Consider the following 142,281-nt stretch of genomic DNA (forward strand, 5'->3'; position numbering starts at 1 on the left):
TCTTATCACCCAATGTTCTGATATATATCCACAGCATTCATTCTCCCCCAACATGTTTTGTTTTCAGCCTCTTGTCGTCAATCTCCTGGACTCTGCACTCACAGAGATAGTTGTGTTCTAGAAACATTTTTCTATCATCTTTTCCATCTTTCTGAAGTCTGACAATCTGATTTTTCTGTCATTCTGGAACTTATTTTGCATATGTCTTCATGATGTATACAGGTAGTGTAACACACATATAAACCTGGAATACCATAGATCTCTAAATGATCTGATTTTGTTGTTGAATTTTGCTTTTACGTTTGGTTTGAGACCCAAACCCAGGAAATGACTCACTGTGTGGTTGAAGTGAAACTAAAGTAACAAAGACAACAAATAAATTCATAGTTAGGTTTATTATCTGTTGCCATTCAAAACAAAGAACAAACGCATTTATTCTGAATTCTTTGTGTTGTTTTGACATGTATGTACAGATGCACACTGACCTCAGCATCTGACTACATGTAAATACAATAAAAGAAAACAAACAGATGATGTGAAATAATGACTGAAACACTGTAATGATGATGTTTGAAGTTTAAATTTACTCCCTCCAGTCAATAATTAATGTGATATATGATATAATAATATGTAACATATGAACATAGAACACCTGTTATTAAGCAGCTCCATTGGCTTCCAGTTCACCTCCGTGTCAATTTCAAGATCCTGCTTCTTACTTTCAAAGTGCTTCGTAACTTCACTCCTCTATATTTATCTGATCTTCTCCATACATACTCACCCACTCATACACTTCGCTCGTCTTCAGCTTCCCTTCTGTCTGTTCCACCTGCTCGCCTGACTACCATGGTATTTAAGAACAGGAACAAATAACAAACTTGGGTATGCTAAAATAAAATGAACTCCAGGAATGCCTGGTTATTTCAGAAGGTTGAAGCCAGGTGTGCTACATATATATGAATATTTACACCATGCAGAGAAATGCAGCTGTTTTTCAGCGTGGGAAACTGAAAGTTTCTCTTGGTGGCCACAGACATTTTTCTTTGGGCCAGTATGTGTCTTCACCAGTGATGCTTCTTTTAAACTGTTTTTACACATTGTTATACCTCTGAATTTCAACTGTGCAATGTGTAGGCATAAAGAGTTACAGATTATTTATGCTTTTCTAATTCAGATATATATGAAAATTTATAGCAAATCCATGCAGACTGTTAGAATAAACTGTGGCAGAATTAAACATGTCACTGTAGTATTTGTTCTGTCTTTGCAAAGTCTTCAGAGAGATGACTTCAAAGCTGTACACTGTGTATTCTAACACATGATGGTGCTGCTAAGTAAAATGAGGAGAAAATATGCTGCAAAAGCAGCATAACAGTAGCACACCCATGGTAAGCAGAGAAATAGCAGTAAAAATCTGTCATTCAACACATCTTCTGTACAATATTAGAATAACCAGAATATTTAACCTCATTCCGGCTTTGCGTTTAAGTATAATGTTACCATGAATCATAGAGTGTCGTGTTCAAATTTTTCAGAAGGAATTCAGGAGAAATATCTGTCGTTTAAAAAATATTTAATTTATTTCAGCAGTTAAACCTTCAAGTTTACAGCGCTGGACCTTTGTGTGAACCAGCGGCCTGCTTCACAGAAAGGATAACCCTCAAACGTGCTGTACAGCTTATATACTGTGATCAATGTTCCCTCTAAGCTGCGCACGTGCGCAATTGCGCACTGTTGGCACGGTCTCTGCTAAGAGAAAATCTGTGTTGCGCACACAAAAAGAATTCTAACCTGAATTGAAATTAAAGTAAATATGTGCTGGTGTTTTAGCTGGAAAAGCGGCGTGGCTGATGTGGAGTGAAGCCAAGTTAATGACGACGTGTACAACTATTGGAGATGTGAGCAGGACAGAATGAACAATTGACAGAAAAACTGTGGACTTTATACCAGTTTTTAAATTGTATTGATAGGCCACGTAAAACCAGAGTAACGGGGAGAAACGGTAAAAACGGCGTTTTATAAGGAAAAAGCTCGAAAGCACTCTCCGCCCGTGAGCAAAGACGAAACCAAAACACCCACACCCTTTCCCATTGGTCGAAAAATGTACCATGTCGACCAATCAAAACATGGCATTTAGTTGTTAAGAAACGGGAAGTGTTTTGAGATGTGAGAGATTTGCAACGTTTAGCTCAAATCTTGTGTAGTTAGTGTGTAGTGTAGTCAGTAGTTTTGTTGTGTGTGTCAGAACAATGAGGTGACTGCTGAATGTTACAGGTGTTACAGCAGTGATACACCTCCTGTTGTCAGGCCTGCAGGTATCAGGCTGTTGTTCTCCTTTATCTCATAGTGGACAGAAATTATTTTTTGTGGCACAAATAATTTGTGTGGCATCAAATTTGATGCAGAACAGCTCATTGTTCTGTAAACAGTTTGAAATGTTTATTTTAAAAAAACGCCTTGGCTGCATTTTTAGGTAAACAGCTGCAAAAAACTTTGTTTTTTGCAAAACTCAGTAACTTTTTTGAAGAAGTAAATATATAATTAATTACCCAACCTTGATTCATTATATACTGTATTTTGTAGACAGAGAGTTACAGGACTCTCTCCCAGACCACAGACTCATAATACAAGTCAGAGCTTTATAAAAAAAAAAAAAGAAAAAAAATAGAAAGTTGTGTTTTCAAAATTGGAGTTCAAGTCATTTTTACTTCCAATAGTGTTAACATACTACACAGGTCGTGAACAAGATTTTTTTTTTAATTTTCATTGTAAGTGGGATAAAACATTTAATTAAAACTAGTCTAACATAAATGTAAATGCTGTAATTAATAAACCATGTAACTTGGATGGATTTGACACTGGCGTGACCACAGTGCACACGTCTAATGTCGCTCATGGTGGTCTACGAGATCGCTCAGGGAGTTTGTGTGTTCGCTCAGACACATGAAAAATTAGAGGGAACACTGACTGTGACAATAACAAAATATTATTATGGCTATCTTCTCCAGGCACGAACGTGGCAGTCTGGGATGAATCCTCCCCGTTTAGTCCCAACCTCGCCTAGTATCTGTTTCTTCTGCTGTAAGAGACAAAAAAGAAAAATATCTCCCTGGCTATCCTTATTATTTAATATTTATCCTAGATTCTACGGCCTAGTTCAGGACATCTTGTTCTGACTTCCTGACTCAGAGACTGTTCTAACCATTATCATGTCTGTAAGCATGCTGCAAAAACCCTCTGCACTCTTCATCACTAACAATATTTCAAATCCAGACAGTAGCGCTGAATGAAGCTAGAAGAAAAAGCTGAGAGGCTGCTTAGACAGCTCAGATACAACTGCTGTTACCGTTTCGCTGTGAGGGTCCCAAAAAGCGCTATATAAATGCAATCCATTATTATTATTATTCTTTGTAACTTTTTCCACATTTTCTTTGATCTTCTCAGTGCCGTGTGTGTGTGTCTGTTGTCACAGTGTTTGTGAAGTCAGAGAAAGTTTGCAAAAGAGACCTCCATTCATGATCCCACCCACTGCTTCCTACTGTCCATTCTGGGTATTACACCACCATAACAAGTTTAAAAATAACAGAATAAAACTCTTGACAGTTCAAATTTTTGTCAGTTAAAACTGACACAAAGAGTCACTTGTGCATGCTCAATCATCCAGGTAAGTAAAACACTAAAGGTTGATTCTGTTCATCTGGACGTAGCGGTTTGGGTGACACAACGTGTGTTTCTTCATAAATATTTAAACATCATGAAACAAAAATATCACCACATTACTTGTGTGTGTTCAGCAAATTTGTCTTCGACTCTGAAGTCAAAGTCTTTATCCTTTATCATCACAGTTCTGGGAAATATTTAACATCAGGCCAAGCAGAAGAATTGGTTTCAATAAAAAATTAAGGACTAAATTGCGACCTCTAGTGGCTTTCACCTGTAAGCACAACCCAGTTTGAGAATCAAGGATCTGACTGGTTTGAAGCTACATGAAGAAAAGGTATACTTATATGTGATTTTGTGGGCAAAGAAAGTGACAGTTTCTTTTATGCTTTCTTAATTCTAATATGTAACATTTACAGCATATCCATGAACAGACCTGAGATAAAGCGCTTCATAGAACTTTAAACAACAACTTCATATCTTGTTGATACTAAACACTCCTGATAAAAACCTTACAGCTTTTGAGTAACACATTAGGGAGCAACGAGGTGGTCAGAAAAGGACTAAATGAGCATATCATAAATCAACAACCAGACAAAGCTGCTTGTGTGAAGTCTGTCTTTCAGTCGAAGTCAGTCTGCACCGATGAACAAATGGTCTGCTCCATCATTTATTTCTCCAAGTCTGGATACAATGTAACGAATCACAAAAAACTGAGTTACTGAAGTTTGTGGCTGGACATTTATAGTAAATTTAGTAACAAAAAGCATGTATTCTTTTGTGCTCCATATGTGTGTGATAGTTGCCTTTAGGAATGTTCAGTTATTTGGAATGAGAGGGGCATATGTTATCATGTTGTCAGAGCAAGTGTGTAGTTGGCAAAGCTGGTTGGCTCAAAGCTGTGAGTGCAATGCCAAAATGGCTCTGTTTGCCTTTACTCAGTCCTCAGTCCTGAGTGTTTAGAGCTGAGCTCCACATTAACACTTATTATAACAGAGCCAGATCGAACAGAATGTAACACTTCTGGAAGTGTGTTAGAGTAATGTTTGAATGTTACAGCATGTTAGGGTTACATTAATATGCATAATATTTTCAGTCTCATGCTTTTCTATCCAGACACTCTCAGTCAAACAAATCAATGCAAATGATTTACCACACCGGAATAAAATCCCTGTCCACTCAGTGGTATCAGCCAGCTGTCCCATTTAAGTTCAGCATTTAATATGAAATTGTGTCAAAATTCAGAACACAGGCCATTTTAAAGAGAAAATGTATTGATGCATGCTCAATCATCTAGGCAAGTAAATCCTAAAACGTTGATTCAGAAGGCCCTGGGTAAATTTGGTTATCCCAGCTGGACATTTCTCAAAGCTGGGAAGGCACCTAAAGAAAGCTCCAGCGAATCTAGGAGAGAAGGACAACTGCTGCCTAAGCAAAATCTTTAGTAGGCTTGATTACTGTAACAGCATCTTTACAGGTCTACCTAAAAGATCAGACAACTACAGCTCATTCAGAACTCTGCTGCTCAAGTCTGGCACTAAGACCAAAGAAGTGGACCACATCAGTCCAGCTCTGAGGTCTTTACACTGGCTGCCTGTCCGTCAGAGGATAGACTTTAAAGTTCTGATGCTGGTCTATAAAGCTCCTAATGGTTTAGGACCAAAATATATCAGTGACCTCCTGACCCAGTATGAACCTTCCAGATCCCTCAGGTCATCTGGATCCGGTCTTTTATCAGTTCCCAGAGTCAGAACCAGACACGGAGAAGCTGCATTCAGCTTTTATGCTCCTTATATCTGGAACAAACTCCCAGAAAACCTCAGATCAGCTGAAACACTCAGATTATTTAAATCCAGGTTGAAGACTCACCTGTTCTCAGCTGCATTTGAATAAAGCGCCAAATCCACACTTTTAAGCTTAAATTTCAAAACTTACATTTTAACTACTGATTTTATCTATTGTTCCTTCCTTTTTTTCATTTTAAATCATGCTTTTTATTTTTGTTTTTTAATGTCTCTGTAAAGCACTTTGAATCACCTTGCTGTTGAATTGTGCTATATATACATATAATAAACTTATATAATAATAACTATATAATAAACTTGCCTTGCCTTAGTGATCCTGTATCTCATGAGTATTGGAACAGTTGAGACGCATTTTTTCTAAACACCGTGTCTCTGTGGCCTTTAAACCCCCAAACACGCTTCGCAGGTCACATTTGAAGGCCGAGTCGGTGTATCCTTCATGACCCAACCTATCCCAGAATTCATAGCGCAGGCCTGCCAATTCGTTTCCAACAATGGCGGCAGCTACTTAGTTTTAATATTACTCTTTCTGGGTCACAAAATTAACTTTAAGATATTTTCAATCGTGCATGTAGCCGTGTAAACTTCAAATATCTGCTCGGTTTATCAAGACATCACATATTTGCAAAAGTGCTCCAACGTTTTTCGAAGACATCTGTTACCCACCATTTTTTTTTATCTTCATTTTTTTTCCTCCCATGTCCCTTGTGGGGCTCCGTAACATCCAGATGAACAGAATCAACTTTTGGGGATTTATACCTGGATCATTGAGCATGCATCAAGACACCCTTGCTAGATTGTATCACGTCATCTCAACAAGAATAAATTAATTTGTTGAATTTCATGCAGATCCTACATGAAGCAATTATGTTCACCATAGAACCATAACCTTATTTTAATCAAATTACAAGTTAGACTCTTGTAACTCTAACCAGGCAATTTCACTTTTTTGAGTAAAGAAATTTTTTTCGGTTTGTTTTTATTTTATCAAACATAAGGCTGATTATACTGGACTGTATGATAAAACTGGACTGAATGAACTTCCCTGAATGAATGGCTCATATGGATGAAATAGCTAAACAGATCGCCCTACATACTATGAAAAACAGATGTAGGGCATTCATGATTAAATGATGACATGAATGCGGGCTGAATCTGCGTTATACAACCAGCAAATTCTGCTTTTACACAAGCGTTTCCAGTATGATTATGATGGGATCGTGGATTACGCAATGGTTGATCAAAATGAATGAGACCAACTAAAACGTAGCACGAAGGTGACAGTGAAGGAAAAAGACAGATGCGCAGTAAGATTTAAAGTATGTGGCGGCATGAACGCTGACGGCCTGGAGAAGGCCAGGAGAAGGTTATTGGACTAGACCAGTGACGACACAAATGCTTGACGGCATGGGAAAGTGGAATTAATCAAGCTTAGATTTATGCGGCAGCATCTTGGAGCAGAAAGATACGTCTTCCTTATTGAACTTGCGTATAAGCTTCATACAGGCGTGAAACAACCTCAGTCCGGCAGCTAGAAATCCACCCCGGCAAAGCAACAGCTTGACGATCTGCACTGAAAAAAATATGTTGTTGGATTTACTTAATTCAATGGTGGACATTTGTTGCACACAGATGTTTTGCTTCGGCAGCAACTTAAACAATTGAGTTAAATTAACACAATTTATTCATGTTCAATAAACCTGTGCAATTTGTGTTGATAAAATGTGACTTAAACATGTTTTGATGAAGTAATTTGAGCTCTTGGAATATTTTAATCCTTCACAATTTTCTCACGTTATCCCAACACGATTCAATAACTTTTACCCAATACTACTTGGTCACTTAAATACTACATGTTATCTTCAAATTACATTTTGCTATTATATTCTAGTATCAAATACACAATTTTCAAATGGAGGCCTTATAACAGATTGTATTGTTCTCTTCCAAGATGGTTGCTGGCATCCACCAGTAACCTTTCAAAACAAAATGTCTAATTTCACTGCATTGACAGTAGGTAAAGAATTAAACTGACATTACTCCTCCACTGAATCTATATAAATCAACAGTTAAATAATGTCAGTTCTTCTGTGTTCTCTGGAATCAATCACAGTAAAGAAATTAGACGGTTTCTTTTGAAAAATGTTGGGAAAGAACAAATCAAAACATTCTATTTAAGGCCTCTGACCTCAAGATTCAGTTAAACAACAATTATAACTAAACAATTTGAGGTAATGTTAGTTTCCATTAACATTAAATTAGGTTACTGAATTGGCAAACACCTTCCTATTAACACTACCCATTTTACCCCAATAACTAAAGAAATTAGCACTTGCAGGTCAAAACCTTTATTCAAGAGACGCAAAAATAACATTGATACAGTGACTGTCAAAAATTACAGCACTGATCATACTGTGACATCTTGGTTCAAAACAGCACACTTAGAAATATTCAACGTTCTTTACTTCAACTGAATGAAACTGAAAATACCATTTCACACGACCCATATGGGATATTTAGACTGTATAACTGTTCACGCTACATCTCTTCACTAGTAAAAGAAAGAAAAAATACAAAGAGAAATTTAAAAATGCTGCCAAACAGACAAACAGAACTTGTACAGAGCAAAAGGAAAAACAAACAACAAAAAAAACGGCTTGTCCTCATGGCAGTTGCAGAGTATATAAAAATGAACCCTGCGATCCGTTCCTGGAATTGAGCTTCAAAAATGCAGCAGAACAAGTGTGAGATTTAAATGTCCTCTCACCTAGAGCTGGTCACCTCACATGCGTAACAGTGAGCTTCGTTGCAGGAGCAGTTTTGTCTTAGTTGTGAGCTTTTCTTGAGAGCTGAGTTGCATCCAACTCCATTACCACCCTTTGAATCACCTCAAAAGTGTAGCAGAGTTGTGATGGGTAACTCATGTTGAAGGAATAAAAAAGGTCCAAACAGCATGGCTACTGCAAAGGTCACGTTATCCAGATCTTGAAGAACAACATCAGAAAAGTCATTGCCTGGTGCATCCTCTGGAGACAGATGTTCATTGTGGTTTTCTCAATCTGTGCAGTGGCCTCAGTCAAGTCCTGGTTAAACACAAAACATTTCTTTAAGATTCCTTTTTAAACTCATCTCTTTTGAATCTACCAGTTCTAATGTTAGAGTAATTTAAACCAATGCAAGCAACATAGTAAATAGCTATAGCCAAAGAGTGGCCTGCCATGCTGCCATTCATGGTCTAACAGAGTTTCTAAGAGAGGGTGAAAAACATAATAATTTCAAATGCTTTACATTAGTTTTTGTTAGAAAGACACCGGCCCATCAGAAATCCAGGTTATGTCACTCAGAAGATGTTAGAATTTAGACTTTCAGCCCCACAATTTGGTTAGCTGTTGGTCAGTTGGTCTTTTTTTTTTTTTTTCAAACAAAAGCTAATGTAAATATTGGGGGGATTTTTCTTTGTTCATTAGAATGACAAATTTAAAGTTTTTTCACACTGATGTGACCCCTAATACAGGGGTGGGGGTGGGGCCTCAAGGGCCGGCGGCCGAGTTCACTACCAGGCCTCATGTGAACTTCAAATTATTAAAGAGGACTACTGGTCCTAACCAGTCCAATGAGGATCAAGTGGATAACTAAATGCATTTTTAAATGTTGCAAATCCACAATCTACTCATAAAACACTCACCATGAACTCCTGCACCAAGATGTTGCAATTGTCTTTCACACAGATGCAGAGCACTTTGATGAGGGACTCCGAGCATTAATGTCATCCTAAAGTATTATAACAAAGAAAACAGAGATTTGTGAACTTTTCAGTAGCACAGAAGAAAATGATCCCAGACAAAAACTCTTGACTTTTTAAACCAGTCAACATGCAACACCAGCATCTACAAAGCAATATCAAAAGTTCCTGTTTGACATCAACTTTATGGATATATAGTTTCCAGAACATTTATTTTTTTAAAAAGATAAATTTTTCTCAGTGGGCCAGTAAATGCATGACAAAAATTATGGCATCCTTTTAGTGGAATCAGTACTCACAGGTAATAGTTGACGGTTTCAATGGATGTAGCATAAAAATCTTTTACTGACCTAATGCAATACATATACACTTTGTAGTTAAAGAATTTTAAAGTTCTTACTGTCATAATGGCAGCTACATCCATTAGCTTTGTGCCCTGTTCCCCCGATCACTTTGCAAACACTTTCAGCAGACTGCCAGAGAGAAACTCAGCTCCGTCAGAAACCTTGACTGTATGCATGGTTGGGATGCACTGGAATGCTGCATTTCATCTGAAATGACATAAAATTATTTTGAAATAACAGCAGGCACTGTGCTTGGTTAATCAGTAATGTTTTGTTGAATAAAAACTGTGTTTCCAGATCTTATGGGATTAAAAAAATCCAAAGATGTTTGTTTCTGATTTGCAACCCAACAACCCACAAGTTACAACCTCATTTCAGTTCAAGTGTGCATTAATGCGAGTCCAGTAATCACCTTTCTGGCAATACATACAGGTATAAGTTAAACCTATGGCAGATTTTGGATCTCTCAGTTGTATTAATAGGGTGAGTATGCATGCACCTAATAATTATAAAAAACCTATTATAATTAAGTTACAGAAACGAAAATAGAATATACTTTCTTACCATAACACCTTGAACCCACAATCCATCAGCTGACTCCTGGTGAAATGCAGAATAGAGGTCGTCTCTCAATGTGCAGCAAAAAAAACAAAAACAAAAAGAAAAGGACAGCAGGTGAGGGCAGGAGGGGTAGGGATGTAAGCTAGCATAATGCCGCTGATGATATTAGCTAAAGCTGTTCAATGTCCAAAATCTCACTAACACCACGGTGCAGTAAATACACAATGTAACTGAAGAGTCAGTTGGCAAATCTATTCACACAGAAAACCAAATTATGTTATGAGTGCCTCGTAATTAGGTTTAATGTGATATTACGGCTCTTGTGCCAAAGACAAATTCAAATGAAAAAGCGCCAATTCTTTGACAACAGATAAAACAGCAAATAAGCTAACGGCTCTTTTTTAGCATGTTACATGGCGGCACTTTAGACGTTTAACTACATTTGGCTGAAATATGGTAAAAATTAATTCAAAAAATCAAGACATACCAAAAACGTAGAGTTGGCTGCTCGACTTGACTGAGATGGATGCCTTTTTTAAACCACGATCCAAAGCCCGCGAGATGAAATCACGCGTGGTTTCACGAGATTTAACGTTGCTATCTTATTAACTTACTTCACCTGAACATGATATGAACAATTTAATACACCCTTTCTGCATATCATGTAGTTTTTACACTATATAGTTACATTTAACTTTAAAACATGAGGCAATTGTGTTAAATACATGCAAGATGCTTACATAAATCCAAGAGATGGCCAGTCCCTTTTTTTCAGTGTGTAGGGTCCCACCTTAATAAGTATTAGAAGAGGTGGCAGAGTCTACTGCAACTTTCAGTCATGCTGCTAATCTTCGAATAGAAGAAAAAAAGGAGGAAAAAAATGTAAAAGGCCTCACTCCACTCTGCCTGCACTTTTTTCTTCACCTCTCTTGTGCACAGCAATTTTTTTTTTTATTGTTGACCCCAGGTATTTAAACTGGCCTACCTCCACTACCTCTACTCCTTGTGGTTTATTTACTAAGAGGTTAAAAAAGCGATGACAGACTTGAGCAACACTGAGGAACAGCTTATGAGCGAAAAAATAAGACACGTTTCTAAGGACCACAGGATTTTCTTCTCTGTGGTAAAATAACAGAGAATTTAAATACCAATAGCTTCCACAATAGCAGATGGCAATAGCACTTAATGCAGCATTTGGATTTTTAGTTTTGAAGTTTTTCTAGCAACAGATTGCTCCAAGGTTTACATAGAAGTCACACCTGCTTGATTTGCTGTGGTGGCGGAAGTTTAATTATTTGCAGAAAAGTAATAACACTTCATTACAAGTCAGCACCCTGCATAAGCAATGAAGCTGCAATGCCATGCTGGATCTAAAGCAAAACTAAGCTGCATTATGGAGCCAGCTTTTTTAAATAGAGTGACTTAATATTGTTCAGGCTTTTACATATAAGCAGCATTTTTGATTATGGATTTGATAATACATTTTTTACTGTGTGTAAAATATTGTGGAACTGAGAGGGGGGGGAGCTTTACAAAGCAATTTTTTTTTAACTTAAATGCTTAAATATTTGAAGCAATTGTTTCACAGTCATATCGAGTCTTTGAAAATGTCTGACATTTATTTCTATGACTCAGGAGATAGAACAGTAGATCCCCTGGCTGCTCCAGTCTACATGCCAAATTACAATTTACAGGGCATGTGGCCGCTGAAGTCTCCTCCTGAACGACAGGTGTCACCCATCAAACAATACTACATCAGGGCTGATATAAGAAGAGAAGAAGTCAAAACCCAACGCAAAGAAATCAGGAAGGCACGGTCGTACATTCGTGTCTTCACGCAGTCGCCTCACTTTACTAACGTCGAGACCAGGGCAGAAACAGCAACTTGCGATATCGGATAAGATGTCAATTTGGCGTCAAATTTGTTTGGTGGTGCGGTCAGAATAGTCATTTGTTCCTTTAGGGTGTTTTTTCAACCTTTGGACGTTACGCCTTCGATCCCACCAATAATAACAGTAGAAGAGTATCGTCACTCATCTGTTAGTGTTAGACCCAAATCGTGAACAACAACTTGAAGGGCCATTACCAGTGTCCGCGGCAACAACTTTAGGAACACAGTCAGTGACACACAAGTCAGCACAAAATGGAGAGGAACCACCAAGTTATTGTTCAGGAACCCAGGGGTCTGAAGGTGAAGGTCAACCTATGCAGAACCGAGGAGCAGTTTAAGAACATGACAGTGCGACAGCTGAAGGAAAAAATATGGGAGAAATTTCCGGACTTTGGAGGTAAAAAACTCTGGCCGAAACACGAGTAACGCGCTTTTCCCGACCTGATGGCAGAAGACAACAGATAGCAATGTACCGTCTGAAATGTAGTTTTATTGATGCACATTAACACTGTTTAAAGGTTTTCTAAAAAAAGATACAAATTAAACTGTGTTGGGTCGAGACCAAGCTTTATTACATATGAAAACATTATAACGCTTCTTTACAAGTTAACATTCTATATTTACATTAAACAAGGAAGCAGCAATAACGTGTTACTGTCAAATTTAAAGCTAAATTAGGTGCCATTATGCAGCACAGTTTAATAGATCAACTGTTTGTCAATGAGAACAAAAATGTAACAGTACACAAAAAAAAGAAAAAAAGAAAAAAAGAAAAAGATACTAAACATCTGGCTAAACACACTACATTGCTCAAGTATGTGTACTTCATGATTACCATTAAGCTTTGTTTTTAGGTTAAGCTGTCATTAAATGTGTTTTCTACCATCAGTGATTTTAGAAAGCCTCCAATTACCAAACTTACACTCTGTACGTAGTTTATAGCTGCAAACTAAAACACTGAACATACTATTAATTATTAAAAGTAACCCCGTGTGTGTGTGTGTGTGTGTGTGTGTGTGTGTGTGTGTGTGTGTGTGTGTGCAGGAGAGAAGCATCTGTGGCTGATTTTCGTAGATAAGATGCTGAATGACGATGATGCCCTTCTGTCTGACTATGGAATCCAGCACATGTCTGTCATCCACATGTTAATGAAGCTTCCTGGAGGAGGTGGACCTATTGATGAAAACAGTGGGATGGGGGACAAGACTGGCAAAAATCGAAGTATGGAATCTCTGAAGTTATCATTTTAATAACACAACTAGATGCTGCGCAGGTCCAACTGTAATAAACTTTTATTCAACTTCCAAATCACAAACTTCTGTTTTACTTTTTTACAATTATTTATGTGCCTGTTCTTGAAGTGGCAGGTAAAGTTTGCTCATCATATATAGGAAGATCTCTGTTGAAAGAAGGCTTTCTATGATGTTGAGGGTATGGATGTTTTGAAAATCCAATTTTTGTGATTTTGTTTGTTGTTTGCTTTTTGCTTCTTTGCCACAAAAACTAGTTAAACTTCCTCTCTTGAAGCTTAAAACAAGTTCACCACATGTGCACCATTTTAATTTATAGCAAGAATAAATTGTGTATTCCTCTATATTTTGTATAACGTGTGTCTTACATTTTTGCAAACAACTGCAATAGAAACACACCTGATTGTACAGGTGACGTGTGAATTCTTGCAAATGTGATAGAGATAGAAAGTGAAACTTGGTGTCAGTGGACCTGAAAAAGTCACTCAACACATATTAATGGTTGAACTTGTCAGATATTTTCAGCCTGACTCACAGGATCAGAGACAATTGTGCTGTTAGGGTTTGTTTGGTGTGTATTTGTTTCCAGGAACAACAAGTTCTTTCAAAGCATTTATAACATGTTCTTTGTTTGCTCAGGCTGATGTGAAGTGAAATTATTTGAAAAGCTAAACTGTCAAAGGCAAAAGTAAAAAAAAAAATCTTACAAAATGTAATGTATCTGTTCTATGAACCTATAAAGTCTGTCTCTTCTCCATACACCTAGTTTAAAGTTGTCTGTTGTTTGTACAAAGAACATTGGTTCATCTCAGTTTAGTGCCTTCTTCATGCTTCAATGATTCAACGATGCCAGACCCCAGTCTCTCTACGCATGTATTAGACTGAAAATGAAAAAGCAGCTGAAAAATAATAAATAAATAAAAAAAACATGACTTTTTAAAGCTTTAATATAGTGAGTGGTGAGTAATGCCTTCACTATCCCCAGAGATTTTGGATTTCAAAAAGACCTTTCATCCATAGGTTATTCCGCTTCGAAATGACAGGGTTCTGTCGCTTTTCAAAACTGCGTTGATGATCTTTGTACCAACGACAGAGCATAACTTGGAAAAATAAGAAGAATTTAGGTGAAACTGAAAGCATCCTCAGCCCTCTGGCATCAGACTCTGATGTCTGCTGAGCGCAGACAACTTGTGTCAGTGTCGTTACCATTATTATTGACAGACTCTAAAGGAGCACAGAAATTCTCATCCCAAAAAGCTAAAAATGGGGACGGTCTACTGGGTCAAGGTTCAAGGACTAAGGGGTGAAACGAAGTGGATCGATGTGTGCAACACTGATGAGGAGTTTAACAGCATGACCATGAAACATCTGAAGGAAAAAAAATAAGGCACTGTTTTTCATATATGTTGGATATCTCAGGTAAAAGCTCTGAAAGACAGAGTGAAAGCTTGCTGTAATGTGACATTTTACCCTTGAGCTGTGGTGTTATATGTCTGTGCATTTCTAGACAATTATACAGATGCATTTCATTGTGTTGTATTTAAGGAAAATTCTGAAGCAGTAAAATTAGCTAACAAGCACAGACGTATATGCTTCTTTGTGGTTCACTTCTCACTAGTATATATTGCCATGAAAACTTATGCTGGCTAGGTTCCAGATTACACTCCTTAGGATCCCTGAGAACTCTGTGTGCAGACAATAGAAAGATGAATTTTTAGATTCACTCTTATTATATAACAACTTTATTGTTTAACAAGAATTAATGCACGGTTCTCAAACAGAGCATATATTTATAGCCTTCTTTCTGACCTTATGTAAAATTTTCATGCCGGCTAATCCTAAGTATGAATTCACTTTTTTTTTTTAAATATTTATTCTTTATTTGCTCGGAAACTGTTAAACCCCATGAGACTTCAGCTGATGGAATAAAAACATATAACTTTCTTCGAAATGTCAATTCAAATACCTCAATTATAATCCGTCACTTTCCCCCGTGTCTTGACGCTAGAATTGTCATATTGATAAGTTTGTTCACTTCCACAGTTGGTATTTTTTTTGTTGATTTCTTTCCTGGCTTCAGATATACTAAACATTATTATAGCAGCTCTCGCAGTCCTATTGACCAAAGTCCTTAAAGTTTGTAAAATTCAATCCAAGTTTCAAGTTTTATTGTCATGTACAGATAAACAGTGTAGCCACATTTATCCATAATGAAATTCTTTGGCTTGTGCTCCTCACACATTAGAAAGTGTGCAGTTATATTAAGAAGAAAATAACAAGAAAATAGCAGTAATAAAAAATAATAATAAAAACAAGTAATTAATATTTTGAGAATTTAAGACAAGTTGGTATTTACAGTTTGTGCAAAATAAAAATAAAAAAAGGTCTTCCGCCAGAGGACTGTACGAGGCAGGATTTTCGTCTTATCCATGTAACTTCCAGGTTTATCCTGGGCTTAGGTGGTTCACTTGTTACCGGGGAACAATTGGCCCCTCAACAATAAATTGTAACTATTAATCCCAATTTTGCTAAATAAAAGGATCTGGGTTGCATCAGTCACATGATTACCATTAACCAATGCACAACTTTACAGTAATTTAGCATCAAGTCGGTGCATCACGTGATCTCCTTGGAGATTGATTTATTTTTTTCATAATTTTAATTGATAAATGATGCTTGAGTCTTTTCAGTTGTTCTGCAGAAATGTTCAGCCTTGCTTGACAGTCGGTGTGTATTCTTCACTTTTATCTTCTGTGTCTGTTTCAGATCAACAGCAGATTATTTTTGAAGGAAATGAGCTGTTTGACAGTGGCACTCTCACGCATCCTATCGTTAGTTTTAAATCTTAGAGGGGGGTAACCTGAACAAGATGTTGAAGGAAGAAGCAAGGGTCCCAAAAACCGAAGTATGGAAAGCCTAGCTGACATGTAAATCCTTTCACAAACATTACAGAATAACATGTCAGTGGTCCAGGTGCCCAGTGACTCCTGAGCAAACTGGGAAGTCCCCCCAGTCATATCAGAGAGATTATCTACAAGTTCCACTGAAGCTTGCTCAGCTGTGGTGAAAGGAAAGCTTTCTAAGGCAGAGAACTGAGAGAATGTTTTCTACTCACCCCACAGAACTAAAGATGATGATGAAGTCCCGTTTCCACAGATTTTGTCTGTATGATTTATTTTGATTAGTAGTTTGTATAAATCAGCTGTTGCTCTGCCACATAATGAAGAGCCAGTGAAACATTTGGTATCAGTAGCACTCAAACTCTTTAAATATCAAATGAACACTACTTCAGTTCATGACATCATGATCATTTAGTAAAAGATTCAACTCAGCAAAAAGAAAAATGTCCTTGAGTTACTGACAGTTACAAAAAAGTGCGTCCTGCTCGTTTTATTTATATATATCAGACATTTTTCTGTTTTGCTTCTACTCTGCTGTGAATCTCTCAAAGAAATCTAAAACAAAATATCGAGCATGAGAACCATAATATGTAATGAATGTTGGCTCTTTTCTCTGTGCCACACAGGGTTGGCTGGTTTTCTGGGAGTCACAAAATCACTCACGCGACAGTATACTGCCCTCCCTCATGTCAACCCCCTGAACACAAGTGACGGCAGTATACTTGTAGTTTAGGACTTGGAAAGTTCAAGGTTGTGATTGACGCAGTGGCAAGAGCAAATAAGTAAATCCAAACTGACAGAGAATTTTTTTTGGCACTGCCTAAAAACACAAGGAAACGTAAAAACGAACTGACCCCCTCAGTGACATTGTTGTGTATTTTCCTCACTACGCAATGGATGCAAAACAAACTTAAAAAAAAAGAAAAAAGGATACAAACAAGTTCCAAAAACTTTTGCCAGTTTTTCTGGCAGAAAAACAGCTGCAAGAGAGACGGACCAGGGAAGTGAAAAAAGAGGTGAGGAAAGGAAGGTGATAAATTTGTCCAAAGGAGAAAAACCATCATGGGAAGAAGGTGTTAAGTGTAAAGACACAACAAGATTATATGATGGTGAACAAAACACAGCAGCAAAGTCAGGCAGTCTGGTGTTCTTTGTTCTAGGCTGGCTTGTTTAAGATCGGTTAGTTTCTTCTGAGAAAAAGTGATGTCATGAATATTTCTGTGCACAAGATTGGACAACAGAATTTACAAATTCAGAATCTCTATAATGGACGATTTTGTTTCCTCTATGAAATACAAGTGCTAACTCGTATAAATAATATCCTGTGATCCAGATTTTTACTCATCAATCACTAATATAATACAAAGCTCTCCTTTGATTTCTTTCTAATCAATCATTTTGTTTAATGCTTATAATTTAGGAGCTACTGATCCACTATGTGCATGTTGATACAAAACAGAAGAAATGCAGCACTTTTTATAAGTTCTTTATTTTTCACATTACGCTTAAACTACAGGCTAACATTTTGTCTCACAAGAAGACCTGATGCATGATGCTAAGATTTCATTTGTAATAAACTGAGTGCTGATAAAAATGTATTCATATTTCATATTCACAGAAATGTTTGAGTAAAAGATGTATAATGATCTCTCTGCACAGTTAGTGACTTACAGAAGAGAACAGTCTCTTGTTGGGCAATTTAAAGTTCAGCCAGTAGGAGGCAGAGAAACAAAGGCTGACAAAATAGAGGTGTGTCTTTTGGAGCTGAGATACGCAACATCGTTTTTTTTTTATATCAACAATTGTTAAAACGTTAAAGGAAAATATAAACATTCTCTTAAATTGTTCATTTGTCTTGTTTTCATGTTTTGCTCCACACAGGGATGGAGGTCTGCCTTGGCGCGACCCCACTGGGGCAGATTTCATATGGTGAACTAGTCTGTGAACATTCACGCTTCAGTTTCAGGCAGACAAAACAGAACTCCATTTTGCAGCGAGGACATTTGATATTTTTGCAGTATTCTGTGGTATGCTCCACCCTCAGGCCACATGTAGGACAGAGTCTGATGGCGGGGCAGCTGGTGACCCCCTCCACCTCAGGCAGATCAATGGTTTTACACGTCTGCATGAGTTGCAGGTCCTTGTTCTCACAGCCGTCGTTGTCACAGCGGTCAGATCGAAGGCCTGAACCCTTCCACGGTTTCAGACACTGCCAGCAAAACTGGTATTTCTTCTTCTGATCAGCTGTGCATACGACACACTGGACACACAGGTTGGACAGATCCTTCCTCTCTACATCTGTTTTACACTGAGGACACTGATGTGGGAAACAGTGTTTTAAAGAAAAGAAAGAGACCTCCACTTTAAACATTTTTATCAAAGTGAAATAAGCTGAAAGGTCACAATAATAACCATAAATCACTTACTGGCTGAACCTCACAGTGGTCTGCAAGAGCCAGACGGGCCATGCTCTCTTCAAAGTGCTGCATTTCCTCCACAGTCAGATCAGCCAGTCTGCGCACCTCCTGGTACGACCACTCTTTATTACACTGCTTGGTGCCGTCCACTAAAGCCGGACATCTGAATTTGTAATTCCCCTGAAAACAACAACAAAAAAGACTCTCTGTATAATTAGAGAAATAACTAAGAACTGAAGTCCAAATCTTCAAGGCTCTTACTTTAATTATAATAATTATACCGGTAATAGTACTTTGTTACATTTATATCTAATAAACTACTGACTATTTTCACAATCAAATCTGACAAACACACAATGATAACCTTTTATAAAAGTAACTTATTCCTTGAAATTCCTTATACCAGTAGTACCCAACTATTTAGCTTAAACAATTTATAAAAAAGCAGGATCTTGACCTAAAAGGTAACATTTGTATAATAATTTCAGCTAAAAAAAGATTTATTTTAACAGAGCTCAAAACTTAAATAGAACTTTGTTGCACCACTGTTATCCAAATTAAACATGAAACTTTATTTACAAGAAAAAATAAAGGGCTACAAAGACACAACATACCTTATCCAGCAGAGAGCGACACCAACGTGTCAGAGATTCAGGAGTGACAGCGTGGCCGCAGGACATCTCTGCTCTGAGAGAGTCATCACCTGAGGAGGGAGTTAACAACAACAAATCAAACATGTTACTGGTTTAGAGAGGAAACAAAGTCAAACTAGATTTGCATGTCAAGCTACCCCTCTACACATCCAAATCCAACAAATCCCACACCGAGTGCATCATGTAAGCTGCTTTCTATCTCCACTCCTCCTTTTATACTGTGTCTGACTTAATCACCATCATATCTGTCTTTGATGCCTTCTCTGGTCTGTGCTGGATTCTTGCTGCTGCTTCCACAACAGAAACAAAACACCAAATATAAATTATATTCAGTAAAAATGAAACAAATCTTACATGATGAATCCAAGTCATCCTCCCTGTTGACAAACTTCAGGGTGGTGTCTAGAGGGTCGTATTTCTTCTCCACCTGATCCTGTCCACGAATGCTCATTCTGGGGATCCAGCACTACAAATACTGTAACATAAGATTTATATTAACATGTCAGCCTGCATACAGACCAAACATAATGACTGTCATTCTCACAAGATAGGAGTTTGGACTGAAAGGAGGATGAATGCTGTCTAATACACATCTTCAGTGTGCTGATGGTTCACCTTTTCAAGAGGGAAATGAACCAACGCATAAAAAAACGAGAGATTTACACCCTACAACCTCAAACTGCTGTCAAATTAAAGTAGGAGTCTCAGATTTCAGTTTTTGTTTTTGCTGCTGAATAATGAGTAGTTTTAGTGATTCAAGTTTCAAGCACTTTACAGCACCAGAATAAGTGCAGAGCCTTTATGAAGTGGAAAAGTACAATTTGACTTGTTTTTATAAACTTTTTTTGCTTTTGAAGATGCATTCATGTTATCTGTGGTTGGTGTCACTGTATGGTCTTCTTATTGTCTTGGACTGAATACAGTGAATGTTTGTTAATGTCTTCTTGCATCAGTCCAGGTTTTTGAAGACTCCTCATATGGCTGGAGTTTTACTGGAGGAATTTTCCACTTTCATCCTAGATGAAAGTTTGCACACTGCTAGAAACGATTCAGTGTGTTCATGGTCTCTGTTTCACTCCCAGATAAAGGCTTGTGTGCTGAGTTTCAGTTAAATAACCATAAAAAAAAATGTTTTAGCTTATGTGTGTCCCTTACAAAGAGTACTTAAAACGTAAAGGGTTTTGAATCCAGAAGCTCTCAGTCTTAAAACAACTTATTTAAAAACCTCCTGTGAGGTGTGGCGAGTCACTCAAGGAAGTTCCAGCTGCCTTTAACTTTGTTACAGAATGTTAACGTTTCTCTTTCTTATGAGATTGTTATTACAAAGTAGTAAACATGTCCACAACATTTATGTAATATTTTAAAAGAATATAAACTTAAACTTGAAGGAGGCTTCGTAGTTATTTAAGTGGATAAACTGAAGATATTAACAGGCGATTTGTTAAAGGGAGAAATGTTATGTCTTCGCTTGTTGGCACAGCTCTAGCAGTTTTAAAGACTTCCGCTTTTATTTTAACGCTCAGCCAGAAGTAGGACAGCCACACATTTAAGTATTCAAATAAATATTACATTTACCAGGAATCACGAGCCTCCAGGGTCTGTGTGTACTTCCAGCGGTGGGTCCTTGTGTGTCTGTCGCACCTCATCTCTGTCGCACTTCCTCGTTCAGCGTCGCTACGGCATCGAAAGTGAAAGTTTGCTGAGGTCGGTAAATCAGATAGGCTGCACGGTGAGTACTCTCCTGTTTACCCTCCCTTTTTACTACTCACCGTTAGAAAACATCATCATTATTTCTGTCTGGACTTACGGGTTATAGCGTCAGTGCGTTTGGTACTTTATACTGAAGCTGTGATTGTTTTACTGTTGCTTGAATGGTCTGTTTTATCGCCCCGAAGGCGGGTAAGCACGGCTAAGAGGCGGCAGCATGGTTCAATAACACTCGAGACACATACTGTTACTGTGGACGCATTCATTCAAATTTAAAGGGTTTACAATTTAAATTTGAATTTAAATCGATTTCGAAAATCAGACGTTTCAAGGTTATTTTACTTATAGCACATTTGTAATGATAGCACATTACCAAAGAAACCTGTAGCTACTACAAACCGTAAAAGTATCGTATTTATAATGTTGCTTTATTATTACCAGCTCAACTTTACTTTAACGAGCTTTATTTAAGGAAGCCACATAACACAGTACAGTGACGTTATTGCAGGAAGAGAGAAAACAGAACAAACGAGAGGAGGCAGACACGACAGCGTCACACAGCTGTTGCAGATGTGTCTGCCGCACATTCATGACTCTGACATCACATCCTAAACTTGATGTGTTGGATTGACATCTGGTGACTGTGGAGGTCATTTGAGTACACTGAACTAATTTTAATGTTAAAAGAAAACATTTTGAGAGGATTTGAGCTAACATAGTGAGTTATCCTGCTGGAAGCAGTCATCAGGAATGGTCCACTGTACACCACCAGCAGCTTTAACTGTGGATATACAGCAGGATGAATCCGTGCTTTCATGTTGTTTATGCCAAACTCTGACCCTGCCGTCTGAATGTTTGTTGGTGCCTTTCTGGTTATCCTCAATTTCTGGAATGCCAAACTCACTTTACATCCTGGGCCACATACAGCAAACTTTAATTTTAAGTGGGCCAGACCAGTGAAGCTCCCCCTTCTCTCAGTGTAAAGAAGTTTAACTACACAATGCAAACCCGCGATATGTTATTATAAGAAAAAAGAAGCGCAATTTCAACAGCACTTTACACACAACTGTTATCTATTAATTAACTATTTTTGGCCCAGTATGAATGGCCACAGGGAAGGTTTTTATCAGGTGAAAAAACTTCTTAAAAGCTTCTTAATGTCTATGCTTTTCTACTAATTTTCCAAAGCCATCTAATTGGCTGGATTGGCGTCTTTACCAGGTCAAGTGTGGCCCCCGAGCAGTGTGTTTGACTCTCCTGCTCTAACTTCTGCTGTATCTAATATCCTTCAACAGAATGGACCCAAGCATCTGACAGTAAAGTTCAGGAGTGAAAATGCCGACACACATCAGACGGACATCAGGATGAATCACTCCCTCGTGTCGAGGTTCAGAAAGAAACTAAAAAGCCTTCCGGTTGCAGGTAAGTAGTATAAAATGCAGCAGCTTAAAGCATGTGGCTCTGATTAAATGATGTGTGACTTATATTCCTTACCCTCATTGACTTACCTTTTAGATTACTATGGCCTTAAGAGTCCAGGTCTTACATGTTACCTGAACAGCGTGCTTCAGGTGCTTTTCATGACAGAAAACTTTCGCGACGCTTTGAAAAGGTTTGAAAAAAAAACTTTATTTGGGATGTTTTTAAATGTGGCTGTCATAAGTTAGCATAAAGCCTAGATACATGGGAAAGAAAAAAAGAAGAAATGTAGGAAAATCAGAATAAATCAGAATAAATCAGAAACGTAGAGTATCACAGAAAATGTTTTTTGTTTTCTTTTACTCTTTGACTCAGTTTTAAGAAACAAGATGAAGTTTTTCTTTTATTTAACAGAAGTGTCACATTGATGTGAAAGTGTATTTCTTCCAGGAGTTAATACGCGTTAAAATCTGGAACTAAGTGGAAATATAAAGATTTTTAATCACATTTCCTTTGTTTCCTGGTTACATATTAAGCAGTCCAGATCACCGGAGGGGCAGGAAAGACTCACCAATTGTTGACTCAGAGCTGAGAAAGCTGTTTGATGATTTACAGAAACAATTGGCCGAAACACGTAACATCACAGAGAAGCTGGGCATCACAGATGGTAAGATGGTTTATTTGACATGTCTCATTATTCTGTGTGTGCATTTGAAATGCTGTAACAAATATATTATCACTGGTGCTCTGGTAATAATTTTGCGTCCTCTTCTATCTCCCTGATCTTCAGTATTTGAACAACGTGATGCTGCTGAGTATTTTGAGAAGATTTTGTGTATGACGAGCCAAGACGCTTCCAAGGTGCGACCAATATACAGCTCTGTTTACTTTAAGGGCACAGTGTTCATTAATCAGTGCTGAAATTTGAAAATATCTAGGTACACGTGTACAACGTACAGCACAGCAGGCACCAGCTGTAGCTGTCTGCTAATCGGTGTCAAAAGCGTCCTTTGGAAAATAAAGAATCAGATTTTTTATGTACCATAAACACGTGTCTGGGTAGTTGAGTAAAAATCAATATATATGTACATATTTGAAAAAGTACATATACTTTTTCAAATATGTGCATTAGCTGAGTTAAAGTGTAAAGATTAAAATACTTAGATTTACCCGAGACAATATAAGAGAGGCAAACATAGTCAAAGTATTTTGAATGCACAATGTCTTTAATCAAAATGATAGTTTTAATGCTAATATTTAATCCATAAACTTTCACATTTCCCATTTTACAAAAAAGCAAAAAAAAAATAGCAGAAATTACTTTTTTGATTAATAAGCCAAATGAGTTATTTATTTGCTGCTAACAGAAAATAGGAGTAGATGTAGCAGTAGGCCTCACAAATTATTGTACTTTATACTAACAAAATGCTTTTGTCAGTCCAGTATAGCTCTAACAGTGCCTCTGATTACACGGGTGCACAGCAACAATTGTACTTTTTTGTGTCCAGATCTTTAAAGGAGAGCTGAATCACAGGACAACATGCTGTAAGTGCGACATGAAGAACGATTCCAGGAGCTTCTTTTGGATTCTGCCACTAATGGTGGAAGATTCAAGATATAAAACCTACAATGTGGTACTGAATTTCCCCCCATCAAAAAGAAGGGTATATATTTTCAAAAGGTTAAGAGAGCAATCTGTTTTACATAAAATCTTCATGGTTTGCAGGAGCAAGGACTCGAAGCTTTCTTTGAGTTACAACAAGTATCTGGTGATGACCAGATATACTGCAGCCGCTGTGATGAAAAGCAAAATGCAGACATTGTGAGTGATGACTCTGATCTCTTAAAGTTTTTATCACAAAAGATGAATGCCTCTTGTTCATGTAGTTGTTTTTATGTTGTGTCCTAGAAATGGGAGATAACTCAACATCCAGATGTTCTGACCCTCCTGCTAAAGAGATTTACCTTTGACTACAAGCTGAGGCGCTACGTCAAGCTTCACTGCAAAGTTGATGTGCCTCAAACTTTACACATGGAGGTATTTAAGAGAGAACAGCAACAAGTTTTAACTTTTATCTTTTAAATTTAATGACTTTGTTTTATTTCCTCCTCTCCAGAAATGTACTTATGAGCTCTACGCCATGGTTAACCACTTTGGCAGTCTCACAGGAGGACACTACACCGCAGAAATCAAATCATATGAAAATGGGCAGTGGTACTGCTTCAATGATGGACGTGTTGAAAGTGTAAGGGAGCATAATTTGACAAGTCCTCAGACAGTTAAGTGTTTAACAACATGACATTAAGTCATTAATTTATTATTATTTTTCATTTTTCAGGTCAAACTATTTTTTGCTAAAGAAAACCCACTGAGGTAAACACTGACTTTGTTTAATGCCACATGAGGAATATTTCCTGAGCTAGAACCATGTAATGTCTGACATGAAGCAGCTGGAGTTCACATTATTCAGCTGGTTGACTTTTGATGACGTTTGATGGCGTCTTTCTCATAATTCCTCATAACAGGTCTTCTACAGCTTACATCCTCCTGTACAGGAAAGGTAAGTTTGCTTAAGATCACCTCTTATAATTTTTTTAAATTCATAATTACACTTTATTTGAAATGGTTAACCCACCGAGAAAAGAAAATCATTTCCTACTGTAATCTTTACCTTATGATATAAAGTGCATCGAGTCAACTGTTGTTGTGATTTGGAGACAAATAAATAACATTTAATTGAAGGTGACATTATTTCACTAGACTTAGATGTAGTGCAAAGAGTGTAAAAATGTAAAGGTTGTCTTACTAGCATACTTAAGAAGTGTTTCCCAAAAGCTTGTAAATAAAAATAATATTAAGAGTATCTGAAGAATTATTTTTGACCTGTAGGAGGAGCCAAAACTGCATGCTTTAAAGAAGTACTGGTTGTTTTTGTTTCAGTTTTAAGTTCTTTCAGTGTTTTGAAGAACACTAATGTACAAATCAGAAAATTAATAAGTAACACAAACTGATTTAACTGTTTTTTACACAATTGATTGGCCAGTTTGCCTAAAATATTCATTTCCTAAAAGCCAAATGTCACTTGATGCTGCTTCTCTTTTTTATGGAGTGCCAGTTGTTTTGCCACACACATATCAGACTGATGCAAAAATGATGACATTCATAATAAATGCCACAAGAGCAATAATCTCTTCTCCAAAGACAGATTAGTCATTGATCATTCTGTGTTTTACTAATCTTCCGTTTTTATGTTCAAAGTGAGCAAAGAAGCTCCAAAGACTGATGGAAGTGATCACGACACTCAGTGTGCACATTCAGACATCAAGGCTGAAGGAAGGAGTCATGAGACACACAGAGGGGACACTGCTTTTCCTCATTATCAACCAGAGAGATATAATGACAAAGGGAAGGACATTTTAAAGGGCTACAATGGTGATTTGCCAAAAAGCTGTCGTGATGATGGAATTTTGGGAGAACTGATGAACTTTAATGGAGAACCGGATAAACAGCCAAACCAAAGAGCAGCACGGATAAACAAAACAACTGACAGTAGAATAAGAATTAAAGCAGTTGTGCAGTGGCTTGATTCAAATACAAAGGCACACATGTATCCTCATATCAGCAAAACAGAACATTTGAGAACACGGAAAATTTACGAGACTCAGCAAAACAGTAATTCCCAAAAGAAACGTCAGAAAGCACGAGACACTTTCTGGGAAGTTAGGGACGACACTGATACTGAGACTGGAACAAAAACAAGTAAACCAAGGAGTAGCCCAGGAAGAAATAGAGAGAAACCTGGAGAGACTAAAGCTGAAGAAAAGAAGGAAGAGGCACTAAAAGAAGCATCAACACGAGAAAACAGCAGGCCTGTTAGACGGGGAGGGAACGGTTCTGTCTCTGCTGCTGATAAAAGGATTTGTAGTTGTTACTGTTCTTCAGTCCTGCACCCAACAAACTACTCCAAGAGTCACCGTACAATCAACGAAGCCTCTAATTATAAAAACTCAGTAAATCAGGGCAGAAATGTAAATACCTTAAACAGCAACATTATGAAAGAACAGCACGTTGTTACTACAGACAGCAAACTCAAGACCAAACACAAGCAACAACAAACTGCAAGCGTGACAGAGAAAAAAAATCTAATAAAAGAGCCTTGGAGGTGTTAATTGTGATCAGTAAACTGTGATCAGGAATGCATTTGTTTACCTTGTTATATGTCAATGTCTTCCTTATTTATTATTGGCTAATGCACATAGGTAATCATAGTTTGGGCCTCTACATATGTTCTCTGTAAATCCAAATACATCACTAACAAACTGTGTATGTATTTAAAACGTTCAGTAAATTCTTTAATGCAGCGGCCCCCAACCCCTGGTCCACAGACCGGTACTGGACCGTGAGTAGTTTGGTACCAGGCCGCGAGAGTTGAGGCTCAGGGGTGAAATTGATGTTTTTCAGGGTTTTTATCGTTATTTTTTAATGTTTTATCATTAAGTCAGTTTCCTTGGGTCTTTTCCCGTGTGTTATGAATATTTCTTTTGGTACCAGTACTGGTTTTATTTTGTTGTATTTATCCGCGACAGCTCCGTGAAAATATTGCCCGACGGGTCCGTGGTGCAAAAAAAAAAAAAAAGGGTTGGAGACCGTTGCTTTAATGAGACTTTGTGCATTTGTGTTAGAAAAATTTACTTGTCAAGTTATGCAGGTGTTACTTGCAGAAGATCTCAAACACACATCTTTGTAATGTCGCCCTGAGAGGTCAGATGCATCACAACAACTGAAGGAGTGACAGAAACTCAAACATATGATGGACTGTGCTGAGACGTGCTGAAAAAGTGAAAGATTCACTTGTGTCCAAGATAACTTGTGCGCTAACAACATGATTCACATGTGCTTTTTGGCATTTTTTGACATGTTTTTTCCAGCTTCGTGTCCATTCTGTTTTTTCTACCTCTGCTGTGGTTTGTGTGCTTTTTGCAGCATTTTCTATTAGCTGTCGTTTCCTTTGGGTTTAGTAAGTTTGACCTCTCAGGGCCACCATACTTTTCCCCACAGTCAGTCAATATGTTGAACATGGTACATGTTGTTTTATAATGGAACTGATAAATAATATTTGCAGTGATTTTTAATGAGATTCGTGTTAAAGAGGAACAGCAGGTAAATAAACACGCCCTGCTCTCATCATAAACTGAGATATCAGTTTAGATTTCCAGTCAGGGAAACGTCTAATAAAGAATCACATTCACACACTTGGTAATTTAGGCTGTTACATGCTGAGTGCTGCACAGGAACTATAATGACGACCATAAACTCTAAGAATAAACTCAGTGATGAACCTTTTTATAGCAAACACTGTTAAATATTAAAAACTTTTTTTAAAAAAAATATTTTAATTTACACTTTTGAGGAAACATCAACATATATTTGACAGTTTTTTTTAAAGAGGTGCTGATTGTAAAAGATAAGACGTCTCATGAGTAGCGACAAAAACAATTATCTAAATGAAAGTGAAAGTTTCGTGAGCCCTCTGATGAACCCAAAGAAGAAACTAAAGTGTCATTATTAGTTTCATCAACGGGCACTGCGAGAGCAAAACCAGGGGCACAGAAACCAGCACATAATGGGAAAGATCTACCAGGTTGTAGTTCATGGACTACGGGGTGAGAAGATGATGATTGACCTGTGCAACACTGACGAGCAGTTTCAGAACATGACAGTGAAACAGCTGAAGGAAAAAATAAGTCAAAGGCTTCCGGAGACCGCAGGTAAATGCACTGAGACATTAAGACTTCCATTACTTACATCATGTGACACCACGTAGCCCGTGGCTGATGAAAGCGCTCATAGTAGCGTTTAAAATGTTGTTTTTCTTTTAGTAAACTGAAGAATCAAAAGTGAAAGTAGACTACATTATACACAACGACAAGCTTTTTTTTTTTAAACATTACTGTATTAGTATATTGCTCCAGCTCCGCTAGGTCTATTCAAGCAGCAGTTTTAGGTACTTTTCTTTAAAATATTGTAAAGGGAGTAAATGAGATGAAGTAGAAGGACAAAGCACAAATGTCTTGATGCATGCTCAATCATACAGGTAAGTAAATCTCCAAAGGTTGATTCTGTTAATCTGAACGTAGTGTTTTCAGTGGGAGAAACGTTTTGTCACTCATCCAAGTGACTTCTTCAGTCTCAGCTGACTGCAGGTTTCCCAGTCTTATAAACAGTGCATTTGCATAATGACTGAAACCAGCCCACTGAAGGAACAATGGGCTGGAAGGTCAGTTCGAAGGAACTGATGATGAAGGAACTGACCTCCCAGCCCATTGTTCCACTGAAAACGCTACGTCCAGATGAACTGAATCAACCTTTGGAGATAAAGCAGATAATGTGGAAACTCAGTCTAGTAACAAGCAAGTCCAACTTTAAGTACATTACTTAATAGACCTGCAGAGTAGGTCTTTGCAGGACCTTTACACCTCCAGGACACTGGGACGTGCAGCTCGGATCACTGCTGACCCTTCTCACCCTGGACACAGTCTGTTTGACTTGCTCCCCTCAGGCAGGAGGCTCCGGTCCAATCGGACCAGAACCTCTCGCCATAAGAACAGTTTCTTCCCCTCTGCTGTTGGACTCATGAACAATAAATAAGACTGTTCCCAACACAAACACATGACTCTCTACTATGTTCTCTGCATCTGCTCCATTTTTGCACTGATCATCACCTGCATTTATGTATATATCTATTTGCTCAGCACTTTTAATTTTTATGTTTATTTAAGTGTTTGCTTTATAGTATGTTTTGCACTAAGTACCGAAGCAATTTCATAATGTTGTAAACCTTCACAACATCTGGCAATAAAACCCTTTCTGATTCTGTTCTAAATGTGGGCTAGTAATCGAATACATCTCTGTGGATGTGCCTATTAAAATGCATGTATTAAAATGGTATTTACTGTGTGTGTGTGTGTGTGTGCGTGCGTGCGTGCGTGTGTGTGTGTGCGTGCAGGAGAGGAAGCTCTGCGGCTGATATTCACAGATAAGATGCTGGATGAAGCTGAGACAAAGTTGTCTGAATATGGAATCCAGCACATGTCTGTCATCCACATGGTGATGAAGGTTCCTGGAGGACTGAAGCCTTGACTGAGATCTTCTCCACCGATGGCTTCAGCTGCCACTGCTTGCACTTCAGCCACTGTTTGCAAGTTGCTTTGTATATAGACTGTTTATAAAAAGTGACAATAATCCATTAATATGCTCATGTTTGAAAAAGATCAGCTTTTATTGTTGTATAAAATAAAACTGCGCTCTTCAATGCATCCCTGTCTGTAAGTATATATGGAGGTCTTCAGGAAAGAAATAAGACAAATTAACATTAAATGCATTAAATAAGTGTACGTTTTCTGCTTTCTGACAGATATTGTGGTGGAAAGACAATGCAGCTGATGAAACTTTCTTAAAGATTGTTATTAAACAGAGGAAATGCATGTGCTGCCTGCAAAGCAGAAATCATGAATGATCTCATCGGGAATCTTATCAAGTAAACACCCTCACAGCTGGAATCAATGTGACTGTTTTGACAGAACGTTGCATGTTCAGTGGAATTTCCTGGTAATTATAATCTCATGAGCTCATCATTTTGGCAGTGTTTTTGGTTTCTAAGTCAACAAAGCCGGCTGAACGTCAACTCTAGTCTCTTCATTTAACACAGAATGAGTGTCTCAGTTTCCACAGCACTCACTGACAAACACGCATGCAACAACAGATGAGTGCTGATGAGGATAAAACATATTCTGTAGGAATATTAGTGTTGAAGCAGGCTATGAGAGAAAAGATACCTTAAAATGTAAACAGTAGTGTCCCCCAGTATATATCACTATATATACTATACACTATATATCACTATATACATTTCAGCATACAGCAGCAGTGTTTCCCAGAAATGGACATAAAAGAAAATTGCATAAAAGTATTTGTTTTTACTGGTGTACTGTGGAGTAACCCGAACAACAAGTACATAACGTCATTGCTTTACCTGCTCTACATCTCTAATAACTAACACCCTGTGCCAACAGTGATTGCTTCACTTTCTGGATTAAAAATAGATGACTGACGTATTCCAAAGGAATACATTGTTTGCTTCAGAGTTCAGTTATCCCGCCTTCCTTTGAGAATCGGTACACATGTAACATATTAACAGGTTTCTTATTTCTGACTAAATAACTACGGGTTCATATTTTAAATATCACATTTAAGGGTGCAGTGCCCACTACCTTTTGGAGAGGATAACATTGTTCGGTCATGTGACGCTTATTTTAATAGAAATAATTGTTTTTTCCGGTGCACCCTGAATACAGCACGAACAGGTCAAACAGAAACTGTTACCACAGTTTCGACTTAACTGGACGTGAAAACAGCTTAATCCTCTTTTCCGTGAAGAATCCCAGGGAGTGTCTCGAAGTTGCAATCGTAATGCATGCTCACATGCATTAGTGTATTTGTAGAAAAGGTATTTGCGGAATCGTTGCCACTGTTTTGCTGTTAACCAGCCGTGTCTTTGTGGCCGCTGGCGGCGTAAAACGGGACTGAGGTTCTAAAGTGACTGAAAATGAATTACACGGGTCGACAGTTTTTCGACGGAACCTTTAACCTTGCAGGTAGGTGCAGTGCGTTTAGTGTCCTCAACCTCTTTTGCAGCAAACTGGGTCTTAAAATGTAATACTAAGCAGCCTATTCACTAGAATGTGGACTGATCAACAAAGATTTTGACGCTTTTCTCGTAAAATTCAATCTACAAAACAGTAAATTGTGCAAAACATGAACGGGTGCAACTATTCGCTGTCTGTGCTGTTTTATAATCCATGCTTATGGTATGAAAGCAGTTCTGCTACTTGCATGCTTTCATAACAATCTCTCCCCAGCAGCGGATGTAAAGTACCATGGCTTGGCAAAAGAAGGAGCAACATGCTATCTGAACAGTGTGCTGCAGGTGCTGTTTATGACCAAAGACTTCAGACAAGCTGTGATGAGGTTTGTTGTTGTCCGTTGTACTTGTCATGCACCATAATGTATTCATGTCAGCTAGATTAGCAGTTTAAAACTGAGTTTTGTATCACTCATGACCAGCAGTGTCTTTGTTTAGGCACACCAATGAAAATTCTCAGTTTATTGACCAACATCTTAAAGCACTGTTTGAAGACTTACAGAATCATACTGCAAAGACGGATGCAATAATAAAGACGCTGGGCATTGACAATGGTACAGTATGTTAACACACAGGACAACAAAACATTTGAATTCTGTAAATCACCTGTGCATTTGAAGTGTTGCATTCATAATCCATAATTAAAGTTCATATTTAAAGAAACATTTTTATAGTTGACTTGTTTTGTTGAACATCTCTGCACTCAGTGTATGAACAGCATGATGCTGCAGAGTACTTTGAGAAGATTTTAACACTGACCAGTCCTCAGGCATCACAGGTACAGTCTTCATCAAAGGGTAACTATAAGCAGGATGGAAAAAAAATAATAGATGTTAACAGGTTTGTGTTCATTTGTTTTTCAGATCTTCCATGGCATGTTGGCAAAGAAGACCACCTGTTGTAAATGCCTGACAGAGACTGACATAGATATACCGTTCTGGCATCTTCCTCTTGCACTGGTGGATTCCTGCACTCACACAAAAGGAAGTGAAGGATACAGAGTGGTAAGGATCTGACAAGCCTCAAACCTCTGAGCATGTTTCTGTTTTCAATATATACCGTAGGGGAGATTTCAAACCCTGCTGAATTTGAAAATTTTCTGAAAAAGAAATGAACAGTCTCTAATTTTTGTGGTAGTGTCATGGAGAGACAATATGTCAACCAAAAATTTATAAAAACACATGACATAAAAGTTTTAGGGTCTTGTAGCTGGTCACCAGGCTTGCACATGTCTCAGGAGGATTTTTGGCCCACTCTTCTTTACAGGAACTCTCATAATCCTGTTTTTTTTGTTTGTTTGTTTGTTTGTTTGTTTTTTGGCTGCCACTTAGCACTTTGAGGCTTCACCTCCCTACACAGATTTTAAGGACTGAGGTCTGGCTAGGCCACTCCATGACTTTAATGTTCTTCTTCATTAGCTCCTCTTTTTGTTTCCTTGATTACATTTTTGAGTCATTGTCATACTGGAAGACCATCCAGGATCCATCTTCAGTGTTCTGGCTGAGGGACGAAGGTACAATACGGTGGAGTCATCCTGTACTCTTAGCAGAATAACAGCCCAAAGCATAATGTTTCCACATTCGTGCTGGACTGTAGAGATGGTGTTCTTTGGGCCATACTCAGCATTCCTCTTCCTCCAAACATGGCAGGTCAAGTTGATGCCATAGAGCTCGATTTTGGTTTTGATTTGACAACAGTGCTTTATCCTAAACCTTCTCTATATTATTTAGAGGTCACTGACAAACTAAAGATGGGCCTGTACTCGCTGTTGATCAGAGGGAGCTTTTGGGTGCTGCAAGACTTTAGTCCATTATGCCATTAGTGTGTCATCAATGGTGTTCTTGGTGACTGTGATCACAACTACCTTGATATCATTAACAAGCTCCTCCCGTGTACTTTTGGGCACATGATCATCTTCAACATATGAGGCAAGCGCTCCACACTGAAGGCGACCGATGGTCATTTTATGTTTCTTCCATTTCTGAAAAACTACACCAACAGTGGTCACCTTCTCACCAAGCTTCTTGCTGATGGTGTGGTAGCACATTCCAACCTTATGCAGATCTACAGTCTTGTCCCTTTGACAGAGCTTTGGTCTCACCCATGGTGGTGGAGATGTTGGAATGAAACAAACAGATTCTGTGAAAAGGTGAGCTTTATACATATAACACGCTGAGACCAGGAGTATCTGCAATTCACTGATTGGCTGTGTACCCGTGTGGCACACAGATTACAATCTGTGGGAGCCAGAATTTTGGCTGGTTTGCAGACTACATTCTTATTTCGCTCTATACAGTGCAAATAAAAGTTGTTTTCTGGATTTTTGGTTTATATTCTGTCTCTCTCCATTTGAGACTGTTCATTTCTTTGAAAGTGAGTAATTCAGCAGGGCACCCAGTAATTATTCCCTCCACTGTACACTTTCAATTGGTTTAACTTTTGCGCCTGAGCGTGTCGGTGGCTTTTCACCAGTTTTTATTCCCTTTACTTCACAGCAGTGGCTTATTCATAGTCATAATTACAGTGCAGATTAGTTGGCCATACTTTAGAAAAACTAAGAAAAACTAACAAAGAAAAATATTTTTCTAGAAAACAAAAGACAAAGAAATATCTCCCACTTAAAGATGAATATCCAAAACTAAAGTTCTAAATAAAATAAGATACATATATTTAGAAAGTATACCTATTCTTTAACTATTTAAAATCAAGACAGTATAAACATGAACAGTTTTTAATCATCACATTCAAACCTGTTTCTTGCCACACTTGGTACATCCCCACCAAAAATTAACCATAATGTGATCAAAGGGCCTGGACTACTTTCACAGTTCCTTGATCTAAACCAGGGGTTCTCTGACTTTGAAGAAATGTTTTCACACACCGTCTAATAAAAACAATGACAGAAAAGCCTAACTGCAACTTTATTTAGATAATAAACTCTAATAAATTCACAATGAATCCTTCAGTAACTTGTTTTAAACAAACAACTTTCATTTCAAACAACTATTTGTAACTTTTGTCACTAAACTGCTTCACTAATCTGCACCACTTCTTCAAACAAGCAACAAGTTAGACAGAATGTGAAAATTGACAAACAAAAATAAAGTTCAGTCTTAGTCTTATAAAGAAAAAGAAATCCAGAAACTTGTGAACACAGATGAAAAATTTAGAATTTATTGAGAGTTTATACTATTCACTCTTATTGGCTGTAGTGAGCCTGTTTTTGACTGCAGAGCTTTGGTGGGGTGTGGTCTGCGGCGTGGTTGCGGGGAAGGCAGACACACCTGAGCGGCATCCCCAATCATGCCTCGCCGGCTTAAAACAGAATGAACTGTTGTTGTTGTTGATGTGTGTAGGCTGTAGCCAAAAAGCTGCAGCTGCGTGTGTAAGTCGACAGCCGCAGATGTCAAACATGAGGTCCGCAAAACTTATCTGCCAGGTAACTTGTACCTGTCAGAACTCTGCCACACTTTGAGAACCGCTGATCTAAACTACGAGGCCAAGCACAGTCAGATGCAAACTAATGTGTTATAAATCTTTAAACCAGCATTTTCAATCAGGCTCTCTTTAGGATTGCTGCTATTTTACATTCAGTTGTTCATCACAGTGAGTTTGTCTGAGTTACAGGAGCACTAGTCTCTGTGTCTGTTGACCCTAGAACTGAAGAAGCTTCTCTGATGAGAGGTGAAACATCTTCAAGCAACTTAAAGAAGTCCAGACGCTTTTCTTTCCAAGCTCCTTAGACCGTGTCATAAATCTAAGAACACACCTCCCGCCCTAAATCCACATGCAGGGGAAGGTGGGGGTGGGGAGAGTAGTAGCACAACTCAGAACAGTGTAGGCCACAATGATAACAGGGGTGCTAAAGTCCAACCCTGTCTCTTTCTAAGTAACACAAAGGAACTGGAATGGTTTGTTATCAGCTACAGATTTTTTATAAATGAGCTGCAGCTGATGCAGAAGTCTGCAGTCTGAATGCCTACTGACACCAGTAATTGTATGCTGGTTGTGTAGTTTGTTACTAAAGTGAGGGTTTACTGCTTTCTCTCAGATCTCCTTCAAAAGGAAGTTAGACTCAAGGGTTAATTAATTGTCTCGTGTTAGACACATTCCTTCTTGAGAAAACATTTCTGAATACCCTACATCCGTGAAACTAGTCAGCGGGTTTATGTCAGAGGGAATTAAGGAATAAAATGAAATGTGTGCATTTTCCAGGTGGATGGCATTGACGAGTTTTTCAGAATGACAGAATTAAGTGGAGAAAATCAGATGTACTGTGACCAGTGTGATGACAAAGTTGATGCTACTACTGTAAGTAAAGAGAAAAGTTCTTTCTGATTTATGCACATTAGCTGATTTTGTTATTGTAGAATTATTACTTCATAATGTTATAATGAAAAAAAACATAATGACATATTCTGATGTTTTTCATTCAGAAAGATGGAATGAAGCATCATCCAGATGTTTTGCCTCTGCTTCTGAAGCGCTTTGAGTTCAGCTATCATGACATGTCATACGTCAAAATCAGCTGTGCTGTGGAGGTTCCCTACACCCTGCAGATACCAGACGTATGTATAACAGTATATTTTAATATTTAAACAATATCCTTTTCATTTTCTTTGCTCATTTTCATGGCTGTCATTTCTTTCTTTGGTGATCAGAGTCAGACATATGAACTGTATGCAGTTGTGGATCATGTTGGTGATCTGAGAAGTGGACTTTACAGTGCAAGAATCAAGATCGAGGAGGAACACGGAGACAGATGGTATAATTTCGATGATGCTGGAGTCACAGAGGTAAGACTGTTAGTCCTTTCTTCACTATTGCTGAAACATTATACAAAACAGCCATGTTGCGCAGTTATGTATTACAGAGGAGGAGAAAGAGATCGATCATATGTTTCTTTGCTTTTTCCATCACAGCTTGATTATGAACCGTTCCAAGTAGACAACACTGAGAAGTAAGATTTTGTCTTTTTCTTATATCCACATAGTGTTTTTTTGCAAATATTTCTTTATTTTGCACAAGTGCATACTGTAGATATATTAGATCTCATGTATGCAGGTGAATGCACTGGCATTGAATTTAATGCACTATACCACATTACTATGTCATACCATTCTGCTGATGCAAACAAAGGAATGGTTTTGATCAGCCATTCCCAAAGTCAAGAGTGCTGAGGCCCACTTAAAAAAAACAGAACATCCCTCGGGGCCCACTCACTCTTAAATCTTCAGTCTAATCAAAATACAAAAAAAAAAAAACATGTATTTTCTAAAAATTGTATTAAATAACATAAACAACACAGGCTGTACCGAGTTATATGCCAGTTGTTAAGGTCAATGTGTCATCCAGAGACACAAACTTCAAATCAAGAGCAGAAAATTTAGGTTAGAATAATAATATAATAAAGCAACCATACTCCCGGTTTAAATTCAGTTTTTTTTTATATAAATATATTTATATAAATATGTATCAGTACATGAGTATTTCTAACTGAATTTCTGTTATCGCTGAGGCCCACCTGCAGTACCTTGGCAACCCACCAGGAGGCCTCAGTCCTTACTGGTTTAGATCAAAGCAAGTTCATGGATTAGAATTACCCACTCAAAGTCCAGACCTAAATATTATTGAGAATCTATGGCAAGACTTAAGCATTGCTGTTCACAGTTGCTCCCCATTTAATCTGACTGAATTGGAGCTAATTTTCAAAGGGCAAATATCGCAGTCTGTAGATATACAAAGCTTTAACATACTTTTCAAACCACTGTATTGAATACATGAGCTACACATTTTGATTTAGTTGAAAAATAAATCAGTTTCTTTTCTTCTTTAGATCTGAGAGTGCTTATCTACTTTTTTACAGAAAGAAGAAAAGTAAGGACAAATCTTTTTATAATGCTTTCCATTAATGTTTTGTTGGTGTGCATTAAATGCTTTTATAACAAATTTCAAATTCATCCCACAGATGCTGTTGGTGAAGAGATCAAGGAGATGGAACAGTTGTCCCTGACAGCACGCCATAAAAATCACACAGACTGTGAGGGTGGTGAAGTATCAGACGACTCTAGAAAGGATACAGGAGAATATGGGGGAGGTAGACCAAATGTTGGAAAAGATTACAGCTCTAAATTTGTAAGTGTTGAAGCTGATAAAGTAACGACAGGAGAAGGAAAGCTGTTAACAAGATATGACCTCTTAAATGGATCTCAGGACGAGCAAACAGGCAGTGACAGAATACAAATCATACCTAAAGATAATCAGATGAATGAGCAGAGGAGCATTAGCAGGTTTCTTAATGAACCAATAAAAGAAGATGTGATGGGTGAAGCCAGTAATCATGATGTTACACATTCAGCACATAAAGATGTTAGTGTGCAAACTCAGAGGAGGAGTGTGAGGGATGACAGGGAAGAAACGAAAGAAGCTGATAAATATATTCAAATGAGTGAAATCACCATTGAAAATCCTGACAACAGTGAAGCTGTGAAGCATGTTAGCATGAGATTAGATGGTAGAGGGCAGAAAACAGCTGAGAAGATTATCAGTGTTACCCGTACATCACAAAGTGTTGGTGGTGTGCAGATACAGAGCAAAGAACAGAAAAATGAACGTGATACCAAACTGAATCAGAGTGAGGGGAATAAGATAACAAAGGAAAGACTAACAGAGGAGCAGGACGGAGGTAGTGAGGAAAATATTGAAATTATAAGACTGGAGTGTTTTCAACCAAAAGCAAGAATTGGAGCTCAGCGACTTACAGAAGGAGGACATGTTTCAGTGAATTCAAGTCCTATTGTTAGAGTAATTGACGAAGAGCATACAGAAATTGATAGTGCTTGTAAAGACGACAGTCAGACAAAGATCATCATAAAGAAAACTACGGATGAAACCACACAGCACATGACGAAATGGTTAGAAAAACAAAGAAATATTAGAAGAAGTTTAAATTTTGAAATAGATAAAGAGGTCACTTTGGGCAAAATGTAAACTCTTTAAATGTCAACAAAATACACATTTTCATTCATGAATATGATTGATACCAAAATTGCATTGAAGATCGCAGAGAAAGTGTTATAATACTGCTCATTTTTTCCACTGTTCTTTTTGAAAAATATAGCTTGAGTGTTGTATTTGTCTCTTTTTCATTCATTTTAACAGCTACAAAATGCTTAAGTTAGAATTGACTAAAGGCTTTATTTGGCGTAACGTTTTTAAAGGTTCAAAGAAACTTGGGATATACCTTAACACATATTTCTGTTATCACTGAGTGTTTTTGTCTTTTGTTCTTAATGGTTTCATTTTTATGCAGTCTTTTAGTGTATTATCGATTTCATTTTATTTTCACATTTCTTTGTGTAAAAAAAAAACCAAAAACAAACATACCAATGAATGTAAAGTCTCAATGATTTCAGACAAGAAATTTCACAAGGAAATATTTAAATGTAAACTTTTGTGTTTATATGTTTAATGCCTGATTTTAATTGCAGTATTACTTAATTACTTTTCAATCTGCTGTGCATTTCCTTTTTAAGCATTGCAATGTGTTGTGTTCTTCAGCAGAGCCCTCTGAGCTCATCTGTTGCCATTTCTTTGTCATTTATATATTGATTTTCTTAACTTTGGCTCTGAATTAATAAATACAAAAATACTCATTTTACAGTATGTTTTGATTACAATCGTGGCTAAAATGTTTTCCATATAATTGTATATGACTTTACCTCTGGACCCAATAAGAAATTCCCCTAGCTTAGATCAGATTTAAACTTAAAATTTACAAATTAAAAATAATTTTGGTAACGATGGCTGAGCTGAAGAAATTATTCCAGATAAACTTAACATGGTTAAATGAACGTGAATTCAATGGACATTACTTAAAACAATTTTACTTCCTAATTGAAATATAATAAATGGGACAACAGAGAGGAGAGTGTGTTTCATTACTTTAATTTGACTCCCATAGTTTTTCAGCACAAACACGAGTCAGTCAGCTAGTAAACACAGAACAAGGAGAATGGGTGTGTGGGATGAAATCATAGTGGCAAAAATATTTGGAAAGGAAAGTTATTTTTATTGTTACTGTCACTCTGTTAGTATTCTGGTATTCATTGGCAAAGGCCATTTCTACTCCACAATGCCGAGTAGTGTGCACAGGACCACTAAAGGACACATCAGGGCCTAAGGCCACTCACAAGAAGTCTGTTTCTAATTGTTTGGTCAGAGACATTCACACCAGTGCTGGAAGTCATTTTGAAGCTAAGGTAGTACTCAACTTGTTCCTCTTTCCACAAAGGAACAGATGCCGGTCCTGCAGATGGGTGGAAGGCCTTCTACAACCCTCTCCAGCTCTCTTAGAGTAACCACTTGTCTCCTGGAGTTTGCTCCATGCTCTTAAGACTGTGCTGGGAGACACAGAAAACCTTCTGGCAGTGGCATGTAGTTTTGTGGCATCCGGTAGAGTTGGACTGTTTGTTCAACCTCTGTAGGGTCGAGTTTTCACCTCACGCTAAAAGCAGTGAAACTGACCGTAACCAAATGAAAACTAGTAAAAAAAGAATAGATGATGACAAAAGAAATATCAGCATCCTCCACCAGTAAAACCATTCCTACTTTTGTGGTTGTCTCATTGTTGGCCCTCTACTGCACCTATAGGGTTAATTTCATTTATATTAAAGCTGCAGAAACTGATTAACACATAAATATCTACATGAACTGATACTTGTCAGACACTAAATATGTATTCTGTTTATTTGCAAGGAATCTTTATCAAAGAAAACTTTTTTTAAAAAGTCTGTACAACATAAAAATGCATACAGGAAACATGTCTGTGAAGGTTCTCAGTCATCCAGGTCATCGTAGTCAAAGGAGCTTGCAAAGAAAAGCGTCTGGACTTTAAGTTACTTGAAGACGTTTCACCTCTCATCCGAGAAGCTTCTTCAGTTCTAAGGTCAAATGGTGGAGAGTCCCAGATATAAACCTAGTGGGAGTGACCCCCCACAGAGGGACAAAAGGACCCCCTGATGATCCTCTAATCGCCTGAGCCAAGGTGTGAAACTGGGTGTGGGTCCTGTTTGGGACCCACACCCAGTTTCACACCTTGGCTCTCTCACCTTGGCAAGTAACTTAAAGTCCAGACGCTTTTCTTTGCAAGCTCCTTTGACTACAGGAAACATAGTTTACCACTATTTAAAGCATATGAACAAGTCAGGCTATAAAACATTTGGCTTCTCTCAATGAAATTCTCTGAATGAAATATAAAAGAAAAAGTCTAACATGAGAGAAGGATATGACTCAGAGAGCATGCTGTGTCTTAGTTTCTGCACCACACAGGTATTGAAGTTTGTCTGGGAGCTACACCATCACTGCAGGGGTTGAAGTAAGAACTTTTCTTCAAGCACTCAGGAGTGAGTTTCAGACACACAAAGCAGAACTCTTTCTGACAGCGAGGACAGATGATGTTCTTGCAGCCTGTTTTGTCGTGCTCCACCCTCTGACCACAGGTGGGACAGGCCCGGATGGAGGGACAGGCATCGACCCCTTGAACCTGAGGGAGAGTGGTAGTCTTGCAGTTCTTGAGAAGTTCGAGGTTGTGATTGATGCATCCATCAATGTCACAGCGGTCAGAGCGTGGAGCACTGCCTTTCCATGGCTTCAAACACTGCCAGCAGAACTGGGACACTTTCTTCTTGTCAGCTGTGCAGATTGTGCACTGAACATTAAGGTTGGTCAGGTCCTCTCTCTCCACATAGGTTTTGCAACCAGGACACTGTTATGACAAACATTCAAGAAGTTCAGTGTTTTTGGATATAAACTTTATTTAGAGTCACATGACTGAAACTGATCAGATTGATATTATCCTCACATCAGTGCAGTAAACTTACCAAGTTAGTCATCATAATAAAAACAAACTAAGAGCAGTGGGGAATTGCTGGCACTGCTTTGACCAAAGATTAATGACTACATTTATACCACCTTTAACCAAAATACTTTTAGTTACATTTTCCTGTTTTTTTTTTTAAGGATTACTTGTAAATATACATTTAAAGAATTCAATAATTTCTAAGCCACTTACCATGTGAAAATGGTACCTTTTTTAAGCACAGTTTGAATACTGTGAGTGGGCCTAAGGGGCCAGGACCTGCTCACTTCAACAATGGGCCTATCCTGGTTGCCTAAAATATTTTTTTCTTCAGGTTTTATTTTTACTTATCAAAATAAATGTTTAAATAAACAAAAGACTAAAAATGCTTTTCTTTCTAACAAAAAAGTCATTTATCAAGTTATCAGCCAAATAATGGCCAATTGCAGTGTTACACGTTACATCATAGAGAACGTGAGTGGGAGTTGAAAATTTCAGTCTTTTTTTCTTCATGACAGCGCAGGTGGTTTTGATTGAGATAATTTATTAAATTTACAGCTCAGTGTGTTGATTCTGCTGTTGATATAAATCAGGGAACAAAGAAAATTATCCCCAAAATAGCCTTTTGTTTTGTAGGGCAATCATTCTCTACTAAACTCTTAAGTAAATGAGGTTAACTTGGACACTTACAGTTTTAAATTCACAGTACTCTGTGGCAGCTAGGTGGGCGATGTTCTCTTCCAAGTACTCCATCTCTTCTGTTGTCAGTACTGCCAGCCTGCGCACCTCTTGGTAGGACCACGCTGCATCACACTTCTGTAGCGTACCATTCTTTAGAGCTGGGCACTTAAATTTGTACTGGCCTTTAAAAAGATGTCAAAGATGTAAAGACATTTAATTGATGTTTTTGATAGAAACAAGTTCTAAACACTGGCACAGCATCAATATATATATTTTTTTAATCTTTCCATTCATCACACACACACACGTAATATATTGAATAAATGTTTTCATCAAGAGCCACTACTAAAAGCTTAATAAAAAGAATATAAACAAATAACCTGATTCTTCAAATAGCCTCATCCAAACTGCTCCTCAAAATAACAACCAAACAAAAGTGCACACTGTACAGAGGAAACAAAGACATTTTAGAAGTACACTTCCTGACTTATTCTGAGTCATCTGTTACCAAGCAAACTCAAACGCAGCAGGTTGCTGAATACACTCAAGCCTTTGCTCAGCTACTATTTTACTGTAGAATTAACATTCTAAGCTCCACGTCACTTACACTCTGCTTAGTTTCACTTTCTGGGTGCAAAAGCATGCTCTGCAAAAGTATGCACTTTCCGGTCACGACTTTCGGCACAGAGTGTACTCAGAGTTGGGCCTTTTAAGATTATAAACTTAAACTCAGTTTAAAGGGGTTATACCTGCACCTGTAATACAAATTATAACATAATGCCAACAGCTTCAATAAATGCTTTGATGAAATGATGATTAATGCAATGATAAAGATGATAGTTATGAACAGTAGCAGTAAAATAATTTCCCTGATCTCCACAGTACCCCTGCCCCTGGAGGGGGAAACTGCACCCAGACCCAGGTGGTGTTACCCTTTTCCCTGGGGTGGGGAGAAGCAGACTAGATAGAGAGTCAAACAAGGAACATGCAGCACTAAAACACAGGTTACATACCAGTGTTACCTTCTCCTTCTCTGTCAGTCAAGTCCATTTTGTTAGTGTAGTGGCAGTGGTGTGTAGGCTGGCACCAGCGTTCAATCTGTGCTAACTGCAGGAGGCTCCGTTGACATCCTTTTTGCTGACAAATATTCGCAACTGTCAAACCTTTGAGTTGCAGAGCAGCTGAATAGAGGAATATTGTTGACGTGCCCACTGTTCAGCATAAGTTCTCATGCATTTAGCATCACAATCTTTAAAAATCAATCAACAAGGCTTGAGGGTTGACTTTTCCCATCACCCATGGACCAAAAACTGCCCCATGGTCAGTGAACAGGTGTGGAAATCACCACCAAAGGTATGCCTATCCAACACATTTTGTGCCATGATGTGCAGTGTGGCAGTCAGGAATTGGACCCAAAATGCAGGACTCAGAGGAAAAATGTGAACTCAAAAACTCTGCTTTGATGCAGGCTTGGAAGGAATACAAAACAATAACAAACTAAACTGGGAAATCCAAGAATATAACTCACGAGAGAAACTGCAGCACGAGAGGGGAACCGCCGTTAACAACATGACAACAAGAACTAACTGACAGGGACTAAAATACACTGGCAGGCACATGAGGAAACGAGGAACAGGTGGGCACACAGATGGGACTCGTGGACATAACGAGACACAGACCTACAAAGTAAAACAGGAAACACACAGACTATTTTGCAACACAAACGTGGGGACCTGAACTGAGCACAGAGGGAAGACACAGGTAGGGATAATAAACACGACGACCAAACCCAAAGAACTAATACAAAATCAGAATAAACTAGAAAATGATAATAATAAACTCAAAGCGCTGGGTCACCAACCCAGGACCATGACATTTTGTTGTATTGTAATTTGCTCACCAGTAGAATACACTGCAAGCACTGACTGCTGTGGCCTCCCACCTCCCTTAGCTGTTGTCACAGTAAATTGTACATTTAAAATTTCAAGATGCTGTTAACACTTACTAACACATATTGTACCACTGACGCCCAGCTTCTTTGTGGTCAGAGAAATGCCTAGAGTAAGGTTTTAATAGGGGTTGAAAAGTGGATCAACTGTTTACAGTTTGCACTCTCTATTTAAAAAAACTAATTGATTACATTTGCACTTTTAAAGAGATGAAGAATCAGAGTGAAGCATATTTTTATTTCTGTCAGAAACCATTCACTTTTCAATTGTAATGTCATAAAACTTGTAACATGTAATAAAACTTTGATAAAAGTGTATGGTCTCAAGAGGCATCTTATGTATGACATGAATCCTTGTTCTCAAGAGAGATTTTTCATATTTTCATTATTTTTTTCTTAGCTCATTCCAATATTTCCTTCATTTCATTCCAGTTTCACTTCCAGTTTTGTTCATTTTTGAAAGAAAGATAAAAGCACTTGAAGATAAAAAAGTAAAGAGCTGTTGGTTGTGCTCGCTGTTGCCTTCTGTCAAGCTGCCAGTCCTCCCTCAACCATCAAGACCAGGCGAATAACAGACAAGTGTCCAATTCCATAATCAGACAGAAGTTTGTCTTCTCTGTCCAGCCGCTTGTCTTTCACAATCATCTGTAGATCATCTGTCCAAGCACATGCAGTTGGGAGTGAGAATCAAAATCAAAGCATGTGCATATTTTTTGGCAAAACATAAACATTACTCTGAAATAAAACTGAAACAAATTACTTAAAATGTCAATATATGGCAGAGGACGTTTGGAGGCCTGCAGCTTTTAAGTCAGCAGAGTGTTGGTGAATTTTTTCTTCTTCATCGATCAGTGATCCCGCTCTGTAACTTCATGTAGCATTTGTAGGTCTCTACATAGATTCATCAAAGCTGTAAGTCTTGATGGTTCAAAAAAAAATTCCACTTTGCAGTCAAATATCAAGGAGAGAATAAACTTTACAAACTGACTTGTTCCACTGGTGGCACCCTTTTACAGTAACATAATCAAAGTTATTGAGTGCTTTAGAGCCAGAGACGCTGAATGGAAGAGTCGTGTCATCTCCATTCATACCCAGTAATAGCAGATCATTGCAATAGTTCTGGAAGTTAGCAACATAAGCTGGGTTCACAATGGAGATAAAGCAGCGCAGAAGATTGAGATGTACTTTTTAAAGGTAATATTTTTGGAAATAAATTCTTTGCTATCAGTACACTCAGATAAAATTAACTTGTGCTGTACAATGCATACCGGATGTATTGGCAGATTATCTACCAATACATTGGGAGATTTAAGTGCTGTAAATATATATATAATAAAGGTATATCAATCAATCAATATATATGTGATTATGTTGGCAGGACTAACTATAGTCACAGTCTGTTGGTATTCTGTTATTTTAATGCCCATTTACCAGATATCACAGAATTGGAGAATACAAGCTTTTGCGGTGGAGTTGAAGTTAAAATTGTATAAATTGTAAATGACCTCATTAATATTTTGTAAAGTGTTTTGTAAAGTTATGAGTGACTATTATATTGTTGGAGTGAATGCTTTTATTTTGAAAGTCACAGAGCGACAAGGTGCCGTAAATCAAGTGGTGTAAACCATATAGCAGAAGCGCGAGTTTTAATGCACAGAGAGAAGGTGTGCTCTAAGGTTAATGGACGGGAATGGGAAAAAGAACGGCTATTAAGATAAGATAAGATAAGATAAGATAACCTTTATTAGTCCCACACGTGGGAAATTTGTTTTGTCACAGCAGGAAGTGGACAGTGCAAAAGTTATGAGGCAAAAATTAGGATACAATAAGAATAAATACAGTACACAACTGTACAGAATAGAATAAAATAAAATACTATAATACTATATACAGTAGAATAAAATAAAATAAATATTCAATAAGATAAAAATAGAATACAAATACAAATGCTATATACAACTGAGTAAAAATACAACGATGACAGAAAGGATTATTGCACTTAGTATTATTGCATATGTATGGATGTGTGTGTTTGATCAGTTAAAGGAACACTGCAACACTGAGTTGAAAGCAGTTTCTTAGCACCTGGTTGATGAGGGAACAAGGTTTGTAACAAAGTTTGTCCTGTAGATATGTATTTTGTTGTTTTACGGAGCATATAGCTGCTGACCGCTACTAAGCATAAAGGCTAAGTTTTCACCCACTAGAGGGCGCTAACGTACCTCGTCATGTTTAGGCAGCGATGCAACGATTTCCCTGTTATATGCAATAATTTACAAGTTTTAGTGTTTTTTGTTACGTAAGGTAAGGAGAATTAATTTGTGATTAATGAATAAGTCAAAAGGTTAAAGGTAACACACTGTTTGATTTACTAATAGTCTTTTATTCTGTATGTTGTAGCTCTTACGGTGTGTTCACATACACGGCTGTTTAATAAAAGGATTGTGAACCATCAGTTTGAGAGACCATCTTTTCAACCGGGGATGCTACATAAATACATTACATTAAATTTGACTTAACAGCTATGGGTAACAGAAACTGTTCAGACAAATCCTCACAAAGGCTAGTTTACAGTTAAAATGCATTTATATCAATGCAACTATTTTTTGTGGTATGCAAATATCCTAATTCGATGCATTTATAGATTAACAATTACCCGTCTCTCTGACACTTCATTTAAATTTGCCGATAAGCACTACCGGAATTATTCTTAGCCAATGACAACAACCCGAATTCTGAAAACCCGCTGATGTAACTCCGACTTACTCAACGGCTCTGATTAGAATAACCCATTCCTTAACATGTTGTAAAGGCAGACTGCATGGCTAAGTGCTGTATTTTATACACGTGAAAACACCTGAATTCAAAGATTTATATGTTTGGCCCCATACGTTTTCAGCGTTTAGCTTACCTGCTTTCATACCAAAACGGTCTGCTATTTTCTCTCTCAGCTGCCGGACAGGCATTTTCTTCAATGTCTCCTCTGTGTCGCAGAGATCAACCACCCTTCTCTCTTTTCCCAACCCATACACAATGACCTGGCGGGTTTTACTCATGTTTTATGTAGCACTGTTTTTGTTTTGTTTTTCCGTGAGAGGCAACAGTAAATCCCGTCTAGTTAACCCTAATCTCTGAATGTGAGCTGAAGCTGTTTCAGGTCTAATTTTGAACCCGACGTCAGAGGGTGGGGCTGTGTGAGACTGGCGCTTTCATTTTTGTACGAATCATAATTAAAGGCATAAATGCTACCGTATGATTTCTTTTGATTGCCTAGTTTAAAGCCTAACCAACAACAGATGTGAATTTAATACGCTTTCAAACCTGACCAGCGACCCACTATGTTATTAGGTGTAACACAGAAAATTCTAGGTCATTTCATAAGAGACGAGGGGACTGGGTATTTGCAGTTTTCTGATTGAGTCTATCGCATAGTTAGTGTCAAATCCATCGTAGTCAGCATGCGTTCCTCAGCATCTCCTCATCATTCTAAGAACTACTAAAATAGTTTAGGTTGATATTACATATCATAACTGAACATGCTTTCCTCCCGCTGCATTTCCGGTATGTTGCGTTTATTCGTTAGTCTCTGGAAAACCCCGCAACGTAATGTGACACCTAGTATAAAAAGAAAGCGAAAGTGTTTCAGCTGCATCAGTTACTTTGCAGTCGACACCAATAAAGAACGAAAGATGAGCTCAATTTCGAAAACTAAAGAAGAGAAATGTTACAACTCCACTTTTAATCTTGTAGATAGAGAGGATGTATTAGACTGTAAGTAACCAAAAATGTTCTTGTTTAGTCCGCTCTCATTTTTTTCAGTCTGCGAAAAACTCTTTATTCTGTTTTTTAGTCTACTGTGATGGTTTCGCGTCTGGAAAAGCTCTGATGTCCTGCGGTCATGCTGTGACCCCATCCTCTCTAACCAACTGGTGTCTTTGGTTGTTGGAGGAGGTAGGCTACATTATTATTCGTCTTTATTGTAAACTAATGATTAATTAGACCAGAGGCATTTCGAAATTCCACATTAGCAAAATCAGATATGATGAAATAAAACGGACAAATTTATTTAAGCTCTTTCAGTTTGAGGGCCTCTTGGATCACTGGATGTGTTTTCTTATAAAACAACATGTAAAACAAGAAGAAGGAAAGAAAGACAGAAAGAACTTCAAGATATTCACTTTGGTAAAAGACAGTAATTTCCTACCAAAATCAATGCAACAAGTAGAACTGAAGTTAACAAATCACACACAAAAAGTGACTTTAAATGCTAAAACTATGCCTGAATCTACAAGAAGTCAGAGTGTCCACATTAGTGGAGACAATCTGACTTATTTTGGTTTGGTTTGGTTTTTGAATAACTGGACACATCCCTGGTGTGTATGGTTTCAAGAAAATCTCTCTCAGCTTCTCTTGTGCATTAACTGTTACTGGGGAAGGAGTGAGATATTGCTGAATGTGAGAAAGAGTATACAATATAATGTTTTTTGTAGTTTCAGTATTTAAAGTTAGTAAACTATAGCTTAAATTTGTTGGATTCAGATCCTGATGTTGAAACTGCTGGTTAGATGGCTTACACTTAAGAACAGCGTTTAGGGTTTATTTAGAAACTATCGTTTTAATAAATATATTTTTAAAAATGTTTTACTACAGGGTGAAAGCAACTTTGTGTGTGCTCTACCTGGTTGTGATATCATATGGCCTTACGAAGAGGTTTGTAAAATGGCTCTTTTGACCCCTGAGGAAAAGGAGTACTTTGGACAAACCATGGCCTTGAATGCTATGAAGCATCATTTTGATTACAAATTAGTAAGTACTGGAATGTTGTAATCATGAAGCATTAGCAGGCTATTATTACATGTTGACAAATAATTGTACTAGTTTATTTTTCATTTTTCATACTGTAGATTAGCTGTAATTATGTCTTTGGCCACCAAATTGAAGAATAAACAAAGCTATTTGCCTTGTCTTTTCCTCCACCATCAACCACATCACAGTGTCCTGGATGCAGTTCATCTGTTGTGAGAAAGGATGTATCTAACCTGAGTGTCTGCTGCAGCTGGTGCAGCAAAGAAAAAGACAGAACCTATGAGTTCTGTTGGCAGTGTTTGAAGGAATGGAAGGGTCCACGGCCTCGGTCAGACCGCTGTGACAATGTTGGCTGCTCCAACGAAACACTTCAAATATTGAAAAACTGTGAAGATATCATCTTTGAGTCTGTGAATAATGTCAGTGGTTGTCCCTGCATCCGTGCTTGTCCCACCTGTGGCGTGCTGGTGGAGCATAACAAAAAAGAGTGTAAAAATATTGTCTGCCCAACATGTAAGAAGGAGTTCTGTTTTGTGTGCCTGAAACTCACAAGTGAATGTGCAGGAAAAAGAGGAATGCATTTCGGACCTTGTGCCGATGGTATGGTGGCCCCAAGACAGACCTCTATACCTACGTGGCAAAAGCAATAGATTTAACAGCGTCTTTTTTCTCTCTCTCTTCTTTGTTTGCTTTGCTCTGTTTTCCATCAATCTCTGATTTTGAAATGGCATCCCTTTATTTTAAACATGTTTTGTAAAATCTTGTGTAAAACTCTGTCTATTCAGCATCACAAAGTATTGAAATTGTTATGAAAAGAAAGCAAGATAGAATCTGTGGTTTTCTCTGTAGGAGTGTAGGCTCTTTACCTTATAATATAAAGTTCCCTGAGATGACTGTTGTTGTGATTTGCCACTATATGAATAAAACAGAATTGAATTGAATTAAGTTGAAAGTCTTATGTCTATATTATTAGGCTCAGAAACTGAAAAAGTTAGAAAAACTAACTCTGGTTTTGAAACTTCAGTAACAGAAAGTTCAGTGTTTGTAGAGGCTGCATGCTTTTCCCTCTCCTTCCCCTGTCCTTTCAGTTTTCTCGAGAACGTTGCCAATTGGTTCATTTGGTTTTCACCGGTTATCCTTTCACCTATTTTAATGAAAGTAAACACCGAACCTGTCCTCTACACACACCACAGAATGCCCGCCATTTTGTTTTAATTTAATCTTTATCACTTTCAGTTTCTCTCCAGCAGTTATGAGAAGTCATGTGACTACAGATTAGCAGCCGTGATTATTTTATACACTTTTATTTTACTTAATCCCTGTTAGTGCTGTTGGGAGTCGAGGTTTATGCATTTATTTTATGACTTATGGGTTTTATTGCACTACTTTTGGAACCTGGCACCATGTAGTCAAACTATACCTGATCTAACTCTGGGTGGATTATCTTACTTGGAGAGTTTGTGGGTTTAAAAATGGTAAATGGCCTGTATTTATATAGCGCTTTACTAGTCCCTAAGGACCCCAAAGCGCTTTACATATCCAGTCATCCACCCATTCACACACACATTCACACACTGTTTATTGTGTTGCTTTTGCCATTGTGGTGTTCTGAATGTGCATCAAACTGGATGTTAAACTGGATGTTAAAATGCTTTATTTTTTGTATTGTTATACAACCTGTCAGAGTTTTACCGCTGATACTGCTGGATAAACAGAAACTCTCTCAGGAAAGAGGTCACACAGAGCTCAAGGTTTCACTCGCGAGACGGAAGTAGTTGTCTTCAACCCACTTCAACTTGCTTCCCCCTGCAGGTTGTTTTTATTGTTTACACACATGGATATTCATAAAGCTTGTTGCTGTATTAACTAAGACAAATTACTATATATGGTTACAAAGTGTGTTGTGCAAGCGTGGTTATACGATGTGAGTGCAGCCCTCCCAGGATGTTGTCGTTATCTTGTCCCGCCAGGTGGCTTCCTTCATTGAATAGAGTCTGTTCTTCTCAAGGCTGCTTAATCCCTTTATGGAGGTCGTGTACATACACATATTCATGGGTTACATAGGAAGCAAACAAAAGTATTCTAGCTTTTTAAATGGCAATGTGTAGCTTTTAAATGGCAATGTGTAGCTTTTATGTAGTTACTATGGACTTACTGCATACATATTATTACAATTTGGGCTATAACGGTTGTATTGATGTATAGGAACATGAAATGCTCCCAAAAATGGCTCTACAGCATGTAAAAATGTAAAGATGAGCTCTGGTGGAGTTGGTTCTATGGTAGGTCTTAAAGGGTTACCAGTTTTAACCTAAGATTCTGGCGTTTCTGGCAAAATACATGTATATTTAAAAGTTGATTCAGGATTTACTGAATCGATATTGCTTTATAGAAGCTACTCACTTCTCTCTATCTGCTTGCACATTAACAGGTACACACGCAAAGGAGTACAGGAATACGTGTGTCTGTTGTTAATTACATGGAGACTTTCAGAGTTGCGCAGACTTTCTTTTTTGTTTGTTTGTTTGTTTTCTTTGCACTGACTGTTTAACATAATACTTGCTGATAAAAATTGGAGCACAACATTCACACTGCATTCTCCAAATAAATCAACAAAAAATTGTTTCAGTTAGTGTGCTGGTTTCAGTTAGTGCTCTCCATATGGTCTGTATGCCACTGATCTCTGTTGAAAAAATGTAAAATATTAAAATAAACATCAATAATTTATGTTCAGTTACCACAAGTGGAGACTTGTCAAATAAATAATCTGACAACAAATACCTGACTTGTTTCTTTACTTCCTTTTTTTTTCTTTATCAATGCAACAAACCATGACCACCACCCGCATGTCTCGTTGTCTGCACTTGATTCAGCTTCTATTTCTACATCATTTAGTTCGTGAGCTTTAGTGCATATTGTGGCATGCAGAGGAATCTTTACAAAGAAGCTCACAGAGAGAGATTGAGCTTTTTATTCAACCCCAAGCTGGTAGGGGGAGCTCTTTATTACAACACTTGCTGATGCTACACTGTGCTTTGAGGGTCATTAACAGCATAACAGAACTCACTTATGGTTGCATTCATTCTATAAAACAATAACTGTAAGTGACTTTGAACCGCAGTACAAACACAACATTCAAGATAACAGTTAAAAGTAGTGTAACCATAAACAATAAAACAAGAACATCTAAACAGCAGCACATGTCCCAAGGCATGATGGGAGAGAACTAGCTGTTCCCCCAACACGCCACACAGCCCCCACCTGAGTGGTTAGCTGTCCCCAGCAACCAGCATGTCCATAGCAACGTCTGTGAGGTGTTGGGGAAGGCGATGGCTTCGTTGAGGACGTTCCGTGGGTCCCCCAGCTGCCTCCGAGGCCAGGTTGGGGGCCTGCAGTTTAAGCTGGGACCCTGACGCCTCCCTGGATGGACTCAAGGGCTGATAGGGTGCCAGGCGATCACGATGGAGTACGACCACCCTGTTCTGTTTGACCAGCCGCACCCTGTAGACCACGTCGGACAGCCTCTCAAGAACAGTGCAGGGTCCAACCCACTGGCTCATCAGTTTGGGAGAAAGCCCTTTTTTCCTCTCCGGGCTGTAGACCCACACATGCTGACCGGGAGAAAGTCCTTCCCCCTTGCAGCGGGTATCATAAGCTCGCTTCTGCCGGGAGCCCGCATCCCGGAGAGCCTGCCTGGTCAACTGATGCACCTCTCGGAGCCGGGCGAGGAGGTTGTGGAGGTAGTCCAGCCCGGGGTCCCCGCACACTTCCTGCTCGGGAGGGGATCCAAACACCAAGTCCACTGGGGTACGAAGCTCATGACCGAACATCAAGGCCGCTGGAGTGCACTTAGTAGATTCCTGGACTGCAGAACGGTAGGCCATTAGGACCAGGGGAAGGTGTTGATCCCAGTCACGCTGCTGGCGGGAGGTCAGGATAGTAAGCTGGGTGGCCAGGGTGCGGTTGAAGCGTTCCACCAACCCATCGCTTTGGGGGTGCAGTGGCGTCGTCCGGGTCTTCCTGATACCCAGCCGCTGACAGACCTCCTTGAACACCGCAGCCTCAAAATTCCGGCCCTGGTCGCTGTGCAGTTCCTCTGGTACCCCGAACCGGCAGAACATCTCGTTGACCAGACGCTCAGCAGTGGTAACAGCACTCTGGTCAGGGACCGCATAGGCCTCAGGCCACTTAGTGAAGTAGTCCATGGCAACCAGGACGTAGTGGTTCCCCTGGTCAGTGGTGGGGAAGGGTCCCAGGATGTCCACACCAACCCGCTCCATGGGAGCCCCCACCTGACACTGCTGCAAGGGGGCATGAGAGCGTTAGGAAGGCCCTTTCTGAGCCATGCAGGCATCGCACCGATGGACATGGAGCTCTACGTCCTGGCCAGTAGAACCGAGACCGAAGTCGCCGCAGAGTCTTGGTAATTCCAAAGTGTCCTGCCCCCGCTGCACCATGGACCAGCTGGAGCACCCTGGACCGCAACTGTTGAGGTACCACGAGCTGGAAGACCTCACGGTGACCCCCGGGAGCCTGCCAGCGGCGATAGAGGAGGCCATTTCGGTTTGTGAGGTTGGCCCATTGGGAGTAGAGAGCCTTGGTCTCGAGGTCCAGTGCAGATACCTCTGGCCATGATGGTCTCTGACCGGCTCCAATCCAACACTGAACCCGGGAAAGGGCAGGGTCTTGGTTCTGGTCATGTTGCAGCTGTTGGGGATCCATGGCCTCCAGACCCTCAGTATCCCCTGCGGCGGACTGGACCTGAAGACTGCTACAATGCCCACCTGGAACAGAGTCATTCTCAGGGCCGCCCTGTGGTGACGCGATCACTGAAGTCATGCCCTCCCGGTCCTCCAAGCGTTGGCAGTACCTGCACTGTTTTTCCTCACAAGGGCGTCGGGAAAGGGCATCTGCATTGGTGTGGAGGAGTCCCGCCCAGTGACGAACCTCAAAGTGGTAATCTTGCAACGTCTCCAACCACCGGGCTAGCTGTCCCTCCGGTTCTTTAAAGCTGAGCAGCCAAGTGAGGGACGCATGGTCTGTGCGCAGGAGGAACTTCTTCGCGTAGAGGTAGGGTCTGAAATGGCGGAGACCCAGGATGATGGCCAGCAGCTCTCGACGGGTGACACAATAGTTCCTCTCCGGTCTGCTGAGGGAATGGCTGTAGTAGGAGATGACCCGCTCCCCCTCAGGGCCTTCCTGCGACAGTACAGCCCCCACCCCTGTGTTGCTGGCATCAGTGTCCACAACAAAAGGGAGCTGCAGGTCTGGGTAGGCTAGCACCGGTGCCTCAACCAGTGCAGATCGGAGCCGATCAAATGCCACGGCACTGTCCTCACTCCAATGGAACTCCCGGCCCTTCTGTGTGAGCGAGTGCAGGGGGCTTGCAATGGTAGCAAAGTCCTTGACGAAACGTCGGTAGTATGATGCCAGGCCAAGGAAGCTCCGCAACTCAGCAGTGTTGCCCGGAATGGGCCAGTCTTTCACAGCGGCCACGTTCGCAGGGTCAGTGGAAACCCCTGCTCCGCTCACAACGTGACCCAAGAAGGTCGTCTCCTTTCGGAAGAGGTGGCACTTTTTGGGGTGGAGGCGAAGGCCAGCCTGGCAGATAGCATGGAAAACAGCAGTCAGGTTAGCCAAGGCTTTCTCGAAGTCTGTCGCGTGGACGAGGAGGTCATCCAGGTAGACCACACAGCGGTCGCGGGGGAACCCAGAACCAGCCAGAACCCTCTCCATTAGGCGCTCGAATGTGACTGGGGCATTGCAGAGGCCGAAGGGCATCACCTTAAACTGCCACAGTCCCTGGCCAATGGAGAAAGTAGTCTTTGGGCGGGCCTCTGGCGTCAGCTCCACCTGCCAGTAGCCACTGCGCAAATCGAGGGAACTGAACCAGCAGGACCCAGCAATGTCGTCGAGGGCATCGTCAATCCGGGGCAATGGGTAGGAGTCCTTGCGTGTGATGCTGTTGAGTAGACGATAGTCGACACACAACCGCCAGGTACCATCCTTTTTCCGAACCAGTACAGCCGGGGCTGCCCAGGGGTTGTTTGAGGGTTCGATGATGCCCGCCTCTGCCATTTCCCCTGATCTTCTGCTCTGCTGCGGCACGCTTGGCAAGGGGAAGGCGACGAGGGCGGAGGCGGATGGGCCGTGCATCCCCAGTGTCAATGTCATGTTGTACCAGGCTGGTTTGCATGCAGTCCTCATCCTTGGCTGCAAAGATGTCGGCAAACAAGTCAAGTATCTCTCGCAGCTGCCATCGCTGATCAGCCTGGAGACCCTCGCAGCTCCTCTGGTATAGGTCCTCGACAGCTTGCTTGGTCTCTGCAGACAGTTGCGGTACTGCTGGTGAAGGGGAGGCCCCTTCCCCTGCCAGCGGCAACAGGTCCTCAGGCTTCCTGACGCTGGCTGAAAAAGTGGAGGCAGGCAGCGGGACTTCCTCTGTGGTGTGGAGCTTCACAGCCTCCGTGCCCAGGTAAAGGATTGCTCGGGACACGTCCACTGTGGCCTCCCATTTGGCTAGCAGGTCCAGGCCAATGATGCATTGGTCCTGGATGCTGGCTAGCCAGAACTGGTGGTCCACGGTGCAGTTAGCAACAGTCACCGGGAGGGATCTTTCCCCCTTAACTTTGGCACGCTCCCTCGTGACTGTGGTGATGTGGAGCTGAGTAGGCTGCCAACCCTGCGGTATTGGGCCATCAGTACCAGGGAGGACTCCAGCCTGTACCAAGGAAAGCGTGGATCCAGTGTCTATCAGGGCTCTACAGGTGGTGCCGGCAAGGTCACAGTCCAGATACAGTCCCCGTGTCTGGCCGAGCCGGCCAACCTGCAAGTGTGATTCGGAGGACAGAGTGGTGGCAGGGGGCAGTTCCTCCGTTGTGCCACCCCGCCTTAGTTTAACGGCAGCTGGGGTGCCAGGCTTTGTGGGCTTGGTGCTGGACAGTAGCGTGCGATGTGGCCTGGTTCTCCGCACCGATGGCAGTTACCCCTGGATTGGCCTCCTGCTCGCCTATTCCCTCGCCGAGATCGCCAGGGTGGTGTGTTGGTGGTTTGGCAGGCCTCCTCCTCCTGGTCGCTCCTTTCGTAGTCCGTTTGGCGCACTTGGTGACTTATGCCAGGGCTGCGTGCACCTGGGCTGAGCACATGCTCCACTCTTTCGGCCTCAGTTAGAGCTGCCACCAGGGTTTCTGGTGCATGCAGACGGATGTGCTCTTGTAGTCGTTTTGGCTGGAGACCCCGGACAAAAGCCTGGAGGGCAAGCTCTTCTTGTGCTGCAGCATCAAAAGCAGGGTACCCTCTACGTGCATAAAGACATAGGTCGGCAGCATAGGCACCCAGACTCTCCTCTTGTCTCCGTGGGCGGCTAGCAAGTTTATCTCAGGCATCATCTGCATGTGTACAGAGGCCAAACCTGCTCTGCATTGCTCTGGCAACAGCAGGCCAACTTAAACGCTCTTCTGGCTGAAGATCTGTGAGGATCTGCAGGGCCCTGCCTTCCAAGGCGAGGGCGACTTAGACAGCTGTTTCCTCTGTTGACCATCTGTTTAGCTGAGCAGCCAGCTGTACCTGGATAAGGTAGGTCTCTGGAGGTGCCTCCCCATTATAGCGTGGCAGCTTCATGCTCCCCCGAACAGGAGCCCCTGATGGCAGCGGCGGCTGCACTTGGTCCTGGAGACAGTTGGCGTTGTCCCCCTCGGCTGCCATCAGTGAGGGTGTGCTGCTCCCAGGCATCACCATGAGTGGAGGATGGCTGGTTGCTCGTGGTCTTGGAGCCTGCAGCATGCCTTGGCAGCTCCAACAGCTCCCCAGTGGGCGGGGGTGTGAGGCTCCATCTGGTAAGCCCCACAGATCTTCCCCTGGCTGGCTTGCAGCTGCCCGGGGCTCTCCCCGCTTCTTCGATCGTGCTCCATTCACCGCTTCCAGGCGAGTGATAAGCTCCTCAATCTTCCTCAGCTCCTCTTCCTCTTTCAGAATAGTGGCCATGCTCTTGGAATCCCACTTCTGACACCAATGTGGCATGCAGAGGAATCTTTACAAAGAAGCTCACAGAGAGTGATTGAGCTTTTTATTCAACCCCAAGCTGGTAGGGGGAGCTCTTTATTACAACACTTGCTGATGCTACACTGTGCTTCGAGGGTCATTAACAGCATAACAGAACTCACTTATGGTTGCATTCATTCTATAAAACAATAACTGTAAGTGACTTTGAACCGCAGTACAAACACAACATTCAAGATAACAGTTAAAAGTAGTGTAACCATAAACAATAAAACAAGAACATCTAAACAGCAGCACATGTCCCAAGGCATGATGGGAGAGAACTAGCTGTTCCCCCAACACGCCACAATATTAAATAATTTGTGTCATGGTGATTTTTTTTCTTCTCTTTTGGTTCTTCTTTTCTGCTGCTCTGACTCACTTTGTTTTAATCCTATGGGCTTGAATCCATTTTTTTATCTGAGATTTATTTTCAATATTGCCTCTTTATTTTTGACACGTCTCTCAGAGCAGCCCTGTTAGAATTTCTCTATGGTTACACTTCCTCTCAACTTGTGACTGTGACAGAATGACGGACACAATCACACAGTTCGCACTTTGTGTATTTATTTGTTGTTTCTTATAACACAACACAACCCCACCTCAGGTCCTGGTACATACATTATAAGAGAAAAATAATGAACTAATTGAGCTCAGGTGTGTGTCAGCCATCTCCGGCAGCAGAGCTCAAAGCAATACCTTACCACACTGAGAGGACATGAACAACACTCACTGGTCTCATTTGTTTCACTGTATTCTGAATCTGCAGCGTCTACAGGGAAAAGCATACTTGACTCGTTTGTTTCACTGTTTTCTGAACCTGCAGCTTCTGCAGGGACAAGAACACTTGTCTCATTTGTTTCACTGTATTCTGAACCTGCTGCTTCTGCAGGGACAACCACACTTGTCTCGTTTGTTTCACTATTTTCTAAACCTGCTGCTTCTACAGAGCCAACCACACTTGTCTCATTTGTTTCACTGTATTCTGAACCCGCAGCTTCTGCAGGGACAACCACACTTGTCTTGTTTGTTTCACTGCATTCTGAACCTGCAGCGTCTACAGAGCCAAGCACACTTGTCTCATTTGTTTCACTGTATTCCAAACCTGCAACTTCTGCAAGGACAACCACACTTGTCTTGTTTGTTTCACTGCATTCTGAACCCGCAGCTTCTGCAAGGACAACCACACTTGTCTCATTTGTTTCACTATTTTTTGAACCTGCTGCTTCTACAGAGCCAACCACACTTGTCTCATTTGTTTCACTGTATTCTGAACCTGCTGCTTCTGCAGGGACAACCACACTCGTCTCATTTGTTTCACTGTTTTCTGAACCTGCAGCTTCTACAATGACAACAAAACTTTTCTCATTTGTTTCACTATTTTCTGAACCTGCTGCGTCTACAGAGCCAACCACACTTGTCTCGTTTGTTTCACTGTATTCTAAACCTGCAGCTTCTGCAAGGACAACCACAGTTGTCTCGTTTGTTTCACTGCATTCTGAACCCGCAGCTTCTGCAAGGACAACCACACTTGTCTCATTTGTTTCACTATTTTCTGAACCTGCTGCGTCTACAGAGCCAACCACACTTGTCTCGTTTGTTTCACTATTTTTTGAACCTGCTGCATCTTCAGAGCCAACCACACTTGTCTCGTTTGTTTCAGTGTATTCTGAACCTGCTGCTTCTGCAGGGACAACCACACTTGACTCGTTTGTTTCACTATTTTCTAAACCTGCTGCTTCTACAGAGCCAACCACACTTGTCTCATTTGTTTCACTGTATTCTGAACCTGCTGCTTCTACAGAGCCAACCACACTTGTCTCGTTTGTTTCACTATTTTCTAAACCTGCTGCTTCTACAGAGCCAACCACACTTGTCTCATTTGTTTCACTGTATTCTGAACCTGCTGCTTCTACAGAGCCAACCACACTTGTCTCATTTGTTTCACTGTTTTCTGAACCTGCAGCTTCTACAGAGCCAACCACACTTGTCTCGTTTGTTTCACTATTTTCTAAACCTGCTGCTTCTACAGAGCCAACCACACTTGTCTCATTTGTTTCACTGTATTCTGAACCTGCTGCTTCTACAGAGCCAACCACACTTGTCTCATTTGTTTCACTGTTTTCTGAACCTGCTGCTTCTACAGAGCCAACCACACTTGTCTCGTTTGTTTCACTATTTTCTAAACCTGCTGCTTCTACAGAGCCAACCACACTTGACTCGTTTGTTTCACTATTTTCTAAACCTGCTGCTTCTACAGAGCCAACCACACTTGTCTCATTTGTTTCACTGTATTCTGAACCTGCTGCTTCTACAGAGCCAACCACACTTGTCTCGTTTGTTTCACTATTTTCTAAACCTGCTGCGTCTACAGAGCCAACCACACTTGTCTCGTTTGTTTCACTATTTTCTAAACCTGCTGCTTCTACAGAGCCAACCACACTTGTCTCATTTGTTTCACTGTATTCTGAACCTGCTGCTTCTACAGAGCCAACCACACTTGTCTCGTTTGTTTCACTATTTTCTAAACCTGCTGCGTCTACAGAGCCAACCACACTTGTCTCGTTTGTTTCACTATTTTCTAAACCTGCTGCTTCTACAGAGCCAACCACACTTGTCTCGTTTGTTTCACTGTATTCTGAACCTGCTGCGTCTACAGAGCCAACCACACTTGTCTCGTTTGTTTCACTATTTTCTAAACCTGCTGCGTCTACAGAGCCAACCACACTTGTCTCATTTGTTTCACTGTTTTCTGAACCTGCAGCTTCTACAGAGCCAACCACACTTGTCTCGTTTGTTTCACTATTTTCTAAACCTGCTGCTTCTACAGAGCCAACCACACTTGTCTCATTTGTTTCACTGTATTCTGAACCTGCTGCTTCTACAGAGCCAACCACACTTGTCTCATTTGTTTCACTGTTTTCTGAACCTGCTGCTTCTACAGAGCCAACCACACTTGTCTCGTTTGTTTCACTATTTTCTAAACCTGCTGCTTCTACAGAGCCAACCACACTTGTCTCATTTGTTTCACTGTATTCTGAACCTGCTGCTTCTACAGAGCCAACCACACTTGTCTCATTTGTTTCACTGTTTTCTGAACCTGCAGCTTCTGCAGAGCCAACCACACTTGTCTCGTTTGTTTCACTATTTTCTAAACCTGCTGCTTCTACAGAGCCAACCACACTTGTCTCATTTGTTTCACTGTATTCTGAACCTGCTGCTTCTACAGAGCCAACCACACTTGTCTCATTTGTTTCACTGTTTTCTGAACCTGCAGCTTCTACAGAGCCAACCACACTTGTCTCATTTGTTTCACTGTATTCTGAACCTGCTGCTTCTGCAGGGACAACCACACTCGTCTCATTTGTTTCACTGTTTTCTGAACCTGCAGCTTCTACAATGACAACAAAACTTTTCTCATTTTTTTCACTATTTTCTGAACCTGCAGCTTCTACAGAGCCAACCACACTTGTCTCATTTGTTTCACTGTATTCTGAACCTGCAGCTTCTGCAAGGACAACCACAGTTGTCTCGTTTGTTTCACTGTTTTCTGAACCTGCAGCTTCTGCAAGGACAACCACACTTGTCTCATTTGTTTCACTATTTTCTGAACCTGCTGCGTCTACAGAGCCAACCACACTTGTCTCGTTTGTTTCACTATTTTTTGAACCTGCTGCATCTTCAGAGCCAACCACACTTGTCTCGTTTGTTTCAGTGTATTCTGAACCTGCAGCTTCTGCAGAGCCAACCACACTTGTCTCATTTGTTTCACTGTATTCTGAACCTGCTGCTTCTACAGAGCCAACCACACTTGTCTCGTTTGTTTCACTATTTTCTAAACCTGCTGCGTCTACAGAGCCAACCACACTTGTCTCGTTTGTTTCACTATTTTCTAAACCTGCTGCGTCTACAGAGCCAACCACACTTGTCTCGTTTGTTTCACTGTTTTCTGAACCTGCAGCTTCTGCAGAGCCAACCACACTTGTCTCGTTTGTTTCACTATTTTCTAAACCTGCTGCTTCTACAGAGCCAACCACACTTGTCTCATTTGTTTCACTGTATTCTGAACCTGCTGCTTCTACAGAGCCAACCACACTTGTCTCATTTGTTTCACTGTTTTCTGAACCTGCAGCTTCTACAGAGCCAACCACACTTGTCTCATTTGTTTCACTGTATTCTGAACCTGCTGCTTCTGCATGGACAACTACACTTGTCTCATTTGTTTCACTGCATTCTGAACCCGCAGCTTCTGCAAGGACAACAAAACTTTTCTCATTTGTTTCACTATTTTCTGAACCTGCTGCGTCTACAGAGCCAACCACACTTGTCTCGTTTGTTTCACTGTATTCTAAACCTGCAGCTTCTGCAAGGACAACCACACTTGTCTCATTTGTTTCACTATTTTCTGAACCTGCTGCGTCTACAGAGCCAACCACACTTGTCTCGTTTGTTTCACTGCATTCTGAACCCGCAGCTTCTGCAAGGACAACCACACTTGTCTCATTTGTTTCACTGTTTTCTGAACCTGCAGCTTCTGCAGAGCCAACCACACTTGTCTCGTTTGTTTCACTATTTTCTAAACCTGCTGCTTCTACAGAGCCAACCACACTTGTCTCATTTGTTTCACTGTATTCTGAACCTGCTGCTTCTACAGAGCCGACCACACTTGTCTCGTTTGTTTCACTATTTTCTAAACCTGCTGCTTCTACAGAGCCAACCACACTTGTCTCATTTGTTTCACTATTTTCTAAACCTGCTGCGTCTACAGAGCCAACCACACTTGTCTCGTTTGTTTCACTATTTTCTAAACCTGCTGCTTCTACAGAGCCAACCACACTTGTCTCATTTGTTTCACTGTATTCTGAACCTGCTGCATCTTCAGAGCCAACCACACTTGTCTCGTTTGTTTCAGTGTATTCTGAACCTGCAGCTTCTGCAGGGACAAGAACACTTGTCTCATTTGTTTCACTGTTTTCTGAACCTGCAGCTTCTGCAGGGACAACCACACTTGTCTCATTTGTTTCACTGTTTTCTGAACCTGCAGCTTCTGCAGGGACAAGAACACTTGTCTCATTTGTTTCACTGTATTCTGAACCTGCTGCTTCTGCAGGGACAAGAACACTTGTCTCATTTGTTTCACTGTTTTCTGAACCTGCAGCTTCTGCAGGGACAAGAACACTTGTCTCATTTGTTTCACTGTTTTCTGAACCTGCAGCGTCTACAGAGCCAAGCACACTTGTCTCATTTGTTTCACTGTATTCCAAACCTGCAACTTCTGCAAGGACAACCACACTTGTCTTGTTTGTTTCACTGCATTCTGAACCCGCAGCTTCTGCAAGGACAACCACACTTGTCTCATTTGTTTCACTATTTTTTGAACCTGCTGCTTCTACAGAGCCAACCACACTTGTCTCGTTTGTTTCACTGTATTCTGAACCTGCTGCTTCTGCAGGGACAACCACACTCGTCTCATTTGTTTCACTGTTTTCTGAACCTGCAGCTTCTACAATGACAACAACACTTTTCTCATTTGTTTCACTATTTTCTGAACCTGCTGCGTCTACAGAGCCAACCACACTTGTCTCGTTTGTTTCACTGTATTCTAAACCTGCAGCTTCTGCAAGGACAACCACAGTTGTCTCGTTTGTTTCACTGCATTCTGAACCCGCAGCTTCTGCAAGGACAACCACACTTGTCTCATTTGTTTCACTATTTTCTGAACCTGCTGCGTCTACAGAGCCAACCACACTTGTCTCGTTTGTTTCACTATTTTTTGAACCTGCTGCATCTTCAGAGCCAACCACACTTGTCTCGTTTGTTTTAGTGTATTCTGAACCTGCTTCTTCTGCAGGGACAACCACACTTGTCTCGTTTGTTTCACTATTTTCTAAACCTGCTGCTTCTACAGAGCCAACCACACTTGTCTCATTTGTTTCACTGTTTTCTGAACCTGCAGCTTCTGCATGGACAACCATACTTGTCTCATTTGTTTCACTGTTTTCTGAACCTGCAGCTTCTGCAGAGCCAACCACACTTGTCTCATTTGTTTCACTATTTTCTAAACCTGCTGCGTCTACAGAGCCAACCACACTTGTCTCATTTGTTTCACTGTATTCTGAACCTGCTGCTTCAGCATGGACAACCACACTTGTCTCATTTGTTTCACTGTTTTCTGAAGCTGCAGCTTCTGCAGGGACATGTACACTTGTTTCGTCGTCTGAACTTGATTCAACGTCTATTTCCACATCTTCTATGACTCCCTGAACATCATTATCACTTGAATTTGTAACACTGATCATGTTCAGTGTATCACTGTGATCACTGTGTGTGTTTCCATGTTCATGACTCTTATTATCTTTTAGTAGGTTTTCTTTTCTATAATCGTCCACTTTTGTATTATTTTGATCCAGACCATCACTTCCAGTGGTTTCTTTGTCCTCATTTTGTTCTTTGTCCAGAGGATCTACGTTACAGGGGTTGTTAGGTGATCCCTCTGCTTCTCTTAATTTAGGAGCCTTTGGATTATGCTCCATGTCTGTCTCCTCCCCCTTTTCTTGCTTTCTCTTCCTATCTTGAGTACCAGTATCTGCAGCATGAAACACAAAGTAGAAACAAAATCATTCAGGCACCAAACAGCTGAAGAAACCACAACAAGAATATTTGCTGTTACCTTTCTTTTTCCTGTAAAACAGAAGATATGCAGTCTGGGACCTAGTGGAAAAATATGATATGTAATAAATGTGTTACTTTCACATGCAGTGATGTGTTTAGCTAACATTTTATAACAGATTTATTTTTGGCAGCAGTGTTTTCCTACAAATTAATATGTGTCTGCATATTTTATATTTTTCTAACAGTGCAAATATTTAAAGATACACCTGTTTAGATTTTTTCATTAATTTTATTGTTTTGCTTTGCACAGCAGAGATTTGGGGTAGAGTTGAATTAACTACATAGACAATCTGCAGTTGTGATTATAGAACAGTGTTATACGATACTTCAGCATGTAGAACAGTGAAAAAAGTGTATTGAAGGCATGTCTAGTATATACTTATGTGAAAGGTTAAGAAATAATTGGAAAATAATGTACAGTGGAAATAAAAAGTACAAAAAAACTTACCTCTTAGTGTTACCGAACTGGAATTGCTGATAATCAAGCTGATGATGTAAAAAATAATCAAGTATAACATGAAGGATATGTCCCTGTACATGTAGTTGTATAAAGGAGTAATGCAGGAACATATTTTAGTATCAACAGTGAATAAGTGATCAGTCTTACCTCTGTGACCCTGGTATCATCAAACTGATACCATCTGTCTCCATGTTCCTCCTGGATCTTGATTGTTGCGGTGTAATGTCCTCCTCTCAGATCCCCAAAATGATCCACAGACGCATACAGTTCATATGTCTGACACTGATTACCAAAGGAAAAATGGCAAATATGAGAATGACTGAAGAAAATGAAATGGATTATGATTAAATACAAAATATTCTGTAAATATACCTCTGGTATCTGCAGGGTTTTAGGAAACTCCACAGAACAGTTGATTTTGATGTATGACATGTAATTATAGTTGAACTCAAACCTCTTCAGCAGCAGACACAAAACATCTGGTTGATGCTTTATTTCATCTCTCTGAATGAAATTTTTTTAATTCACATCAGTTTTATTTATACAGCACCAAATCACAGCAACAGTCGCCTGAAGGAATTTTTCTTATTTCCCAATATGTGTTAATATGTTTAAAAAAAAATGTTTAAAAAAAATTCACCATAGTAGCATCAACTTTGTCACCACACTGATCACAGTACAGCCGATTTTCTCCACAGAAATCTGAAGGTTTAAAAAACTCCTCAATTCCTTTTACCTGAAAAAATACACTCATGTTAATTAAAATCGGATCGAACAAAGACGTGCTGACCAGGGAAGTGACGTAACGAATTTAAAAGATTTTAAACATGACCTACTAACTTTATCATTTCACAGTCAAGGGGTAAGATCTATTGTCTAATAGAGCCAAATCTAAAGCAGTGAACATATACACAGCTTCTCATGTTAGTATTCATTTGGACTGCAAAGGAGGAGCTGATTTACATATTTTTTAGCCAAACCAGATACCCTATAAAGAATTGCCACAGCAGTTCTTTTGTAGTTTTGCCTGTGTATACCAACAAAATGGATTGAAAATCAGTAAATATGTGACTGAAGTGCAGACTGTGCAGACATTGATTCAAAGTGTTGAATCTTTATTTTATAGCTTATTATTGTAATTTCCATTTAATTTTAATTATAAAACCCAAAGACGTGCTAGTGCATGTCAGGGAGACCATGATTAGGCTGAAAAACCAACTATCTTCAAGTTTCCATTTTTTTCACAGATCATTGCTGCACATTCTCCTACTAAATATCAGATACTTTAGACAAACCAGAAAAGTCATAAGGGTGGACATATATAGTATATACCTATATTCTTCATAATGATTCCTTTCCACTCATTAATATCAAACAACAGTGGGAGACTGAGTTGAAAGTACAGCTTCAGACTCCTGGTGGGACAAAGCGCCTTGCAGAATCCACTTAAGCAAAGCTAAATGTTAAACTTTATGCAGTGCATAGAATAAAACAGTCATCAGTTACTCAGGAAAATATAAAAATATTATATATCTTTTACTGGAAAAAGCATGTAAGCTCAAAACGTTTTTCACAGTTGTCATGTCCTGGCAGCCAGAAACATGCAAAGTGCATGCGAAGTTTGCAGCTTTTCAGATCCTTACCACCAGGGGCGGAGCGTGGGGGTGGCTTACTGGGCTTAAGCCCGGGTTGTTTTGTCAGAAGCCCGGGGTCTTTTGGAGTGTAATTTTTTCATAGTTAGATGCCTGGCTGACAACTGTATAAAACAAAAAGTACACACAATATTCGAAGCACATAGTGCACACTGTGGGAATTTACGACTGTGCGTGAATCCCCCCTGATATTGGTATGATCCGAGCTCAGGCACTAAGCGACTGAGCGAGGGGGCGGAGCAGCTGCTGCCTGCTGTGAGTGCGCTGTTGGAGAAACGGAGCCAGCCGTACTAAGGAGAGCTTAAGTTTGACCAGGTACGAAAGCAAATCATTCGTACCGTACAAATAATGTAAATATGACGGTGAATCACGAAACATTGATATCAAACTGATCACTTGACCAATATTACGTTACTTGCTCTTCAAGTGAATCAACAAATGGCGAAATGAAAAGCCGAACAAATGCTATTTTTTTTAGAGAGTCTTACGTGTGTTTATTTCATATTTTCAGTTCTTACCCTCCCCGACTAAATCGGTTTCAGTTATGTACTGAAATATAAGAATGGGCATTAGAGGGTTCTTTCAAAGAAAAAACTCAGGTAAATGTTATTTTATATATTATGCTTTGTATGTTGTTCAGTATATTTCTATGCAAAACAAGAGGGATTTCAGTACAAAGCAGGATATTCACATTTGTAACCAGATATTTACATACACTTTAGGGAGAAAACATAAAACATTTTTACTGTACAACATCAATTTAGATTAAACTTTTGTTTTAGATAAATATTGAAATATCTTTTGAATTAGTTAAATGTCAGAATAAAGAGAGACAGAGCTGTCTATTTTTTATCACTTTGATCAAATTTAGGAGTACATATACACTAAGTTTGTTAATTAATAAGAAAACTCCAGACGATTCCATCCTGAGCTGAAAAAGCTTCTGATAGGTTAGTAGAGTCCATGTGAGTAAATTGGTGGCACAGCTGTGGATGCATATAAGGCAAAACACAGAGCCTGTTTCTGTGACATGGGAACATCAAGAGATGTCAACCAAAACACCAGGAAAAGAACTGTGGAGCGCCATAAATGTGGCTCAATTTTGAATACAATTTGGTGCCATTTGCAATTAAGAAATACAGATAGTTTCTCTCTTTACTCTTAAAGTTAACAAATATGTTTTTTATATTTATCAATCTAAAAAAATAAACATAAACATTTAGTCTGATTTGATGTTACAATTAAAAAAGTGTTTGTGTTTTGATCTGAAGAGTACATAAATATGTGGTTTCAACTGTATATTTGATGATTGTCAGCACAAAGAGGGAGAGAGAGGGACAGAGAGGGAGATGGAGAATGAGGACAGAACAGAGGTGGAACAAGAGCAGGTGAGACACACATGTTAGTCAAATGGTTGTTTACCAAAAGTATCACTGTATCATGGTCGTGTATCTCGTACCTAGTGTTTCTTTTTAGGTTTGCTATTTTTCAAATTCTACATTTATTAAGTTATGCAGGCTTGTTTGCACAACAAGGCTAAATAATGATATAAACTTTTCTAAATCTAAATAGTGGACTTTGGTAGAATTAAAAAAATAAGTGTAGTGCAGGTCTATGATGATTTTTAGTGCTACTATCATCTAGTTCTGATTCTGGTTCTGTCTTTGTTAAATCCTCAGTAGTCCTGATTTTGAACTGTTGTAGTCCTGTTTTAATTCCGGATCAGTTCTGGGTCTGGTTGAATTGGGGTTTAGTCCTCATGACTTGATACAGCCCCAATTTTGTTCTGCCTTGCTGCTTAATTAAAAAACTAGTTTAAGGTGTCCTGCACATGTGATATATATTTTTCCCTATATGAAGTCATTCTTTTTTGAACAAAACTCAAAACAGAGCCTATTAATCTTTCAGTCATTTCTAACCCCCCCCCCCCAAAAAAAAAAAAAAAAAAAATCCTGCATGCATACTACCCTTTAGGGCTAAGCCCCGGGTGTTTCAAATGTCTGGCTCCGCCTCTGCTTACCACACTGTAGTCTTCACTGCAGGAATTCACCAGTGGAAGAGGAAGATGCCAAAATGGTGCATCTCCATCAGTCTGTATATGACCTTTAGAACAGGTGGTCTTGTTTGCTAACTGACCGTGGAAGATCTGAAAATATAAATGCACATAACCTGTTCATTTCATTTGAGTTCAGTTTCAATTAGATTGGACTTGCTCACAACAAAAGTTGTCCAAAGCATTTTATATTGTAAGGCGAAGACCCCACAATTAAAAAGTAATATTTTGATCCAGTGTATAGATACCCTTTGACATCGATGAAGACCTTACCTGTGATGCATCAGTGCTGGTCATTCTTAAAACCCTCTCAAAGTAGTCTGCAGCATCACGCTGTTCATACACTGTGATAAATGCATATAATTAAAAAAAAAAAAAGAAGTCATCTATTCTTAACATACAATTTTCCATTGTTATAATAATTGAATAATTAGATCAATAACAGTAATGTTTTATGTATATAACTTTATTTTAATAAAGTCATACAGTACTCAGGAGATTACATTAAAAAAAATTAATTGGGTGGTTGTCACTGTAAATAACCGTAAATACTTTTATTTAGTTCCTTATTTTGGCACTTATGGCCGTTATCTACTATCAGCTTCCTGTCTGAGTTTTGAAGCTGTGAAACTGTTGTGGGGGCCGTTTTAGTGGAAATCACTGGAGTTTGAAGTGTGATGGTTTAAAGGAGACCATGGAGATTTCTTTTGTCAGTAGCCCCCTTGATAGAGGCACAAGGTATGTTCATGACGTAGATAAGGACATGTTTAGATGTTTTGTGTGACAGAGGCTACATTCATTAAATTTTATGTAGAAGATAACTTTATGTTGTAAGCAATGTTCCCTCTAGTTTTTCATGTGTCTGAGCAAACACACAAACTCCCTGAGCGATCCCTTGGACCGCTGTGAGCAACAGCAGACGTGTGCACTGTGGTCACGCCAGCATCAAATCCATCCAAATTACATGGTTTATTAAAATAATCAAATTACAGCATTTACAATCATGCTAGACTACTTTTAATTAACTGCTTTAGCCCACTTACAATAAAAAAAATGTTCATGACCTGTGTAGTATGTTAACACTTCTGGAAGTAAAAATAACTTGAACTCCAATTCTGAAAACATAACTTTCTTTTTTTTTATATAAAGCGTATAAAGAGTATGATTCTGTGGTGTTGGAGAGAGTCCTGTAACTCTCTGTCTGCAAAATACAGTATATAATGACCAATGTTGGGCAATTAATAGTTACTTATTCAAAAAAGTTACTGAGTTATGCAAACAACAAAGTTTTTTTCCGCTGTTTACCTAAAAATGCTGCCAAGGCGTTTTTTAACTCATTCACTGCCAGCCATTTTCAAATCAGGTAACTCCCCACTGCCAGGGTTTTTGAGCATTTTTACTCATTTTTGAAGAGCCACAGAAAACTGTGTGTTATGATCATATAAACGCTGAACCTACCAAAATGAAGAACAGACTCTCTTCTTTCATCCAAAAAAAAAGCTTGTTTCTACCATTTTACTCTGATCGCACTACCTAAATCGCACTACTGCCACTTGCAGGTCGATTTTGTCATTACATACCATGAATGCAAGTCTGATATTCACTGACAAGCTGCCCGAGGTTGTATTCTAGCCCCTCCCATTGAAAAACGTAATTGACGTCTATAGACGTCAATGGCAGTCAACGTAAGTTTTTCAATTGACGTCTATAGACTTCAATGGCAGTGAATGAGTTAAATTAACATTTCAAACTATTTACAGAACAATCAGCTGTTCTGCATCAAATCGGATGCCACACAAATGTTTGTGCCACTCCAAAAAATAATTTCTGTCCACTATGACATAAAGGAGAACAACAGCCTGATACCTGTAGGCCTGACAACAGGAAATGTATCACTCCTGTGTCCTGTACTGACACACATGACAAAGCTATTGAGTACACTACACACTAACTACACGAGATTCGCGCTAAACGTCGCAAATCTGTCACATCACAAAACACCGCCGTCACCCCACCCCCAGGCGGAGAGTGCTTTCGAGCGTTTTCCTTATAAAACGCTGTTTTACCGTTTCTTCACGCATTAAATATAAACAACGATAGTATTAAGGAAAAACAAACATTGCATATTTTTTTAATCATAACTCTGGTTTTACGTGGCCTATCAACACAATTTAAAAACTGGTATAAAGTCCAGACTTTTTCCGTCAATCGTTCCATCTGTCCTGCTCACATCTCCACATTGTCATTAACGTTGCTTCACTTTACATCAGTCATGCCACTTTCCTAGCTAAAACACCGGTGTCCGCACATAAGGACTCTGTCAGCCTGTCAACAACGTTGATTAGCTGCGTATATACGAATGTAAATCACGAGATTGGCTGGACTATGGGATAAGGTGGCATCATTCTAATTCCATACAGGAGCAGCCAGTCACTTACTGACTAACACTGCAAAACAGAATTGTTTTAATTTTAATTTCAATTCAGGTTAGATTAGAGACCGTGACAACAGTGCGCAATTGCGCATGCGCGCACCTTAGAGGGAACATTGGTTGTAAGGTTTACGATTGTAACAGTGTGGATTTTTAACTTACTTGCTGTTTCTGTCTATACATCCCCAGCTCTTACGGTGAGATTGATGGTTTACTGCCATTAAACCTTCCAAACTTCATCAGTAAAGTGTCACATTTACAAGATTCTAACTTGTTATTTGAACAAAATAACTTTATGTTTCTAGCTGAAGGTAATTAAATCATATAGGATCTGCATTAAATTCAGCAACTTAATTTGTTCTAGTTGAGGTGACATGATACAATCTAGTAAGAGGGGTTGGTTGCCTGGACTCATGAAATTCACAAGATCACACAAGATTTCAAACCACAGGAAAATCACTGGGATTATAAGAGGCAGAAAACCATACACACACAACATGTATGCTGTTACTATTTATTGTGGTTTAATCATAGCTGTCCTACGTTTTTGAATACTATATTGACGGTGGTGAAGTGGTTAGCACTGTTGCCTTAAAGCTGGGTTCAAATTTACCATTGGAGTGAGTTTGCAGTGGGTTCTCTCTGGATATCTGGTTTCCTCCAATAGTTAATTACGTTAATTGGTGATTCGAAATTACCCAAAAGTGTTAATGTAAGTGTAAATAGTTGTCTCTCTCTCTCTCTCTGTGATAGGCTGGCACCTGTCCAGTGTGTACCCTGCCTCTTGCTCTATCACATCTGGGATAGACCACAGCCTCCCATGAACCCTCATGAACTTAAAATAATCATGGAAAGGACTTCCACATTAATAAATGGCTTTCTATTAGCATTAAGCATTTTTGTAGGACTAACGTAATTTGCATGGGGTGGATCAACTCAATTAAATTAGGTTGGACTCACCTGCAGTAAATAAGTTGATTCATCATTGTTTAATTAAGTTGGTCCAACTCAAGTAACTCAATTAAGTTGGAATAACAGAACTACATAAGTAATTTAATCATGTGGAAATTCTCTCCATGATTTCTTTTTATGTTCATTCAAAGAGTTATTTTTTTGAGTGTATACTATTCAAGTTTTGTTGTTCTGTACCGTTCTCAATGTCCAGCTTCTGTGTTATATTAAATGTTTGAGCTTCATGTTCCTGTAAGTCATCAAATAAGGTATTCAGATATTGATCAAGGAACTCAGGGTGACGATTTTTCTGTTTAGAGTTCCTAAACAGAAAGGGAAGATGAGTGATTAAAAATGCACAATAGACTTCATATATAGCAAATATAGAATCATGCTTAAAGTTGGATAACAAACTTTTTCACAGCCGTTCTGAAGTCTTCGGTCATGAACAGCACCTGCAGCACACTGTTCAAGTAACATGTGGATCCTTGGTTTATCAGTCCATGGTACCTGTCAGCTGATGGGAAGAGAGAATGCATACAAAGAAGATATATATTTAAAACATTAGTCTCGATCATAAAATAACCAAAGAAAAATAAACCAAAAACCCATTTATATTTTATAATTTCTACATTAGGAGTTTAACTGGGCATTTTCTTTTTCAATATTAATATTACTCTAAAATATCTAATTTGCCAATTCTAGTCAAATTCAGTAGTTTGATGTGATTTACTGATTGGGAAAGCAATGTGCCCAAATTTACAGTGCGGGGGGAGGAGGGGAAGAGTCAATAAGTTACTGCCTGTAAACCTCCAAAATACATTACGCTGACCCATAGATCAGGGCAATTTAAGCCTGGAGCATTGCCAGGAGTATAGTGGCCTCCGTAACTGGTAAACTAGAACAAGCAAAACTCTCTCTTAAAGTCCAGTGTCTGTCCAAACTAAGTAATCAGACTAGTTCAGGAAATTGGTTAGAAAAAGAATTGGAACATAACTTCAGGAATCCTGAGAGAGATCTATAAATCAGCAATGTTCTATCTATTAAAGATTTGTTGATGAAGGCTAAACGGAAAAAAAGCCAGCACTCTAGGTACACCAGTGCTAAAAAGAAAAAACGGAAACATCGAAATTCCTGGATAAATGTACTCCAACAATACGTTTAAGAAGGAAAACAAAAAAACAAACAAACAAAAAACTTCGAAATATTTTCTGAAATATTTGAAATATTTGCTGTAAACAATACCTGTGTCCGCTCCGCTCATTGCAATCACTTCACTTCTGCACTGCTGAAGAAACTGCCCCCTAAAAAGAAATAAACCGCAAATGTTAGCAATTATGCTAAACAACAACACATACAATCCTTCCTTCCGATTAATTCAAAGCATTACCCTGGATCCTTTGGAAACTACTGAGTTTATTCTCACGCAAACAAACTAACTGCGACCTGCAGATCCAGTGCTTTAAAAAAAAAAAACCCGGAACACTTTCACTTTCTCTTTCTCTTAGGGTGGAGTTGTTGCAATGTTGCATTCATGCTGTGTTGGAAATCTCGAAATCATCAAAACACAGCTAGATGATTGACAATTATTTACACTTTTCAGAACCCGGTTATTTAAAATGTGTTAATGACAGTAACATCAGGAAGAAGGAACACGAGAAGCTCGAGAACTACCAGGGGCTCAGAAAAGTGCTCGAGAAGATGTGGAGGGTGAAGGTGAAGGTGGTCCCAGTGGTAATCGGAGCACTAGGTGCACTGACTCCCAAGCTAGGCGAGTGGCTCCAGCAGATCCCGGGAACAACATCAGAGATTTCTGTCCAGAAGAGCGCAGTCCTAGGAACAGCTAAGATAATGCGCAGGACCCTTAAGCTCCCAGGCCTCTGGTAGAGGACCCAAGCTTGAACTATAGACCGCCCACAGGCACGAGAGGGGAATTTTTACATTGTACTGTATTTTAAAGATAGTCATAGCCAACACGGTGACAAAAATCATAAATTTCAAGTGTAAGTACTCAACTCCAGTACATCAATGAAAAAATCAAATAAATCTTCATGTTGTGTCAATATTTAGAACTCGTTTCTACTAAGAACATCAACGAGGTGACCTTAAATCTTTAACATTTCAGGGCCAGTACAAATTTAAGGGCCCAGCTTTAAAGGATGGTACGCTATATAAGTGTGATGCAGTGTGGTCCTACCAAGAGGTGCGCAGGCTGGCAGTACTAACAACAGAAAAGATAGAGTAATTTTAAGAGAACATCGCCATCCTAGCTGCCACAGAGTACTGCAAATTTAAAACTGTAAGTGTCCAACGTCTTGATAGATTCTCAATCATCCAGGAAAGTAAATCTCCAAAAGTTGATTCTGTTCATCTGGACGTAGCGTTTTGTGGGAGGAACATTTCGTCACTCATCCAAGTGACTTCTTCAGTCTCAGCTGACTGCAGGTTTCCCCAATCTTATAAACAGTACATTTGCATAATGACTGAAACCAGCCCACTGAAGGAACAATGGGCTGGGAGGTCAGTTCCTTAATCATAATTATGCAAATTCTCATGACCATTGATCAACAACCACTGATCAACAACCACTGATCAACAACCACTGACCAAAACCCACTGATCAAAGACCACTGATCAATGGCCATGAGTACCATTCACCGAGAATTGGGGAATGGCTGAAATCACAGCATTGTAAGATGGCGAAAGATGAGAAGATTTTGTCACTACTCAGTGATGAAAATACTTATGAGCCCCTGAAACGAAACCCAGGAAGTGGCTACAGGAAGAGGGTGATAGACTGTCTGAAGCAGTTAGAACAAGACAAGGCTATCGACTGGACCTCATACCACAGGCTGTACCCAGGGGAGTCTACACCAAGTCTGTATGGTTTACCGAAATTGCATAAACAGGGTGCACCTTTAAGACCGATTGTCTGCATGATCAACTCTGTCACCTATAACATCTCTAAGTTTCTGGCTTCGATCCTCAACCCGCTGGTGGGCAGCTCTGAACACCACATCCAGATCACCCTGGATTTTGTTGAGAAGGTGAGAGATGTCATTATGGAGACAGATGAAACCATGGTCTCGTACGACATAACTTCTCTCTTCACTTGCATCCCGGTCACGGAAGCATTGGAGGTAGTCCATAAGAGATTACACGATGACACCAACCTCAGCAACAGGACCACTCTCAGCATCGACCAAGTGTGTTTGCTTTTGGAACTGTGTCTTCATTCCACCTACTTCACAGACAAGGGTCAGTCCTACAGGCAGAAACATGGGTGTGCCGTGGGCTCCACAGTTTCACCCATCGTGGCCAATTTGTACATGGAAGAAGTGGAAAAGAGGGCCTTTCTATCCTACTCTGGAACACCACCAAGCCTTTGGTTCAGATATGTCGATGACACCTGGGTGAAAATCAAATCTGAGGACGTACTACACTTCATGGATTAACTCGGTGGACCGACACATCAAATTCACCAGGAAGGATATGAAAAGTGGCAGGTTAGCCTTCTTAGACTGGGAGATTTCCATCAGTAATGGGGGACATCCCCACAGACACAGCGGCCAGGGAGGCAGAAGAACATCACATCAAGAAGGGCCTGAGTAAATGTGGTCAGTAGCGGTTTTAGATACGGGCGACACGGGCGGTTGCCCGGGGGCGGCATCGGGGTGGGGGGCGGCATCACGGGCATCGGCAAAAAAATAAATAAAAAATGCTCATACTCATGCCAGCGCATATTGGGAATGGCATAGGCACCGATCGGTTTTCTATCGCCCATTTGCTGGGAGTAAGGGTGCCCTTCATTTGCGAGGTGCGCCTGCTGCTTGCGGCGCAGAGAGCAGAGGGCGTGGCGGCGGGGGATTCTCTGAACGGCTGGAGCAGCATCTAATAACCAACTCGCAAAATAAAACAAAATAAAAACAAACCAACAAACATGAAAACACCAGACATTATGATACAGACTTATAATTTGCACCGATGGTTTTTCTAAATTCTATACTCGAAAAGTGAGCGCGAGAGCTCTCGGTGCGCCTGCTTGCTGCTGAAGTCAAAGTAAACTTTATTGTCATCTCCGCTACATACTGTCATGGTCCGTGGGGGTACCTGGAGGGTGTCTCCTTCTGTGGCTGCTGTACCATCCCTTTGGGGCGGGGACTTCGGTGCTTCAACTGAGCCTCAGCTGCGAGCAATCAGCTGGAGACCTACTTCAGCTGTCTTAACCGGCTCCTCTGTGCCAGTTTGTTCTACCCGTCTCGGTGGTAAATGACGTTTCCCTTTGTGGTTTTCCTTGTGTGACTTAGCTCTCGGAGTAATTTCTGTCTTCCCTTGGTACAGCGGAGTTCCTATCCTGGCTTTCACCTTACGGGGACAGTCCCTGCCTCCCAGCCTACTCGTCCGCTTGCCCTCCAACCCCCACGCTTCAGCTTGGGACCCTCCAGACCAGTGGACACTCTTTCAATGATGAAAAAAACGGAATCGTCTCGTATTCAGAGAAAATATTACGCATTTCGTATTGAGGTGAAAAGGAACACAGTTTGTCCCGGACTTCAGCTAGAATGGAAAAAGACACAAAGCTGGAGTTATTCTGTGTTTACGCTGCACAGCTGCCTCTTCTTCTCTCATCCTCTCACCCTCCCTCTCCTGTTTCTACTTCAATCATGAAACTGATCAATGATCAGCTGATCGGCTTTTCTCTCTTGTTTATTTATTGCCCACTTTGCGCCGAAAGAGGAAACCAGCGGATGTCGCGCTAAAAAACAGCAGCACTTTTAAGCTTGATCAGCTGTTGTTAGAATTTATTTAATATTAATTTCTAGTATCAGCTGATGTTGGCTGGAGCCACAGCTGTAAACCTGCTGGTCATGATATCGGTTTGGTTATGTGATGAGAGGGAAACATGAAGATGAAACCAGGAGATGTCCTTACCGAATCATCAGAGCTGTGATGGAGAAACAGGTTTACCTTTTAGTTAACATGAATGAGTTGAAGGGAAGTTATGAACTGTTTCTGAGAGACATATTACACCAGGATCCTTTTCTAAGTAGCTGACAGCTGGTAACTGTGCAGGGGCGGGTCTAGCAAAGTATTGCCAAGAGTCCATGTAGGGAATTAAAAGGGAAAGGGGGGCACAAGGAAATGCTTTCTTATTCTCATTTAAAATGTCTCACTTTTAAAAAAATAATTATCTGAGTCTTACAACAAACAATTGATAGATTGATACATACAGGGAGTGCAGAATTATTAGGCAAATGAGTATTTTGTTCACATCATCCTCTTCATGCATGTTGTCTTACTCCAAGCTGTATAGGCTCGAAAGCCTACTACCAATTAAGCATATTAGGTGACGTGCATCTCTGTAATGAGAAGGGGTGTGGTCTAACACCCTATATCAGGTGTGCATAATTATTAGGCAACGTCCTTTCCTTTGGCAAAATGGGTCAAAAGAAGGACTTGACAGGCTCAGAAAAGTCAAAAATAGTGAGATATCTTGCAGAGGGATGCAGCAGTCTCAAAATTGCAAAGCTTCTGAAGCGTGATCATCGAACAATCAAGCGTTTCATTCAAAATAGTCAACAGGGTCGCAAGAAGCGTTTGGAAAAACCAAGGCGCAAAATAACTGCCCATGAACTGAGAAAAGTCAAGCGTGCAGCTGCCAAGAGGCCACTTGCCACCAGTTTGGCCATATTTCAGAGCTGCAACATCACTGGAGTGCCCAAAAGCACAAGGTGTGCAATACTCAGAGACATGGCCAAGGTAAGAAAGGCTGAAAGACGACCACCACTGAACAAGACACACAAGCTGAAACGTCAAGACTGGGCCAAGAAATATCTCAAGACTGATTTTTCTAAGGTTTTATGGACTGATGAAATGAGAGTGAGTCTTGATGGGCCAGATGGATGGGCCCGTGGCTGGATTGGTAAAGGGCAGAGAGCTCCAGTCCGACTCAGACGCCAGCAAGGTGGAGGTGGAGTACTGGTTTGGGCTGGTATCATCAAAGATGAGCTTGTGGGGCCTTTTCGGGTTGAGGATGGAGTCAAGCTCAACTCCCAGTCCTACTGCCAGTTTCTGGAAGACACCTTCTTCAAGCAGTGGTACAGGAAGAAGTCTGCATCCTTCAAGAAAAACATGATTTTCATGCAGGACAATGCTCCATCACACGCGTCCAAGTACTCCACAGCGTGGCTGGCAAGAAAGGGTATAAAAGAAGAAAAACTAATGACATGGCCTCCTTGTTCACCTGATCTGAACCCCATTGAGAACCTGTGGTCCATCATCAAATGTGAGATTTACAAGGAGGGAAAACAGTACACCTCTCTGAACAGTGTCTGGGAGGCTGTGGTTGCTGCTGCACGCAATGTTGATGGTGAACAGATCAAAACACTGACAGAATCCATGGATGGCAGGCTTTTGAGTGTCCTTGCAAAGAAAGGTGGCTATATTGGTCGCTGATTTGTTTTTGTTTTGTTTTTGAATGTCAGAAATGTATATTTGTGAATGTGGAGATGTTATATTGGTTTCACTGGTAAAAATAAATAATTGAAATGGGTATATATTTGTTTTTTGTTAAGTTGCCTAATAATTATGCACAGTAATAGTCAGCTGCACACACAGATATCCCCCTAAAATAGCTCAAACTAAAAACAAACTAAAAACTACTTCCAAAAACATTCAGCTTTGATATTAATGAGTGTTTTGGGTTCATTGAGAACATGGTTGTTGTTCAATAATAAAATTATTCCTCAAAAAAACAACTTGCCTAATAATTCTGCACTCCCTGTATATACCATCAGAACAGTGTACATCACTGTCACAACAGTGTTTATTTTCATTCAAAGGCTTTATGATTTTTCCTATAATGGTGGGCTGGTCTCTAGTCAAAATGCCCGGGAGGATTTTTTTGTCCCAGTCCAGCTCTGTATGCAGCTCATCTGCAGTCTGGTGTTACCTACATCTTCCTATTCAGAAGGCAGAATTTCCGAGTTCTGAGTACAATCGAAAGCACCACGACTGCAGTTTTTGTGTTGGATGTAAAAAGCAGGCTAGGATAGAATCAGGCGTGGGATTTCTCTCGTGGAAATGTGCACATTATTTTTTCCTTTCTATTGGTAGGTGGCACAGTGCACTTGTGGCAAGTAAGCAAGCTAGAAGACTGGCAATCTTGCTGGGTATCCAGTTACGGAAGCAACACATTAACAAGAGAATTCTGAGTAAAACCAAAGTTACTCTCCCTAGTAACTAGTTACTCTGAAAGTAACGAGTAACTTGAAGTAACTGAGTTACTTTTGATAGAAGTAACTAGTAATGTAACTAAGTTACTAATTTAAAGTAACTTACCCAACACTGCTCCCAACTCATCAAATGTGTGACGCATGGTCAGGCTCCCTCTGCTTCACTTATCGACGCGCAGGGTACCCCCCTCGCGCCGGGAATTGAAGTGAAGGGTCCTCCTATTGAATACTATAGAGCTCCTTAAACGTTGTTTATTGACGACAAGAGATTGCCGCAGAAGTGCCTGTTGTCAGTATATTTAGACATTTTCCAAATTATATTGTAACGACCTATACTGAACACAATAAATTATATAATGCAGGCAACTACCTGAGAGAAAATTACTGCAGATACAACTAATTACAGGCTATTACGTTATTGCATTGATGCAGTGAGTGATGTATGCTGGGTAATGGCACAGCTAGCGATTGGGTGAATTTATTGCACCGGTTTTATAAACTGTTCTACAATCCTTTTCATATTTGGAAATCCATTTACATTTTAACCTGTCGATCATTCTGCTACAGCTGTAACATATCTTCTCCAACTTACGCAGTCATTTTACCATCTGCTTTGGATAATCACGCTCTTATGTATTAAATTAAATTAAATTAAATTAAATTAAACAAATAAAAAAGAACAGCTTTTTTATTAGGCAAAACATTTTCGGTGCTGTTAAAGAATTCACAGCGACTCACTTGTTTATTTTTGAGAAAGATTTTTATTTTTATCATATTAGATGAGCGGCAGTGACGTCACCGCACTCGATCGTACCACAGGTAAGTAAGAATCTGAATCTATAGATTTTTAAAAATTATTTTTCTTATTTACAACTAAAAAAAAGCTGAAACCGTGAGCTCACAAAGTTGCTTTTAGCAGTTCTATGGGTTAAGATGAGCAATTTCGTGGAACAGCGAATGACTTAACATTTAATTGCATATATGTTGCCACACCACATGTGCTGTAAGCTAGCTAAATTAGTTTCTGTTAGCCAATCAAGTCAAGCTTATCATATATCATCATCCAGGGTACAGCGATAGAGAAGTGTGTGCTGACGTTTGCTGTTGTTGCCACTTTGTAAAGTTTGAGGGTTCTAATAAGGGTCAGTGTTGCCAGATTGGGTTGATGCTCAAAATCAAGATAGACGTTATCTATCAATCTAGCTCTCTCTTTCTGGCTCTCTCTCTCTCTCTCGTTCTCGATAAAAAACTTAATAACAGCATTACGTAATCATTAAATAGCAGACTGGTCATCTATGCTGCAAATGCAAATGAAATACAAATGGACAGTAAACAAGGCTTATCTAAATCATTACAAAAGGATGTAATGTATATATTTATTTATAAGGTGCTTCTGAATTCTGAATACTTTTTTTCGATCCCCTCGATGACATGCTTGGTGAGCTGAAGCAAGAGGAAGCTCCAGTACCAGTGAAGCCACCTGAACCAACAGTAAAATGGAAAAAAAGAGACAAAGATGGAAACCAACTCTATGCGAGGCCAAGATCAATCCGGAGTCAATTACATAAGGGTCAGTACTCTTTCATACAAGATAACTTGAAGATATACATATTACGGACACAAATCCATAAATTTAATGTATTAATTAATTGAAATATCTCTAAAGAGAAACAGGAAAGTCATTTGTTTGTTTTGACACAAAAGCACATTAAATAAACCACAGAACTGTCTCATAAAACTGAATGCTCCCCCTAGCAAGTATGGCATTCATTACATTATGTTAGTGCAGTAACAAAATGTGGCTGACAGTTACCTCTTCACAAGGAATTTGGTAAAAGATATTGGTACTTGGCAACACAGTGGCACAGCAAAAAATGTCCTGATTTCAATTCCATTATCAGACCAGGGTCTTTGCGTGTAGAGTTTGCGTGTTCTTCCCTTGTTTCTCTGCTCGCAGGTTATCTGGTTTACTCCTACAGGCCTGAGATGTGGAGTTTGGCTAACTGGTGATTCTAAATTGTTTCTGTGTTATAAATGTGGATTTGATTTGTGTTTTTGATATGCCATTGATGTTTTATACAGCTGGCCACAGTCAGAAGACCAATTCTACCACTAATAACAGTCACTGTGAGGTGGCATTTGCCCCAGGGACTGTTGGTATGTACTCCACTGTGTCTTCACTAGACCAAAGCAGTATGTTCATGTGTTTGCAGCAATTGCTAGCATGTTTATAGCCATCAAGCTTTACTCTCATAGCTACTCTGTCCATTACACTTTTATAATTTAATCAATTTTAATAGAAATATTGTTTTTGTTTTTTAACAGAGCACTTTCTACAAGAACTCCAGAGCTCACTGAATGATTCTTCAGACGATCAACATGAAGCACCACCACCAAAAACTCCTCTTCTGGCTTCCTTGAACTGGAGCACAAGAAAAACTCTTTTTTCATAGAGTTGGAGGGCCAAAAGAATGACCCCATCTGGTGAATACAATGGCAGCTCAAGAAAGTGTATCGGAGCATATATGCCAACAATGTGGGAGCAATCCAGCTGTGCTTCGTTGTCGTGACTGTCTACCACGCCCCCTTTTTTGTGATAATTGTGATGTCATCATGCACACCAGATATGTCCTTCACAATAGACGTGCCATGACGGATTCTTCGAGCCATTGCCTCCAACAACTTACATTGTAAATTAGACTCTTTGCCATGATGGTAAGTTCTGTGACTAAACTTATTATGTTTACTGTTTACACATTTCCCTTACGCTCTCTCTCTCTCTCTCTCTCTCTCGCTCTCTCTCTCTCTCTCATTTTTTAAAAATGTTGATGCTTCCTCAGCTCCTAACTACACTGTTAGCTGTCAGCTGTTAAGTTTTTTTTATTGTTTCAAGTAAGGCTCAGTCGGTCCTACCATATCTTAGTCTCATTTCAATGTTTTACTTCCTAGTTAATACAACTTATTTAAATCATATGTTACGCATACATGTTGACTTCTTTAGCACAGCTTGTACCTGTGGAGAGCCCAGTCAGAATCTGTGGCTGTCCACCAGAGTGTTTGAGGGTCAGACCAGGAAAGGTTGTTGCTGTGGTCACAATGAATGGTAAGAAGAACTTAATTTTGTCCTGACTGAAAACCATCTGTAAACAATTCACCTAAAACTAAACCTTCACAAGCGTGGTTGCAGTATGTCTGTAACTGTTGGCATGATGACATTGTATATAATTTGGATTATTTATTTATCTTGTCAAGATCCATGTCATGATTGTAAATTGTTTAAGCTGTACATTACTGTTTGTTTTTTGTAGTCGACGTTTTGGTGCTTTTATTTTCGCGTATCGAGGCTTGCTTTGATTACGTATGCAGTGACGTTCGAGGCCTCGCGGCAGTCCGTACCACGTGACTTTTGTTCAGGGACTGGTTCACTGGTTCGCGCCAGATTCGAAATAAAATGGGCAGAAAAACAGATGATTCCCCATCACACTTCTGGAATTGGATTACGTACGTGCTACATAGTTACTTGTGCATTTCTTCTTCGATGGAACCAGCAAGGAAGAGATGTTTTTTTTTTTTAAATTTTGTCTCTCCTAATAAAGTATGCACACAGTAATAAATATCACAAATGATAAACACCATAAATAAACAACACTACACATCCTATAATCTGATTTCTGTCTTTTAGCTTATTAAAAAGTGAAGCACCAAACACTAGTTTGTGTCATTATAAGCATGATTACACAGGTACTAGGAGCGGGTTTTGATTATCGATTAAAATCGATTCTAGCTTGGATAACGTGATATCGATTCATTAAAATCCTAAATCGATTTTTAATATAAATATTACTACATTTCAACCACCACCAAACAGCTAAAACAGTAAATGAGAGGAGGTACACCGATTCTGCACAAAGACGTAAACACAAGGCGCGGACCTGACGGATCAGAATCAGTGAGATGTCGCCTTTCTCACCAGACAGCACGGACACGGTCGGGGCTGAAAGCCGACAGTTCACTGATTCTGATCCGTCGGCGGGTCCGTGCTTCGTGTTTACGCCTTTTTTGCGCTGATTCCGAAGCTGCAGGTTTTATTTCTCTTCAAACAATATTGACCGAACCAGCAGAAAAAGGAGATCCAAACTACGCTTCACATAAACATCGCCATGAATTTCCTCTGACTTTTGCTGTTTTGCTTTCACCAGGATAAAATCACACTTCATGCACAGCTTTCTCTCTCTCTCTCTCTCTCTCTCTCTCACACACACACACACAGTATACTTCAAGAACAGTTTCCCGTCTAAAAATCTGTTTTCTGCATTATTCGCTTGTTTGTTACGCATAAGACCTCCGTTGTTTGTCAGCCGCTGTTCTTTCCCATTTAAATACTTCCGAAAAGAAAACCTAATTTCTGCCGTTCAATAGGCTACTAAAATAATTTTAACTTTTTAACATTATGCAAAATTGCAAAACGCTAAGGTGTGTCTCTAATAAAACCTCTATTTGCTCTGCTTCAATTCAGCAGCATCAGGTAATGTTCATTTGTTGATTAATGGTTTTCTTTCGGTTTTGATCTACTTTTTTATAAAATCGTTTTTCTGTTTTAGCCTCAGCTATGTTGACACAAAGGCATCTGCTGTGATGCTTACACATTAGATAAAGTCTCGAAAGTGTCAGCTTTCTTTTTATAGTTATACAAATATGCAAATGTACTGATCTATGATCTGAATTATACTATTGACTGACTGTCTGAGGCTGACAGTTACACAATCATACCAAAACGCTGTTCTGATACTTTCCTTTTTTTTTTTTTTTTTTTTTTTTTTTTTTAAATGACATCAGAAACAGCAGTATGCGACATTACGTGATGGCAGAGCTTCAGTTCATCCTTTGTCTTTTTTTTTTTTTTTTTTTTTTTAATAAATAGGACAGGGGGAATGAATGAGAGAGAGAGGGGGAGAGAAAGAAAGAAAACCCAAGGGGAGAAGAGACGGTGAGAAGGGGGGGGAAGAGAGACAAAAAAAAAAAAAAAAAAAAAAAAAAACTCCTGGGTCACCTGTATGGAGAAAAAACAAACAAACAAACAAACAAACAGAGGAGACAGCAAACAACAAAGAGCAACATAATAATAGAGAAAACAAAGCACCATCACAATAAACTAGCTAGTCATAGATATCAGTATTTACTAAGTAATAAACGATATTGTGCAGCACGCAAGATAGACAGCGCACAGTGTGCTTTGAGGCAGCAGCCAAGAAAGCTGTAGTCCGCGTCTGTGAATACCCATGTGTGCATACCTGTGTGGATCAGCATGCTTGCATTCCAAAGGTTTCTCCATGTAATGATCTGCTAGGGAGTGTGGGGGGGCCACAGCCCCGTCCTCCAGGGTGTGAAACGGGTATGGAGGAGATCAAAACTCCAGACATCCAGAGGCCCCCAGAACACAAGAGACCATGGAAGACCAACAGAGGGGCAGCCGCGCCACTGTTCCAGTAAGAGCTGAGGAGAGTCCCAGATGAGGGCTCACTCAGCAGCCGCGGAGCAGAAGCCAGGGGGGGTTGCAGTGACGCGCCCGTGAGCTCCGCCGGCCCCCAGCTGCGCCTGAGTGACCGAGCCCTAGGCCGAGAGGCCGGGGGCACCCCACCTCCAAAGGGGCCCGAGCGAGCCCCAGGCCCCAGGCCCCGACAAGCGGCCTCCAAGGAGTGAGCCGGTGTGTACCCGGACGCCCACCCCCAGACACAAAGAACCACCAACACACCGACACCTGAGGGAGTCCGCCACCGGCAGGGGAAGTGGTGGTGGGTGGAGATAGGCCTCCAAACCTTGGAGGGCCTGAGGTGTCCCCAGAGAGGTGGCGTCTGATACCCAACCTGACATATAGACACAGACATACAGGCACACACAGACACAAACATCCATTCCCACCCTCATGCTCTCATATGCACTCACTCCACACTCAACCAACGTGGAGACAGACATAAAGAGACGCTGTACACACAATCACACTCCCCAAGCGTACTCTACAAACCGGGTCTAGGTACCCTTGCCCCTGGAGGGGGGAATTGCACCCAGACCCAGGTGGTGTTACCCTTTTCCCTGCGGTGGGGAGAGGCAGACCACCCCGACTCCGCAGCAGCAGGGAGGCCCCACACCCCAGACCGCAGTCGGACGGCCAACTCCCCCTACTAGCCCCCCCGCTCCAGCAGGCCGCAGAGAATGGGGGTGGGAGAAGACTCCAAACCTCCCTCCACCCGCTCATTGTAGTGTTGATGCATATGTGTTCTAAGGTGCAATTAAAACCCAGGAGGGCATGGAGCTACCTGCCAAGGAGCAGCAGGTAAGCGCATGGTCCCTCCTGCTAGCCCTCAATGACTAAGTGTATTTAAAATTGAGAGGTGGGCAACGAGGTCAGGGGTGAGGTATACACCCAGATGGTGATTTGGACTCCGTGATTGTGCCCACCCCCAAGATCCTATATGTATGTGTAATGAGAGTGTGAATAATGTGAATGTCTAAGTTGTGGGATAAAATTGAGGCAGAGGCAGCCAGAAGGGGACAGGGGGGGGGGGGTAGCCTCCTCTGCACCCTGGTGACATACCCCCACTCCAAGGCCCTGCATGTGTGGGTGATTGTGGAGGAGCGGGAAGAGGGAGGCAGCTGGAGATGGGGAGGGAAGGAAGGGAGGGGCAGGTAACCCCTCCCTGGGGCCAGCTCCCCCGCTGACCCCAGTAGGCACTCCCACCCTCCGCGACCCGCCAGGGAAGGGGGGCCCAGGCCCATCAGACCGGGGCCCAGTGCAGTAGCGCCCCCCGGCTCCACAGAGCCCTGGACAGTCCACCCAACCCCACCACAGAGAAAACTGCACCCACCCCACCAACCACACATCTTCCAGACTACATAAGACGGTAAACGCCCAGGCTGAGATCTTCCTCCACCTCTCCTGTATCTCCCCCTCCTGCAGAGAGTTCCTGAGAGAAGAAAGCTCCTGCCAGATGTGACCATCCCCCCCACCAGTTGAAGAGCCCCCCAGGCAGCTCGATGCACCGGCGGCACCCTGCTCCAGGGCCGGGCCCCCATGCACCCACCCGCCCACAACCCCGGCAACACACCAACCAGGACCCGAGCCCCCGAGGCCCGGCCCGGGCCACCGCCCAGAGACGGAGCACCCCCAGAACCTCACGCCCATCCCGGACCCACCCAGGGGCAGCCAGGTTGCCAGGTCAGTAACCCACGTCCGTCAGCACAGACCCTCCCCTAGCCCCGCTGCACGCAGCCGCGAGGAAACAGTCACCTGAGAGCCAACAGAGCCCTCAACCGGACGTGACCGCTACCCCGGGTTGAGCCCCCCAAGGAAGATGCCTCCAGGGAACCCCCCGACGCCCTAAGCCTGTCCCTACCCCCTCACCAATCACAACAGTGAAGGCGGGACCAAACTATGACCCCCCACCCCCACTAGGTGATGGAGCTGATAAAAGGGGCCCAGAGCAATTGATCTGATGTGGTGGCAGAGGCTGTGTCAAGACTAATGTAATCTAATAGATAATTTCTATATTGGTTAGAATTAAGATTATTTTTATTTTTCCAGTTCATGAGGACTGTTTTCTTGGCTATGCATAGGGCAGTGAAGATCATATGGGCTATATTCTTTTCTGAAGTGACATTATCTAAGCTGCCCAACAAACACACTAAGGGGGAGGTTGGAATGTTACATTTCAGACATTTTGATAAGTCTTCACATATCTCGCGCCAAAACTTTTGCACTGGTGGACAGAACCAAAGAGCGTGGATGTAATTGTCTGGTGTATTGCCTTGACAGTGTGAGCAGTTGTTGGAAGATGTAAAGCCCATCTTAAACATCCGATGACCTGTATAGTGCACTCTATGAAGTATTTTGTATTGTATTAATTGCAGACTGGGATTTTTAATTAATTTAAAAGTTTTTAAGCAAATCTGAGACCAGAAGTTTTGGTCTAGGTTGACTGATAAATCTGCTTCCCACTTTGCAGTAGGAAGGGATATTGATTCATCTAATTTAGAAAGTGTTCTGTATATTTTAGATAATAATTTGGGGGATTTAAGAGTAAGAAAATGTGCCGCACTTAGTGGTGTTTGTAATTCAACTTGACTGAGGTTAAATTTCTTTTTTACTATGGATTTAATTTGTTGATATTCTAAAAACCTTGTCTTGTTGATCCCATATTGTTCAACTAGTCTGTCAAATGGAATAAATTCTGTTCCCTCTAATATATGTTCTAAGTATTTAATTCCTTTACAACTCCATTCTGGGAAATTAATCATATTATTGTTTTGTAATATGTCAGGGTTATTCCAGATAGGTGTACGTTTGCATGGGATTAATGAAGACTCCGTTATTTTTAGAAACTCCCACCATGCTGTTAGAGAAAAGCTGATGTTGATACTTTTAAAGCATTCATGTCTTTTGATGTTTGAGCTAATAAATGGTAGGTCTGAAATCTCTAGATCCTTGCATAGTGCCTGTTCAACGTCTAGCCAGGGCTCAACTAAGAAGGTATGTTTTAACCATTCTGAGATGAACTGAAGCCTGTTGGCTAAGAAGTATTGGTGAAAATTAGGCAGATCTAATCCTCCTCTATCCTTGGTTCTTTGTAGCGTTTTTAAGCTAATACGCGGGGGTTTATCTTTCCAAAGGAATTTGGAAATATATGAATCCAGAGATCTGAACCAATCTTGTGATGGTTTGTTAGGGATCATCAAAAATAAGTAATTTATTTTTGGCAAGATCATCATTTTTATAGTGGCGACCCTTCCCATGAGTGATATGGGTAAAGATTTCCATCTAGTCAGATCGCCTTCTACTTTCTTTAGAAGTGGGATGTGGTTTAGTTTAGTTAAGTCTGAAAGCTTAGGAGAGATATTAATACCTAAATATTTAATATTTCCGGATTGCAGTGGGGCAGAGGAAGAATTATGGAAGGAGCAGTTAATGGGGAGAACTGTAGATTTTGGCCAGTTAATTGAATAATCTGAAACTCTTGAAAACCAGTTTATTAAAGTAATTACCTCAGAGAGGTTGGTTTGTGTGTTTTGCAGAAAAAGCAACACATCATCCGCATAGAGACTGATTTTATGTTCTATGTTCTTACATTTTATGCCCTTAATTGTTGTAGCCTGTCTAAATGCTGCTGCTAGAGGTTCGATAAAAATTGCAAAAAGTGAGGGGGAGAGTGGGCATCCCTGTCTGGTGCCCCTCAGGAGACAGAAGCTGGAGGATGTCTGGTCATTTGTTCTGATACGAGCCGTTGGGGAATTGTATAATATTCTTATCCAGTTTATGAAAGAGTTTCCAAAACCAAATTTGTGTAAAGTTGCGAATAAAAATTTCCAATTAACTCTGTCAAATGCTTTTTCTGCATCTAGAGATAATATTATGGCTTCGATGTTTTTATCGTATGAGTAGTCTATTAAATTAAGTAATCTACGAGTGTTTGTTGAGGAGTGCCGACCTTTTATGAAACCAGTTTGGTCAGGATGAATTAAGAGGGGGGTCATTTTCTCTAATCTCTTTGAGAGAGCTTTGCAGATTATTTTAAGGTCTACATGTTCTGATACTTTCCACTTTCTCTTTTGTATCACACATACTGAGACAATATTCGGGATAAATAACCAAGAAAACAATTTATTTATTCAGTTTAGAGGTTTATACATCATTATAATCACAGAGCCCGCTTCACTTGAATTGTCCACTTGATGGCGCAGTAGAGCAAATGAATCATCACAATGCTTCGAACCATGAGTCGACCAATTGGGTGGAAAGCTTCAGTTCATCATGAGGCTTCATCTCACCATCACTACCAATTTGTAGTCTTCCTTTAAAGCTCGCTCTGCCCCTTTTCCACCTCTTGGCTCCTTAATCAAGGGACTGGAACAGCTGCAACTAAGGTAACTCAGAAAACAAAAGATTAATCATACATAACAGTGTAAACTAAAATGTGCGTGCTTATTTTAGAGTGCAGTGTTATGTGGATATGTGAATGAATTCTAAACCAAAACCAGTTATTTATTGTCCTGTAAATAAATTCCTATATTTAAAGAAAGACAAATGTGAATGCAATGTTACTTATAAGCCTCTACACTAACATGGTGGGTATTACCACTGTGTGGCTATAAGTGCAGCCATCACAGGATGTTACCTGCAAGTATTGGCCATATCTTGAAAGAGTAACAAAAAGCTGTCCAGAGCTCCAGCACCTTCTTAGCATGAAGCCATTTCTTTCAGTCTTTCATGCTAAAGCCCATGATTTCAAATGTGAGGTATGAAATTCTGACTTTAATAACTTTATCTGAACACTTGCACATCAACATTTTGTGTACTTTGTATTTTATCTGTGTGTGTATGTGCATCTGTGTGTGTGTTTTTTCCTGGTGAAATGGAGTGGAGCATATCAAGATGAGGCTGGTTTGACTCTGGGTGAGGAGGTGGAGCAGTGTAATGCCTTTTTGTCAAGGATTGCAGTTACCACAAAACATATGTCCAAAGCAGGTGAGAAGGCAAATGCTGCACTAGTTATATTTAAGTGTCTAATTATGACGAAAGTGGTAACATTACGTTTTCTGTGTTTGCAGGATGGAGGGACATGCTAACTCAGCAGCGCAGATACTGAAGGACCCGTCCCATCCTGGCAACAAACTGTTCCAACTTCTGCAATCTGGTAGAAGGTTCCGCATCATCCGGGCAAGGACAGAGAGACTCAAGAGGAGCTTCTATCCCCAAGCCATCCGGGCCCTAAACACACACACCCGCCCTCTCACATCATCTATAACTGACTGAGACAGGACTCTCTTCCAGACACTCTAAACCCAGGCACAATGTACATTTCAAATTACTTTAACTTTAAATATGTTTATATTGTCTATCCTGTAAAATAGTCAGATGTCTATTCATATTAATGTACAGAATTCACCTGCTTGCTGCTACTACTGCACATTCACCCAGTGTATATACTATATATATATATATATATATATATATATATATATATAATGTTCTTCCTCTACACCCCCCCCCCCCCCCCCCCCCCCCCCCCCAATTTTTGCACATGTCGAGGGGCGTGTTAGGCTACATTTCACTGTGTGTTATACTTGTATAACTTTGGCCATGCGCTGGAATCAACAAAAGCTAGAGCAGCTGGCCCCCTCTCTGACCCATCGATATCAGAAGGTAATGGTATTGGTACTTTATTTTTAGATGCTTACTCCTCTGTGTTCAAATTATTTGGAGTAAACATGTGTTTTTTGTTTGTTTGTTTGTTTTTTAATCTCAAATAGGCCACAAAAGCTCTTCTATCCCAGCTTCAGAACCTGGAGTCCTTAAAAGTCCAATTAGCAGTGACTGACAGTCAACTGGATGAATGGGTCAGTGATGTAAAGGAGTGGGCAGAAGGTGAGCATAAACTGATTCAAAAATGTGATGCAATTGCACAATGACTTTTTGTAAGTGCAGCTGTCTTATTTCTTCTAAGCAGCAACAACAAGGACAAGTGATGTTGATCCTTTAGTGAGCAGAATTCAAGTGCTCGTAGCGAGCATAAACAGACGATCCCAGCGTCTTTATAAAGACACCAGTGGAAATAAAGCCCGTGCCAAGATTTGTCGCAAGATCCGAGAGGAGAAAGGAATCTTGACTTCTGCTGTGGAAAAAATGCTGTGGCAGCGAGCACACAGCGGTAGTTGTACAAATATGTTGTCTACTTTCAGCATATCTGACATATAATGAAACCCTAAGCTTCAGGTGTTAACCTAAAATCATTTACAACTTCAGACGTTCTTTGTGAATTGTGCATTTCAGACTCTGTCAGCCTTACAACAAAGAGAAGGGCATTTGATATCATCATGGCAATAAGAAGACTTTTCCAAGGAGGAAAAGAAGATCCTTGTTAGAGAGATGGACCATCACTGGAAATCTCTTTCAAAATATGATAATACCCTGAAAGAGCTGTCCCGCCTGTTTTCCAGTGAGATATTTAAACGTATGTATTTAAGTAATGCATACAAAACACTGACTGTTTCTGAAGACAGTAAAGCAGACTAAATTATATGTTCTGTTTTTAAGGTTCGCATTGTGGCCTAAGTGAGGAGGGTTTGAGAGGTCTACAGAGCATCATCCTCAGAAAACGACATAATGTGAAACAAAACAAGCTGCACGCAAGACAGTGTTATATGCAAGTTTTGTCAGGAGCAGAGAACATTAACCTTGATCATACTTCCGATGATGACTTTTACAGTGACTCTGAATCTTCTGATTAAAGTCGGTAATAAATCAGTTTGTCTTCAAACTTATATCAACTTCCTACCTAGTAGGTTTAATGCTGGGGACCCAAATTTTTTCATGTCTGCCATAGAACAGTCATTGACAGTGCATTCCCAAGACTTCATCACATCAATGCATATAGTTTTTTACAATTACAGCTGGCACATTTTTATTTAATGTCATTCGTAGAGCCTGTTACACTTTAAACATGCATTTTGGTAATACAGAACAGTAGACTGGTATGTATCAGAGGGAGATTTTGTACTTTTTACATTTTTGTCATGTTAAGTTACTGTAATATATTTTTGGCTCATGGAATTTACAAGACATATTGAAATGTGATTGATAGAACTTTGTAAGCAAATTTCAAGTATGCTTGTCACAGGTGATATTTTTCATTCTTGAGTATCTTGATGTACATGTTAAGTATATTTTCATGGTATGTATCATTAGTATCAACAGTATCAATAATGTTAGAGTGCATTAGTAGTACTTGTGCTTATTTTTTAAAATAATCATACTACAGTACAGTAGGCAGTTCAGCTGATTATGTCACAACAACCCTGATCCACAAATTAACTTTTGGATATTGTTAAGGCAAATGTTCTAAAACACTTCTTCAGTAAAGACTCAGAGAAGAGAAACACACAGAACTTCTTGCTAGCAAGGGCAGCCTCCAGACTGAGAGACTCGCGCTGAGAAACTGCCCCGGTCTTTATTTATACTTCAGTGAGCGTTTGTTCTTTACATTGGAATGTGGAGTTGTACGTGTGTGTGTGTGTGTGTGTGTGTGTGTGGGGTCAGAGTGTGGCCCCATAAACGACTTCCCTTAACCTGCTGGTCTGGAAAATCCAACAGTTCATCTATATGTAAAGAAGCACTTAAACTAAAACTGACATAGCTACGTTAATCCTACCGTAAAACAATAAGACAAGGTACGACCTCTCTCATGCTCCTAGGATGTGGGGGTGAACACCCTAGAATGTTACAGACCTCCTAGGATGAGACATTCTTTCAATATGCCACCAACTATATACTTCTACACACAAATGATTACATGCAGCATTCTACCATATGCAAACTTATATCACTAAAAGATTATACTGACTACTAAATACAATTTTCCATTGACAGATATATAACGTTTTTTGTTTAGTTCCAGTTGTACAGCGATGTGCTCAACCATATTTTTTTCAAATTTACTGTCTTAATTGATCCAGTGGTTACTAGGCCTACAGTGTGTTGGGGTGGACCAACATCATTGTCATTTTATCCCCACCGAATTTCCTGAAATTGTCTGTATCACTGTAGTTTATTTATTTTTTTGAGATTACCAATGAACACAATCAAATAAAGCTGAAAAATAACTGTCAGTTTGATGTTTTCATGCAGTTTCAATGGATCATTTTGTCACTACAGTTAAAATTTAGCGACATTTATGTTTCCATGACAAAGACATAAGACACATTTCTGTTTAATACAGTTATGACTGTAGACTTGATATGTAACAACTGAAAATGACTGCAGATTATGTAAGTAATTTGTGAAAAAGAATGTAGAAATCTATTTTAAAAACAAAAACAATTTCTTATTATGCAACCCTTTCAATACTACAGCCCACACCAGATGAAATTTAGCTATTTGTGACACATGCAGCACATAAATTTATTCCACAAAAGGACTAGATGGATGGCCAATATGAGGAAAGGCAGTCTGGAAACTTCATCAGGAGGACAAATTGTTGTGTGCATCAACTTCACAGTGTCTTTTGGTCTTTTATCAAAAGCTATTTGCCATTTTTTAGTTTCTTTTAAAGTTCTTGATTAGGTTTAGGGATTAAAGACCAAATCCAGATTATAATATTAAAATATTGTGACACATCATCGGTAGTGGGCCTTGGATTCATTGGGCGTTTTGGCCCTTACCAGTAGACACCCTCATAAATGGAGGCCCTGCCAGGGTTGAACAGGCCCCGGGGTGTGTCACTGGTTGATGTGAAATTGTTATTTCTCTTCTACTTTTTTCTGTTTAGTTTTCCACAATTTATTTTCTTCTATCAATTCACTGCAAAACGAGAAGTAATATTTAGTTCTTTAGTACTTAAAGAGCCTCACTTCTTAAAGAGATAGAAAAGGTGAAAGAGAAAAGTAAGAGAAAAGAGATAAGATAGGAGAGAGGAGAGCTGGAAGTGGGGCATCTGATCTGGCATCCCATACCTCCCTGCCCGGATCGGGCTGTACCCTCTACCTCTCCACTGCCTCCCACAAACAGGAAAAAGAGGTGAAGGGAGAAGAGCAGAACGTTTTTACATTCCTCCCTTATGTTTCACTACCATGAGGTTAACTGCACAGCCCCAGGAGGCCCTGAGACAGCTGGATCAGTCAACAAGGCTTCTGGTTTATCACAGTACAAATTATAGTGTTAGGTTTTCTACCCTTTTGATGCCCTCTGCTTAGGTAGCTCCACCACGGTTTGATCAGTTCTGGGCATGTGTGTCACGGCTAGCTGACTGCCCAAGTGATCTCAGCCCTCTTTAACCACAGCCAGTGAATCGCCCACTCAGCAGTGTTAGCTAATTTTCTTATAGCCTGCCGCAGCACCTGTCCTCTGGCTCCAATCTCTTTAAGCAGTTTTGCTGTTGTACTGGCCCCTAACCCTAAATTTTAATAATAATAATAATAACTTTATTTATAAAGCGCTTTCAAACAAAGTGCTGTACAACTGTTTAAAACTAAAGAGATAAAAAAAATAATAATAATAATAAAAAGCGATACATAGCAATACACGTAAAAGACACAATACAAGTTAAAAACAGTACGAATTTAAAAACTAAAAGCCATAGAATTAAGACTTGTAAGATAAGGTGAACAAATGTGTCTTCAGCTTAGTTTTTTTTTTTTTTTTTTTTTTTTTTTTTTTTAGCTTAGTTTTAAAAACCTCCACGGAGCATGCCTGCCTAACATCTTGAGGGAGGTTGTTCCACAGAAACGGGGCACGAAAAGAAAAAGCACACTCTCCAATTGTCTTTTTTCTGGCTCTAGGAACCTTTAGAAGGCCAGAGTCCTGAGATCGGAGAGCACGGGATGGAACGTAAAGATGTAAAAAGGTCGGAGAGGTATGAAGGTGCCAGTCCGTTTAAAGCCTTGTAGGTGAGCAGCAGGACCTTAAAATCTGCTCGAACCTGACAAGGTAGCCAATGCAGAGATCTCAGAACAGGACTAATGTGCTCAAATTTCCCAGTTCTTGTTAAAATGCGAGCAGCTGCATTTTGCACCATCTGTAGACCTCTAAAACTTTTCTTTGGTAGCCCAGAAAGAAGAGCATTACAATAATCAATACGTGAGGACACAAATGCATGGACAAGAACCTCTGCAGTGTCGCTTGACAAAACTTGTCTGATTCTGGCGATGTTCCTCAAATGATAAAAGGCGGTCTTTGTTATCTCTTTTACATGAGACTCGAAAGAGAGCACCACGTCAAACCACACGCCCAAGTTTTTTACCTTGTCCCTATGACACTGTCATCAATTCTCAAGATTAAATTTTGGGACAAGTGCTGAAATTTGTGTGGCCCAATGACCATCAACTCTGTTTTATCAGTATTTAGGAGCAAGAAATTATCCGATAACCAGCCCTTAATTGCAGATAGACAAGATTCTAGTTTAGAGACTTCAGCACAATTTCCAATGGTTACAGGAACATAAAGCTGCAGGTCATCAGCGTAAAAATGAAAGGTTACATTAAAAGAGCGTAAAAGAACACCAAGAGGCAGCAGGTACATAGAAAACAGCAATGGTCCAAGTACAGAGCCCTGAGGGACCCCATGCCTCACTGCACAGGTCTCAGAGAGATCATTTTTAAAACTAACAGTCTGAGACCTCCCAGACAAGTAAGATCTCAGCCACGATAAAACATTTCCTGTAATTCCAATAAAATGTTCAAGCCTATCTAATAAAATGCAGTGATCCACAGTGTCAAACGCAGCACTTAGATCCAGCAGTAATAAAACTGAAGTGCGATCGTTGTCTGCATTTACCAGCAGATCATTTACCACTTTTACTAAAGCTGTTTCTGTGGAGTGATTTGGTCTAAAAGCAGACTGAAATGGTTCAAACAGATTGCTTGTTGACAAATGCTCAGTGAGCTGCTTAAAAACCACTTTTTCAAAGATTTTAGATAAAAAAGACAGATGTGAGATAGGTCTATAGTTTACGACCATATCAACATCCAGTCCAGGCTTTTTTAAGATTGGCACTACCACAGCTGATTTAAAACATTCAGGAAAGACTCCGGTCGTCAGTGAAGTATTTAAAAGAAACAGAATGTAGGGTCCTAATGCTGACCACAGTTCCTTTGTAGCCCAGGCTGGTAGAGGATCCAAAGAACAGGTTGTACATCGAGCTGCTTTTACAACCTTAGTTAATCCATACAGGGAAATAACCTCGAAGTCAGAAAATAGTTTATCAGCACCAACAGGCAAAGCAGCAGAGTAGTCTAATGAAAAGCTTGAGGAGGGAGTAATCTGATTCCTAAGTGTTTCAGCCCTGTCTCTGAAAAACATAAGTAAGTCATGAGCTGTCAAATTAGAACAGCAGAGAGTTGACTTACTCTCTGTAAGTTGGGACACTGTGTTGAAAAGGAGTTTTGAGTTATGTTTATGACTCATGATAAGATTTGAGAAATAATTAGCTTTCGCTGCCGACATCGCTGATTGAAAAGAAGACAGTGAGTCCTTCCAAGCCTGGAGAAATACTTCTAGTCTGGAAGATCTCCAGTGACGCTCTGCTTTTCTACAATTTCTTCTCAAGTTCAAGAGTTCCTCATTTAGCCAAGGCATAGGGTTCCTTTTTTTGACATTTCGACTTCTTTACGGGAGCAACAGAGTCCAGTAGTTCAAGAAGTGTATTATTAAGGTTCACAGTCAAGGTGTCTACACATAACTCCTGGGTATAAATAGGGTCCAACACATCAGGTAGATGTAATTTAACTCCAAGCAATGCTTCGGGGCTAATATAACGAGATGATCTGAGGGGCAATCTTCCCCTCGCAGAAGCTGGAGATTTAGGGATTAAAATATCAAATAAAATTGCTGAGTGGTCTAAGATAGGTAAAACACAATTTTCAGTCATTGATACATTCAGTCGGTAACCCAAGACAAGGTCTAGGGTGTGGCCCTTACGTGTTGGCCCAGACACAAATTGTGTGAAGTTTAAGGAATCAATTACATTTAAGAAATCTTTGACCAGGGGTTTATCCTCACAACACAGATGAATATTAAAGTCCCCCACTATAAGAATCCTTTCGTAGTGAGCGATAAAACATGTCAAGAAGTCTGAAAATTCCGAAATAAACAAGTCATTATATTTAGGTGGACGATAGATGACTATAATTAGAACCACAGGACAGCTTAAAGTCAGGAGTTGGGACTCAAATGAGGTAAAAACACCAGGACTTTGTATCTGTTTGCATTTAAAACCGTCTTTGATGATAGAGGCTACCCCGCCTCCCCTCCTAGACAACCTGGGGGAGCTGAAAAAACTGGCATCGGAGGGGCAAAGTTCCAGCAAGGGTGCCACTTCACCAACACGCAGCCATGTCTCAGTTAGGAACATGATGTCCAGCTTGTGAGTATCAAAAAAGTCCCGAAGAACATGAGTTTTATTTGATACAGATCTTGCATTTAAGAGAGCTAATTTAACTCTCTGTCCATCCACAGCAGGCAGTAATTGTAGGTTGTTTATATTTGCTCCACCTCCCCTCATATCCCGTCGGCATGGCGACCAATAAAGCAGCCTTGGGTGAGCGTGCTCCGATGACATAGGGTAAACAGGAAGAAGGCAGCGCTGTTTGAGGCCAAAATAAAGTCCTAAACAGCCAGGGTCACAGATGGTAAGAACCCGCCGCATCCGAGTTCTAACCCGAACACGCTTTCTAGAGCGTGTTCCGCGCATTCGTCCACTTCTCCAGCGCTTCCGTTTCGAAGGATTCCAGGGGGGATCACGGCGATGCAGTTCCCGGTACCCGGTACCGACGCCAGAGGCGGCGGGAGTCTTCCACATCGCTCGCTAACGCTGGGAAACTTCAGCAGTGAGTCACGGATATTAAGCAGCGTCTGTCGCTCATACACCAACAAAGAGTGGGTTTTTAAAACTAGCAGAGACACCACTAAGAACACAAAACATAAATATTGCAGAACCGAGAGACGGCGTGCCATGACACCCGGCGCCATCTTCTCCATAGATAGTACAAGAAGTATCTCTCTACAGAAACAGCTTAATTCCCTTTGTCCTGTGACGGCCAGTATTTGTTAGTAATCTTCTAAAGCCAGAAATGACATATTCCAAAAATACAGGTTTAAGTGCTGTTAGAGCTCAGAGCATTGACTTAACCCTCTAATAATCAATGTAGTTAAAATACGCAAAACAATGTTGTCAATGGTAATGGGACAAAGCCACATTCAATGTTGATTTTAATTTGAAAATATGTGTACATAATCTAAAATGCTTATTATTTGTGGGGACATCAAACTTGAAATAATTACTGGTAGTGCAATTAAACATTTTTTGTATTCTATGTATACATTATATATGTACAAAACAGAAAAAAATTATATTTGCATAGAGAATGGAGTTATATAACAGTGTAGGTGGACCAATGCCAAGTCAATGTTGAGCATCTAAGACAATTATGAAAGTTTATACTACTTAATAGTAATGGAAACTTTCAGTCTCAACAAGTTCTCACATCTCAAAAAACCATTGATTTTTTTAGTTTACTTTTCATTGACAGTACTCAGTACAATTTCACCAGCCTTCATACTTCAAACTAAACAAAATACAGGGAGTGCAGAATTATTAGGCAAATGAGTATTTTGTCCACATCATCCTCTTCATGCATGTTGTCTTAGTCCAAGCTGTATAGGCTCGAAAGCCTACTACCAATTAAGCATATTAGGTGATGTGAATCTCTGTAATGAGAAGGGGTGTGGTCTAATGACATCAACACCCAATCCGGTTGTTCAGTCAGACGTCACGGATGACGTTGCAGGTATTTCCGGGTCTAAGTGCTCCTCAAGAAACAACGATGGCGGAGCCAGTGACTTTGTTCACGATTACCTCCTTCTTTAGCGAAGTACCAATTAGGGTTAAAAAGGGTCTTAATTCCTTCAACTCTAGTAAAGTGGTCAGTGTAACCGTTCTCCCAGGCGGAATTATAAAGGGAAGTGTCCAGGCATCCATGAAAAAGAAGATTTACAATGTTGAGGTGAGCTAGGAGTAAGCTAGCTAGCCGACGATTAAACATGAGATATTCTGTATTCTGATGTATTTCATAAAGCACACACACGTACAGCAATGCTATAACAGTGGAAGTAAACGAAGATGAAAATCTACATAACATGGAGGTTTTGGAGAGTTAGTAATGTTAGCCTAGTACCAGTTATATTAGCCTAGTTAACCTAGTACCAGTACACAGAGCAGCGCTGCAAGTGTTTGTTAGAATGTTTAGGGTAAGCATTAACTTTCTTTCAATGTAGGTGCATGTTGAGGGTCAGTCAGTCAGGTTCAGCTCCTGTGAGTGCCCGATTGGCAATGATAAGTGCCATCATATGGCGGCATTGTTGATTTGGGTGGAGAAGAATGTGTCTCGCACTGACGTGGAATGTGTGTGGAAGAGGGTAAAATCATGCAAAGCAGAAGAAATTACTGCCAAGAGAGTGTCTGTGATGACACCCTCAACAACACAAGGTCAGTTATTTATTTAAAATTTGTCCTTTGAATTAATTATAATAATTATTTTCTTAACTTTTTAAAAAGCATTATGTTTTATATGCTAAAATTATTATTTATACAGATTACTAAAAGTTTTTTTTCAGCTGGAATCGAAAGACCTGTCTCCCAGGAGGACAAGGAATGGGCAGTGGCATCCCTATCGAAATTGCAACGTTTTACTGGGATGGGTTGGATTTTGAGTCCTGAATGCTCTCAGGTACTTTGATATTTACTTTAACATGTGGTATAAATTGTACATGTATGTAAACTCTTGTAAACTACATACAGCAGACTGTTTGCTTCCACTGTCCCCACTTTATTTTTTACATGTATTTTATATACTCTGTACCTGACTTTGTCTATTCTGTGGTCAAAATTTCTTGGTTCCATTAAAACCTTTAAAATCCTTTTGCTTTAAATCTAGGCTAAACCAGCCAAGACATTTGATGAAGTGCTGAGGAACCTGGGATTTCCCCAAGCAGAAGACAAGGCTCGTTATCTCTTGGCATCACTGGCTGTGTCTGACGAAGAGAAGAAACAGATTGAGGAAGCAACAGTTGGGCAAACGAAGAATGCATTGTGGTAAGAAAGTGCTTTGAAATTTATTCTGTTAAGTGTTAAGTAGGAAATTTTAGTTAACTGTGTCTCTTAATTTGTGTTTCTTTATAAAAGGTCAGCATATCGCAAGAAGAGAATCACAGCCAGCAACTTCGGTTTGGTCCTGAGTGCAGTCCAGCGGCGCTCATACCCCCCTTCCTTATTTAAGACTCTGCTTGGACAGTACAACCTGACAGAAGGATCTAAAGTAAGTTGTTAGTAAAAAGGGTCTGTGCATCTAAGAATTCCTTTATGACTAAGTTGTATTTTCATCCCCAAAGGCATGTGATTGGGGGATCCTTCATGAGCCAAAGGCCAAGCAGTTGTACACTGACTGTACTGGTGCAGCTATCAAGGAGAGGGGACTGTTTTTATCTAACAGTGGCCTGCTTGGTGGTTCTCCAGATGGGACTGTCTCTAATGAGTGCATCATTGAGGTGAAATGCCCATGGTCAGCCAGAGCCAAAACTGTATTGGAGGCTGCAGAAAGTAAGGACTTTTTCCTACAGCTGGATGAGGCAAGTGGTTCCCTGGTATTAAAAAAGAATCACAACTACTGGCATCAGATCCAGGGCAACCTCTATCTCACAGGGGCGAAAAGCTGTCACTTTATTGTTTGGACTCCATGTGACTTTTTCATCTTGCATGTGGATAGAGAACAAACTTGGGCTGTTAACATTGAAGCGTTGGAAACGTTCTACCGGGAAGTTTTTTTACCCCATATTTTATCGCAGCTTTGAATTCATATCAGCATGAGTAATTTATCAGTCCAAATGTTTATAGTTAATTTTAAAACTATTTGGAAATTGTACATTTTTTGTCATTGTAACTTTGTAAATATATTCAGATAAATTCTTAAATTATATTAATTTTTGATTTGAAAAAATAAAATGTTTTGGACAAACTGTTCCTGAAAATAAAGAGTAACACATGTATCTGGTATTCTTCATTTTAATTGAAAATGCATAGCAAGAAAACTAGGCAGTAATCAGGAAGCTGGAATGGAATGAAAAATGTAACAAGCCATTGATAAAAACAGAGTAAAACATTATACGAATCACAAATGAGACCATTCTCAATTTGAAACTATGCAACTAAGTTGTTTTTATGTTGTAACATCCTGAGTATACACACAAAACAATCCAGAACACTTAGGAGTTATAAATAATAAAAGTAAACTTATTCAACAGTTGTATTTTCTGGTCCACAAGTAGTTAGAAAATGACACAATGTACTTTTACCTCTGAACTCTCACAGGTATAATTTATTCAATTTCACGGAGAATAGGTGTTTGTAAATTTGTAAGACACACACATGCTTTCAAGATCTTATTAATATATTTTTTTAACTGATGTGGGATGTGATGCAAAATTGAGAAAAGTTTCAGTCTTTGAATGGAACGCTCTACATGTATTCTTGCACAGGAAATCTTCCTGTTGTTGTTCACTTCCTCCTGTGTGAATTGTCCGTTGGTGAGGAAGGACGGAATGTTCAGTGAGACCCCTTCTGGTAGGATGTCCCGAATTGTGAAGCCCTTATCTGCAATGACCATGTCACCTGGTTGTAGATGTTGCAGTACTCCACAGTCAGCTGTTATGGCCTTATCTGAGGCACTTCCACCGTACAAGTTGCTTACAAAGGTTATTACACCATTAGGAGCCACACCAATTAGAGCCTTTAGTGTGGTCCGTCCTTTGTACTGGCTGTACAAATGACTTTGTGTGTCAAGTCTCTCTGTGTTACAAACAGAAACTTCCGTGCAGTCAAGCACAATCCTGCAGTTAGGAAATGGTTGGAAGCAATCTGGCAGCGATGTTTGATTCTTGGCTCTCGAGGGAATGTTGTTTTCCAGCATGCCAACATACAAAATGTCATACAGTGCACTAACAATTGTTGTAAAAACATTAGTTACTGTGCCTCTGCTGCAGTTAAACCTTATTGAAAGGTCTTCATGACCAAAATTAAGTTTAAGCTTGATCAGGGTTAGAAATAACTGGTCAATTAGGGGCATCATTTGGACAGTCCAATCAGAATGATATTTAAGATCAAATCTGGAAAGAAGCGCTTCTAAAAACAGGACAGAAGCAGCATCGGGCAATCCAGTATAGTACTGGACCCTTTCAGGATTGTCAGATATTTGACTGAATGAGAAAGTCTGCTTCTGCTTCTCTACTTGTTTTTTAAGTTTTTCATTCTCTATTCTTAGCATGTCATTCTGAATCTCTAGCACCAGAAGACTTTGGGAAGAACTTGTGGAACTTGCAGTATCTGTCTGTGTAGCTGCATTGTTGGAATGATGTGGCTCATCTGATATTTCACTCTGATTTTCACCAATAGCTGGGACCTGCTCTTTTTTCTTCTTTTTTCTAACAGGGTTGTGGTCATCTGGGAACTGAAAAGACTTCCCGTCGTTCCATGCAAATCTTGTTGGCCCCGCAGCTTTTCCTTGAGGGAAGTGCCAACTGCAGACTCTTGAGTTGCAGTTTGGGGTGAAGTTTTCACGTCTGTGGAAGTGTTTAAAAAGACAGAGAGAAATTTCAGATCATACGCTAGCCCTCCATTAGTTATGATTAATACAAAAAAAAAAGAGATAAATAATAGAGAGAAGCTTCTTTCATCCAGATGAGAGAAGCTTCAAGAAACTTAAAACTTAAAGAAGTCCAGATGCTTTTCTTACACATCGTTGTACTAATTTGCTTTTAAGCTTACCAGAAAGATAAGTACTGGCAACCTTTGCTAGCTATTTGTTGGTTAGGTCTTTATTTTGGTAATTAACTGGCACATAGGCTGGGGATTGTAATGTATTTTCTTACATAGACATCGCTTTTTGGACGTAATTTTTATTCCTCTGAGCGTCGAAAGCTAACTAAGGTTCATATATATAGCGAAGTGACCCTTAGCTCTCAATCTTTGCTTGGAGAAATAAAAATGACTTCAAAAATGCAACAACGTCTTTGTATTAAAAAAAACACAATAAAATCCATTGTCTATATAAGTACAATTACTGGTAAAAGCCAGTTTGTCTTTTAGTAGCGGGTTTTAATTGTTCATCACTAGCCATATTAGCTAACTAAAGTAAGAGCCCACTAGCTCTTATCTTACAAATTTATTCATTCACTTACGAGTTGTAACATACCTTATCAACTTCAGCCACTTCCTCTTCTCTCTCTTTTCACAAGGAAACCGGTAAAATGACAGATTAGACTGTTGTTTTGAGCCAGATTGGTTAAAACAACCAGGAACACAGCATTGTGTCATATTGAACACAGGAGCGTTTAGACCCGGAAGTAGGATTCGTCGGATTCGTCGCGTCATCACTGAACAACCGGATATCAGGTGTGCATAATTATTAGGCAACGTCCTTTCCTTTGGCAAAATGGGTCAAAAGAAGGACTTGACAGGCTCAGAAAAGTCAAAAATAGTGAGATATCTTGCAGAGGGACGCAGCAGTCTCAAAATTGCAAAGCTTCTGAAGCGTGATCATCGAACAATCAAGCGTTTAATTCAAAATAGTTAACAGGGTCGCAAGAAGTGTGTGGAAAGGTTCACTAAAGAAGTGGACATTGCTAAACATCAGCACTCTGAGAAGATGCAGCAGCAGATCTCAGAGAATGACTCAGCCTCTGTGTGGAAAGGTTTTAGGAATATCACCAACTACAAGCCTAAAACCCCCCACTCCACTGATGACTTGCTCTTGCCCAACACCCTTAACGACTTTTACTGCCGTTTTGACGAGCCATCAGGCAGCCTTCACACCTCCAACGGCCCCAACAATAGAGACACTTTGGACACTCATTCCCCCACCCCTTCCCCCTCCATAGAGCCATCACCACCTTCAAACACTTCACCTACAATACCCCCCTCCTCACCCCACATAAAAGAGGATTTCACACCACCTCCTCCCACCACAACTCTTCATATTTATGAAGCAGATGTGAAGAAGCAGTTTAAGAGTCTGAATGCTCGAAAAGCTCCCGGCATGTCATGTACCTGCCTGCTTCAAGTCCTCTACCATAATCCCTGTCCCCAAGAAACCTAGGATCACTGGACTAAATGACTACAGACCCGTGGCTCTGACATCTGTGGTCATGAAGTCATTTGAGCGCCTGGTTCTCTCCTATCTCAAGACCCTCACGGCCCCCCTCCTGGACCCCCTGCAGTTTGCATATAGAGCCAACAGCTCTGTAGACGACGCCATTAACATGGCCCTTCACTTCATCGTGCAGCATCTGGACTCCCCAGGAACCTACGCCAGGATCCTGTTTGTGGACTTCAGCTCTGCCTTCAACACCATCCTTCCAGACCATCTTCAAGGCAAGCTTTCCCAGATGAATGTGCCTGATCCCATCTGCCGGTGGATCACTGACTTCCTGACGGACAGGAAGCAGCATGTGAGGCTGGGAAAGAATGTCTCGGACTCACGGACCATCAGCACCGGCTCCCCTCAGGGCTGTGTTCTTTCTCCTCTGCTCTTCTCCCTGTATACCAACTGCTGCACCTCCACCCACCAGTCTGTCAAGCTAATCAAGTTTGCAGATGACACCATCGTTATTGGACTCATCTCGGACGGGGATGAGTCTGCCTACAGGAGGGAGGTTGAACGTCTGGTGTCCTGGTGCAGCCACAACAACCTGGTGCTGAATGCCCAGAAGACAGTGGAGATTATTGTGGACTTCAGGAAGCACACAGCCCCACTCCCCCCCCATCATCCTGACTGACACCCCCATCACCTCTGTGGACTCATTCCGCTTCCTGGGTACCACCATCACCCAGGACCTGAAGTGGGAGCCCACCATCACCTCCGTCATTAAGAAAGCCCAGCAGAGGATGTACTTCCTGAGGCAGCTGAAGAAATTCAACCTGCCAACACGGACGATGATGCAATTCTACACTGCAATCATCGAGTCCATCCTCACCTCCTCCATCACCGTGTGGTACGCTGGAGCCACTAGTCATGGTTCTGGGTCAGTTTGACCCAGTATTTTGAGTTGTCATGTTTTTGCAAGTTTAGTTTAGTTGCATGTGTCATTTTCTGTCTGTCTCTCTATGTCGAGTCTGCATCTTAGTGTGATTTCTTGTTCCTGTTTTATTGTGAAGGTCTGCGTCTCATGTGAGTGTGTTCAGTTTTACCTCTGTCTCGTCTTGTTGATTATTCCCAGCTGTGTCCACCACCTGTGTGTAATTCCACTGTGTTTAAGTTGTGTCCTCTGTCATTGTAGTTGCTGGTCCGTCTGTGTATCCACCATGTCTCACCCGTGTGTTCTCCCTGCTGTCCATCGTCATTCTCTGCTCGTTCTCATTCAGATCTGTGCTCTGTAGTTTAGTTGTTTTTAGTGATGGTAAGATGAAGCCTCATGATGAACTGAAGCTTTCCACCCAATTGGTCGACTCATGGTTCGAAGCATTGTGATGATTCATTTGCTCTACTGCGCCATCAAGTGGACAATTCAAGTGAAGCGGGCTCTGTGATTATAATGATGTATAAACCTCTAAACTGAATAAATAAATTGTTTTCTTGGTTATTTATCCCGAATATTGTCTCAGTATGTGTGATACAAAAGAGAAAGTGGAAAGTATCAGAACAGCGTTTTGGTATGATTGTGTAACTGTCAGCCTCAGACAGTCAGTCAATAGTATAATTCAGATCATAGATCAGTACATTTGCATATTTGTATAACTATAAAAAGAAAGCTGACACTTTCGAGACTTTATCTAATGTGTAAGCATCACAGCAGATGCCTTTGTGTCAACATAGCTGAGGCTAAAACAGAAAAACGATTTTATAAAAAAGTAGATCAAAACCGAAAGAAAACCATTAATCAACAAATGAACATTACCTGATGCTGCTGAATTGAAGCAGAGCAAATAGAGGTTTTATTAGAGACACACCTTAGCGTTTTGCAATTTTGCATAATGTTAAAAAGTTTAAATTATTTTAGTAGCCTATTGAACGGCAGAAATTAGGTTTTCTTTTCGGAAGTATTTAAATGGGAAAGAACAGCGGCTGACAAACAACGGAGGTCTTATGCGTAACAAACAAGCGAATAATGCAGAAAACAGATTTTTAGACGGGAAACTGTTCTTGAAGTATACTGTGTGTGTGTGTGTGAGAGAGAGAGAGAGAGAGAGAGAAAGCTGTGCATGAAGTGTGATTTTATCCTGGTGAAAGCAAAACAGCAAAAGTCAGAGGAAATTCATGGCGATGTTTATGTGAAGCGTAGTTTGGATCTCCTTTTTCTGCTGGTTCGGTCAATATTGTTTGAAGAGAAATAAAACCTGCAGCTTCGGAATCAGCGCAAAAAAGGCGTAAACACGAAGCACGGACCCGCCGACGGATCAGAATCAGTGAACTGTCGGCTTTCAGCCCCGACCGTGTCCGTGCTGTCTGGTGAGAAAGGCGACATCTCACTGATTCTGATCCGTCAGGTCCGCGCCTTGTGTTTACGTCTTTGTGCAGAATCGGTGTACCTCCTCTCATTTACTGTTTTAGCTGTTTGGTGGTGGTTGAAATGTAGTAATATTTATATTAAAAATCGATTTAGGATTTTAATGAATCGATATCACGTTATCCAAGCTAGAATCGATTTTAATCGATAATCAAAACCCGCTCCTAGTACCTGTGTAATCATGCTTATAATGACACAAACTAGTGTTTGGTGCTTCACTTTTTAATAAGCTAAAAGACAGAAATCAGATTATAGGATGTGTAGTGTTGTTTATTTATGGTGTTTATCATTTGTGATATTTATTACTGTGTGCATACTTTATTAGGAGAGACAAAATTAAAAAAAAAAAACATCTCTTCCTTGCTGGTTCCATCGAAGAAGAAATGCACAAGTAACTATGTAGCACGTACGTAATCCAATTCCAGAAGTGTGATGGGGAATCATCTGTTTTTCTGCCCATTTTATTTCGAATCTGGCGCGAACCAGTGAACCAGTCCCTGAACAAAAGTCACGTGGTACGGACTGCCGCGAGGCCTCGAACGTCACTGCATACGTAATCAAAGCAAGCCTCGATACGCGCTTCACAAAAACGCCCCCGAGATTACCCGACACGGGTATCGACGCTTCGACACACAGGACACATCACTAGTTGTTTTCCAGTATAGTTTAGTTTGTCTTCGTTTGCCATTTTTTCCTTTGCCATTTATTCAATAAACCACCGTCACATCTTCACGACTGCCTGCAATTGGATCCTCATTTATTATTTTTACACGGCTTATCTCAGTCGCCGTGACACCACTATCAGGGACAAACAGAGACTGCAGCGTGTTGTGCGCTCTGCTGAGAAGGTGATTGGCTGCAGACTCCCATCTCTGCAGGACCTGTACACCTCCAGGACACTGGGGCGTGCAGCTCGGATCTCAGCTGACCCTTCTCACCCTGGACACAGTCTGTTTGACCTGCTCCCCTCAGGCAGGAGGCTCCAGTCCATTCGCACCAGAACCTCTCGCCATAAGAACAGTTTCTTCCCCTCTGCTGTTGGACACATGAACAATAACCGTATGACTGTTCCCACCACTAACACATGACCCTACGCTGTGTGCACTGCATCATTCCATGTTTGGCACTGATCACCACCTGCACTCATGTATATATCTATCTACTTAGCACTTTTAATTCTTATTCTTATTTTTATTTTCATGTCTATTTAGGCGTAATTTATGACAGTATGTTTGCACTGAAGCACCGCAGCAATTTCCTAATGTTGTAAACCTGCTCAACATTTGGCACTAAAACCCTTTCTGATTCTGATTCTGAAAAACCAAGGCGCAAAATAACTGCCCATGAACTGAGAAAAGTCAAGCGTGCAGCTGCCAAGATGTCACTTGCCACCAGTTTGGCCATATTTCAGAGCTGCAACATCACTGGAGTGCCCAAAAGCACAAGGTGTGCAATACTCAGAGACATGGCCAAGGTAAGAAAGGCTGAAAGACGACCACCACTGAACAAGACACACAAGCTGAAACGTCAAGACTGGGCCAAGAAATATCTCAAGACTGGTTTTTCTAAGGTTTTATGGACTGATGAAATGAGAGTGAGTCTTGATGGGCCAGATGGATGGGCCCGTGGCTGGATTGGTAAAGGGCAGAGAGCTCCAGTCCGAGTCAGACGCCAGCAAGGTGGAGGTGGAGTACTGGTTTGGGCTGGTATCATCAAAGATGAGCTTGTGGGGCCTTTTCGGGTTGAGGATGGAGTCAAGCTCAACTCCCAGTCCTACTGCCAGTTTCTGGAAGACACCTTCTTCAAGCAGTGGTACAGGAAGAAGTCTGCATCCTTCAAGAAAAACATGATTTTCATGCAGGACAATGCTCCATCACACGCGTCCAAGTACTCCACAGCGTGGCTGGCAAGAAAGGGTATAAAAGAAGAAAAACTAATGACATGGCCTCCTTGTTCACCTGATCTGAACCCCATTGAGAACCTGTGGTCCATCATCAAATGTGAGATTTACAAGGAGGGAAAACAGTACACCTCTCTGAACAGTGTCTGGGAGGCTGTGGTTGCTGCTGCACGCAATGTTGATGGTGAACAGATCAAAACACTGACAGAATCCATGGATGGCAGGCTTTTGAGTGTCCTTGCAAAGAAAGGTGGCTATATTGGTCGCTGATTTGTTTTTGTTTTGTTTTTGAATGTCAGAAATGTATATTTGTGAATGTGGAGATGTTATATTGGTGTCACTGGTAAAAATAAATAATTGAAATGGGTATATATTTGTTTTTTGTTAAGTTGCCTAATAATTATGCACAGTAATAGTCACCTGCACACACAGATATCCCCCTAAAATAACTACAACTAAAAACAAACTAAAAACTACTTCCAAAAACATTCAGCTTTGATATTAATGACTTTTTTGGGTTCATTGAGAACATGGTTGTTGTTCAATAATAAAATTATTCCTCAAAAATACAACTTGCCTAATAATTCTGCACTCCCTGTACATGTTTATAATAACAACTTCATATGAGAAACAAAGGGAAACAGACTGATGGGTTTATGGATTCAGCGGCTAGCTGCGGGTCATATTCACCGTAAAAATTTGAACAGTCTACACTCACTTTTTAAAGAATGTAGCAAATATAAATGCTGTACAAAAACATTCAAGTTAATAACACAGAACTACTATTGTAGTTAACAACATAAGATAAAGTCTTTTTTTATGTAACACAATGCATTTAAAGAAGTATAAATATCTGTCTAACATTTCTAAACAATAAAACTGCTGAAAATGAACACATCCTGTCTGGGAACAGAGAAGATCAATGTGACATCTGGATGTATGGACCTTTGGTTCCACATATTTCTGAAACTGTTCCTTGTAGACAGTACACAACTGCAGTTTTCAGACATTATATGTTACTTGTTTATAACATGGAAAAACAAACATCACAACATCATAAAAATACTTCCTCAGTGGCTGAAGGAGGTGGCACATCTGGCATGGCAAAGTGGTGTTGAAATTCACTGACCGGCTCCCACGTGTCATCCTAGATTTTCCCACTGGAAAATATAATTATTGAAAGAAACAACACCAAAAACATTAATATCAGAATCAGAATCAGAATACTTTATTGATCCCTGGGGGAAATTATTTTTTGTTACAGTGCTCCATTTTAAACCAACATTAAGACAAGACAGACAATACGCTAACTAAGAATAGTACAATATATACATATATATACATACATACATACATAAGTCACTTATAAATAAATATTTGGAAAAGAAACATGTGTAGTTGTAGCAGCAAACAGTGTGTTAAGTGGATGCGTTGTACAGGGAGATGGCCACAGGCAGGAATGATTTCCTGTGTCGTTCAGTGGTGCTTTTCGGTAATCTCAGTCTCTCACTGAACGAGCTCCTGTGACTGACCAACATGTCATGGAGTGGGTGGGAGGTGTTATCCAACATTGTCTTTATCTTGGACAGCATCCGCCTCTCCGACACCTCCTTGAGGGAGTCCAGCTCCATCCCCACAACATTGCTGGCCTTACGGATTAGTTTATTAAGTCTGTTGGCATCTGCGACCCTCAGCCTGCTCCCCCAGCATGCAACAGCATAGAGGATCGCACTGGCCACCACAGACTCATAGAAAATCCTCAGCATTTTCTGGCAGATGTTGAAGGACCTCAGTCGCCTCAAAAAATAGAGACGACTCTGGCCCTTCCTGTAAAGTGCTGTGGTGTTTTTAGCCCAGTCCAGTTTATTGTCAATGTGTACTCCAAGGTATTTATAGTCCTCCACAATGTCAACACTGACCCCCTGGATTGAAACAGGGGTCAAGTGTTTCCTGGTCTTCCTGAAGTCCACGATCAGTTCCTTGGTCTTTGCCACGTTGAGCTGCAGATGATTCTGCTCACACCACGTGACAAAGGAGTCGACCACAGCCCGGTACTCTGTCTCATCATCCCTGCTGATGCATCCAACCACCGCAGAGTCATCAGAAAACTTCTGAAGATGGCAGGTCTCTGTGCAGTGGCTGAAGTCTGTGGTGTAGAGGGTGAAGAGGAAGGGGGAGAGGACAGTCCCCTGTGGTGCCCCTGTGTTGCTAATCACCTTGTCAGACACACACTGTGGGAGACGTACATATTGTGGTCTTCCTGTCAGGTAATCAACAATCCAGGACACCAGAGAAGCATCCACCTGCATCGCTGCTAACTTATCACCCAGGAGGGTCGGCCTGATGGTGTTGAAAGCACTGGAAAAGTCAAAAAACATGACCCTCACAGTGCTCGCCGGCTGGTCCAGATGGGTGTAGACACGATTGAGCAGGTAGATGATGACGTCCTCAGTACCGAGACGAGGCTGATAAGCGAACTGAAGGGGATCCAGATGTGGTCTTACTATGGGTCGCAGCTGGTCCAGGATGAGCCTTTCCAGGGTCTTCATGATGTGGGAGGTCAGTGCCACGGGCCTGTAATCCTGGGGGCCACTGGGACGAGGCGTCTTTGGTACAGGGACGAGGCATGATGTCTTCCACATCACCGGGACCCTCTGCAGACTCAGACTCAGCATAAACAGTTTATGAAAGACTCCACACAGCTGGGGGGCACAGGCCTTGAGGACAAGGGGACTCACTCCGTCTGGTCCAGCAGACTTGCATGAGTGAAGTCTCCTCATTTGCATCTCAACCTGGTATTGAGTGAAGGTGATGGGTGGGGGAGGGGTGTCAGGAATCTCACAGGAGGCAACATGTGAAGAGAGAGGCTGGCACAGTGGTGTGGCTCTGGATTCCAGGCTGACTGCAGGTGAGGTTGTGGGGGTGGGAGCAGACACTGTGGTGTCGAATCTATTGAAAAACAGATTCAACTCGTCGGCTCTATTCTCACCTCCCTCAGCTCCCCTGCTGTTGGTTGGCCTGAATCCAGTGATGGTCTTCATGCCCCTCCACACCTCTCTCATGCTGTTCTGCTGGAGTTTCCACTCCAGCTTCCTCCTGTAATTGTCCTTAGCCTCTCTGATCTTGTCCTTTAGTAACACCTGGACCTTCCTCACCTCCTCTTTGTTGCCCCCTCTGAAAGCCCTCTTCTTGTTGTTGAGGAGGGCTTTGATGTCCTTAGTCACCCACGGCTTGTTATTTGGGTAACAATGAACAGTCTGAGCTGGAACAATGGAGTCAGGTTGGGGATTACTTCATGCTTTTTATGTTTAACACCAGAGGTGGAACATGATAAATACATTTACTTAAGTACTGTACTAAAATGCAAATTGTCATTTTTATGGATATTTTTAACTTCTGCTACACTATTTGTAATTTAGATGGATTACAAACAAAACACTAGTGTACAGTTACACTCAACACATATGAAAGATTTAGTTATTGTTTTTCAGTTTAACATTTCATAATATCCTTTCTGTGAAGTGAAAATAAAAATTGTCCAAATGTGATAATTAATTTCTTTTTGATCATTCTAAAGGCTTGTTTTCTCTTTAATTTGTAGAGATGTATTGCTGTCACACAATTGTAATGCTAGAAATACAGGATGCAAAACAACTGAAAGCTTTCACAGTGTGATATTAGTACTTCTTTGGAAAGTTAAGAATCTGAATACTTCCTCCACTGCTTAGGCAATTTATCCTTTGACACACATAAATCTGTGCAAGACATGGACATATTCTCTCCACTTTGTCAGTGTCCTCATAGCTTTCATATATTTCTTACCATTAATGTGAGGGCTCTTATGGTCACAGCACAGTCCAGCTGGAATTATTCCCAGTATTTTTGCATCTAAGTGAGACACTACGTGTGTTTTCTGAACAGTTTCAAAAATACTTCGTATTCCATTTTTAAATTTTATGATTCCACAAAGATGGCAAGAAACTTTCCAATAATCCTTAATTGATTAAATAATCGAGATAGAATAAGAAAAAAAAGCGAGAAGTAAGACGTGACAAAATACCTGGTTTTCCATTTTCATTTCTGCTCCAACAAGGTAATAGATGGAAACAGAACATTCTCAGAGAAAGAAATATCAAGAGCTTCTTACCAAACAGAGCAAGGCAACCGACGCACTTTTACTTCTGCGTTCCCCTAGACAGAAGGAATCAGAGAGGCAATCGTTAAATAACATGGTTAATGGATAGGTGTCTTCATAAAGCTTGTGTGTAATCCAGTGTGCACACCTGAGACACACACAGACCCATGTAAACACACTTTAATAGATGTGTAGGTATGTGTATGTAAGGCATTTCCATTAATAAAAAATAATAATAATAGGAATTTGAAAAGCATCTATCCAATTGTGGCATTTACAAAAATTTATTTTGATCACAGGTTTAGTTTACTGCGTCCATCTGTTTTTGACTCTGGCTATGTTCTTTTCTTCTGAAAGTTTTAAGTACTTGTAACATCATACACTGACATAATCAATATCATCCCATTATGAATTGTTAGAATTGTGTTCATTTAAACACGTCAAACTACACATGATTATCTACTATTTACAGTGAGACAGGGCTGGTCAGCATGTATCAGGATCTATAAATTGTGCTTTCTATGATCCTGATTCAACAAGACCAACTAAAGATATAGGCTTACACAGAAAACACTATGATCCTTCCTCATATACAGTCATTTCTATGTTAGCCATGTAGGTTTTTGCTGCTTAGATGTAGCAAGTATTCAATATCTGTGATTCATTTTGCAGAATTGTTTAAGAACATACGCATGAAATACAATCTTTTAATGTAATTCCATTAATCATTTCCCTTCACTAGTCTCAAAAGTACATTTGAATTTCCCCGTGTAGCACAGTTCATGGCTGTAGTATATGTATGAAAACAACTTGAGATAGGCTTACTGTAAAAAGTCTACTGAAAAGCAAATTAAAACATTTTAAGTATTACCTCATTTATCCTGCTCTCAGTGACTGCTTCAAACTGGAACACCTGCGGCCTACTACATCTTCGACAGCCTAAGAAATGAAAAATTACATTTAAAAAAACATAAGACTCTGTATACACAAGAAATCAAGTTTTCACTCAAGAAGTCAAAATTTGTAATGTCCTCCTGATTGCCATAATCCATTTGTCTTCTGGGGTCATAAAGTGAACCCACCTCAGTTGAGTGTTTTTTTAAAGTACATACTATAAATTGTGAACAGAAGAAGGAGATAAAGGAACAAGATTGAGAACAAAATCAGTCTCTGTCTGCTCGTCTGACAGGCTCTTTGGGTGCTCCTCGAGGAGCCTAGAAGCTTGATGTTCCTGGGTGGTCATCTCAGGCTGCTCCTTGGCGAGGCTCTCTGCTTGCTTATTGATCAGGGTCTCTGCCTGTTCTTCACTGGGGATCTCTGCGTGCTCTTTGATGTGGGTCTGTTTGTTGGCACAGTGCTCCTTGGTGGCATTCTTGGACTGCACAAGCTGCTGTTCTGTGGGGGTATTGGGTTGCACTGGTGTGGAGGGTCCTATAAAACATATTTACTTTCATAAAAATCTTTCACAATTTTATCCCACAACTTAGACATTCACATTACTCACACTCTCATTACACATACATATAGGATCTTGGGGGTGGGCACGATACACGGAATCCAAAGTACCATCAGGGTGTACACCTCACCTCTAGCGTCGTTGCCCACCTCTCAATTTTAAATACACGTAGACATTGAGGGCTAGCAGGAGGGACCATGCACTTACCTGCTGCTCTCTGGCAGGTAGCTCCAAGCCCTCCTGGGTTTTAAATGCACCTTAGAACACACATGCATCAACACTACAATGAGCGGGTGGAGGGAGGTTTGGAGTCTTCTCTCACCCCCATTCTCTGCGACCTGCTGGAGCGGGGGGGCTAGGAGGAGGAGTTGGCCGTCCGACTGCGGTCTGGGGTGTGGGGCCTTCCTGCTGCTGCGGAGTCGGGGCGGTCTGCCTCCCCCCACCACAGGGAAAAGGGTAACACCACCTGGGTCTGGGTGCAGTTCCCCCCTCCAGGGGCAAGGGTACCTAGACCCGGTTTGTAGAGTACGCTTGGGGAGTGTGATCGTGTGTACAGCGTCTCTTTATGTCTGTCTCCACGTTGGTTGAGTGTGGAGTAAGTGCATATGAGAGCATGAGGGTGGGAATGGATGTTTGTATCTGTGTGTGCCTGTATGTCTGTGTCTATATGTCAGGTTGGGTGTCAGGCGCCACCTCTCTGGGGACATCTCAGGCCCTCCAAGGTTTGGAGGCCTATCTCCCCCTACCACCACTTCCCCTGCCAGTGGCGGACTCCCTCAGACATCGGTGCGTTGGTGGTTCTTTGTGTCCGGGGATGGGCGTCCAGGTACACACCGGCTCACTCCTTGGCGGCCGCTTATCGGGGCCTGGAGCCTGGGGCTCGCTCGGGCCACTTCGGAGGTGGGGTCACTCAGGCGCAGCTGGCTGCCGGCGGAGCTCACGGGCGCGTCACTGCAACTCCCCCTGGCTTCTGCTCCGCGGCTGCTGAGTGAGCCCTCATCTGGGACTCTCCTCAGCTCTTTCTGGGACAGTGGCGCAGCTGCCCCTCTGTTGGTCTTCCTTGGTCTCTTGTGTTCTGGGGGCCTCTGGATGTCTGGAGTTTTGATCTCCTCCATACCTGCTTCATGCCCTGGAGGACGGGGCTGTGGCCCCCCCACACCCTCTAGCAGATTATTACATGAAGGAACCTTTAAAAAAAAAAAAAAAAAACAAGCGCGTCCATGCTCACAGGTGTACACACGGGTGATCACACCCACAAACTACACCCTTTTTGGCTCCTACCTCAAAGCATACTGTGTTCTGTTGATCTTATGTGCTGCACAATAATGTTTAATATTTAGTATTTACTGTCATATTCCCATATATCATTGTGATGTTGTTTATTCTAGTACTCTTGTTCTCTTCTGCTTGTTTTCTTTTTTCTTTCTCAGCAGGTGATCCAGGTGATCGATATATGCATTTTTTATTTCTTTTTTTTTTTCTGCCCGTTCTGTTGGTTTTTGTCTTTTGCCCTTCTCCCCCGTCCCTCTTCTCAGCTGTTTCTCTTTCCCTCTTTCTTTCTCCCCTTCTTTTCCCCAGTCAAGTCTGTCCCGTATTCAGTAAGTGAAAAAAAAATAAACAATAACAGGTGAATCAAATGGACCATTACGGCAAGGCTGGGATGGTCAATTTGGTAACGTAAATCCGTTGGGCATCTTTGTTTGCCTTTAGACAACAATTCTGATGGCAAAAGAGCCAAACGGGACAGGCAAAAAAAAAAAAAAAAAAAAAAAAATCTTTCACAAAAAAGGCCTTATATTTAGCAGGAACTACACTTTGGCTACGTTCACACTGCAGGCGAAAGCGCATCAAATCTGACTTTTTTGACCCTATGCGACCCATATCTGATCATGGTATGACAGTGTGAACGGCACAAATCTGATATTTTTAAATCCGACCTGGGTCACTTTCGTATGTGGTACTGAATCAGAATCAGAATCAGAATACTTTATTAATCCCGAAGGAAATTAGGGTTACAGCAGGCAGCATGCTAATGGCGCATGCGCACTTACAAAGGAACCTTCTGACCAACTTGACACAAACATCACATTGGGGAGACATGTCAGAAAGGTAGGCTGATAGGAAAAAAACAACGAAAAAATACATAACATGAGGTAAGAGGAGGAGAAAAAAAACTCCACTCAGACTGAGCACCTAGTGGGAGAACAGTTTGATAACAGAAAAAACACCTCAGCACAAAAAGCACATGACTATCAATACACCATAGAAACACAAGACAAGCAACAGGGGCGGGTAAAGGGTAAGAGAGAGCCGGTGTAGACAGCGCATCTGGTCCTGCAGCATATCTGTGCTGGTCCAGTCGACTGCCATCTTCCCCGGTAGGGCACAAGCATCGAAGGCGTTTGGAAGGGGAGGGAGGATCAGTGTGTGCATATCAGTGTATGTGTGTGTGTGTGTGTCCGATACATATCCGATGTTTTAGAAAGTTTGCTGTTTGAATGGTCATGTCGCATTAAATCCGTCTTCTACGTCACTGACACAAGACAGACGCCAATTATCAGCGCTAGAGAAGACATTGTGAACGCTTCCTGGCCATCCAGTGAAACTGTTGGGAAGACAACGTTGGAGAAACGTGAACATTTTCTTTGTACTGTATAATCTGCAGATTCTGACAGAAATCTGCAACTATCCTTTGAAGCACCGCTCCTCTCTAAAACAGCAATAAGGATCATTATTAGGCCATATGTAAGTAACAAAATAACTTTTTAACTTAAAGCAAAATTGGGAAACGTAAAGTCCGAAACAAGTCTTTATATTAACGGCCATCAGTCAAACAATACTGTTTGGTCTGGGTCTAAACAGACGTCTTCTTGTGTGTGTGTGACTTCTTCTTTTGCGCATGCGGGCTGCTTTGAGGGTTCACACTAGAGCGCTTTGAGAGTTTATGAGGATTATGTGAGCCAGGCATTTTGTTCTCTGAAAAAAAAAAAAAAAATTAAGGGAAATTACCCAACTGTGGTGTTTGGTATGTGGCAACCTGTTGCTCCACATTCTGTTTGACTAAATGAAAAAGCGTTTTGAAGTAATCTGTTAATCTAAGCTGTGAGTGGTGAACTTCACACAGACAGCATTATCATTACCACAAAGGGCAAAGGTTTACTTCAACTGCAGTACATAAAACCCATTATTTGACATAAAAAAAGAAAAACTGAACTGTTAGTAATAGTTTAAAATTACTGTTGTTCTGTGGACACATGACCTATTATTGCCACAAAGAAACTGAAAGCATATAAAAATCTTCTAATATATCTTCTTGAAATCTTATCCAGTTCAAAGTCAGTGATAGCTGGCACCTATCTCTGCAATGAAAACAAAGCAATAAATGACTTGACCACTTGAAAACCAAACAAGATTTTCTAAAATAAGACTTTGTTTCTGAAAATTAATAAATAACCCTGTAAGGTATTATCAGGTTGAATCACAGGGTTACAGACAGATGTATTTATACTATAGTTTTAAAGACATGTTTCCTGGTACAACAAATTTTCTGGCATGATATGATCTCAGCTGAGACTGAAGCAGTAAAAGAAGGTGTGGGAGAAACACCTGTGTACAAAGGACTTGCCACATCACCAAGTATACTTGTTTTACTAGGTCTGTGAAAATTACTGTAGCAAAGTTGTTAAAACTAAATCTCTGTATGTGCATACTCAGATTTGTAACTTGTAGTATTAGTACTTGACTTGCATTCCAATTTTCCAATGTGTTCACATGTTTAGTTTACTTTTTTTCCTTCCTTTATGTCCTTATATGCTGTTTTTACAGGTTTTTTCAAAAGTAAGACTTCAGAGGGGTATATAACAAAGAAATGTGCTCTCTCTGCTGATGTTTATTGCTAAAGTGACAGCTGCACATTCAATAATCAAACATGCCTCAGTTTCTTTGCAGAAAAGAAAGTGAAATAACTAATATGAAAAACAATTTAGGAAATATTAAACAGGGAAACAATATATTTAAGATATCGACCAGATGATTTAAAAAAATACATCCCAGTTAAAGAGCCACAACATTAAAAAGCAAAATTTAATTAGATAAAGCAACAAATAAGATAAATAGTGCATACTTATTCTAAAGTGATTCTAAAGCACCTTAACATAACATGATTTGTTTATATTAGTTCAATTTCACTACTGTTACTGTCTCGGGCAGACTGGTAATGTATTATATTAAATAAAAAAGGGAAACAACACTCATGCTGCATTCTCCAATTAGACAAAGACAAAAGCATAAGCGTTATTAAAGAGCTTCAATCTCTGTTGAAAAATATAAAACATTCAATTAAATGTTTAATTAGCATAAGGATGTGGAGACATAAAAGAAATAATCATTTAATAATGATTCAACTCAATTTGACTCCAAATCCTGGTCTGGCTTTTTTATTTGTATTTTTTCAAAGCAACAAAACATGAACACAACCCACTTGATTTAGCAGCTTCTATTTCTACATCATCTACATCAGTTTTGGTGTATATTGGATAGTTTGTGTCATGGTGTTTTCGTTCTTCTCTTTTGGTTCTTCTTTTCTGCTGCTCTGGCAGACTTGCATCATTCAGTTCTACTCTTCTGGGCTTGGCTGCATTTGTTGTCTGAGATTTGGCTGCATGCCAAATATCCTTGGGCAAGATACTAACCCCATGTTTGCCTACTGGTGGTGGTCAGAGGGCCCGGTGGCGCCAGTGTCCGGCAGCCTCGCCTCTGTCAGTGTGCCCCAGGGTGGCTGTAGCTACAATGTAGCTTGCCATCGCCAGTGTGTGAATCTGTGTGTGAATGGGTGGATGACTGAATGTAGTGTGAAGCGCTTTGGGGTCCTTAGGGACTAGAAAAGCGCTATACAAATGCAGGCCATTTACCATTTACCATTTATTTTCAGTGATTCCTTCATTATTTTTGACACATCTCTCAGAGCTGCCCTGTGTGGGTTTCCCTACACTTTCTATTCTCATGTTCTTCATCTTTGTCCTGATGATTTCAAAATCTGGAGTCTGCATTTTTTCTTCATAAGTTATTTGAACTGTTCCTGACTTCTGTGAACCACGTCCTCCTTCTGTGACTCCCTGAATTTTTGGTCTGGCTTTTAGTTGAAAACTCTCTGCTTTAGTTTTTTCATTAGTAGCATCATCCTGGTTTTCTTTGGGTGCTTCTATTATTTCTGCTCCTGCTGGTCTCAGATGGGGTTTCTGTCTGATCTGAATTTGTTTAGTATTTCCTTCATATTCTTTCTTTTCCTCCACATCAACATCTTTCTGTGTTGTAGCAGCACCACTTACCTCCTCTACTGTGTTTTGTTCAAACTTACTGTGGTCACCTTTTTCGTCTCCTTTTCTTTCTCTCCTGTCCTCCTTCACATCTCTGATTTCTCTCTCTACACAAACATTATTATCACTTGAATGTGTAACACTGATCTCCTGCATGTTCAGTGTATCACTGTGTCTGTTTCCATGTTTATGACTCTGATCATCTTGTAGTATGCTTTCTTTTCCTTCATCAGCTTTTTCTTTATCCTGAAATGTGTCACAGCACATCTCTGCTGTTGGTTTATCAGCACTAATCTTTCCTTTTGTGTCATGTTGAAAATCTGTTTTTGTTTTCTCCTCAGCATGAGAAGGACTACGGGTTTGTTTATTCTCCTGATGTTCACATATGTTCTCTCCAACAGTGTCAGCTGGATGCTCTGCATGGCTTTTTTTCTCTGACTGTTTATCTTTAGCCTTTTCATCATTATCTGCTTTATCATCCATTAATTTACTCATCTCATACTGTCTGCTTAGATCATCACAGACTGCTGATCGATCACTGATATCAAGTTTAAAATCAGGATTATTATCTAGTCTGTTCTTATTAAAATCATCCACTTCTGTGTGTTTTTGATCCAGGTCATCACTTCCAGTGGTTCCTTTGTCCTCATTTGGTTCTTTGTCCAGAGGATCTACGTTACAGGGGGTGTCAGGTGATCCCCCTGCTTCTCTTAAGCGAGCAGTCTTTGGATTATCCGCTGTGTCTGTCTTCTCCCCTTTTCTCTTTCTATTGCTCTTATTTTTCCCATCTTGACTCTGATCATATTCATTACTGATGGTAGGTAGTCCACTGGTGGACACATCTGTGGACTCTGGAATAGCAGTATCTGCAGCATGAAGCACAAAGTAGAAACAAAATCATTCAGGCACCAAACAGCTGAGGAAACGACAACAAAAATATTTTCTCTTACCTTTCTTTTTGCTATAAAACAGAAGATATGTAGTCTGGGACCTAATTGACAAATATGACATGTAACAAATATGTTACTTTCACAGTTTCGCAGTGATGTGTTTGGCTAATATTTTATAACATATTTATTTTTTGCAGCAGTGTTTTCCGACGTATTAATATGTGTCTGTGTATGTTTACATTTTACTAACAGAGTAAATATTAAAAGATACACATAAATGTTTTAATTGTTTTCATTGATTTTATTATTTTGCTTTTGCACAGGAGAGTTTTGGGGACAGAGTTGAATCAATCACAGAAAAAATCTGCAGTTGTGATTATAGCACAGTGTGATATGATACTTCAACATGTAGCACACTGTAATTGAGAAAAGTGTATTTAATGCATGTTTAGTGCATACTCGTGTGAAAAGTTAAGAAATAACTGGAAGATAATGTACAGTGGAAATAACAAGCACGAAAACTTACCTCTCAGTGTTATCCAGCTGGAATGGCTGAAAACCAAGCTGATGATGTAAAAAATAATAAAGTATGACATGAATGATCAGCTGGGCCACTGTCACGCATGAGTAATGTAGGAACGTATTTTGGTATCAAAAATGTATAAGTGATCCATCTTACCTCTGTGACTCTGGTATCATCAAACTGATACCATCTGTCTCTGTGTTCATCCTGGATCTTGATTGTGGTGGAGTAATGTCCACCTCTCAGATCCCCAAAATGATCCAGAAACGCATATAGTTCATATTTCTGACTCTGATTACCAAAGGAAAAATGGCAAACATCAGAATGACTGAAGAAAATAAAATGGATTATGATTAAATACTAAAATATTCTGCACATTTACCTCTGGTATCTGCAGGGTGTAGGGAACCTCCACAGAACAGGTGATTTTGAAGTATGACATGTAATTATAGTTGAACTCAAACCTCTTCAGCAGCAGACACAAAACATCTGGATGATGCTTTATTACATCTCTCTGAATGAAAAACATTTAATTTAGGACAGTTTTACTGATACAGCACCAAATCACAACAACAGTCACCTCAAGGAGCTTGTCTGCTTCCATTACAAGTCAATATGGTTTCATAATTTTATTTAAAGAATAATAAAAGAATCATAAACATTTTTAACTCACCATAGTACCATCAACTTTGTCATCACACTGCTCACAGTACATCTGATTTTCTCCACAGAAATCTGAAGGTTTAAAAAACTCTTCAATGCCCTTCACCTGAAAAATATTATTTAAAATCAGCTCTGACAAAGATGTGCTGACCAGCATAAAGGCTGTGATTGTAAAGTGCTGGTAAATGTTTTCTCAGGGAGGAAGGTTTTCAATACACTAACTTTATTTAACATAAAAAATGTAAAAAGTTTTGCATTATTAGCAGCTGCCATCAAATAAACTCACTCTACTGGTTTTTGAACACAGTCTTTCATTTGTGTTAATGTTAAAATTATTTCGGCGTGCTGGTCTCTGACTGAAACATGGACATCTAATTATTTTTCTCTGCATCAGTGCCATAAATCAGAATTTTACTGCAGAAAAATTATTATGTATTGCACGTCTCTTTGTTACTTGTCATATCCTTACCACGCTGTAGTCTTCACTGCAGGAATCCACCAGTGAAAGAGGAAGAAACCAAAAAGGTGCATCTCTGTCAGTCTCTACATGATCTTTAGAGCAGGTGGTCTTGTTTACTAACTGACCGTGGAAGATCTGAAAAAAGCACAAATACTTGTTGGCAAGTGATATTTTTTACCCAGCTTTCATATTTATAGGTTCACTTTTGGAACCAGTCAAAGAGAACAGTCTCTACCTTTGATGCATCCGGACTGGTCATTCTTAAAACCCTCTCCAAGCACTCTGCAGCATCACGCTGTTCATACACTGGGTGGGGAAATATATGTGCATGCTTTCAACAAAACAATTAAGTTATTTAATTAAAAATGTTTTAGAATTATCCAGTCTAACAATTTAAACAAGTTAAACTATTAAATTACATTAAAAAACTGCACAGGCTGAAGAAGACTTTACTTCAAGACTTGTTGTAAATTGATCTACTTTAGATGAATTTATTAGACTCTTCAAACAATTCAAAGGTTGTGCTGTTTTGTGTGTTAACATACTGTACCATTGTCAATGCCCAGCTTCTGTGTTATCTTATATGTGCATGCTGTGTAGTTCTGTAAGTCATCAAATAAGACTTTAAGATGATGATCAATAAACTCAGAGTAAGGATTTTCTCCAGAGTACCTACATGGAAGGTAAATACGAGTAATTAAAAATGCACAATAGACTTCATATTTGATAAATACAGGATTACACTTAAAGCTGGGCTGTAACAAACCTTGTCACAGCCTCTCTGAAGTCCTTGGTCATGAACAGCACCTGCAGCACACTGTTCAAGTAATCTGTCGCTCCCTGGTTTATCAGTCCATGGTACCTGTTAGCTACTGGGAGGAGACTGATCATGTAAATTTCAGAACGATGAGCAAATAATTATGGTGGCTCATAGATTAAAACCCCTTCTGCTAATCAATTAAATCAATGAAAAACAATAAGAATTGACAAAAAAATTCAAACTGAACCATTAAGGTCAAGGTTGTCAGTAAAACTTTATTTGTAAAATGGAAGACGTTCAGAGACACCGTCTTTCTTATAGCAGTGCGGCTAGACAAAATGGTAAACGGTAAATGGCCTGTATTTGTATAGCGCTTTACTAGTCCCTGAGGACCCTAAAGCGCTTCACACATTCAGTCATCCAAACATTCACACACACAGTGTGAAAAGCACAGTCTAAACTAGGAGTGTCTGAGAGAAGTGTTTCTACCTGTAAGGGCGGTTATTGAAAGTCATCTAAAAACAATAGACCTAGATGTTAAATATATGTGTATAAAAAAAACATTAAAAAAAAAACAACTGGCAACAGATCTTACCAAGAGAGGTGCTGCTGAATAGCCTCCGAGTACTCTCCAACAGAGACATTTTCAGTCACTTCAATTCTATGTTACGGAGAGCTGCAAAAGAATTCAAAGTCTATACACCAGTCAGTATTTGTTTATAAACAACAACAACAACAACATTATTTATTATTAATTATTACTAGCAGGTAAACAAAGGCCCATGTTTTTGTACATAAGGTGCCAAAATCCACAGCCAGTGACAGGCTTTCAGTAACATCTCGAATAGAAAACACTTTGAGTATTACGATATTACCACTACAACACGCTGCTTTTCTAAGCTACATTTAATGACTTCCGACGAGGCTACGGAAAAAAAAAACTATAATAAACAAAAACAATACCAAAAAAGAAGTTTCTTCCCCAGACAGACAGTGCTTTTCAAAGAAATTGCTGATGAAGAATAAAACAAACCTAATTATTTTCAAATGGAATACACAAGTACACAAAAACAAAAGATTCAAACATACCTTCAGTGGTAACAGGGATATTTTAGATATCTTAAAGATGTTTTCTAAGATCTATGGCAATAAAAGTGTTTAATTTATGGAATATTTGAGTATAGGATATCTCTATCTCTAGTGCAGTTTAAAACACTGGAGTAGCGCTTTCTCTTTCACTTCTGCTACACCTTAGTGTTGCATTCAGTGTGTGTCGGAATTTTGAAAATCTGGCGTATTCTTTCGTATTTTTTTGAATTTAAAGAGACCTGTAAGAACACTCTATTAACGGTGAAATGATAACTATTTCATTAACACTATTTTAAGTCACCGATTGCGTGAGCTTGACAGAGATTTAATTAAAGAGCAGAGATGGTAAATATTAAGCGCAAGTCTATTTCCACACACAACTACCTTCATCATGAATAAACGCAGAGTTTAAAAAGACCTTGTGAAGCTCTGCTAAACTCAAACTTTGTGTCTCCGTTTTTCTCAAACACTTTCATTTTCTTAAATCCACCAAAAAGGTACTTTTTTGATGTTGCTGCTACTAAAACCCTCTAGTTTATAAGCAGAGAAGCTTAAAATAAAGCTTTACAAAAAGGTTGGTTTTCTGTACATGTTCTGAAGTTATTTTAACACCAAATGTTTGGTCTTGATCCACTTGCAGCGTTTAAACTTCTGCAATACTGTATCTATGCATCAGTTTTCTTATCCTCTTATACAATTTGGCCAGAGTGGAAAATTGCCAGTGTATCAAAAGGCCAGGGCGAATCCATACATGTGAAACAAAAGTTAAGGTGTGAAACCATCAACATTCATTAACAGGGACATAGCTTAAATCCAGAATTTGGTGCAATGTTCACAAAGAAGCTAAAAAAGCTTCCTGTTGCAGGTAAGTGGTGTAAAATCCACTGTTAAAACACGTGGCTCACACTTATGTGAGATTGATGATGTTGCAGTTGTGTTCCTTATATCCTTGTTATGTTTTTAGACTGTAGTGCCACTGAACAGCTTCAGGTGTGTCACACGATCAAAGATGCTGCATAAAAGGTTTGTTTGTTGTTACCACATTTTTAGAAATTTTAAGCCTGAATAGTTTGTTTGGAAATAATGCTTACATAGGCTAAAATAAAGGGTAAGAAAATACACCAGGATAAGCTGAGCTTTAACCAAAAACGCAGTGTAAAACACTCCAGGAAATTACTGATACAGTCAAGAAATCTTTCCCAGAAGCACAAAGACACGGTATGTTATTTAATGACTCACTTGGCAGAGCCAGGACAGCTGATATGAAGAACTAAGCAAACAAGGTTTAGCTTAGCTTCACCTTTCTGTTTGAGTTTTGGCAGAAAGGTAGAAACTTATACTCCAGACCTGCATATGAAATTGGCGCAATAGAGTGTTTTTTTTTTTTTTTTTTTTAGGTAATTTTAAATGATCTGAATTTGCTTCCATGTTGCAAATGTAATACTCACACGTACGTTTCATCATATTACAGATCAGCAAAGATTTACCAAACTTTGACCCACATTTGAGAGAGGTGAATGTTGCTTTAGAGATTGCCAAAACAAGAAAGCTTATCACAGATTATGTTTTGAGACATCTCTCTGCTGATAAAGAAGTTGAAGTTCAACTCATGTTTAATTGGGAAGTTTTATAGTCATGCGAAGTACTGCATGACAAAAACAGAGTCAGTCTTGGTTATAGCAGCGTCATCATTTCTCCCCGCATTTCCTGTCATGTTGTCACTGCTTTACAGGCCTGAAGCTCGACAGTACACAATGTATCCTTATCCGTAAGGTAAGGATACATTGTGTACTGTTTGTTTGTATATGTGTCTTTCTTGCTGCTTTTACCCAAATTTCCCCTTGTGGGACAATGAAAGGATTATTCTATTCTATTCTATTCTATTCTATTCTATTCTATTCTATCCTTATGTGAGTAAAAGAAAACATAATTAAAATATAATGTGTTAAATTTTCTTAGATGAGAGGGTCCAGCTGTAGATCAGAGGAATAGGAAAGGATTTGTGAATGTGTGTGCTTCAGTTTGGTTTAGCTATAGGCCTGAACGTGTCATAAAATTAGGAGTAGACTTATAGGAGACCCTCCCCCCCCCTTGAGTTGGGAAAGTAAGAGAAAGAGAAGTTATAGCTGAGTGGAAATTCCCCAGGGGATACCTGGGGTGGGGCTCTCAGTGTTTGTAACCTGATGATTGTGGTCTGGAGGGGAGATGGACTTTTATGACCGGCAGGGAATCACATACGCAGGGGTACCTACACGTGCACACATGCGCACACACATGCACACACACATGCACACACATACATACACAGGTACGCGCACACACAGGCACTCACGTTCTTGCGCATACATACACAAACACAGAGTTTACAACACACCATGTGGGTTTTATGATGGGGTTGTTTCTATAAAACTGGTTGAAACAGACAAAGAAGTGAAGATCTGCAGACGGACACCGGCCTTGCATGTCTTCCCTTCTGGAAGGTGCATGCGTAACTGAAGATGAATAAAGGTTTTGTGAAATGACTACTGAGTCCGGTGCAGTCTCTGGAGGCCTGAGGAATAAAAAAGAACCGGGGTGAAACTGCTTTATGTAACACTTACCTGTTCCAGTACAGCACAAAGATTAGTAAAGTTCTGTATTAGAAATGTGCCTTAAACAAAATAAAGGAACATATATAAAAGCAAAATACATAATTAAACAGCATTTTACTATTGTACTTTATATAAGTATAGCTCATCTTGAAATGTTTTACAGTCGGAATAACATGCTGGTTATTTCCTAAAACAAACCAGATGTCCACCTGCCTGAAGGGAAGAAGAAACAAAGTCACCGCGTGGTAATTACTAGAAATAGTAAAGTTTAATGAACGGTGTAGAAACTAGTTTAAACAACAGCTTTCAGAGAAAGCAACTCCTCCCGCACTGGAAGGGGTATAATTAAACATTAATGTTTTATTATGTCTCAGTTTTGATGTTGGGTACTAACAGTGAAGGTTGAGGTCATATGATTAGTCAACCTGGGTACTTTGTAGGTAGTTTGAAGACGATCCATAAAAACATGAAGTTAATACAAAGTTTTCACATTTGCTGTGATTTTGACCCGATTTTCACCAGAATTAATTCAGCTCGAGCTGTTATTGGTCTTTTCTATCATCTCACATAATTTGAAAATGATACCTTGAAAACTTTGGAGGCTAAAGTGACCACAGGTGGGACAGTAACGAATGGAGGGACAGGCGTCAGCTCCTCCAACCTGAGGGAGATCAGTAGTCTTGCAGTTGTTGAGAACTTCATGGTTTGAGTGGTCTGAGCGTGGAGCACCATTCCATGACTTCAATCATTGGCAGCAGAAGTCGTACAGTTTGTTGTTGTCTGCTGTGCAGATTTCTCAACTCAGCAGATTTTTCACCTAAATGTGGTGTTATTTGCAAAGTTTTGCAAATAATTCTCGTATAATAGTCTATAAATTGTGCACATTTTGTTCCCACTTTTTTAAAAACTTGATTGTATAATCAGTCTGATTTGCTTAAAAATAAAATTACAATCTTCTCTTCAAAGTAGGCCATCTCTTCAACTGACAGTACTGCCAGCCTGAGGACCACTGCACCACACTTTCCCATCATTTCACTTAAAGCGGGGCAGTTAAATTTCTACTGGTCTTGCAGGGAGCAAGTGGTTTAAAAACAGCAAACAACTCTTAAAAATATGAGGGTAGTGAAAATAAACCAAAACAATAAAGTAGCAGGCCTGGCAACAAAGAGCTTCATCTTACAAAGTCCCATCAAGCCAGGTGAGTACTTTTTTTAAGTTCAGCGTTATCATGCTCTGTAATTTAATGATAGAAATGTAAGTATTAGCCACATTTTGGAAAGTGAGAGAAAAAGGAAGGAACAAATGAAGTAAGAAAGAAACTTGATCAAGCAGACTGTGGCACCACCAGGTGCATGACCATGACCACATGACATCTCTGCTACTAGAGTGTCTCCTCACCGGCTGCACAAAGCAAAAACAAAGGACACCGAGTTTGATATCGGCATCACAAACAGTCTACATGTGACCAAAACACTGAATATATGTGAGCATTTTTCTGATATACCTAACACCAGCATAACAAGTGCACATAACTGCTTTAGTTGGCTTAACTGGTACACCAAGGGCGTAGATTTGGCATGGACGAAGGGACATGTCCCCACCAATATCCAGCAATTATTGAATTTTCCCCACCAATAATTTGATCTCTTCGAGTAAAGAAAAACAAACCTGATAGAAAGAAATAACGATCTGTCAACGTCTCATTCACCCAGCGGTGCAGAAAGAGTTAAATTATATCCTCTACTGGAGTCCTACCTCATGTGACAAATATGGCCAATGTGATTGGCTGTGCCTTTCAGGGAGCTCTGTTTAGTTTTAGCAGCGCCAAGCCTGCGCTTCCAGGAGGAGAGGAGGACTGCAGCAAAAAGGAAGAACCTGGATATAAGAAAGTATTTTTCAAAGAAACCTGTAAATCACTTAAAGTCAAGTTCACTCATAAAATGTGTCCGTCATAATAACGTTACAGGCTGTGCTAGGCTTTGGCCCACATCAGTCTAAAATTGTAACCATGAATAATGTGTTTTGGAAACTAACTGCACAACAGGAAGCACTATTAGTTATCTCAGTCTCTCAGAGCAGCATTTCTAATTTTGATTGAAACTGTCAGAGAAAACGGCAGCCTCGAGCAAGCCAGGATATTAGTTTATAGCGGCTGTTAACATTATATGTCTAACATTAAAATTTCATCCTAATGGTACTTACATATTCATAGAGTTAATTTTGAGACAATATATCATGAGGTAGCCATGATTTTGCAAATATTCCAACTTGTAGTGCAGTTTGCAGAAATTGTTTTAAAAATGCACTCACCCTAAAAACATGCCTAAAATGTTGCATAATTTTGCTGAGAAATCTTTTACTTTGTGGTAATCTTAGATGGGTAGTTTTATGGACAAAACCCACCAGGTCATTCAGTGTTCCCTTACTGCTAATGTATATAAGAGATGTTGGTGTAATAAAACTGAAGTAATGTTGTTAAGTCCTTAAAGTCATATTCTTTTATTGTCATGACTGTATTTGAAGCTATTTTTATTTTTGTATGATACCTGATTTATATGAAATATGGCTGAAGTAAACTGAAGTATAAAATACTTAGTCAGTCATTTGTTTAATAGTAATTTAACATTATATAATTCAAATGTAAAACTATGAATTGTCATTTTAAATGGTTTAAAAGCATGTAGAATTGCATATGTAGGCAAGTATATTTCACCTTTTATCAAGAAGCAAAGACAAAAAGGGGAAAAATAGAAAAAGGGCAGAGTTCGGTGGTTGAATCATCCGTCCCCACCAATGCCAAAACCAAATCTACGCCCTTGTGGTACACTAAGTGAAATTAGAACCGAGGGTATAACTTTATCTACTCATTTAACGCACCAAGATTAAGCAACCCATTGAACTTTCAGTTTCTCCAGGGTACTTACAACAAGTCATATGGGCGACCGTGGCTCAGGGGGTTGGGAAGCGCATCTGTAACCGGAAGGTCGCCAGTTCAATCCCCGTCGTTGTGTCCTTGGGCAAGACACTTTACCCTACCACCTACTGGTGTTGGCCAGAGGGGCCGATGGCGTGATATGGCAGCCTCGCTTTTGTCAGTCTGCCCCAGGGCTATCAGTCTGAAGGCAACCGTAGCTTGCCTTCACCAGTGTATGAATGCGAGAGTGAATGAATAGTGGCATTGTAAAGTGCTTTGGGTGCCTTGAAAAGTGCTATATAAAAATCCAATCCATTATTATATGGCGCATTACGACAGGTTTGCATTACCTTTTAATATATTACCTTTTAATATTCTGTGTACAATTAATATGTAGAACAGCTCTGGATAAAAGCTTTAAGTTGCCTACCACAGGATATGAATATTTACTTTAAATGAGACGCATATTACAGGGATCAGCTGATAAACACTCACTGGTCAGATGAATACTAGATACTAGTATGTTGTTGTCAACAGAAACTGAATGAAGCCCAAAATGAAACTAAGCTAACCCAAGAATAAGTAGCTAAAACTTCAGGCTGCTCAAGAAAATGTTATTTTTAGTTGTAGTTAAAAAAGTTTAATGGTCAAAAATTTCTGCATATTAGAGAAAAAACCTTTTAGTAAAAGTAAACTGAAAAGTGAAATTATTTTTATTAACTCAGCAGGTTCACAATCAGTGAAAATGTGGTGTTTCAAGTCAATTTGAAACTGAAACTCTGAACACAACCTGCTCCTGACCAGGTTATGTGATATCTATGAAATCAACTAGATTTTATAGAACAAAGCTCAAACATGAATGATGACTAAGAACAAAAAAGAACAATAAAAACCAGCAAAAGTCATACAATAATAATAATAAAAAATAATAAAAGAAAAAAATGGTTGCAATCTTCCAGAATGGTCCAGATGGAATCAGCTACAGACTATCGAGGAACTGTACAGATCAACTCTGTAAGGTTACATCTTTAACATCTTTAACATCAGTCTCGGTCTGGAGAGGGTCCCCATTCTGTGGAAGACCTCCTGCATGTTGCCGGTACCAAAGACAACATACCCCAAGGAGCCAAACCACTTCAGTTCATATATAATGATAATAATAATTTTAATTTTCCATTAACCAAATATTAAATAGTCCATCATTTGTTCAGTGTGAAATTAGCTTTTTGCAAACAATAACTTTAATTTCACAACCACTAGTTTCAGTGTAAAATTTCTACCTTGGTTCCCTTCAGTAACAATCAAGTAGAAATATGCCACTGGAAATATTATTTTTGCCTCAAAGCTACTGTCTCAGTTTATAGTTTATAGTAGATATACCAAAATCCAAAGAATATGCACAGCCACATGAAATAACTGATATTAAAAACAATACTGGGAAATATTACACAGCAAAAATTACCACAAGTGGAGACTTGTCAAATAAATAATCATTAAATGCTATGCTTGCACTTTCTCTCAACTTAATCTGACAACAGCTGCTTTTTTTTTTTCTTCATCAATGCAGAATGACAGGCCCAACGAAACATTTTGTACTTTGCAACACTTTTTATTTGGTTGTTGCTTCTTACAACTCTCAGTCTTAGCTTTTCAGCTGTTAGCCACTCACAAAACCCCACCTCAGGTCCCGGCACATCCTTTATATAGGAGACCTAATCAGCTCAGGTGTGTCTCTCCCTGCAGCAGAGGAGCAAGAAAAACAACAACGCTGTGCCACAGTGACAAACCATGAACACCACCCAACTGTCTCATTGTCTGCACTTGATTTAGCAGCTTCTATTTTTAGATCCACTTGTGGAACTTTGGTGTATTTTGGATGGTTTGTGCCATGTTGTTTTTCTTCTTCTGTGGGCTTGGCTGCACTTTTTGTCTGAGATTTATTTTCAGTGTGTCCTTTGTTATATTTGACATGTCTAGCAGAGCTGTCCTGTGAGGGTTTCCCTACACTTTCTATTCCCGTGTTCTTCATCTTTGTCCCAAAACATTCACCGTGAGAATTCTGCCTATTTTCTTCACAAGTTATTTGTTTGTTAGTATTTGTTATAACTTTTCCTGACTTCTGTGAACCACGTCCTCCTTCTGTGACTCCCTGAATCTTTGGTCTGGCTTTTAGTTGAAAACTCTCTGCTTTAGTTTTTTCATTAGTAGCATCATCCTGGTTTTCTTTGGGTGCTTCTATTATTTCTGCTCCTGCTGGTCTCAGATGGGGTTTCTCTCTGATCTGAATTTGTTTAGTATTTCCTTCATGTTCTTTCTTTTCCTCCACATCGACATCTTTCTGTGTTGTAGCAGCACCACTTACCTCCTCTACTGTGTTTTGTTCAAACTTACTGTGGTCACCTTTTTCGTCTCCTTTTCTTTCTCTCCTGTCCTCCTTCACATCTCTGATTTCTCTCTCTACACAAACATTATTATCACTTGAATGTGTAACACTGATCTCCTGCATGTTCAGTGTATCACTGTGTCTGTTTCCATGTTTATGACTCTGATCATCTTGTAGTATGTTTTCTTTTCCTTCATCAGCTTTTTCTTTATCCTGAAATGTGTCACAGCACATCTCTGCTGTTGATTTATCAGCACTAAGCTTTCCTTTTGTGTCATGTTGAAAATCTGTTTTTGTTTTCTCCTCAGCATGAGAAGGACTACAGGTTTGTTTATTCTCCTGATGTTCACATATGTTCTCTCCAACAGTGTCAGCTGGATGCTCTGCATGGCTTTTTTTCTCTGACTGTTTATCTTTAGCCTTTTCATCATTTTCTGCTTTATCATCCATTAATTTACTCATCTCATACTGTCTGCTTAGATCATCACAGACTGCTGATCGATCACTGATATCAAGTTTAAAATCAGTATTACTATCTGGTCTGTTCTTTTCAGCATCATCCACTTCTGTATGTTTTTGATCCAGGTCATCACTTCCAGTGGTTCCTTTGTCCTCATTTGGTTCTTTGTCCAGAGGATCTACGTTACAGGGGGTGTCAGGTGATCCCCCTGCTTCTCTTAAGCGAGCAGTCTTTGGATTATCCGCTGCGTCTGTCTTCTCCCCTTTTCTCTTTCTATTGCTCTTATTTTTCCCATCTTGACTCTGATCATGTTCATTACTGATGGTGGGTAGTCCACTGGTGGACACATCTGTGGACTCTGGAATAGCAGTATCTGCAGCATGAAGCACAAAGTAGAAACAAAATCATTCAGGCACCAAACAGCTGAGGAAACGACAACAAAAATATTTTCTCTTACCTTTCTTTTTGCTATAAAACAGAAGATATGTAGTCTGGGACCTAATTGACAAATATGACATGTAACAAATATGTTACTTTCACAGTTTCGCAGTGATGTGTTTGGCTAATATTTTATAACATATTTATTTTTTGCAGCAGTGTTTTCCGACGTATTAATATGTGTCTTTGTATGTTTACATTTTACTAACAGAGTAAATATTAAAAGATACACATAAATGTTTTAATTGTTTTCATTGATTTTATTATTTTGCTTTTGCACAGGAGAGTTTTGGGGACAGAGTTGAATCAATCACAGAAAAAATCTGCAGTTGTGATTATAGCACAGTGTGATATGATACTTCAACATGTAGCACACTGTAATTGAGAAAAGTGTATTTAATGCATGTTTAGTGCATACTCGTGTGAAAAGTTAAGAAATAACTGGAAAATAATGTACAGTGGAAATAACAAGTACGAAAACTTACCTCTCAGTGTTATCCACCTGGAATGGCTGAAAACCAAGCTGATGATGTAAAAAATAATAAAGTATGACATGAATGATCAGCTGGGCCACTGTCACGCATGAGTAATGTAGGAACGTATTTTGGTATCAAAAATGTATAAGTGATCCATCTTACCTCTGTGACTCTGGTATCATCAAACTGATACCATCTGTCTCTGTGGTCCTCCTGGATCTTGATTGTGGCAGAGTAATGTCCACCTCTCAGATCCCCAAAATGATCCAGAAACGCATATAGTTCATATTTCTGACTCTGATTACAAAAGGAAAAATGGCAAACATCAGAATGACTGAAGAAAATAAAATGGATTATGATTAAATACTAAAATATTCTGCACATTTACCTCTGGTATCTGCAGGGTGTAGGGAACCTCCACAGAACAGGTGATTTTGAAGTATGACATGTAATTATAGTTGAACTCAAACCTCTTCAGCAGCAGACACAAAACATCTGGATGATGCTTTATTACATCTCTCTGAATGAAAAACATTTAATTTAGGACAGTTTTACTGATACAGCACCAAATCACAACAGTCTCCTCAAGGAGCTTGTCTGCTTCCATTACAAGTCAATATGGTTTCATAATTTTATTTAAAGAATAATAAAAGAATCATAAACATTTTTAACTCACCATAGTACCATCAACTTTTTCATCACACTGCTCACAGTACATCTGATTTTCTCCACAGAAATCTGAAGTTTTAAAAAACTCTTCAATGCCCTTCACCTGAAAAATGGTATTCAAAATCAGCTCTGACAAAGATGTGCTGACCAGTGAAGTGAAGCTAAGAATCTTTCCTCAAGGAAGAAGATTTTCAACATGGCCTACTAACTTTATTAATTCATACTCAAAGGTTAAGATGTATTGTTTAAGAGAAAAGTGAAAAGAAAAGCCATAAAGTAAAATTACCACTGGAGGGTTTTTTTTTTTTTTTTGTAGTTTCAGCTCTGTACACCACCACGGTGGAGTGTAAATCAGTCAATATGTGACTAAAGTGCAGACTTTTAGATTTAATTCTTTTCTTTTTTTTAATTTGTATGACCTGTATCAGAATTACAGCTTTTACAGGTTTTTTTCAGAGATCATTGCTGTAAATTTTCTTGCTAAATAATCAGATACTTTAGACAAACCAGAAAACTCAAAAGAGTGGACATACATGATTATATACCTATATCCTTCATTGTGATTCCTTTCCACTCATTAACATCAAACAACAGTGGGAGACTAAGTTGGAAGTACAGCTTCAGACCTCTGGTAGGACAAACCACTGCACAGAATTCACTTAAGCAAAGCTAAATGTTAAACTTTATGCTGTGGATTTAATAAAACAGTCATCATTTACTGGGGAAAATATAAAAATATTATATATCTTTTACTGGCAAAAGCATGTAAGTTCAAAATGTTTCCTCACAGCTGTCATGTCCTGGCAGACAGAAACATGCTGACAAGTTTGCAACTTGTCAGATCCTTACCACACTGTAGTCTTTACTGCAACAATCCACCAGTGAAAGAGGAAGATACCAAAATGGTGCATCTCTGTCAGTCTCTACATGATCTTTAGAGCAGGTGGTCTTGTTTACTAACTGACCGTGAAAGATCTGAAGATACAGATGCACAAAAACCTGTTCATTTTCTTTCAGTTATAATTAGAAAGCATTTGTTCACAACAAAAGTTGTCCAAAGCATTTTATACTCTAAGGCAAAGACTCCACAATTAAAAAGTGATATATTGATCCAGTGTATAGATATAGATATCCTTTAGCATCGATGAAGACCTTACCTTTGATGCATCAGGACTGGTCATTCTTAAAATCCTCTCAAAGTACTCGGCAGCATCACGCTGTTCATACACTGTGACAAATGCATTTTTATAAAAGTCATTTTGTAATTTTGCCCTACAATTTTCCATTTTTATAATGATGAAATAATTAGATCAATGATAGTAATATTTTTAAAGTTATACAGTGCTCAGGAGTTTACAGTGTTAAAAAGGTTTTGTTGTTCTGTACCGTTGTCGATGCCCAGCTTGTTTGTTATTTTATATGTGTATGTTGTATACTTCTGCAAGTCATCAAATAAGGCTTGCAAATCATGATCAAGGAATTCAGAGTGGGAATTTTGTTCGGAGTACCTACACAGGAAGTAAACATGAGTGATTAACAAATGCACCGTAAACTTCATATATGATAAATGCAGAATCATGCTTAAAGCTGGACAACAAACTTTTTCACAGCCTCTCTGAAGTCTTTGGTCATGAACAGAACCTGCAGCACACTGTTCAAGTAACATGTGGATCCTTGCTTTATCAGCCCATGATACCTGTTAGCTGATGGGAAGAGAGAATTCATACAAAGAAGAAGATATATATTTAAAACATGAGCCTGGATCATAAAATACCCAAAGAGAAATAAACCAAAAACAGTCAAACCCATTTATATTTTATTTATTTATTGATAATTTATTCTATAATGATTACATTTTAATTTCTACATATAGGAGTTTAACTGGGTATTTTTTATTTCGTTTTTCTTTTGTCGATATTACGCTAAAATATCTAATTTGCCACTTCTAGTCAAGTCTAGTTGTTTGATGTGATCGGCTGATTGGGAAAGCACGTGCCGATTTATATTGTGTTCCAAACTTTACAGTGCGAGAGAAAAAAGAGAGCCAATAAAGAACTACCAGTAAACCTCCGAAATAAATTACGTTGACCCATAGATCCAACACGTTCTCACTCCCAACTCGTCAAACGTGTGACGCATGGTCAGGCTCCCTCTGCTTCACTTATGGACGCGCAGGGTACCCCCCTCGCGTCGGGAATTGACGTGAAGGGTCCTCCGATTGAAGAGATTGCCGCGGAAGTGCCTGTTGTCGGTATATTTAGACATTTTCCAAATCACATTGTAGTGACGTATACAGAACACAATAAATTATATAATGTAAACAACTACCTGAAAAACAGGTAGAACGATACTTTTGTATCGTTTATTGCATTTACGGAGGGAGTGATGTATGCTGGGTAATGGCACAGCTAGCTACTGGGTGACTTTATTCACCCGCTTCGGCTGTTATCAGTCCATACAATGGGCGTTATTAGCACAAATCAGTCCCATAGATATGGGCCATCTCCTGCTAGATTGTTCAGAAGGTTGTTCTCATCCATCCAGATGGAGGATCACTAACAGGAGCGTGGAAGACTCCAGAATCCACTCTGGCTGGAATCCGGTGGATATGCAGTGTGTACAGGTAAGACCATTTAAACGGACAGCATTTATAGAATGACTATTAAAAGTCAGCGAGTGTCAGTAATGTTAATGTGGTTATCTTAGTAATACACCGAGTGCTAATATAACAGCTTTAAGATGCATTTGTAGATATTATTACGTGTTTTACCGTCTTTATGGTGCTAGCTTAAAGTTACGGTGTAAACGTTAGCTTACATTGGAGTAAAGCTGTTACTGGTTAAACGATGTTAGCACAGAAATATTAGCTTCTGTCATGACTGATGAAGTTACTAGTTAATAAAGTTTCCAGTAAAGTGTTTAATCGCAGCCACAGACTGACAGCAAATATCTCGATTAGCTTCAGTGCATCTGTAATAAATATGTGCAAGTTTCAGTGCTTCGTTTAAACTGTATGATACTTATACTGACCCAGGGTCAGTGTAAAATACAATCCTAGCTGTGTGAACAAAGCCTGGCTCCTTTAATCCTGCATGACAAACCTCAGGATGCAGCTTATTATTACTCTTTCCTGCTGGCACACCTGTCACACCTGAGAGTCAGCTAGAAACTCACAGTGACGTGGACAACATGCAAAGACTGCCAGACTCTGTAATACTGCAAATGATCAGTGACTCAGGTTAACACTAAACTTTAAACGGCACCTCTGTGTCTCTGTGTGCTGAACATCTAGGATTGAGTCAGGCTGCATTGACTGTGGGACTTTAATGTGTTAAAAGCAGGTTGAAGACGGCTCAGAAACATTTGAAGATTAAAATTTAGCATTATGGCTGCTGGTGGTTTGTAAAGCCTCTACTCAGCTGTATTTTTGTTACTAATTTATGTTTGTTGTTGTTTAACACAGATTTCAGAAGAGCAAAGATGCTTAATAGTTTAACTAGATTTCATTTGTCAGTGTGGGACTGCTGAGTCACCTGAAGAACTCGTTTCATTCATTCTCCACATGATGTTCATTTACAGAAATGTTTCACAGGAACTGATTTCTCCCAAAGGGTGAACTAGTGTGTTTCCATAGATTACCTCTGTATGAATGTACTTCTTAAATGAAGGCAAGTGTTTGTCCTTTTTTGTTTCTCAGGTACAGTACGTGATATCAAGGGCAGGCGGTCAACACTGGGGGTAGACAAGAAGCAGACGTACTTCCAAGAGGGAGCTGCAGTGAGGTCAGAGGTCAGAATCTGAAACGGCTCAGGTTTATATTTTAGAGGTTATAAAAAATCAAAATGTATTTATAAAGAAACCTTTAAATAATAGTCATAATTATGATTATTATAAGAAATATCAAACATTTAAGTGGATTTTCTGTTACACATATTGTGTTAGCCCTGCAATAAACTGGCAGCCTGTCTTCGTCCTGTATCAGCTGGGATAGGCTTCATCCTCCCGCAACCCTGAATTGGATACATTGTATTCCAATTATGTAATCTGATCATTTACAAACTCAAGGTATCTAATCAAAATGTAAGTAATAATTATAAAATGGGAAAGCAGAAATAAGTGTGACATGAATGTAAATTGTGAGCTGACATAGAGGACAGCTACATGTAGTCTGAAAAACCTTTGTTGTCAAGTTTGCAGGTATATCAGCACGAGACATTCTTACATAGAAGAGACGTTAAAGTCTCTAACTCAGTGAAGCATTATTGGTCCCGTCTGTTTGGATAAATATAGTAAGTTGATGTTTGTCCATTTATTGACACATTTTCTTAAGTGCTTATCCAGGATCACAGTGGAGCTGCAGCTGGATATGTTCACTAAATAAACCTTACAAAAGTTAACAATAAACCTGCATCCATGTACGTTGTTGTCCACAGGATGAGAAAATCAAACTGGAAGACTGTGGAACATGTTAATAAATGTTTGTGTGTTTATCCCTGTGTCTTTCACAGGAGGCGCTGGAAGGTTTCCCTAATAGTTCCTGGTGAATCAAAGCAGAACCATAAAGGTTGCTGGACTGCATGATGGCCTTACCCCTGAGCCGTCATCCTGTTAAAGGAGGAACCAGTTAGAAGCTGTTTTCAAAAATAGCTGAGCAGATTTCATCTCAAGTAAGCAATTAACTGTTTGTTTATCTCTTCTGCCACTTAAAGAGCATTTAAGGACGTCGTTTGAGTGTCCAGTTGAATTAATTCTACTGGCTCTCATGGTCATTTGTGATTATAGACATATTTTTCATGTTCATCCAGCTATTTAGTAAATTCTATCTATTTAGTAATATCCGTCAGCTATAAAATGTAATATAAATATAAAAATATCTAAATATCTCCTGTCCTTTATGTTTTAATGATGTAAGTCTGTTTACATTAGCATTCCTCACATATCAATGAGATGCTGTACAGTACAATCCTACTGACGCAGCAGAGGGATAACGACGGCTATTCAACATCGTTGCACGACAGATTCGAGCTGCATGACGCAGACAAAGTGACTAAATCATCTTTTTGTGGTTTATTGTCTTCAAACCAGCAGACAAAGCCGATGGCAGAAGATGTCGGAGAAGAACTTCAGGCCGTGGACTGAAAAGATATTTTTGTCTTGTTATCAAAAGACATTTGGAGTGGCAGCTTCTACAACTGGTTATGCTAAAGTAAAGCTTACAGTCTAAGAAATCACAGTGTTGATATTCAGCACAAAGAGAAAAGCTCACTTGTTTGAATTTATTTACAATCATAGTTTTATAAATTCTGAGTGTAAACAGCTTTTACAGCTTTGATATTGTTTGACACTCGATATCAGGTTTAATTTAAAGGTTTCTGTGTCCCAATGAGCCATTTACACTGATCAGTGTCAGTTTAACTGTAACACATTCATTATTTAGATTCAACAAAGAAATAACTGAATGTAAAAAATGGCAGCCCTCAGGCAGGTTTATAGAGATATATGCATGCATTATGAAATTTATGTATCCCAGATAATTGTTATTCATCTAGTCATGGCAGACCCACCTCTTCCTCCCAAGTTAACTGCAACCCAAAAGAACTAGTGGGGCTATTTACACACTCACAACCAGTGTGGGGTAAAAAGAGCCACCAAAAAGCTGTCAGCCACAGATGTGCTATAAGAGTTAGAAACTCTACTTATGGAGAAACTTTCTAAGTCTAACAGAGGACAGGTACTCCTGCCCAAATAACATGATATAACCCCACATACAGCCCAGCCATAAAGTGAACCAAGTCATTTAGTTAAAGACAGCATGGGACCAAATGCATGTAACCAGCCTGCACCAACCTGACATTTCTTCCTCCTGAATTAAATGAATGAATGGATGAAAGTTAAATGACTACAAACCTAAAGCCACTAGTTCCCACACTGGAGCTCCCTGACACCGTGTGTTAACCGTATTTAGCTTGTATCAACAGTTGTAACAGGCTAAGCCACCTGAGACACTGCATTGAATGATTGTTCCTGTCTTAATGATTTCAGCTGACTGGTTTCAGCTCAGGTGTTCTGCTTTTTCCTTTCAGTAGATCAAAGCAGCTCGTGCTCCTTCTGCTTCCAATTTAGAAGAAGAAGAAGAAGGCGAAGGCTTCAGCGAAGTGGCGTTCATGGTCTCAGTGAACAGTCACGGTCACACACTGCATGTGGTTTTAAAAGCAACATGTCTGTTCACCACAACAATGGAGATGTGTAATATTAGTGCAGCTACGGTTTGTTCTTGAACATCAGTTCTGTTTTCTACTTTGATCACTTAGACCAAAAAAGTGTTGTTTTCAGATTCTTTCTTTTACATCTATAAACCACCTGTTCATTTTTTTATTATAATTAGTTTCACATAAATGTTAGTGTTTCCTTTATGATCTTTTAATGCTTACACTACACTGTACACGTCTAGATTAGAGACATTTCTGTTTCCTGTTTCTGTTGACTCAGAGTTGTGAAATGTTCTTTTATTTGATACACAATATGAAGCTCATAATTTTCTTACAAATAAAACTCTAATGACAAACATGAACAGCTGTGCTTATTTCTGAGACATGAGTTTTTGAATGTGTTGATATTTAGACAGTGTGCATCTGTATGCTGAAACTGTGATGGTGAACCTGAGGTGATGGTCAACAGAAGGCAAATATATATCAATATAAAACAATATTGAAGTAATGTCTTTACCCTCTGCAGCGTGTGGACGCTGTGCACGCAATCACCTTATTCACTGTAGTAAACATGCACCGCTAGCTCACGTGACTGACTGTCTCCATGGTTACATCGTATATTATTAGCTATGTAAACAGCTTCCAAAGATACCGCCATAGCTCTCTGCAGCTGTAACACTTTCACACTTTGCAAATCATTTCACGTTTTTGATAGTTATGAAGACAGAATATGTTTCTAAGGTCATGCTAGGCGGTTGCTATGGTGGTTGGTGTGGACTTGGCTGGACCGCGTCCGATTCCTGTTATTAGCTGTCCGCCGCAGGAAGGCTGCGTTCCATTTACAAGTAGTGACAGTCTGCCGCAACTCGAACTCAAACCCCGCTTTGTTCTGTAATTATAGGCCTTTTATAGCCGTTCATGACACGCACACACACACATAAAGCACTTTGCCTCACCATGAGAATGCAACTTTACCTAACCTAACCTTAAAGTATCTGATATAGGATAGAAAAACGAAGCAACCAGAGATTTAATGATGAAGTCCTGAATGACTCTTTGCATATGATTTATTGAAGAGGAGTTTAGAATGCACTTTACATTTAGACTGTTGCTGTTTCATCTTTTACATTGTTGCCGTGTTATGTCATGAATAAGGTTCACCTGCTGGGGGTTTGATGGATCAGCTGGACAATACAGTCAAAGACAGACTTCATTCATCATATGCAAGAATCCTAGTTGGATTTTTGTTGTCACTCATGTTTTTGAACCAAATATTGAAAACAATTCTGACAGACTGGATACCTGGTCAGGGTGTACATTACCTTTCACTCAAGCATCCCAGGACAGAGCCCTGCCCACCATGAGCCTGGGTGGATACGTGGTTATTAATATAAAAGGACCGATACTGAATATGAATATTTCATGAAAATTGAATTATAATACAAATTAGTAATAAGGGTTTCTCTGCGCCCTTATCTACCCCATACTCAAAGAGCTGCGGGCAGAGAGGGTGACAGGCGAGGATGGCACTGAAGAGAAGATGCTCGGTTTCTGGAGTCTCCTGGTCCTGTCAGTATTAGTAGGATGCATCTGCTGTGTCTTCTCGTGGATGCTCACCTACCTTGACTCGTTCCAGCCTGGTATGGATTTCCCAACACTGTGGACAGTGGCCCACGTCAGAGACGTTTAATATTGATTACATATGTCTGAATTGCTAACCCTAACCCTAGCTCAACAGACCACAATGCCCTGGACTGTCAGTATTATTACATGCTGTGAACATAAGTAGCGTTGATCACAGTTTATGTTGTAAAAGAGAAGGAATATTGGAAAGAAAGATCAACATTGTGATATTATTTCTTCCAAACTGACCAGAAACATGCTTGTCAGACTCTCACAGCATAGGATCAGACTCACTGTGCATGACGGCTCAGGCCAATGATGTCTGTTAGATTGTCAGTTGTTTAGTGCTTCTGTACAGTTAGGGTCACGTCTCTATTTCAGAATAATTAATATGCGGAAAACACTAAAAGTTGATTGTCTTCCAGTATTCTAGCATAATTAAAAAACTTTGACTTTGTAAGTACATATTATTAGTCCTAATGCCAGCATGATTCTTCATAACTCCTGCTTTGAAATACTGAACTTTAAAATTGACCTGATGAAAGATCATTTACAGTGGCACTCTGTCAGGATCATTCTGACTGTAAGATCACTGTATTAATCTGAATCCTTCTGAAATGTGCTGTGAATGAATGCTGATGCAACTCACTGTGGGAAAGCTGTTAATAAAATGAATCTGTGACACATGCAACACATTCACAGAGGAAGAGGACACAAAGGGAGGACACGCAGAGGCTGTGTTGAAGTCAGAAATCCAAATCTTTATTAAAAAACAGGCGGCGGTAACAAACAGGAAGACAAGCAGTCCATCAAACAGTCTACAGGGTCAAACATACAGAGAATTCAAACAGCAGTAAAAAATAACTGGACACTGAAAAACTTAAAGCAATGTGTGACGCAATAAAAGGAAGCAGCGCAGTACACTGTAAAAAAAATCCGTAAAAATACAGTACAATCTACTGTATAAATGTGAAGGAATTTTCTGTATTAGTCATTTACAGGTATTTTTCTGTATTTCTCAACTACTGCAATGCATTGTGGGAAAAAGAACCTGAAAAGGAGGGAAAAGTAAGCGCAAGAGCAGCCATTAGGCTTCTTTCAGGCTTCATCTGGATTTTGGATTCTGAAGTTGAAGAAACTGCCTTCAAATTTCTGTGGTAAGTATTAAAACTCATGTTTCGTTTTATTAAAATAATGTTTTTCAAAAGACTCCGTGTTTTTATTTAGAACGAATTGTTAATTTATTTGTTAACTGGTTTCGGCTGTCTCCAGACAAGTCAGGAATATTTTGCTGACTCATTTTTTTAAAATAATTGTTATTTAGGTTTAACATGACTTAAGCTTTATTTTAGTTAATGTTAAAATAATTTTTACTGTGATACCACCAGTTTTGCCCTTCAGTGGCTGAACCAGTTTTCATAAATATTATAGTTAGCTGTCTGTGTCTCTCTGGGTGTGACTGCTAACTAGCTAATTAGCGAAAGTCAGCGATGTGGATAACTGGGAAAGTGAGAACTTCATGGTTCTAGAAATTATTCTAGGACTCTAATAAGTACTGTATCAATACCTGTGTTTTACAGTTGGCTCTACTGTACACTTTAAAGGGTTTCAGGCAAAGTTACACTAACCCTAGTTTAAGCCTCAGACCTTCCTGGCTGACGCTAGCAAATGCTAATGTTAGCCTCTGATTTGGGCTGCTAAAGTAAAGACTTTTAGCTAGCTGACCAGCATAGATTATTTCGGTGGTTAACAGACTGTAGTGGTAAAATTATTGAAAGTATAGTTTCACCTCAGCACATTTACAATTACAGTATGTCTATTTTGTAGCACATAGAAATGTTTAGTTAATATTTACAGACAGACACATTTTCCCTGTAACTGTGTTTTTACTCCAACATTTGTTGAAAATGTAATTTATGAAATGCTGAGCAGCATTTCTTGTATGTGGAATATTTTTGTCACCCCACTGTGCTAATGTGATTAAATACTAAAAATTATTACTAAAAAAATTCAATAATAAATCAATAATAACTATTTCTTGATTGAACTATAATGTTTTTGGTTTTTTTTGTTTTTGTTTTTTGTTTTTTTTTGCCTGTCCCATTTGGTTCTTTAGCCGTCAGAATTGTTGTCTGAAGACCAACAAGGATACCCAATGGATTTACTTTGCCAAATGGATCATCGTGGCATTGCCGTATTGGTCCATTTGGTCGATCTTTGTTTTTATTATTTATTATATTTTATTTTCAGATGTTACAGACGGGACAGACATGAGTGAGGGATAGGAAAGGGAGAAAGAAAGAGGAAGGAAAGGAAAAACAGAAGGGGAGAGGGACAGTGGGAAAGGGGGGGAGAAAAAAAATAAAAATCTCCTGGATCACCTGTTGAGAGAAGAAT

The 142,281-nt window shown here is 39.9% G+C and overlaps 9 protein-coding genes and 6 long non-coding RNA genes across 18 annotated transcripts; 7 read left to right on the forward strand and 8 right to left on the reverse strand.

The window, feature by feature from the left end:
- Positions 1-7,797: 7,797 nt before the first annotated feature.
- Positions 7,798-10,885, reverse strand: LOC143416487 (uncharacterized). The gene is made up of 4 exons (XR_013096866.1): positions 10,116-10,885; positions 9,608-9,758; positions 9,151-9,236; positions 7,798-8,548 (listed from the first exon to the last, which is right to left on the reverse strand). It is a non-coding gene; the product is annotated as an uncharacterized LOC143416487 (long non-coding RNA).
- A 1,015-nt stretch (positions 10,886-11,900) lies between these two features.
- Positions 11,901-14,012, forward strand: LOC112431051 (uncharacterized). Its single transcript, XR_003022316.2, has 2 exons — positions 11,901-12,400; positions 13,048-14,012. It is a non-coding gene; the product is annotated as an uncharacterized LOC112431051 (long non-coding RNA).
- A 2,968-nt stretch (positions 14,013-16,980) lies between these two features.
- LOC101476442 (E3 ubiquitin-protein ligase DDB_G0292642) lies at positions 16,981-21,086 on the reverse strand. Its single transcript, XM_004576449.3, has 6 exons — positions 20,993-21,086; positions 20,799-20,897; positions 19,578-19,698; positions 19,185-19,273; positions 18,580-18,750; positions 16,981-18,470 (listed from the first exon to the last, which is right to left on the reverse strand). The coding sequence occupies exons 3-6, from the start codon at positions 19,672-19,674 to the stop codon at positions 18,015-18,017; spliced, it is 813 nt and encodes a 270-aa protein (XP_004576506.1). The 5' UTR covers positions 19,675-19,698; positions 20,799-20,897; positions 20,993-21,086; the 3' UTR covers positions 16,981-18,014.
- On the forward strand, positions 20,830-27,602 carry LOC101475002 (uncharacterized). The gene is made up of 12 exons (XM_024799607.2): positions 20,830-20,952; positions 22,226-22,352; positions 22,446-22,542; positions 22,886-23,016; positions 23,140-23,210; positions 23,858-23,983; positions 24,076-24,171; positions 24,259-24,387; positions 24,467-24,595; positions 24,689-24,723; positions 24,876-24,910; positions 25,609-27,602. Exons 2-12 carry the CDS (start codon positions 22,295-22,297, stop codon positions 26,517-26,519), a joined length of 1,818 nt encoding a protein of 605 aa, XP_024655375.1. The 5' UTR covers positions 20,830-20,952; positions 22,226-22,294; the 3' UTR covers positions 26,520-27,602.
- A 1,890-nt stretch (positions 27,603-29,492) lies between these two features.
- Positions 29,493-38,711, forward strand: LOC106675147 (uncharacterized). Of its 4 annotated transcripts, none has more exons than XM_076881743.1 (11): positions 29,493-29,958; positions 31,269-31,377; positions 31,490-31,605; positions 31,759-31,829; positions 31,915-32,055; positions 35,267-35,362; positions 35,488-35,619; positions 35,713-35,847; positions 35,974-36,011; positions 36,888-36,928; positions 37,020-38,711. In XM_076881743.1, exons 2-11 carry the CDS (start codon positions 31,346-31,348, stop codon positions 38,039-38,041), a joined length of 1,824 nt encoding a protein of 607 aa, XP_076737858.1. In that variant the 5' UTR covers positions 29,493-29,958; positions 31,269-31,345; the 3' UTR covers positions 38,042-38,711. The 4 variants fall into 4 exon arrangements, with proteins under 4 accessions (XP_076737858.1, XP_076737857.1, XP_014264661.3 ...); XM_076881742.1 differs by lacking the exon at positions 29,493-29,958 and adding an exon at positions 30,513-31,004 and having other exon boundaries at positions 31,230-31,377; XM_014409175.4 differs by lacking the exon at positions 29,493-29,958 and adding an exon at positions 30,514-31,004.
- A 1,507-nt stretch (positions 38,712-40,218) lies between these two features.
- On the reverse strand, positions 40,219-42,641 carry LOC101465498 (putative E3 ubiquitin-protein ligase RNF144A-A). Its single transcript, XM_076882225.1, has 3 exons — positions 42,614-42,641; positions 41,601-41,773; positions 40,219-40,817 (listed from the first exon to the last, which is right to left on the reverse strand). The coding sequence occupies exons 1-3, from the start codon at positions 42,639-42,641 to the stop codon at positions 40,362-40,364; spliced, it is 657 nt and encodes a 218-aa protein (XP_076738340.1). The 3' UTR covers positions 40,219-40,361.
- Positions 42,642-43,757: 1,116 nt separating this feature from the next.
- Positions 43,758-46,675, reverse strand: LOC143417073 (uncharacterized). The gene is made up of 2 exons (XR_013097290.1): positions 46,451-46,675; positions 43,758-44,195 (listed from the first exon to the last, which is right to left on the reverse strand). It is a non-coding gene; the product is annotated as an uncharacterized LOC143417073 (long non-coding RNA).
- Positions 46,676-47,212: 537 nt separating this feature from the next.
- On the forward strand, positions 47,213-49,286 carry LOC112431048 (uncharacterized). The gene is made up of 4 exons (XM_024799604.2): positions 47,213-47,310; positions 47,390-47,490; positions 48,190-48,345; positions 48,534-49,286. Exons 1-4 carry the CDS (start codon positions 47,229-47,231, stop codon positions 48,993-48,995), a joined length of 801 nt encoding a protein of 266 aa, XP_024655372.2. The 5' UTR covers positions 47,213-47,228; the 3' UTR covers positions 48,996-49,286.
- Positions 49,287-60,802: 11,516 nt separating this feature from the next.
- On the reverse strand, positions 60,803-72,075 carry LOC101485365 (uncharacterized). Its single transcript, XM_076882226.1, has 11 exons — positions 71,992-72,075; positions 71,847-71,905; positions 71,016-71,118; positions 70,800-70,924; positions 67,493-67,563; positions 67,187-67,312; positions 63,662-63,796; positions 63,503-63,540; positions 63,053-63,093; positions 61,149-62,968; positions 60,803-60,859 (listed from the first exon to the last, which is right to left on the reverse strand). The coding sequence occupies exons 2-11, from the start codon at positions 71,863-71,865 to the stop codon at positions 60,803-60,805; spliced, it is 2,535 nt and encodes an 844-aa protein (XP_076738341.1). The 5' UTR covers positions 71,866-71,905; positions 71,992-72,075.
- A 16,125-nt stretch (positions 72,076-88,200) lies between these two features.
- LOC143416495 (uncharacterized) lies at positions 88,201-90,341 on the forward strand. The gene is made up of 7 exons (XR_013096876.1): positions 88,201-88,352; positions 88,436-88,680; positions 88,928-89,030; positions 89,138-89,252; positions 89,335-89,535; positions 89,658-89,838; positions 89,922-90,341. It is a non-coding gene; the product is annotated as an uncharacterized LOC143416495 (long non-coding RNA).
- Positions 90,342-97,170: 6,829 nt separating this feature from the next.
- LOC143416491 (uncharacterized) lies at positions 97,171-99,407 on the forward strand. Its single transcript, XM_076881747.1, has 5 exons — positions 97,171-97,863; positions 97,992-98,104; positions 98,312-98,469; positions 98,560-98,692; positions 98,766-99,407. Exons 1-5 carry the CDS (start codon positions 97,725-97,727, stop codon positions 99,222-99,224), a joined length of 1,002 nt encoding a protein of 333 aa, XP_076737862.1. The 5' UTR covers positions 97,171-97,724; the 3' UTR covers positions 99,225-99,407.
- A 288-nt stretch (positions 99,408-99,695) lies between these two features.
- LOC106675609 (uncharacterized) lies at positions 99,696-101,755 on the reverse strand. The gene is made up of 2 exons (XM_023153817.3): positions 101,621-101,755; positions 99,696-100,988 (listed from the first exon to the last, which is right to left on the reverse strand). The coding sequence occupies exons 1-2, from the start codon at positions 101,740-101,742 to the stop codon at positions 99,749-99,751; spliced, it is 1,362 nt and encodes a 453-aa protein (XP_023009585.3). The 5' UTR covers positions 101,743-101,755; the 3' UTR covers positions 99,696-99,748.
- A 16,931-nt stretch (positions 101,756-118,686) lies between these two features.
- LOC143416496 (uncharacterized) lies at positions 118,687-119,373 on the reverse strand. The gene is made up of 3 exons (XR_013096877.1): positions 119,306-119,373; positions 119,153-119,190; positions 118,687-118,727 (listed from the first exon to the last, which is right to left on the reverse strand). It is a non-coding gene; the product is annotated as an uncharacterized LOC143416496 (long non-coding RNA).
- Positions 119,374-129,342: 9,969 nt separating this feature from the next.
- LOC143416734 (uncharacterized) lies at positions 129,343-133,275 on the reverse strand. The gene is made up of 9 exons (XM_076882227.1): positions 133,210-133,275; positions 132,902-133,027; positions 132,060-132,155; positions 131,772-131,903; positions 131,546-131,680; positions 131,393-131,430; positions 130,927-130,967; positions 129,989-130,842; positions 129,343-129,363 (listed from the first exon to the last, which is right to left on the reverse strand). Exons 1-9 carry the CDS (start codon positions 133,231-133,233, stop codon positions 129,343-129,345), a joined length of 1,467 nt encoding a protein of 488 aa, XP_076738342.1. The 5' UTR covers positions 133,234-133,275.
- Positions 133,276-134,170: 895 nt separating this feature from the next.
- Positions 134,171-136,688, forward strand: LOC143416493 (uncharacterized). Its single transcript, XR_013096873.1, has 3 exons — positions 134,171-134,675; positions 135,750-135,841; positions 136,561-136,688. It is a non-coding gene; the product is annotated as an uncharacterized LOC143416493 (long non-coding RNA).
- The last annotated feature ends 5,593 nt before the right edge of the window (positions 136,689-142,281 follow it).

The sequence above is a fragment of the Maylandia zebra genome, linkage group LG3 (genome assembly GCF_041146795.1).
Source record: "Maylandia zebra isolate NMK-2024a linkage group LG3, Mzebra_GT3a, whole genome shotgun sequence".
NCBI classification, from domain to species: domain Eukaryota; kingdom Metazoa; phylum Chordata; class Actinopteri; order Cichliformes; family Cichlidae; genus Maylandia; species Maylandia zebra.

Bases quoted from the DNA above. Each gene is read 5' to 3' on its own strand.
- LOC106675147 (XM_076881742.1), top strand. From the start codon at position 30,956: ATGAATTACACGGGTCGACAGTTTTTCGACGGAACCTTTAACCTTGCA. The intron at 31,378-31,489 runs GTTTGTTGTTGT...GTCTTTGTTTAG, and splicing joins TTCAGACAAGCTGTGATGAG to GCACACCAATGAAAATTCTC. The intron at 36,012-36,887 runs GTAAGATTTTGT...TTTCTTCTTTAG, and splicing joins CAAGTAGACAACACTGAGAA to ATCTGAGAGTGCTTATCTAC.
- LOC101476442 (XM_004576449.3), bottom strand. From the start codon at position 19,674: ATGAGCATTCGTGGACAGGATCAGGTGGAGAAGAAATACGACCCTCTA. The intron at 19,274-19,577 runs GTAAGATTTGTT...CTCCCTCCTCAG, and splicing joins GGATGACTTGGATTCATCAT to GTGATGACTCTCTCAGAGCA. The intron at 18,751-19,184 runs GTATGTTGTGTC...TGTTGTTTTCAG, and splicing joins GTCGCTCTCTGCTGGATAAG to GGGAATTACAAATTCAGATG.
- LOC143416734 (XM_076882227.1), bottom strand. From the start codon at position 133,233: ATGACCAGTCCTGATGCATCAAAG. The intron at 131,681-131,771 runs GTAAATGTGCAG...TTTTGTAATCAG, and splicing joins ACACCCTGCAGATACCAGAG to AGTCAGAAATATGAACTATA. The intron at 129,364-129,988 runs GTAAGTGGTGCT...CCTCTGCTGCAG, and splicing joins AACAAAACACAGTAGAGGAG to GGAGAGACACACCTGAGCTG.
- LOC112431048 (XM_024799604.2), top strand. From the start codon at position 47,229: ATGAGCTCAATTTCGAAAACTAAAGAAGAGAAATGTTACAACTCCACT. The intron at 47,491-48,189 runs GTAGGCTACATT...GTTTTACTACAG, and splicing joins GTCTTTGGTTGTTGGAGGAG to GGTGAAAGCAACTTTGTGTG. The intron at 48,346-48,533 runs GTAAGTACTGGA...ACCACATCACAG, and splicing joins ATCATTTTGATTACAAATTA to TGTCCTGGATGCAGTTCATC.
- LOC101475002 (XM_024799607.2), top strand. From the start codon at position 22,295: ATGAATCACTCCCTCGTGTCGAGGTTCAGAAAGAAACTAAAAAGCCTT. The intron at 24,388-24,466 runs GTATTTAAGAGA...CCTCCTCTCCAG, and splicing joins CTCAAACTTTACACATGGAG to AAATGTACTTATGAGCTCTA. The intron at 24,724-24,875 runs GTAAACACTGAC...TCCTCATAACAG, and splicing joins GCTAAAGAAAACCCACTGAG to GTCTTCTACAGCTTACATCC.
- LOC106675609 (XM_023153817.3), bottom strand. From the start codon at position 101,742: ATGACACAATGCTGTGTTCCTGGTTGTTTTAACCAATCTGGCTCAAAA. The intron at 100,989-101,620 runs GTATGTTACAAC...ACACTTCCACAG, and splicing joins AAGTGGCTGAAGTTGATAAG to ACGTGAAAACTTCACCCCAA.
- LOC143416491 (XM_076881747.1), top strand. From the start codon at position 97,725: ATGGCGGCATTGTTGATTTGGGTGGAGAAGAATGTGTCTCGCACTGAC. The intron at 98,105-98,311 runs GTACTTTGATAT...CTTTAAATCTAG, and splicing joins TGAGTCCTGAATGCTCTCAG to GCTAAACCAGCCAAGACATT. The intron at 98,470-98,559 runs GTAAGAAAGTGC...TCTTTATAAAAG, and splicing joins CAAACGAAGAATGCATTGTG to GTCAGCATATCGCAAGAAGA.
- LOC101485365 (XM_076882226.1), bottom strand. The intron at 70,925-71,015 runs GTTTGTTATCCA...CTTTCTGTTTAG, and splicing joins TTCAGAACGGCTGTGAAAAA to GAACTCTAAACAGAAAAATC. The intron at 63,541-63,661 runs GTAAGACTGATC...TTACATCATCAG, and splicing joins ATGATACCAGGGTCACAGAG to CTTGATTATCAGCAATTCCA.
- LOC101465498 (XM_076882225.1), bottom strand. From the start codon at position 42,641: ATGGACTTGACTGACAGAGAAGGAGAAG. The intron at 41,774-42,613 runs GTAACACTGGTA...ATCTTTTTAAAG, and splicing joins GACTGACAGAGAAGGAGAAG to GCCAGTACAAATTTAAGTGC. The intron at 40,818-41,600 runs GTAAGTGTCCAA...TTGTCATAACAG, and splicing joins AGTACTGTGAATTTAAAACT to TGTCCTGGTTGCAAAACCTA.